Source organism: Triticum aestivum, chromosome 3A (genome assembly GCF_018294505.1).
Source record: "Triticum aestivum cultivar Chinese Spring chromosome 3A, IWGSC CS RefSeq v2.1, whole genome shotgun sequence".
Taxonomy (NCBI): Eukaryota; Viridiplantae; Streptophyta; class Magnoliopsida; order Poales; family Poaceae; genus Triticum; species Triticum aestivum.
The window spans coordinates 37,519,529-37,663,707 of NC_057800.1; the positions used below are offsets into that span (position 1 = coordinate 37,519,529).

General features: G+C 46.8%; 1 protein-coding gene, 1 long non-coding RNA gene, 5 other non-coding genes and 1 pseudogene across 8 annotated transcripts; 1 reads left to right on the forward strand and 7 right to left on the reverse strand.

Annotated features, from left to right (window-relative positions):
• Positions 1–32,048: 32,048 nt before the first annotated feature.
• TRNAL-CAG (transfer RNA leucine (anticodon CAG)) lies at positions 32,049–32,133 on the reverse strand. Its single transcript has one exon. It is a non-coding gene; the product is annotated as a tRNA-Leu (tRNA).
• Positions 32,134–34,000: 1,867 nt separating this feature from the next.
• On the reverse strand, positions 34,001–34,081 carry TRNAL-CAG (transfer RNA leucine (anticodon CAG)). Its single transcript has one exon. It is a non-coding gene; the product is annotated as a tRNA-Leu (tRNA).
• Positions 34,082–41,245: 7,164 nt separating this feature from the next.
• On the forward strand, positions 41,246–45,497 carry LOC123060067 (uncharacterized). Of its 2 annotated transcripts, XR_006427715.1 has the most exons (4): positions 41,246–42,648; positions 43,610–44,966; positions 45,102–45,168; positions 45,271–45,497. It is a non-coding gene; the product is annotated as an uncharacterized lncRNA (long non-coding RNA). The 2 variants fall into 2 exon arrangements; XR_006427714.1 differs by having other exon boundaries at positions 45,102–45,334.
• On the reverse strand, positions 43,677–46,853 carry LOC123060066 (probable LRR receptor-like serine/threonine-protein kinase At3g47570). Its single transcript, XM_044482632.1, has 2 exons — positions 44,120–46,853; positions 43,677–44,035 (listed from the first exon to the last, which is right to left on the reverse strand). Exons 1-2 carry the CDS (start codon positions 46,851–46,853, stop codon positions 43,677–43,679), a joined length of 3,093 nt encoding a protein of 1,030 aa, XP_044338567.1.
• A 1,346-nt stretch (positions 46,854–48,199) lies between these two features.
• Positions 48,200–48,280, reverse strand: TRNAL-CAG (transfer RNA leucine (anticodon CAG)). Its single transcript has one exon. It is a non-coding gene; the product is annotated as a tRNA-Leu (tRNA).
• A 3,467-nt stretch (positions 48,281–51,747) lies between these two features.
• TRNAL-CAG (transfer RNA leucine (anticodon CAG)) lies at positions 51,748–51,828 on the reverse strand. Its single transcript has one exon. It is a non-coding gene; the product is annotated as a tRNA-Leu (tRNA).
• A 6,122-nt stretch (positions 51,829–57,950) lies between these two features.
• TRNAL-CAG (transfer RNA leucine (anticodon CAG)) lies at positions 57,951–58,031 on the reverse strand. Its single transcript has one exon. It is a non-coding gene; the product is annotated as a tRNA-Leu (tRNA).
• A 4,471-nt stretch (positions 58,032–62,502) lies between these two features.
• Positions 62,503–105,196, reverse strand: LOC123056692 (uncharacterized; annotated as a pseudogene).
• Positions 105,197–144,179: the final 38,983 nt, after the last annotated feature.

Genomic DNA, 144,179 nt, shown 5'->3' on the forward strand with positions numbered 1-144,179 from the left:
GTGCTCGCCGCCGTCGACTCAGGCCATGTCTCACCCTCCCGATGCTACCAATGGATGCGCGCAAGCGCCAGCAACCCATAGCCGCAAACCTCGCTCGAAACCGTCGTCCGTAGCTCAAACCCGAGCCCCTCCGCCGCACCTATTGTCGCCGGCGTCGAGACGCCGGCGGGATTGACCCTACTGACCAGGGGTTTGACCTCCCCTGGGTCCATGACAGGTGGACCCCGCCATCAGGTGATTAGCTTAAGCTAATCACCACCTAATCTAACCCCCTGACACTGACATGTGGGCCCTAGTGCCCCTAATCTTTAATTAAACTAAACTAACCCCCCCTGTCTAACCCGTGTCACTGACGTGTGCACCCCACACGTCAGGTTTAACCCTAGCCAGCCGCAGTTGACCTGCTGACGTCATGCTTACTCAATGCTGACGCAATAATGTTTTCTGGATTTATTTTTATTCAGAAAATTGTATAAACTTCAAAAATTCATAGAAATTCAACCGTAACTCCAAATTAAATAATTTATATATGAAAAATGATCAGAAAAATCCAATCTATCCATCTGTACCATTTTCATGCATGTTAGAACAATTTATAGTGCTGTTTAGCACAAATCATATTAATGGCATTTAAATATCCACATATGGAGTTTGAGTTTGAATCTTGGATTCAAACCAACTTCATTTAATCTGGTTTTAGTTGCATTAGCACAAACCACAGCATATTGCCATGTCACATTCATGCATCATATTGCGCATTGCATTCATTGTGTTTTTCCTCAGTTGCCAGTGATTGTCCCCTCTCGATAGACGTGTACCGGCGATGTGATCGATGACACCGATGAAGAGCTATATTATCTTCAGAAGTGCCAGGCAAGCAAAACCCCCTTGTTCATTTCGATAAAATCCCACTCTCTTGCTCCTGCTCTCTTTTACTGCATTAGGACAACAACGATTCATCTGTTACTTGTTGCGGTATCTGAACCCCTTTATCCTTTGCATGACATGTCATTGCCACAGTAAATAGATGAAACCCACTAGTATGAGTAGGAGTTGTTTGAGACCTGTTGTGCCTACTCATTCATGTTTGTTTGTCATGCCTACTACTGCTTAGAGTTGAGTCAGGTCTGATTCATCGGGGGTGAATCAGAGGTGTGTGAACATGTCCTACCATTGAGAGCTAAGTGTGTGAACACGATTTGGTAAAGGTAGCGGTGAGAGGCCATGTAGGAGTACATGGTGGGTTGTCTCATTGCAGCCATCCTCAGGAACTGAGTTCTGTGTTTGTGATCCATCATCAGTTACTACCACACATTGAGCTCCGGGCGCTCCAAGCTCTCTCGACTTATTAATCAACTTGATCTCTGTCCAGGAGTTGCAACTAGTTTCTGGTGTTTGTAGGTAGTGTTAGTACTCTACCAAGTGGCACCCGGTACAGGTGGGCTTGGGACAGACTAGGCACAGTGGCACGGTGTACCAAGCATAGATCCACCCGTCGAGGTGGGCTTGGGAACCCTGCTCACATCATTTGGGGTCGTGAGCGACACCCCGGCCGGATCTCCTTGCGGATGGAACCCGAATAGGCGATAAACCTTGACTAGAGACTTGTTCGGTTAGTCAGGTCGTGGCCGACTCCCCTCGCCCGGCTTCCGCTTGAAGGTTGCCTAGGTACATGACGTGTACAAGGCGATAAGTGGCGAAAGCGTGTGTGAAGAAGTACACCCCTGCAGGGTTATCATTATCTATTCAAATAGCGGGATTCCTCGGATATGGAAACTTGGACCCCTTGTATAGTTCATAGACAAGTGAAAGTGGATACTCTAAAATACGCAAGATAAGCGTGAGTGCTATGGATGGCGTTCTCGTAGGGAGACGGGAGCGGATCCATAGTGGTGTATTGATATGGTGAATATGTGGACTCGTGTGCGCCACCTCAAAAGAGTTGCATTGCAGTCGTAGTTTAGGATAGCCACCGAGTCAAAGTTGGCTTGCTGCAGTTAAACTCCACCACCCCCTTTGTTGATAATGATGCATATGTAGTTAGTTCTGATGTAAGTCTTGCTGGGTACATTTGTACTCACGTTGCTTAATTTATGTTTTTGCAGAGAGACATCAGTCTCACTAGTAGTTCCACGTGGACTTCGATGTTTAGCTTGTTACCTCAGCTACGATCTTGTGCCCTCGGCAGGATCTGGTAGATAGTCAGGCTTCTCAGCCTTTTTCATTTATAGTTGTCTGCACTCAGACATGTTAAGCTTCCGCATGTGCTTTGACTTGTATGCTCTGATTGTTGGGTCATGAGACCCATGTTTGTAATATCCCGCTCCTCGGAGTCTAATGAATAAATACTTGAGTCGTAGAGTCATGTTGTGATGCCATGTTGTATTTGCACATATCGAGCATATTGTGTGTATGTTATTGAAATGCTTGGTATGTGTGGGATCTGGCTATCTAGTTGTTTATTCTTAGTAGCCTCTCTTACCGGGAAATGTCTCCTAGTGTTTCCATTGAGCCATGGTAGCTTGCTACTACTCCGGAACACTTAGGCTGGCCGGCATTTGTCCTTCTTCGTTCCTGTGTCTGTCCCTTCGGGGAAATGTCACGCGATGAATACCGGAGTCCTGTTAGCCCGCTACAGCCCGGTTCACCGGAGTCCTGCTAGCCCAGTGCTACAGCCTGGATTCACTCGCTGATGACCGACACGTTCGATGCTGGGTCATGGATGCCTGTCCCTGTAAGTTAGTGCCACTTTGGGTTCACGACTAGCCATGTCAGCCCGGGTTCTTTGTCATATGGATGCTAGCGACAGTATCATATACGTGAGCCAAAAGGCGCAAACAGTCCCGGGCCAGGTAAGGTGGCACCCGTGGGAATACCGTGCGTGAGGCCGCAAAGTGATATGATGTGTTACATGCTAGATCGGTGTGACTTAGGATCGGGGTCCTGACACATAGGACGTTGGCCATCTTGCCAACCATGGCACTGCCGCACTCCTCCTGGTTGTCGCGCACCACCTTCGGTTTGACGTTGAAAGTCTTGAGCCATAGGACGAAATGGGAGCGGATGCGGAGGAAAGCCTCGCACACGATGATAAACTCCGAGATGTTGAGGACAAAATTTGGGGCCAGATCATGGAAATCCAGGCCGTAGTAGAACATGAGCCCCCGGACAAATGGATGGAGAGGGAAACCCAGTCCGCGGAGGAAATGGGGAAGGAACACCACCCTCTAATGGGGCCTAGGGGTGGGTATGAGCTGCCCCTCTTCGGGAAGCCAGTGCGCAATGTCATTAGACAAGTATCCGGCCTTCCTTAGTTTTTTGATGTGTCCCTCCGTGACGGAGGAGACCATCCACTTGCCTCCCGCCCCGGACATGGCTGGAGAAGGTTGAGGTGGGGAGTGCGGACTTGGGCGTTGGAGCTCGAGTGTGCAAGAATGGATAGGCGAAGGAGGAAGAAGGCGTAGGTAAAAAGGTGGATCCTTATCCCCTTATATGGGTGGACGCAACTACATGTCCCCACCAGCCTGGTAAAACTCGCTTATCTCCCAAGCGCCGTAATCAAAGGCGCGGTTGGGTTACCCACGCCCGTATTAATGAGAATCCCGGAATAAGGGGACATGATCTCTGCTTTAACAAGACATGCCAAGGAAACCGCCTCGCATAACGCGCTGAGATGGAACAGTAAAACGGTTCGAATAAAAGCTTGGCCGAGGTGTGATATCGCACTACGGAATACGTCAGCAGATTAGATTTGTGTAAATATTATTCTCTCTATGGCGATATGTGGAAACTTATTTTGCAGAGCCGGACACTATCTTTGTGTTCAAAATCTTCTATGAAGTACTTGGAGGAGGAACCCGCCTTGCAATGCCGAAGACAATTTGCACGCCGGACTCATCGTCATTGAAGCCTGGTTCAGGGGCTACTGAGGGAGTCCTGGATTAGGGGGTGTTCGAATAGCCGAACTATACCTTCAGCCGTACTCCTGGACTATGAAGATACAAGATTGAAGACTTCGTCCCGTGTCCGGAAGGGACTTTCATTGGCGTGGAAGGCAAGCTTGGTGATACGGATATTCAGATCTCCTACCATTGTAACCGACTCTATGTAACCCTAACCCTACCCGGTGTCTATATAAACCGGAGGGTTTTAGTCCGTAGGACAACATACACATCAACAATCACACCATAGGCTAGCTTCTAGGGTTCAGCCTCTCTGATCTCGTGGTAGATCTACTCTTGTACTACCCATATCATCAATATTAATCAAGCAGGATGTAGGGTTTTACCTCCATCGAGAGGGCCCGAACCTGGGTAAAACTTCGTGTCCCTTGCCTCCTGTTACCATCCGGCCTAGACGCACAGTTTGGGACCCCCTACCCGTGATACGCCGGTTTTGACACCGACATTGAGCATGAACATTATATCTGGATCTTGTTTGATGCGAGACGCTTATTCATTTAAATCAGAGAATAATGGTTGTTCTATTTATATGAGTAATATCTTTTATGGTCATGCACCCTTGAAGAGTGGTTTATTTCTGATGAATCTCGATAGTAGTGATACACATATTCATAATGTTGAAACCAAAAGATGCAGAGTTGATAATGATAGTGCAACTTATTTGTGGCACTGTCGTTTAGGTCATATCGGTGTAAAGCGCATGAAGAAACTCCATACTGATGGACTTTTGGAACCACTTGATTATGAATCACTTGGTACTTGCGAACCGTGCCTCATGGGCAAGATGACTAAAACGCCGTTCTCTGGTACTATGGAGAGAGCAACAGATTTGTTGGAAATCATACATACAGATGTATGTGGTCCGATGAATGTTGAGGCTCGTGGCGGATATCGTTATTTTCTCACCTTCACAGATGATTTAAGCAGATATGGGTATATCTACTTAGTGAAGCATAAGTCTGAAACATTTGAATAGTTCAAAGAATTTCATAGTGAACTTGAAAATCATCGTAACAAGAAAATAAAGTTTCTACGATCTGATCGTGGAGGAGAATATTTGAGTTATGAGTATGGTCTACATTCAAAACAATGCGGAATAGTTTCGCAACTCACGCCACCCGGAACACCACAGCGTAATGGTGTGTCCGAAGGTCGTAATCGTACTTTACTAGATATGGTGCGATCTATGATGTCTCTTACAGATTTACCGCTATCATTTTGGGGTTATTCTTTAGATACGGCCGCATTCACGTTAAATAGGGCACCATCAAAATTCGTTGAGACGACGCCTTATGAACTGTGGTTTGGCAAGAAACCAAAGTTGTCGTTTCTGAAATTTTGGGGCTGCTAAGCTTATGTGAAAAAGCTTCAACCTGATAAGCTCGAACCCAAATCGGAGAAATGTGTCTTCATAGGATACCCAAAGGAGACTGTTGGGTACACCTTCTATCATAGATCCGAAGGCAAGACATTCGTTGCTAAGAATGGATCCTTTCTAGAGAAGGAGTTTCTCTCAAAAGAAGTGAGTGGGAGGAAAGTAGAACTTGATGAGGTAACTGTACCTGCTCCCTTATTGGAAATTAGTACATCACAGAAACCGGTTTCTGTGACACCTACACCAATTAGTGAGGAAGCTAATGATAATGATCATGAAACTTCAGATAAAGTTAATACTGAACCTCCTAGATCAACCAGAGAAAGATCCGCACCAGAGTGGTACGGTAATCCTGTTCTGGAAGTCATGCTACTAGATCATGATGAACCTACAAACTATGAAGAAGCGATGGTGAGCCCAGATTCCGCAAAATGGCTAGAAGCCATGAAATCTAAGATGGGATCCATGTATGAGAACAAAGTGTGGACTTTGGTTGACTTGCCCGTTGATCGGCAAGCAATTGAGAATAAATGGATCTTCAAGAAGAAGACTAATGCTGACGGTAATGTTACTGTCTATAGAGCTCAACTTGTTCTGAACGATTTTCGACAAGTTCAAGCGATTGACTACGATGAGACCTTCTCACCCGTAGAGATGCTTAAGTCTGTCCGAATCATGTTAGCAATTGCCGCATTTTATGATTATGAAATTTGGCAGATGGATGTCAAAACTGCATTCCTGAATGGATTTCTGGAAGAAGAGTTGTATATGATACAACCGGAAGGTTTTGTCGATCCAAAGGGAGCTAACAAAGTGTGCAAGCTCCAGCGATCCATTTATGGACTGGTGCAAGCCTCTCGGAGTTGGGATAAACGCTTTGATAGTGTGATCAAATCATTTGGTTTTGTACAGACTTTTGGAGAAGCATGTATTTACAAGAAAGTGAGTGGGAGCTCTGTAGCATTTCTGATATTATATGTGGATGACATATTACTGATTGGAAATAATATAGAATTTCTGGATAGCATAAAGGGATACTTGAATAAGAGTTTTTCAATGAAAGACCCCAGTGAAGCTGCTTACATATTGGGCATTAAGATCTATAGAGATAGATCAAGATGCTTAATTGGACTTTCACAAAGCACATACCTTGACAAAGTTTTGAAGAAGTTCAAAATGGATCAAGCAAAGAAAGGGTTCTTGCCTGTGTTACAAGGTGTGAAGTTGAGTAAGACTCAATGTCCGACCATCGCAGAAGATAGAGAGAAAATGAAAGATGTTCCCTAAGCTTCAGCCATAGGCTCTATCATGTATGCAATGTTGTGTACCAGACCTGATGTGTGCCTTGCTATAAGTCTAGCGGGGAGGTACCAAAGTAATCCAGGAGTGGATCACTGGACAGCGGTCAAGAACATCCTGAAGTACCTAAAAAGGACTAAGGATATGTTTCTCATATATGGAGGTGACAAAGAGCTCATCGTAAATGGTTACGTTGATGCAAGCTTTGACACTGATCCGGACGATTCTAAATTGCAAACCGGATACATGTTTACATTGAACAGTGGAGCTGTCAGTTGGTGCAGTTCTAAACAAAGCATCGTGGCGGGATCTACATGTTAAGCGGAGTACATAGCTGCTTCGAAAGCAACAAATGAAGGAGTCTGGATGAAGGAGTTCATATCCGATCTAGGTGTCATACCTAGTGCATCGGGTCCAATGAAAATCTTTTGTGACAATACTGGTGCAATTGCCTTGGCGAAGGAATCCAGATTTCACAAGAGAACCAAGCACATCAAGAGACGCTTCAATTCCATTCAGGATTTAGTCCAAGTGGGAGACATTGAAATTTGCAAGATACATACGGATTTGAATGTTGCAGACCCGCTGACTAAGCCTCTTCCACGAGCAAAACATGATCAGCACCAAGGCTCCATGGGTGTTAGAATCATTACTGTGTAATCTAGATTATTGACTCTAGTGCAAGTGGGAGACTGAAGGAAATATTCCCTAGAGGCAATAATAAAGTTATTATTTATTTCCTTATATCATGATAAATGTTTATTATTCATGCTAGAATTGTATTAACCGGAAACGTAATACTTGTGTGAATACATAGACAAACAGAGTGTCACTAGTATGCCTCTACTTGACTAGCTCGTTGATCAAAGATGGTTATGTTTCCTAGCCATACACATGAGTTGTCATTTGATTAACGGGATCACATCATTAGGAGAATGATGTGATTGACTTGACCCATTCCGTTAGTTTAGCACTTGATCGTTTAGTATGTTTCTATTGCTTTCTTCATGACTTATACATGTTCCTATGACTATGAGATTATGCAACTCCCGTTTACCGGAGGAACACTTTGTGTGCTACCAAACGTCACAACGTAACCGGGTGATTATAAAGGTGCTCTACAGGTGTCTCCAAAGGTACATGTTGGGTTGGCGTATTTCAAGATTAGGATTTGTTACTCCGATTGTGGGAGAGGTATCTCTGGGCCCTCTCGGTAATGCACATCACTTAAGCCTTGCAAGCATTGCAACTAATGAGTTAGTTGTGGGATGATGTATTACAGAACGAGTAAAGAGACTTGCCGATAATTAACGAGATTGAACTGGGTATTAAGATACCGACGATCAAATCTCGGGCAAGTAACATACCGATGACAAAGGGAACAACGTATGTTGTTATGCGGTCTGACCGATAAAGATCTTCGTAGAATATGTAGGAGCCAATATGAGCATCCAGGTTCCGCTATTGGTTATTGACCGGAGACGTGTCTCGGTCGTCATGTCTACATTGTTCTTGAACCCGTAGGGTCCGCATGTTTAACATTATGATGACAGTTTCATTATGAGTTTATATGTTTTGATGTATCGAAGGTTGTTCGGAGTCCCGGATGTGATCACGGACATGACGAGGAGTCTCGAAATGGTCGAGACATGAAGATTGATATATTGGAAGCCTATGTTTGGACATCGGAAGTGTTCCGGGTGAAATCGGCATTTTACCGGAGTACCGGGAGGTTACCGGAACCCCCCGGTAACCTAATGGGCCTTTCCGGTGTCAAAACCAGTGGATCTCGAGTAGGGGGTCCTGAACTGTGCGTCTAAGGCGGATGGTAACAGGAGGCAGGGAACACGATGTTTTACCCAGGTTCGGGCCCTCTTGATGGAGGTAAAACCCTACGTCCTGCTTGATTTATTCTTGATGATATAGGTATTACAAGAGTTGATCTACCACGAGATCGGACAGGCTAAACCCTAGAAGCTAGCCTATGGTATGATTGTATGTTTTTTTATGTCCTACGGACTAAAACCCTCTGGTTTATATAGACACCGGAGAGGGTTAGGGTTACACAAGGTCGGTTACAAAGGAGGAGATATCCATATCTGTACCGCCTAGCTTGCCTTCCACGCCAAGTAGAGTCCCATCCGGACACGAGACGAAGTCTTCAATCTTGTATCTTCATAATCCAACAGTCCGGCCAAAGGATATAGTCCGGCTGTCCGGAGACCCCCTAATCCAGGACTCCCTCAGTAGCCCTGAACCAGGCTTCAATGATAACGAGTCTGGCGCGCAGTGTTGTCTTCGGCATTGCAAGGCGGGTTCCACCTCTGGATATACCACAGAAGAGTTTGAATACAAGGATAGTGTCTGACCCTGCAAAATAAGTTCCACATTCCACCTTAGAGAGAATAATATTTCCACAAATCTTAATCTGCTGACACGTTTTGGCAACATGACATCACGCCATGGTTCGGTGATTATTCGAACCGTTTTTCTTCAACCAGCTCCACACATAACGCGAGGCGGTTTCTTCACACGTCTTGTCAAAGCAGAGATCGTGTTCCCCTAATTACGGGATTCTCATCAATACGGTCGTGGGTAACCCAACCGTGTCTAGGACTCCTAGATTATAGGCAAGTCCCAACCGGCTACGGAGAGGACGCTTGATATTCACCCTCTTTATAAAGGGACAAGGCTTTTACTTTTTTTCCCTCCCGTGCTCAATCGAATCCTTCCCCCGCCTCGAGTTCTAACACCCAAAGCCCAGGTCAGGTGCTTCGGACCTTCAATCATGTCCGGATCTAGCCTTCAAGGCCGGTGGATGCCTTCCTCCGTTACGGAAGAGGATATCAAGAAGTTGAGGGAGGCCAGATACCTGACCGCCGAGGTTTCACATCGGCTACCTGCCCGAGGGCAGGTCGTCCCTACTCCTGAACCCAATGAGAACGTTGTGTTCATCTCCCACTTCCTCCAAGGTCTAGGCCTCACCCTGGATCCCTTTGTTAGGGGTTTGATGTTCTATTCCGGGCTAGATTTCCACGATCTAGCCCCGGACTCCTTTATCCACATCTCGGCATTCATTGTCGTGTGTGGGGCCTTCCTCCGCATTACCCCTCACTTCGGCCTATGGCTCAAGACTTTTGACGTGAAGACGAAGATGGTCGAGGGGCAGTATGCAGCGTGCGGAGGCGCATTAATAAGCAAGATAGCAGGACCTCCGTGGCCAAAAGGTTCCTTTCCAGATGTGTCCGGATTATGGCAACGGGAGTGGTTTTACATCACAGCTCCCAGAAGTGCCAAGTGGGTGGCTGCCCCTGCTTTCCGCTCGGGCCCTCCACCACAACTGATGTCATGGATTAGCAGAGGACTGGGCTGGGGTCCAGCCAAGGACGTGCCTATACTGCAGAGCCGCATTCAATATCTCTTCGAAGGAGATTTCAGTCTGGTTACGGTGGTGCAAGTCATGCTGGTTCGTCGCGTCCAGCCTTGCAAACGTCGGCCCTTCCGCATGTGGGAGTTCAACCTAGAAGGGCCGCGCACTATTCAGAATTTCCTCGGCCTGACGCACGAGGAGATGTACAAATCATTCTTCGGACCCCAAGTAGAGTGTCCGGATACTACCAAGGACGTGGGCCTAAGCAGCAACCATACCGCTGACCAAGTAAGTAATCCTTTAGCCGAACACACCGACTTTCATTTACCATGATGTCATTTTGAGAAATCGCTCTTTGACCAGGACTGGCTAACAAGGGCGAAGATGATTCGGTGTTCGGCCCCCTTCCTGAGGGTTTGGAGAATCCGGTACTGGAAAAGATGCTCGAGCTAGCACCTTGCCCGGAGCCCTCAAAGGAAGATAAAGGGGGGAACAATGGGGTCGAAAGCGTGCCCCCATCGCTACCAATTCCAACCGAGGGAATGAGCGCCTCCGTGAAGGAGGATAACCAAGGGGAAGGATCTGACCTTCTCTCGCTTCGGGGAAGGAAGAGGACTGCCTCTGAAGATCCGGAAACCGAGGCTTCCAAACGGGAGAAGAAGTCTCCACCAAAGGGTCCTGCCTTGGAGGGTGCTTTTGCCGCACAAGGTCTGCGCGAGGATCAGCCCTCCAACGAGCTGTAAGTAATCAAAAAGTACTTTAATAGTGGAGATATACTACCTTACCTCTGAGGAAAATAACCGAAGCGTTTATCTTGTAGTTCGGGTCTTAGCCCTTCTCAGCAGAGCTCGTCTTCGGGGGATCTTCTTCCAGAGATGATGGAGAGCGAAACGCCTCCCCTGGACTCCCCCGCTCAAGAAGCAGGCAACCTTGAAGTGTCGTCGCGGAGGGCCTCTCCGGATCTGGTGAGGCCAGAAGATAATCCTATAGTCACCCGAAGTCCCCAGCGTCGGGCTCTTGAAGAGAGCAAACAAAAGAGTCCGGCACCGTCTGGTATGCGGTCGGACGTACTGAGGGAGCTGTTGGAGCGAGCGGCCATCTCAGAAGAACACTGTACGTTGATGGGTACAGTGATGGAAAGAATTTCGTCCGCCGAAAGCGGATTGCATGAAGCCTTTATGAGTCTACTGACGGGCTTTGAGGTACGTGAAATGATATACTTTTTGATAGTACCGCACTTTTTTAGGTGTTCCCTGTGTAGATAGCAGCCCCTGAGACTCTGGTTGTCGTCGAGAACGGCGGCGAATAGAGGATCGTAGTCCCAGGTAATAACCAAACCGCCTTTATGTGCAGGTGGTGGAAGCTCCCGTGGCTAGCTGGACTAATGAGTTTGGCGAGCTAAAGCGGCAACTGGATGTGGCAGATGCCGACATCGAGCTTGTTAACAAGTGGCTTGACGAGGCACAGGGTAAGTAATGTTTTCTGGTGAATGTCATATAGTAAGAGCAGCATAACGCTAATATCTTTAATATGTTGTGACTACAAATGGAGCTTCCACCGTGGAGACCCTTCGGGCGAAACTTTCCCGAGCCAAGGAACAAGCAAGAATTAGTAATGCGGCCGCTTTAAAGGCAGCCGAAGAGTTAAGAGCCGAGAAGGCTGCACATTGCGAGAGCAAAGATAAAATGGCCAAGATGGCTATAAAGTTAAAAGACACTACCGACCGTTGCCAGCTCCTTGAAGAAGAAAACCGAGCGAAGGCGACTGACCTTGAAAAGGCCGCGGTGGCGACCAAAGACACCCGCTCTACTATGAGAGCAAATAAGGAAGAGCTGTGTGAAGCCGAGGATATTGCGGCTGGGAAGCCCTTTTTGTTGCGGAGGAAGTTTGGAGATCCGCGGTATGCCCCGCTGGATCGGCTGTGGAGTTTGGCAGACGCATATATGGAATTGGCGGCGAGCTCTGCCGATGCGGCCGAATACTTCCGAGATCAAACAGATCGTGGAGTGGACAAGTTGTTCTGGTCGTAGTTTAACGTTCCAGAGCATCCGCTTCCATTGACTGATCACCTAGCCGAATGGGCCGAACTCAACAGGTTGTCCGGACTCGCCATGAGGTCCGTCGTAGATCATCTGTGGCCGGAAAAACCGAAGCCGAACAGCTATTTTGGCTTAGTGCAGCAGTTTCTTGGAGCGGTGCCGCGCATCAATGCGATGAAGAGGTCGGCGTGTATAGAGGGCTCGCGGATGGCCCTTACCCGTGTCAAAGCATACTGGGCGGAGATGGATGCTACCACTGTTGCGGCACAGGGTTCGGCTATAGGTCGAGTGGCTGCCGAGCACTATTTCAAAGAAGTTCTTGAGGGCGCTCGTTTGATAGAGGCCCAGTGCTTGAAGAATATTATGTTTGAGTGACATGTATTCCCATTGTAAACACAATGTTTTTATGAACTTTATTAAGGCTGTATTTATACTTTTGCCCGAAAGTAATATGATGCCTCATGTGCGGCCGTTTATGTATACATGTGTATAACCTGAAAGATTGCAGTCGTCGGCTTCAGCCCCCACGCATATAATGTGGGGGTGTTCGCAGAAGACGCGTATTCACACTTAATCCAACGTCTTGGTCCTAATAAGGAGGTGATGGCGCAGCAAACTAGGCAACCGGACTATAATGCTTTAACACTTTCACTTAGCCATAGGAGTTTGACAGTGGGGCTACTATATAGCCCCTGGTGGCTCCGCACTCATCCGAATTCGGGGTGCGTATATGCCTGGCCGGGAAACGGCCCTTCGTTAAAGCGGAGGAATTCTAACATTTCGATAGGTCATCGAGTGGTTGACCAGTCTCACGCTATATCATGACAGTCAGTTTTCGGCTTTCTCTACTGAGGTGCTCGTCCGGATGAACCAAGGCACAATCACAGTAGTTCTCCTGGTGCCGCCTTAGCCGATAGAGCAGGACGTAAGGCAGCAAAACACAGGAGCCGGGCAAACCCAACATTTGACCAAAGACATGATTCGGAGCTGATGCATATAAGGCCAAACTCGCGATGCCGAACACTCCCTAAGGTATTCGGTCTTTTATGGTATAAACCGGGCCTAAACAGTGCCCCTTGTAAGAAGCCCCTGGAGTCCAGGTACGTGCATTATTTTGACGTGGCCACATGCCAAGACGTCAGCATCCTTCTCAATAGTACTGAGAATCCGAGGGATGTGTATCAACAAGAGACAGTAAAAAAGGTTTACGCAGGGTCTTAATCTAAAAAGAATCCTTGGAACGGGTCCCTGCTGCACGTCTGCGGCTGTGTCTCCTTTGTGCCGTATCCTGGACGGGTGTAGCACGATGATCATCTGTAAAAGAGAGAAACTTAGGTGAAAATTTGTCGTGCAAAAAGGTAGGTTTAAAGAAACCATGTACAATTCAGGATGAGTAAAAATTGCCACTTGTCTGCGCGTGTTGAGCCCCTTGTATTTGTAATAAGGGTGTGGCCTATCAAACCTGTGTGAACGACATATAGCTGCGTCGGACTCGTCTAACCGTGTCCGTGGTCTTGACGACCTATCAAATGCTTTAGTTGGTGAGGCCGTTTTTAGTGTGCGGCTGCCAAGGCAGTCGCACTCTCTTCGGCACGCAAGGATCGCTTAATATTTCCGTTCACTGTAATGGTGCCACGTGGACCGGGCATCTTAAGCGTGAGGGAAGCGTAATGCGGTATTTCATTAAAGCGAGCAAAAGCTTCGCGTCCAAGTAGTGCTTGATAGCCACTTTGGAACGGAGCAATGTGGAATGTTAAATTTTCGCTACGGAAGTTATCGGGGAAGCCGAATATAACCTCTAGTAGCAGGGAGCCCGTGCAATGAGCCCCTGGGCCTGGCGTTGCTCCATTAAAGGTAGTATTGCTGTGGCAAATTTTCGTTAGGTCTATCCCCATTTTACGGATTGTGTCCTGATATGTCAGGTTAAGACTGCTGCCACCGTCCATCAGGACTCGTGTGAAATGGTATCTGTCAATTATTGGGTCTAATACCAAGGCAGCCCATCCTGCACACCGGATACTTGCTGAGTAATCCCGATGGTCGAAAGTGATCGGTTGAAACGACCAGTGGCAGGACTCCGCGGTGATAGGCCCTTGGGCATATTTCTCTGGGAACGCCGCTTTGTTTCTCCCCTTGATCACGTGTAACACGTTTACTGTTTTGACTTCTGGTGAAAATTTCTTCTGTTCCCCAGTGTTTTACTTGAGAGGCTCATCCTCGTCTTCACTTGGTGTATCCTCCCCCTTGTGTACGGCGTTGAGCTTGCCGGACTTCTTGAAGACCCAACATTCTTTGTGGGTATGGTTAGCGGGTTTACCAGGGGTGCTATGAATCTGACATATTTGGTCCAGAATTTTGTTTAAGCTGGACAATTCGTCTCTGCTGCCTTTAGAGGGTGGCTTTTGCTAACCTGGCCGAGAGCTTCTGAATCCAGCGTTTACTGTCGTGTTCTTCGGGCTGTCTTCTTTATTCCGGCGTGTATTATTTTTGCTGCGTCGTGATTTCCCATTTCCATCTCTAACTTCGGATGTACTTGGGTCGCTGGTGCTGCATCTGGCTAACCAGCTGTCCTCACCCACGCAAAAGCGGGTCATGAGGCTTGTTAATGCTGCCATTGTTCTCGGCTTTTCTTGGTCGAGGTGTCTGGCAAGCCATTCATCGTCGACGCTATGCTTAAAATCTGCCAAGGCTTCGGCGTCCGGACAGTCGACTATTTGATTCTTTTTAGTAAGAAACCTGTTTCAAAGCTTTCAGGCTGACTCTCCGGGCTATTGAGTTATATGACTCAAATCGTCCGCGTCCGGAGGTCGGACATAAGTCCCTTGAAAATTTGCCCGAAAAGCATCTTCGAGCTCTTCCCAGCTTCCAATGGAGCTTTTGGGAGGCTTTTAAGCCAGTGCCGAGCTGGCCCTTTGAGTTTGAGGGGTAAATACTTAATGGCGTGGAGATCATCTCCTCGAGCCATATGGATATGGAGGATATAGTCCTCAATCCAGACCCCAGGGTCTGTTGTTCCGTCGTATGAATGTTTACGGGTTTGAATCCCTCTGGAAATTCGTGGTCTAGCACCTCATCGGTGAAACATAGGGGGTGTGCGGCACCCCTGTATCTGGGTTTACCGTGTTGTTCAGATGTTTCTTGTGTTATATCGTATGCTGGGGCGCGCTTGCGTGGTCCATTGATGGATCTGGTTGTGTCGTCCTTTTGGTGCGAGCCCTCGCGTGGATCGCGTATTGTCTTGTGAGTGGCAATGTTTGCCGCTCTATGTTGGCCATGAGGTCGTCTATCCGGCCAGGTGGCTATTTTGATTTTTGGTTGTGAGGGGTCTGAGGCCTCCTCATTGAATTCAGGTAGCAACTTCCGCTTTGGGTAGCTCTGGGTATACCGTGTTGTTCGGATGTTTGTTGTGTTGCATCGTATGCTGGAACGCGCTTGCATGGTCCATAGATGGATCTGGTTGCGCCGTCCTTTTGATGCGAGCCCTCGCGTGGATCGCGTATTGGCTTATGTGTGGCGTTGTTTGCCGTTCTATGTTGGTCGTGAGGTCGTCTATCCGGCCAGATGGCCGTTTTAGTTTTTAGTTGCGGGGGATCTAAGGCCTCCTCATCGAATTCAGGTAGCAACTTTCGCTTCGGGTAGCTCTTGGTGGGGTGATTACCGCCGTACTTCGCTGCTGTGTTGAGCACTTTACTCCATCTAATTCTGAGTGTGTCTTGCGCAGCCTTGAGCCTTTGCTTCTGCTTTTTTAGACTCCTCGCGGTGGCAACGAGCCTTTGATGGGCATTCTGTTGCTCCAGGTGTCTTTCCAGTGTGATGTCGTCCGGACTATTATCTTTGACAGAGTCGGGTTGTTCGGTTTGATTCTCCGTGTTGCCGTGGTCCGGCGATGGTTCACCCTGCTCTAACGCTGGGTCTATATGATCGTTGTTTCTGCCGAGGCGGGATTTGGAGCGGCGCTTACGCCGCCGCTTTGACTGCTTCTCGAGGGGACAACCCTTCGTTGCGTCCTTCCGTTCCTCGTCGTCGTCTTCTTTTGGCGTGTCCACCATGTATACGTCATGTGATGAAGTGGGCGTCCAGTGCCCTGTGGGCAGTGGTTCCAGTTCGTCTCCTGCATCGTCGTCCATACCGTGGATGTCTTCGGAGTCGGAGTCGAGCATGTCAGTTAAGTCATCGACAGTGGCTACTAAATGGATGGTGGGTGGGCGGCAAATTTCTTCGTCATCCGCATCCCAATCTTGCCGGACATATTTCGGCCAGGACTCTCCTGATAAGGAGAGAGACTTTAATGAATTCAGTATGTCGTCGAAGGGCGAGTGCTAAAAGATATCCGCGGAGGTAAACTCCATGATCAGCGCCCAACCGGATTCGATAGGAATGGGCGCAGGCGATTCGGAGTCCGTGGCCGGAGAAGTATCCGGCAGTTCAACAACACGGCTCTCGCGAAGGGTAAGATCGATATTCGGCTCGATCTCCGTTGGGGATGTGGCCTCTGTGGCGGGGTCTATCCACCCGTCCATGGGAGGCGCAAGTGGCTCCGAATTAAGGGTCGGAGCGGCTGCCGGTGTGATTTCTCGAACACTGTCCGATGGCAGAGCTAGATCGTACTCATCGTGACCGTGTGACGCACAAGGCAGAGGCTCGAATCCGTCGAAGATCAAGTCTTCGCGGATATCGGCCGTGTAGTTTAAGCTTCCAAACCTGACCTGGCGGCCAGGGGTGTAACTTTCGATCTACTCCAGATGGCCAAGCGAGTTGGCCCGCAGTGCGAAGCCGCCGAACACAAAGATCTGTCCGGGGAGAAAAGTCTCACCCTGGACTGCATCGCTATCGATGATAGTAGGAGCCATCAAACCTAACGGCGACGACACAGAGGAACTCTCAATGAAAGCACCAATGTCGGTGTCAAAACCGGCGAATCTCGAGTAGGGGGTCCCGAACTGTGCGTCTAAGGCAGATGGTAACAGGAGGCAGGGAACACGATGTTTTACCCAGGTTCGGGCCCTCTTGATGGAGGTAAAACCCTACGTCCTTCTTGATTTATTCTTGATGATATAGGTATTACAAGAGTTGATCTACCACGAGATCGGAGAGGCTAAACCCTAGAAGCTAGCATATGGTTGATTGTATGTTTTTTGTTATGTCCTACAGACTAAAACCCTCCAGTTTATATAGACACCGGAGAGGGTTAGGGTTACACAAGGTCGGTTACAAAGGAGGAGATATCCATATCCGTACCGCCTAGCTTGCCTTCCATGCCAAGTAGAGTCCCATCCGGACACGAGACGAAGTCTTCAATCTTGTATCTTCATAGTCCAACAGTCCGGCCAAAGGATATAGTCCGGCTGTCCGGAGACCCCCTAATCCAGGACTCCCTCAGGCCTAGTGGAGGAAGAGGAGAGGAGGCCAAGGGGCAGCCACGCGCCCCTCCCCCCCATGTCCGAATTGGACAAGGAGGGGGGAGGCGCCACCCCCCTTTCCTTTCCCCTCTCTCTCTCTTTCCCCCCAAGTCCTAGTCCAACATGGAAAAGGGGGGAGTCCTACTCCCGGTAAGAGTAGGACTCCTCCTGGCGCGCCCCTTGCCTGGCCGCACCTCTTCCCCTTTGCTCCTTTATATATGGGGGCAGGGGGGCACCCCATAGACACAACAATTGATCATTGATCTCTTAGCCATGTGTGGTGCCCCCCTCCACCATAATCCTCGATAATATTGTAGCGGTGCTTAGGCGAAGCCCTGCGACGGTAGAACATCAAGATCGTCACCACGATGTCGTGCTGACGGAACTCTTCCCCGACATTCTGCTGGATCGGAGTCCGGGGATCGTCATCGAGCAGAACGTGTGCTAGAACTCGGAGGTGCCGTAGTTTCGGTGCTTGATCGGTCGGGCCGTGAAGACGTACGACTACATCAACCGCGTGGTTATAACGCTTCTGCTTTCGGTCTACGAGGGTACATGGACAACACTCTCCCCTCTCCTTGCTATGCATCACCATGATATTACGTGTGTGTAGGAATTTTTTTGAAATTACTACGTTCCCCAACACGTTTGTGGTTGCCATGGCCGGAGCCTGTGCTCCCATGTCCCTTGCCGCGCGCTGCCTGCATCGGGGCCACACCCTGCTCGCCCTCCCTGCGTGCGCCGCCCGTGCCCCCGCGCACGCGCGCCCGAGCCCCGCCTCGCTCTGCTGCGGCGCTGCTCGCTCGCGTTGCGCTGCCCGCGCGCCGCCCTGCTCCCCTTCCCCCCCGAGCCTGCTACTGATGCTGCTTGCTGCCACTGCTGCCCACCTCCACTCGCTGGTGGCTGCTGCTGCCCGCCTCCACTCGTCGATGGCTACGGCGCCTCGCCGCTGCCCCGGTTGCCTCTCCTGGTAGCGCCCTATCAGGCGGCCGTCGCCCGTTGCCCAGGCTCGCCCCATCGGGCGCGCGCACTCGCACCACCGCCCGTTAACACGCCCACGCGCCCGATATGGCCCCATGTGCCAATGACAGGGGGGCCCATGCCCAGAACATTTTAAAAAAGAGGATTAAAAAAATAATATTTAATTAATTAATTAATTATAACTTAATTAATCTTAATTAATTAATTAATTAAACTAATTAATCCTGATTAGATTAACCTAATCAATTAACTAAACCCTAATTAACCTAACAGAGTATGATAGGTGGGTCCCACTGGACCCACGCGTCAGTTTGACCCAGTCAACCCCTGTTGACTGCTAACGTCAGCATGACATCATGCTGATGTCATAAATCCAATTTTGAATTAAATTAAATAATTAATTAAATTCCAGAAATTAATAAAATCTTTAGAAAATCATATCTTTTAATCCGTAACTCGGATTAAATTATTTTCAACATGAAAGTTTCTTAGAACGATGAGACGAATCCGGTTACGCAGCCCGTTCGTCTGCCACGCATTCCTAGCATAGCAAACACGCAATTTTCCCCCTCCGGTTCATCTGTCCGAAAATGCGAAACACCGGGAATACTTTCCCGGATGTTTTCCCCCTTCACCGGTACCACCTCGTACCGCGTTAGGGCACACCTGGCATCACGCTTTGTCATGTCATGCATCATCATGCATTTGTTTGCATTATATTTATTGTTTCTTCCCCCTCTGCTCTCGCTAGACACCGAGACCGACGCCGCTGCTACCCAGTACGACTACGGTGTTGACAACCGTTCTCTCTTGCCAGAGCAACCAGGCAAGCCCCCCCCCCTTGATCACCAGATATCGCCTACTCTCATCAATACTGCTTGCATTAGAGTAGTGTAGCAGGTTACTGCTTTCCGTTAATCCTATTCTGATGCATAGCCTGTCATTGTTGCTACAACTGTTGATACCTTACATGCAATCCTAAATTCTTAGTATAGGATGCTAGTTTACCATCAGTGGCCCTACATTCTTGTCTGTCTGCCATGCTATACTACTGGGCTGTGATCACTTTGGGAGGTGATCACGGGCATATGATATATACTTATACTGTTACATTACTTATGATACTGTTCGAAGTTGGGGGCTGAAGGGCCAGGTAGTGGTGAGCCTGCATTCCCGACGGCCCCCGAATGTTACTTTGTCGCGGAGCGATAGGGCAGGTTGAGACCACCTAGGAGAGAGGTGGGCCTAGCCCTGGTCGGCGTTCGTGGATACTTAACACGCTTAACGAGATCTTGGTATTTGATCTGAGTCTGGCCACTGGCCTATATGCGCTAACCATCTACACGGGGACAATTATGGGCACTCGACGTCGTGGTATCAGTCGAAGCCTTCGTGACGTCAGCGACTGATCGGCGCGCGCCGGGTTGGACCGTGTAACGCAACTTCCTTTGTAATGGAGGTTGCTAGGTCTGCTCTCCGGCCGCCCACGCAACATGCAGGTGTGCAATGGGCGATGGGCCCAGACCCCTGCGCCATAGGATTTAGACCGGCGTGCTGACCTCTCTGTTGTGCCTAGGTAGGGTTGTGACATGTTGATCTTCCGAGGCCGGGCATGACCCAGAAAAGTGTGTCCGGACAAAGGGGATCGAGCGTGTTGGGAAATGTGGTGCACCCCTGCAGGGAAGTTAATCTATTCGAATAGACGTGATCTTCGGTAACAGGACGACTTGGAGTTGTACCTTGACCTTATTGAAGGAAATATGCCCTAGAGGCAATAATAAAGTTATTATTTATTTCCTTATATCATGATAAATGTTTATTATTCATGCTAGAATTGTATTAACCGGAAACATAATACATGTGTGAATACATAGACAAACAGAGTGTCACTAGTATGCCTCTACTTGACTAGCTCGTTGATCAAAGATGGTTATGTTTCCTAACCATAGACATGAGTTGTCATTTGATTAATAGGATCACATCATTAGGAGAATGATGTGATTGACTTGACCCATTCCGTTAGCATAGCACTTAATCGTTTAGTTTGTTGCTATTGCTTTCTTCATGACTTATACTTGTTCCTATGACTATGAGATTATGCAACTCCCGTTTACCAAAGGAACACTTTGTGTGCTACCAAATGTCACAACATAACTGGGTGATTATAAAGGTACTCTATAGGTGTCTCTGAAGGTACTTGTTGGGTTGGCGTATTTTGAGATTAGGATTTGTCACTCCGATTGTCGGAGAGGTATCTCTGGGCCCTCTCGGTAATGCACATCACTTAAAGCCTTGCAAAGCATTGCAACTAATGAGTTAGTTGCGGGACGATGTATTAAGGAACGAGTAAAGAGACTTGCCGGTAACGAGATTGAACTAGGTATTGAGATACCGACGATCGAATCTCGGGCAAGTAACATACCGATGACAAAGGGAACAACGTATGTTATTATGCGGTTTGATCGATAAAGATCTTCGTCGAATATGTGGGAGCCAATATGAGCATCCAGGTTCCGATATTGGTTATTGGTCGGAGACGTGTCTCAGTCATGTCTACATAGTTCTCGAACCCGTAGGGTCCGCACGCTTAAAGTTTCAGTGACGATTGTATTATGAGTTTATGTGATTTGATGTACCGAAGGTAGTTCGGAGTCCCGAATGAGATCGGGGACATGACGAGGAGTCTCGAAATGGTCGAGACATAAAGATCGATATATTGGACGACTATATTTGGACATCGGAAAGGTTCCGAGTGATTCGGGTATTTTCAGGGGTACCGGGGAGTTACGGGAATACGAGGAAGAAGTAATGGGCCTCATGGGCCAAGTGGTGGAAGAGAGGAGGCAGGGCGCGCGGCCCCCCTAGCCCAAACCGAATTGGACTAGGGGAGGCGGCCCCCCTTTCCTCCTTTTCCTCCTTCTCCTTCTCCTCCTTCCTCGCCTCCTCCTAGTAGGAGTAGGAAAGGGGAGTCCTACTCCTACTAGGAGGAGGACTCCTCCTGGCGCGCCCATAGAGGGTCGGCCGGCCTCCCCCCTTGCTCCTTTATATACAGGGGCAGGGGGCACCTCTAGACACACAAGTTGATCAGTTGATCTCTCCCAGCCGTGTGCGGTGCCCCCCTCCACCATATTCCATCTCGGTCATATCGTAGCGGTGCTTAAGCAAAGCCCTGCGTCGGTAGCAACATCATCACCGTCACCACGCCGTCGTGCTGACGGAACTCTCCCGTGAAGCTCTACTGGATCGGAGTTCGCGGGACGGCATCGAGCTGAACGTGCGCTGAACTCGGAGGTGCCGTGCGTTCGGTACTTGGATCGGTCGGATCATGAAGACGTACGACTACATCAACCGCATTGTGCTAACACTTCCGCTTTCGGTCTACGAGGGTACGTGGACAACACTCTCCCCTCTCATTGCTATGCATTACCATGATCTTGCGTGTGCGTAGGAATTTTTTTTGAAATTACTACGTTCCCCAACACTTATGACAACTAGAACCGGATACTTAATAAAACACACCCTTCCAAGTTCCAGATACAACCGGTGATCGCTCTCTCACAGGGCGACGAGGGGAGGATCATCGGTTAGGATTATGCTATGCGATGCTACTGGGTGAACTTACCATCTACTCTCTTCTTCTGCTGCAAGATGGAGGTTACCAGAAGTGTACTCTTCGATAGGACTAGCTATCCCCCTCTTATTCCGGCTTTCTGCAGTTCAGTCCACATATGATACCGTTATTCCATTTGATACCAATGCATACATATGTAGTGTAGCTCCTTGCTTGCGAGTACTTTGGATGAGTACTCACGGTTGCTTTACTCCCCCTTTTTCCCCCTTCCTATACCCGATTGCTGCAACCAGACGTTGGAGCCCAGGAGCCAGACGCCACCGTCGACGACGACTACTACTACACGGGAGGTGCCTACTACTACATGCAGCCCGCTGACGACGACCAGGAGTAGTTTAGGAGGATCCCAGGCAGGAGGCCTGCACCTCTTTCGATCTGTATCCTAGTTTGTGCTAGCCATCTTAAGGCAAACTTGTTTAACTTATGTCTGTACTCAGATATTGTTGCTTCCGCTGACTCGTCTATGATCGAGCTCTTGTATTCGAGCACTCGAGGCCCCTGGCTTGTATTATGATGCTTGTATGACTTATTTTTTTGCAGAGTTGTGTTGTGATATCTTCTCGTGAGTCCCTGATCTTGATCGTACACGTTTGCGTGTATCATTAGTGTACGATTGAATCGGGGGTGTCACGGTAACCATGGAAGCATGTTTAGTAATAAGTTTAAGTTCACCTTTGACATTAGCCATATAATCACTCAAGTGTCCAAGCATATTTGAATTGTATTTTAATTGTCTGCCAAAATAAGCATTAAAGTCTTCTTGCTTAGCCATAAATTTATCAAACTCATCTAAGCATGGGCTACCATTTTAGTAAATGGTATTACAGCTTTATCATATCTATAGAGAGAATTTACCTTTACTACATGTGTGGGGTTATCCAGGTCTGGAGGTTCTTTTTCTTTCATAGATTTCTTTGCCTCTTGCATATCTTCGGGACTGAGAAATAGAATACCTCTCTTCTTCGGAGTTGGTTTAGGAATAGGCTCATTAATTGGAGCAGGAGCTAGCTCAGGAGGTGCCCAATTATTTTCATTTGTCAACATATTATTCAATAAGATTTCAACTTCATCCGGTGTTCTTTCCCTGAAAAGAGAACCGGCACAACGGTAATCTCTGGAAGCATCGGTTAGTCCATTATAGAAGATATCAAGTATTTCATTTTTCTTAAAAGGATGATCAGGCAAAGCATTAAGTAACTTGAGAAGCCTCCCCCAAGCTTGTGGAAGACTTTCTTCTTTAATTTGCACAAAGTTGTATATTTCCTTTAAAGCAGCTTGTTTCTTATGAGCAGGGAAATATTTAGCAGAGAAGTAGTAAATCATATCCTAGGGACTACGCACACAACCAGGATCAAGAGAATTAAATCATATCTTAGCATCACCCTTTAATGAGAACGGGAATATTTTGAGGATATAAAAGTAGCGAGATCTCTCATCATTAGTGAACAGGGTGGCTATATCATTTAATTTAGTAAGATGTGCCACAACAGTTTCATATTCATAGCCATAAAAAGGATCAGATTCAACCAAAGTAATAATATCAGGATCAACAGAGAATTCATAATCCTTATCAGTAACACAGATAGGTGAAGTAGCAAAAGCAAGGTCAGGTCTCATCCTAGCATTTAGAGATTGCTTATTCCATTTAGCTAATAACCTTTTGAGTTCAGTTCTAGTTCTGCAAGCTAAAATAGCAAAAGAAGCTTCTTGATCAAATAAATAACCCTCAGGAATAACAAGTGATTCTTCATCATCACTTTCATCAGTATCATCAGATTCCATATTTTCAATTTCTCTAGCCCTAGCAAGTTGTTCCTCGAGAAAATCACTAAGTGGCATAGTAGTATCAGGCATAGAGGTAGTTTCATCATAAGTATCATGCATAGCAGAAGCGGCATCATCAATAACATGTGACATATCAGAACGAATAGCAGAAGCAGGTGTACGTGTCGCAAATTTACTCATAACAGAAGGTGAATCAAGTATAGAGCTAGATGGCAGTTCCTTACCTCCCCTCGTAGTGGAGGGATAGATCTTGGTTTTTGGATCTCTCAAGTTCTTCATAGTGTCTAGCAGATATAAATCCCAAGTGACTCAAAGAATATAGCTATGCTCCCCGGCAACGGCGCCAGAAATTAGTCTTGATAACCCACAAGTATAGGGGATCGCAACAGCTTTCGAGGGTAGAGTATTCAACCCAAATTTATTGATTCGACACAAGGGGAGCCAAAGAATATTCTCAAGTATTAGCAGCTGAGTTGTCAATTCAACCACACCTGGAAACTTAGTATCTGCAGCAAAGTGTTTAGTAGCAAAGTAATATGATAGTGATGGTAATGGTAACAAAAAGAGTAACGAAAGCAAAGTAATGTTTTTGGTATTTTGTAGTGATTGTAACAATAGCAGCGGGAAAGTAAATAAGCGTAAACCAGTATATGGAAAGCTCGTAGGCATCGGATCAATGATGGATAATTATGCCGGATGTGGTTCATCATGTAACAATCATAACATAGGGTGGCATGGAACTAGCTCCAGTTCATCAATGTAATGTAGGCATGTATTCCGAATATAGTCATACGTGCTTATGGAAAAGAACTTGCATGACATCTTTTGTCCTACCCTCTCGTGGCAGCGGGGTCCTAATGAAACTAAGGGATATTAAGGCCTCCTTTTAATAGAGAACCGGAACAAAGCATTAGCACATAGTGAATACATGAACTCCTCAAACAACGGTCATCAACGGTAAGTATCCCGATTATTGTCACTTCGGGGTTAACGGATCAGAACACATAATAGGTAACTATAGACTTGCAAGATAGGATCAAGAACTCTCATATATTGATGAAAACATAATAGGTTCAGATCTGAAATCATGGCACTCAGGCCCTAGTGACAAGCATTAAGCATAGCAAAGTCATAGCAACATCAATCTCAGAACATAGTGGATACTAGGGATCAAACCCTAACAAAACTAACTCGATTACATGATAAATCTCATCCAACCCATCACAGTCCAGCAAGCCTACGATGGAATTACTCACGCACGGCGGTGATCATCATGAAATTGGTGATGGAGGATGGTTGATGATGACAACGGCGACGAATGCCCCTCTCCGGAGCCCCGAACGGACTCCAGATCAGCCCTCCCGAGAGGTTTTAGGGCTTGGCGGCGGCTCCGTATCGTAAAACGCGATGATTTCTTCTCTCTTATTTTTTCTCCCCGAAACTCAGTATATGGAGGTGGAGTTGGAGTCGGAGACGCAACAGGGGGCCCACGAGGCAGGGGCGCGCCCTAGGGGGGGCGCCCCCCACCCCCGTGAGCAGGGTGTGGGCCCCCTGGTCTTCATCTTTGGCGATGATTTTTTATTATTTATTGTAAGGTATTCCGTGGAGCTTCAGGTCATTCCGAGAACTTTTGTTTTCTGCAGATAAAACAACATCATGGCAATTCTGCTGAAAATAGCATCAGTCCGGGTTAGTTCCATTCAAATCATACAAGTTAGAGTCCAAAATATGAGCAAAAGTGTTTGGAAAAGTAGATACGATGGAGACGTATCATCTGCCGAGACTCAAACGGTAATTTTCTGGGCTCGTCAGCGGTTGTCTTTAAAGGAATTAGAGACCCTTTGATTTTGGAAACATACGCTTGCCGAGAAGCCCTATCTTTGGCAGAGGATCTCTACGAGCAGAATATCATGGTAGCCTCATACTGCCAAGGTGTGGTGCAAGATATCAATGAAGGCATAGGAGGTCCCAATGCGGCTGTTATACATGAAATAATAGACCGTAGAGCTAGTTTATCTTCTTTCTCGTTTGTTTTTGAGCGAAGGAACAATAACTTCGAAGCTCATAATCTCGCTAAATTCACTTGTAATTTAGATATAGGTAGGCATATTTGGTTGGGCACTCCTCATGACCCACACCGTGTACCTATGAACATTGTTTTGAATCAATAAAGCGAGCGAGATTTCTCAAAAAAAACCAATTTGTTCTGGAAAAAATGCTGACGTGGTGAGCTGCTTGATTATTACAAATAGGAGTAATTGCTGATGTGGCAAGGTGCTGATGTGGATAGGCCGCATGTTAAGAGAAATAGGATAGTGGGGACGAACTATTTAGGTATTACTAGTAAATGCACACGTGCAATACACGTTGATATTGGGGAAATTGATTGCACGTTTTATATTAGGTAGGGTATCAGTCACGCGTTCATTATGTGATTGACACCGTCGTTGTTATTTGGTATGATATTAATTGCACGTTAAACATGTTTAACGCTCACCATTGGAGCAATCTAGGTTGTTGGATTGATATGGTTTGATGGCCGAGATGTATTGAATCTGCCTCACTGGGTCTTTTTATATTGGTATAGATGTATTGGATCTGCCTCACTGGGTCTTTTTCTATTGGTATAGATAGATAAGGAATAGTTTTCTATTTGATAGAAAAGGGTATATGTTTTTATTTGTCTTGTTGAAAACACAAAGGTTATGAAAACAATAAAATAATAGAGGATGAAGACCTTTATACTTACACTCTGCAACCCAACCGATGAACAAGATAATGGCCATAACATACACCAAAGTCTCCCTGTCATATCAATTTTTTACTGCTTGTCTGTTCAGCCTGGCTTTACGAACACTCAATGACCAATCGACATGGTCCACTTCTCTCGCTTCAATATATATGAGTATGTTGAACATAAGTGCATATTAACAAAATATATGGTAATTAATTTATTCGGAGATCCTGCAATTAGTGGTGAGATATTATCATAGATATATGATTTGAGCTGAACCGATCAATATCCCTGTTGATGCATACAATCCACTATATATCAATTGCGAGATTTCGTCTATCTCTGCGTGTGTGCGCGCGCGCGTGTGTATAGTTATACCTAATTTGGGGGGCCGGGGCTATATCCAAAAGTCTACTATATTTTTTGAGGGAATAAAAGTCTGTTATTTGTATTATTAAAATAAGAGGCAATGTTTGGCAAGTTAAGGTACCCTTACGTATTAAAGTGTTTATGTGGTTTGTGCATAAACAAGTCATTCTGACTAAGGATAACCTTGCAAAACGTAATTGGGTAGGTCCGTCTCGATGTAGCTTCTGTGATCATTCTGAAAACATCAAACACCTCTTTCTAGATTGCCCGTTGGCTAAGATTCTGTGGCGGTCGGTTCATATTGCTTTTAATATTAGTCAGCCCACCTCTATTAGTATGTTATTTGGAACATGGCTAGATGGGGTGGATTCTGACATTGCAAGACACATTCGGGTTGGCGTTTGTGCACTTTTGTGGGCATTATGGAATTGCAGAAATGACTTAGTCTTTAACCGATCAACAAACATTCACTTTTTGCAGGTTATCTTCAGGGCCACGGCGTTCATCCGTATGTGGTCGCTACTCACTCCGACGGAGGCCAGGGAGTGTTTGGTTACTGCGTCTACCCGATGGGAGATGGTAGCTCGGGATATTTTCAACCGGTTTGGATGGCGGTCATGTAATAGGATAGACATGTAGTGATCCTATTGTTTTTGCCAGCCGGTTGTGGCTTTGGGATTTTCTTATTTACAGATTTTGTTATAGTTTGTACTATGACCTTTCGGTACTATGCTACTGTTTTATCTTTTTAATAATATGAGCCGTATGCATCTTTCTGATGCAGAGGCTGGGGCACGTCCCCTTTTCCAAAAAAAAAAGAGGCAAATAAGCCACCAAATTTATCCAAATAGACTAAATTTTCTCTACCTTTTATTTTAATCTATGTGAGCCCTAATTTTAACGGTGTCTATTTATAGAGATGAAAGGCTATTAAAATACCTAGAAAAATATGCGGCCCTCCATTGATGAATTCCCATTGCAAGAGGAGGAGGAAGACAACCTAAACTTTGATTATGAATTTCCCAATGAGGTTCCTGAGGCAGAATTCATGGCAATCTGTTGTGAGCATACCACACGACCGTTCTCAAGTCATTCCTTCTATAGTTTGTTGGGGATGACATGCAGCCTAGCGCAAGGGGTTAACTTCTGACCAGTGGGAAGCAATCCATTCGTTCTGACTGTCAACTGTTTAGGTGATTGCGGAAGAATTACCGAGAAGGGCCCATGGATCTTCCGAAATAATGGAGTTCTTATTGAACCATATGATGGTTTGACCAAGCTGGATGAGGTGGTCCTTGATCGCTTGCCATTGTGGATCCAAGTTCATAATGTGCTACCCGGATACCGGACAAAGCGGTGTAGGAATATTTATGTAAAAGAGTTGGTAAAGTAATGCATGTGAACCTAAGCCCTTTGCATGATGGAAATTTTGTGCAAATTCGCATGAGGATGGATGTGAACAAACCTTTCACCGTATTTCTCACAATCATGAAAGAGAAGAAAAAAAATGTACTACTAGGTGTTTTATGAAGAGGTCCCCGAATTATGCTATGTGTGTAGGCTTCTTGAACACACCTATCTAGAGCATGGTAATGCAAAGATGAACCAAAGGACATGCAATGGGGTGATTTGTTGCTTGCGCCTATGATAGTGCTGCCTTTCCACATGGGAGGGAATCCGCAAGGTGGGCGCGAGGAGGGTGTGGCAAAGAGTGAGGCAGAGAAGGTTGAAGGGAGACAAAACGACTACTGGGATGAATCCTTTGATGGAACAGATGCGGATCTGCATGACACAACACCATTCCTTGTTAAACCTACTACGGAGATGGATATTGATAGGATCAAGGCAGGTAGAAAAAGACTTGCTTTTGAGAAAGCAAGAGAGATGGGGTACATAGTGTCGTACGATGCCCCTTCAAAACTGGGGCGAAGATCCGAATATCTTTGATGAAAATTTGGGATTGAGGAGCAGTGCCCTTGCTAACCTTGTGGATAATGAGACGTCGTATCAGGACTCAAAGCGAAAGACCCCTGTACAATACCACTGTTGATGACATGATCACGTCGGACAGTAACGGTAGAAAGTGGTAGACTGCTCCTTCTTTGGCGAAAAGATTTGAACGTGATGTCTTCGAAAGCGCACGATCATTACCTAGATATCTGTTTTGATGAAGCGGTAGTTGCGTGTCGTCGCGTCACCGACTTTTACGGAGAACCTAGCAGAGATTGTATGCACACGACTTGGGAGTATATCCAGGACTTGAATAAAATTGCTTATGGAACTGAGAAGGAAGGGGTCGCTCTTCACCCCCAAAGATGAATGTAAGCTTTTTTGCGATGTTCTCAACGAATGTGCCTCTTTGATTTTGGGATATGTGGGTGATATCTCAACGCGGAGGCAAGGTCAGAACCTAGGGCATATTGCCCAGTATATCCATCTGATGTCACTGCATCCCATCTCTAATGTTTTTCTATACAGATGGACTTTGTTTACTCATCCTATGCGAAGCATGAACTAATGCTGCTCGTTTCAGAATGAAAAAATAAATAAATTGAGGGAATGTTTCAGAATGCAAATTAATTGTGTAATAAGTATATAATCAACTCGGTTGCGCTCTAATGGTTCGCGTCTATAATTTCAGAAAGCAATTTAATTGGCTGAACTTACTAAACGTGCTTGCCTGGCTGTATTTCAGGTAGAGGGGCTAAAAAAACAGAAGTTACTAATGTCAGGGTAGTTCCCAAACTCAGGAATGGAAGCACACCCGACAAGGCATGAGCCAGATCAGGCTCGTGCCGTGGCGGTGGCATGTGCGGTATGCACATTTAGCAACATAAAAAAATGATAAAAAAAACAAAGGCTGTATTTCATCTAGAGGGATGGGCTCTATGTGCAAAGAAGCAAAAACAGATTTTAAAAATAGGAAAAGGAAAAAAAAACAAAAAGTTGTCAAGAGTGGGATTTGATGCAGAACCTAGCAGAGATTGTATGCACACGACTTGGGAGTATATCCAGGACTTGAATAAAATTGCTTATGGAACTGAGAAGGAAGGGGTCGCTCTTCACCCCCAAAGATGAATGTAAGCTTTTTTGTGATGTTCTCAACGAATGTGCCTCTTTGATTTTGGGATATGTGGGTGATATCTCAACGCGGAGGCAAGGTCAGAACCTAGGGCATATTGCCCAGTATATCCATCTGATGTCACTGCATCCCATCTCTAATGTTTTTCTATACAGATGGACTTTGTTTACCCATCCTATGCGAAGCATGAACTAATGCTGCTCGTTTCAGAATGAAAAAATAAATAAATTGAGGGAATGTTTCAGAATGCAAATTAATTGTGTAATAAGTATATAATCAACTCGGTTGCGCTCTAATGGTTCGCGTCTATAATTTCAGAAAGCAATTTAATTGGCTGAACTTACTAAACGTGCTTGCCTGGCTGTATTTCAGGTAGAGGGGCTAAAAAAACAGAAGTTACTAATGTCAGGGTAGTTCCCAAACTCAGGAATGGAAGCACACCCGACAAGGCATGAGCCAGATCAGGCTCGTGCCGTGGCGGTGGCATGTGCGGTATGCACATTTAGCAACATAAAAAAATGATAAAAAAAACAAAGGCTGTATTTCATCTAGAGGGATGGGCTCTATGTGCAAAGAAGCAAAAACAGATTTTAAAAATAGGAAAAGGAAAAAAAAACAAAAAGTTGTCAAGAGTGGGATTTGATGCAGAACCTAGCAGAGATTGTATGCACACGACTTGGGAGTATATCCAGGACTTGAATAAAATTGCTTATGGAACTGAGAAGGAAGGGGTCGCTCTTCACCCCCAAAGATGAATGTAAGCTTTTTTGCGATGTTCTCAACGAATGTGCCTCTTTGATTTTGGGATATGTGGGTGATATCTCAACGCGGAGGCAAGGTCAGAACCTAGGGCATATTGCCCAGTATATCCATCTGATGTCACTGCATCCCATCTCTAATGTTTTTCTATACAGATGGACTTTGTTTACCCATCCTATGCGAAGCATGAACTAATGCTGCTCGTTTCAGAATGAAAAAATAAATAAATTGAGGGAATGTTTCAGAATGCAAATTAATTGTGTAATAAGTATATAATCAACTCGGTTGCGCTCTAATGGTTCGCGTCTATAATTTCAGAAAGCAATTTAATTGGCTGAACTTACTAAACGTGCTTGCCTGGCTGTATTTCAGGTAGAGGGGCTAAAAAAACAGAAGTTACTAATGTCAGGGTAGTTCCCAAACTCAGGAATGGAAGCACACCCGACAAGGCATGAGCCAGATCAGGCTCGTGCCGTGGCGGTGGCATGTGCGGTATGCACATTTAGCAACATAAAAAAATGATAAAAAAAACAAAGGCTGTATTTCATCTAGAGGGATGGGCTCTATGTGCAAAGAAGCAAAAACAGATTTTAAAAATAGGAAAAGGAAGGGGTCGCTCTTCACCCCCAAAGATGAATGTAAGCTTTTTTGCGATGTTCTCAACGAATGTGCCTCTTTGATTTTGGGATATGTGGGTGATATCTCAACGCGGAGGCAAGGTCAGAACCTAGGGCATATTGCCCAGTATATCCATCTGATGTCACTGCATCCCATCTCTAATGTTTTTCTATACAGATGGACTTTGTTTACCCATCCTATGCGAAGCATGAACTAATGCTGCTCGTTTCAGAATGAAAAAATAAATAAATTGAGGGAATGTTTCAGAATGCAAATTAATTGTGTAATAAGTATATAATCAACTCGGTTGCGCTCTAATGGTTCGCGTCTATAATTTCAGAAAGCAATTTAATTGGCTGAACTTACTAAACGTGCTTGCCTGGCTGTATTTCAGGTAGAGGGGCTAAAAAAACAGAAGTTACTAATGTCAGGGTAGTTCCCAAACTCAGGAATGGAAGCACACCCGACAAGGCATGAGCCAGATCAGGCTCGTGCCGTGGCGGTGGCATGTGCGGTATGCACATTTAGCAACATAAAAAAATGATAAAAAAAACAAAGGCTGTATTTCATCTAGAGGGATGGGCTCTATGTGCAAAGAAGCAAAAACAGATTTTAAAAATAGGAAAAGGAAAAAAAACAAAAAGTTGTCAAGAGTGGGATTTGAACCCACGCCCTTCCTTTCGGAACAGTACCTGAAACTGGCGCCTTAGACCAACTCGGCCATCTTGACGTTGTGTTTTACTTCATGAAATTACCGTTTATAATGGCCATCTAGTTGCAAAACTCACGAATGTCCCAATCGTTTCCATTTATTTTCAGTTATTTGGTTCGGTAAAGTTGCACAGAGAATGCAAAACTGTATACGTAATTTAGCAAATCCTTAGTTTCCTCCTGGAGTATGCTTCTCAGGCTTGACATCGTCGGGGCTTTCGAGTTCGTCTCTTGGCCCTTCCTCCTTAGGCAACTCGACTTTGGCCCTTGCGTGCGGGAGTGGAATTTTGACTTCCTGTCTTCGACGTCCATGTGTGTACTTCAATAGCGTTCCTGGTCTCCTGATCGGTCACAAGTCACAACAAGGGGCTTGTTAAGGCGACCCGTTATCACTTATGCTATTTACGCTTGTCATGAACATCCTCAACTCCATGATCCAACGTGCGGTGCAACATGGTCTCCCTGTGTGCCGATGATATAGTGATCCTCACTCAAACAGACGCAATATCCTTGCCATTAGGGAGCTACTTTGAGTATTTGGCGTTGCTTCCGGACTGCACACCAACTGCTCCGGATCCAATGTTCACTGGACCAGTTGACCATGATTGGAAACGAGATGGCGTGTCCCATCTCGAATTTCCCTATGCCCTACCTCGGCCTTCCCTTCTCTGTCCCGGAGGTACCTATGTCCACGTGCTTCTACTGGTCGACGGGCTTGAGAAGAAGCTGTCACTTGAAGGGCTTGCATGTTGTTGAAGAGGGACGCACTAGCGCTGATCAGACACATGTTGTGCACAATGCTAGTGCACTTCCTTAGGAGGATTGCCTTCAACAAGTCCATCCCAAGGCATGTGAATCGTGTCATTCGTGGCTTTCTTTGAGTTGGCTAGAAGGACGCCCACGGTGTCCATTTCTTGGTCAACTAGTAGAGGGTGTGCCGACCACTCTCGCTTGGTGAGCTCAAAGTCCTACTGCTGAGGAATTGCCCGTCTTTATTTTAGTGTTCATGATCTGATCTGATGTACTCTGTTTTAGTATGAAATAGATAAAATCAGATCGTGTGCTCAGAAAAAAGGAATAAGGAAAATAGAAATCGTAATGGTGGCAACCACATTGAAACTAGATGATACACCACATGTTGTTGCGTTTTTTTGCAACATATTTGATATATGTAACATGAATGTTTGAAATAATTATATTACAATTAAGATTAAAATAAATATGATTTATTATGTTCGATTATTGAATAGCTGTAAAATATATATTTAATATAAATAGCATAACAGAATGAAAATTTCCATGCGTTTTTGCATGTTGATATGAGCCTTTACCCACATGCTTTGTGGCGCAGTGTGGATTCTCTGTCTGCCCATCTTATATGAAGCATGAACTAACGTTGCTTGATTTCTCTGTTAGAATGAGAATGCAAATTGATCGAGCTACCCATTGCACTCTGATTTGTTTATCAGTGCTACATACATATGTATACAAACTTTGGTTAGTTCGCATTATACCCTATAATAAGCTAAGCTAGTCCAGTTGACGGTGTGTTCAGCAGCTTACGTCCTACATCCCTGTGGGACGTATTTCAGATAGAGGGATGGACTATTTAATACTCCCTCCATTCCAAAATATAGTGTGCCCACGCTTTCCGAGATTCAACTTTGACCATAAATTTAACCAATAAGACCAACTACGGCGGGAGAAAAAATTATATAATTGAAAACTTCTTTCGAATACGAATTCACTGATATAATTTTTGCTCTCGCCGCAATCAGTCTTGATAGTTAAATTTACGGTCAAAGTTGAAGCACAAGGATAGAGAAAGCACTACATTGTGGAATGGAGTGAGTAAACAAGAAAATGAAAAGAAAACCAAAATTTTTTGTCAAGAGTGGGATTTGAACCCACGCCCTTTCGGACCAGTACCTGAAACTGGCGCCTTAGACCAACTCGGCCATCTTGACGTCTGTGTACACTTTGAAAAACCAAACTACTTGTACGGTAGAATCTCCTACAAGTAAACATCTGGTTTATATTGGAGTATTATAATGCGAGTACTTGACGAAAATTGATGTGCTACCATAATGCGAGTATTACCCGCGTTAGAAGGATTGCATGGTACTGCTTTTGGAAGCTGAACGATACTAATTAATGCATTCCTAGACTGATATAAGCAACTCTATTGCACTCTAATAATTTGTGTCAGTTACAAACTTTGGTTCGTTGGTTCGCGTTATATATTTTCAGAATAATTGTCTGTAGTAATGAAACGTGCTTGCTTCTTTGATGAATCCAGCTGTTGGCTGCATTTCAGGTTGCATTTCTTTTACTTCTTGCTTAAGCGGCTTGTGGAGAATGGATCCAAATGAAATTGAGGGATACCTCCACGCCAATTGACATTCCGAGCAACTTCTAAGTTAGTGATGTTTATGAAAACACCTTCGTTTGGCACCTCGCCTTGTATATGAACTAAAACCACAACACTTATTGTGGATCAGAGGGAGTATTAAAGGATGCCTAGCGCTTATATGCTCTCGCCGCATGGGTGTCTGGCCTCACTTATACTGCATTGCCTCATGAACATAGGTCGCGACCATCGATTTCATCAGGCCAACTCATCCTGGAATGCCGTGACGCTTCCCACACCTCTCCCTGTTGTGCTACTATTGGAATTGTGTCAAATATTTTGTACAAGAAAGGTTACAGTTGGACTTTGAGTTGTACTATGTGTTCATAGGGTATGTTGTAGTGTCCGAGTAGGACTACCAACATAATAGCACACCCGGCATGCGTCAGAAACGTGCGACACGCCCACCCACCGCGTCGTGCGTGACCATGCGCAGCTGCGGCACCACAATGAGAGTTCGCGAATGACGAGGTGGAAACTGGGGGAGAGGACCTGGGCGCCGACAGGCCTAGGCGAGAATTGCCCAAGGAGCTAGCCAGGGGGTGGTGTGCCTAAAGTGTGAGACTTCGGTCGACGAGGCGGTGGGGCCGGAGAAGGCGAGACCTACCGTGCCTACGTCGCCGGCATCGCCCATGTCTCGCAATTGAGCCTGTCGTGTCCTCGTGACCACGAGTCGGCGGCATGGACGATGTCCCCGCGACTGCGACATGGGCATCGAGTGTGGTCCCGACAGCACCACCATGAGCAGCGTGGCCAACACACATGATGCAAGGCACCACCGCGTTGTCCTTCAGTCGTCGCCTCCCTGTGCGACGACCACCTCGTGGCACGCGCCAAGCTGTCGCCGCCGGTCATCGTCTTCATCTCTAACTCCAGTGTGTGTAGTGTTTGATGAAATGCCTAAGAAAGAAAAGGACATGAGAGAGAGGAGTGTTGATGATGACATGTGGACCTTGCGATCAACTTAACGGTCAACCAAATGGAGTTGTGCCACGTCAACCCTAACAGGTGAGTCCTACCTGCCATAAACATGTTTAAATCGTCTATAAAACGGCTATTGACTAAAATGTTGGTTTTTAGCAAATTTCTATGACAGAAGTGCTAGGTTATAGACACAAAGGTAAATGTGGTAGATTTTCTGAGACCGGTACATGTAAAGTGGTAGTTTTGGGGGTAAATACTCGAATATCTTAGAATTCTATACTAAGGTTTGTGCAAATTCTTACAGTATGTAATTGTAACCTAGTAATAATATAGCATATGATCCTCATGAGATATTACGCAAGTGCATGCATGTTGGGAGCGTGCTATTTCATCAGAGAGTACTCATGTTTTGTACAAACACGAAGAAGCCAAATAATCACCCTCATCCATCCATGTATTACTACAAGAGGAGAATCTTATCACTGGGCTAGGCCGGATTCTAGCTAGTCTAGTTATTGCCGTTCAAGCTCCTTATGAGCTGCAGGTGCTCGTCGCCGGAGACGTGGAGGTGCAGGCGGAGGTCGGACAGCAGCTCCTCCTTGGCCCAGCTCAGCGGCCCCGTGGCGCGGAACGCCTTCATCACGCTCACGTACGCCTCCAGCTCCAGGCCATGGACGCGGCCGTGGTCCTCCTGATGTCCCTCTGCCGCTTGCCGATTTCGTTTCATCGCCACCGCCTCTTCCTCGTCCACGTCCGCCGGGCGGCGGTGCATTGTCACGCTGGCGCGACCGTCGTCGGAAGAATCTTGCTCCTCTTCCTCGCGGCTCAGCGGCGGCGGCGGGATCGACGCTTCTCGATTTTCTTGGCAACGCTCGCCGGCGGCGGGAACTTCAGGAACTCCGCCGTTGCTGTTGCTTCCGCTGCTGCTGCTGCTGCTATTGTCTCCCTCGCTGCCATCCGCCGATGACGACGATCGATCAGACGTGCTACTACTACTAGAACCGCCGTCGGTGTCGCTGCTGCTATCTCTTACTGTTCCTCCAACCGCATCACATGACTCTTCATGATAGTAGGATTTATCATTGCTCGTCTCCTGCCGCCGTTTCTTCATCAGATAACAATGGCTTGGGTATCTTGCATCCTTGGGGAACAACTTGCTGCTACTATGCAACCTCTTGCCATCCGGTGCTTCCTTGGGGAACAACTTGCTGCTACTATGAAAATGAAACCTCTTGGCATCCGGGACTACGTCGTCGCCGTCCGCCGTCACCGTGGGGCTGCTCCTCTTCATCGTCGTCTTGCCCCCGAGCTTGACGGCATGGGGATCGGCGTACTTGCCGCCTCCGAGGTTGCCATTTTTGGCCTTGCCGTTGATGTTCTTGCCGGGGATGGGGCGCGACGGCACGACACTCTCGACGGGGATCTTGTTGCCCTTGTGGAGCACGACCCAGCCCTTCTCCCCGTACACCTGCCGGGGCCGGAGCGCGCCGCGGTCCGCCGTGAGGACCTGGGACGAGCCGACGATCTTGACCTCGAACCGGTCGCCGGCGGCGGCCACGACCTCGGCCCACTTCCACAGGCTGCCGTCCAGCACCTCGACGTTGTCGCCGGGGACGAGGTCCGCGGGGAGCTTGACGGCGGGGTCCGGGAGCGGGCGGACGAACTTCCTCAGGATGCGGCCCGAGTCCGGGCCGCCGTCGAACCAGCGCATGACGTAGGAGTGGCCGTTGCCCCAGACCACCTCGCCGGCGCGCCAGGCGCCCATGGCCATGGGAGGCGCCGCCGCGTCGTCCGTGGTGACCCACGCCTCCAGGCTCATGCCCAGCGTGATCCTCATGGCCGGCTAATCTTGTTCCTCGATGATCCTCTCTCTCTACCGTGTTATCTTTGGACGCCTGCCGCAGCGAACTCGATCGCGACGCTATATATAAACTCGGCGAGAGGGAGAGAGACGCCGAGTCTAGTCGGATTCGATGAGACGCCGAGTTCTTGGGCGACTCGGAAGTAGGAACCGACACGTATTCCAACATGCTAGCTCACCGTACGGATCGAGTACGACACTGACACGGCCGCCGGCAACGACATGTGACTGGGCTACTTGACGGCGGACGGTTTGCTGGACGACGTTGGCGATCAACGGCACGAGCAGGGAGCACGTTGTCGTGGTCTAACCTAGGCTTAGTTCACAGAAGAATAAAACTCTTTGGGCAACTTGAACGCAAACCCTGGAACCGTTCGCAAGCGTTCAGATCAAACGGTTTAGACTTCCAACGTAATTTGCCATCCAGGGGGTACCCCATTGATCCCGAATTGGTCTGATTGCTCGTTTTTTGTTCCGCAAATCATAAGGCTTTTGCCGTCTTCAAGATGATACCCCGGCCACCGCGTTGTATTGAAGCCGGCTTCATGTCCCTCGTCTGGCCATTCCAAAAGTGCAACTATCCTTAGGTGGTTTTGGTAATTCATAACAATATAGCTCATTGAGCTAATGCTATTCCAAAATAATCATTTCAGAAAAGCTCAATGATTGGCATGGCATGGATGGTGAAAGTGGAACCCTTAAAATGCTAAGGACAAAGTATTGGCTCTAGCTCATATGCTCAAGACTCTTCATTTTATATTTTAGTGGTCCAATATCACATTGAGTCTATAGGAAAAGCCAATACTATCAAGGAGGGATGAGGTGTTGCTTAATGAGCCTCTTGCTTCATGTGCTTAATGATATGCTCCAAAATCCTCAGCTACTTTCCCATATCCACATTTGACCTAAACCCAAAGCCAAACTCGGCCCTACCGATTCTTTCAACCCGGCGCCACCGAGTTTCACTTGTCATAGCCATTGCCAAACCCTAACCAAATCGGTTCTACCGATAGGGATCTCGGTCTCACCGAGATGGGATTGCAATCTCTCTGTTTCCTTTTCGTAACTTTTCGGTCTCACCGAAAGAGCGGATTGGTCCCACCGAGATTGCAATGTAAACTCACTGTTTCCTTTTCGTAACATTTCGGTCTCACCGAGAAGAGCGAGTCGGTCCCATCGAGTTTGCCTGACCAACCCTCTGGTTAGCTTATTACCAAATCGGTCTCATCGAGTTTGTGTAATCGGTCTCACTGAGATTACGTTATGCCCTAACCCTAACCATATCGGTCCTACCGAATTGCATGTCAGTTTCACCGAAAATCTCTAACGGTCACTAGGTTTACTATTTTGGTCCGACCGAGTTTGTTGATTCGGTCCCACCGAGATTGGTAAATTGTGTGTAACGGTTGGATTTTGTGTGGAGGCTATATATACCCCTCCACCTCCTCTTCACTCGTGGAGAGAGCCATCAGAATACATCTACACTTCCAGCTCATATGTTCTAAGAGAGAACCACCTACTCATGTGTTGAGGCCAAGATATTCCATTCCTACCACATGAATCTTGATCTCTAGCCTTCCCCAAGTTGCTTTCCACTCAAATCTTCTTTCCACCAAATCCAAATCCTGTGAGAGAGAGTTGAGTGTTTGGGAGACTATCATTTGAAGTACAAGAGCAAGGAGTTCATCATCAACACACCATTTGTTACTTCTTAGAGAGTGGTGTCTCCTAGATTAGCTAGGTGTCACTTGAGAGCCTCCGACAAGATTGTGGAGTTGAACCAAGGAGTTTGTAGGGGTAAGAAGATCGCCTACTTCGTGAAGATCTACCGCTAGTGAGGCAAGTCCTTCGTGGGCGATGGCCATGGTGGGATAGACAAGGTTGCTTCTTCGTGGACCCTTCGTGGGTGGAGCCCTCCGTGGACTCGCGCAACCGTTACCCTTCGTGGGTTGAAGTCTCCATCAACGTGGATGTAGGATAGCACCACCTATCCGAACCACGGGAAAAACATCTGTGTCTCCAATTGCGTTTGAATTCTCCAAACCCTTCTCTTTACATTCTTGCAAGTTGCATGCTTTACTTTTCGCTGCCAATATTATCTTTGCATGCTCGCTTGAATTATGTGATGATTGCTTGACTTGTCCTAAAATAGCTAAAATCTGCCAAGAATTAAAATTGGGAAAATGTTAAGTTTTTATTTGGTCAAGTAGTCTAATCACCCCCCCCCCCCTCTAGACATACTTACAATCCTACACATTCACACCACACTTTCACTATAGACAGTCTATGTTTTTTTAGGTTCAAGTTAAACTGATGAAATATCATCTGTTTATGTAAATTGTGTTTAAACTTTTATGAATTTTGTCGTGTTTGATGAAATTTGTCTAGTTTATTCAAATTTGTGTCAAAATTGATGAAATTTGTCTGGTTTATTTAAATTTGTGTCGAAATTGATGCAGGTACGATTAAATGAACGGCTCTTATGTCACTGCCCGTGGATGTACAATGTCGGTTTTAGAAGTAGTAGCATTGAAGATGCCCTTAACACAATATCTCTCGTCACACATATGAGGATATCCTAGTACAACTCGAGCGGCCGATTCCGCCGCAGCCAAATGAGTGGGTTACGGAATTCGAAAGTGAACCCGCGATTCCACACCCAATATCTGGGCGCCAAACCAGCTTAAAAATACTTCCTCTGTTTCATAATATAAGAGCGACTTTTACATTAGTATAGTGTAAAAATACTTTTATATTATGAGACGGAGGGAGTAATTCATTATACATCTTATTTTTGTCATGTCTAGGCTTAAGGTAAGACTATCTTAGAGCATCTACAACCGAATCTCCTATTTCTACCTTAGAGCATCTACTTTAGAGCAATTTTTCCTCTGCGGCGGCCCGACGCCACCCTGCCCGCTCTCTACCATTGACGGCAAGGCGGCAACGTGAGCTATGGCGCCCGACACCCCCAACAACGGGCCCTGCTAGAAGCCGTTGTGTGCGGGTGCCTGCACTTCCTAGCACACCGGCACAGTAGCAGCAATGAAAGATAGTGGGATGCCTCTATCGCCATGTAATGAAGGCGGCAGCACAGGACGGAGCGCGACACGAATGCGGGTCATCCAGATCCTCGCTGTAGCCGCCGCCGCCGCCTGCCGAGGACGACGATGCAACGCTCCACCTTGTAATCCATCAGTCCTACACCTCGGCGGAGACAGATGCCTGCCGCCGCCGTCTCAAGAACGCGGCGGCTCTCCGTTGCGCGCTTGAGGAGTCGGCGAAGGTGGCATAGTCGAAGGAGGTGGCGGCGGAGAGAGCTGCCCGGCTCGCAGTAGAGGAGAACCGTGCCGCCCGACGCTTCGCGGGCTTCCTTAGCTCGTCCTCGTCCTCCAGCTCTGACAATGACAACGGCAGTATGACAAGCCGCCCACCACGGATGTGGGCACCACTGACAACCACCGAGACCCCAAGGGGAAGTAACGACGAGGGACTGGTGAACTCTGGCCGCCCCTGTCCGTTTGTATCTAGGTTTTTTAACGTTTATAATTAGCTAAAATTTAAACTGTTTTCGGCCCTACCCATGTCGGAAGTGCTAAGTTTTATGGTACTATATCGTACTTCCTTTGTTCTTAAATATTTGTTTTTTTAAGATTTTAACAAGTGACTACATACAGAGTAAAATGAATGAATCTACACTTTAAAATATGTCTATATACATCCGTATGTGGTAGTTTATTTGAAATCTATAAAAAAACAAATATTTAGGAAGGGAGGGAGTATAATGGACGTAATTTGCATGGGTTTGTGATTGTCCATGCATCGTCAGCGAGCGCGCCCGGACACACCTCACAGTTCATTTTGCGGGGCGTTGATTCGTGATCCAACGGCAGCACACTCTAACACTCTACGCAGCGCCGTACCGGCTGCAGCTCATCATAGCACAGGGCACAGCTCGCACCCGCGGCGTCCGGCACCTGCTCCGGCGACTCACCGCCGGCCCCATGCCCCCTCGCTCCGCACCCATTCCGGCATGGTCAAGCTCCTCGCCGACCTCCTCCACGACGTTCCGCCCGCGACCTGCACCGGCCTCGCCACGCCCCCACCCACATCTCGCTCCTCCTGCTCCAGCCTCCCCACACAGCCTCCCCGCTCTGGCTCTCCCTCCCAGCGCTTTCCGTCTATGCTCACGCCGTCCGTCTCGCCATCTTCCCCGCACGCCGCATCACTCCGAACCAGTATGCGGCTTCCCCATATCGTCCCCAATTTCAAGATTCGTCAGCTCACCCTTGCCCGTGTCCTGTTCGATGAAATGCCGCAGTCCGGTATTTGCCTGGATGAGTATGTTTACACGGCTGGGATTCGGGCTTACAGCGAGGCAGGGAATCTCACTGCACGGAGAGGCTTGTGGCGAGGATTGAGGGTCAAGGTCAGCGTGGTGTCGTATGTACTGCTGTATGGATTGGGCAAGAATCAACGCATTCAGGAGGCAGTGGTAGCCGCCGAGGTAAAGAATAACGTGGTGGTGACTGGGCGCTGCTGTATGGGTTTGGTTGGACAGAGGAGCTGTAAATGGCGTTGAGAATGGCGACATGGCCAGGCTTGCTTTCGTGCCATCAGAGGTCAATTGCTCATTTCTGCTTGGTAGGCTACGAAAGAGGGTATGGCGACGAACATATTTGCATACAATGCATTGCCTGATAACCTGTGCGAGAATGGTATGTTCGGTGAGGCAGACAGGCTTTTCAGTGAGTTGTTAGACAGGGGTCTGGTGCCAAATGAGGTGACTTATGCTATGCTGATACATTGAACTTTGCAAAAGGGGGGTGATGGAGGATGCACTTCATATGTTTGATAGGATGCGGGAGAAGGGAGTCAGAATGACAGTTTATCCATACATTTCCTTAATTAATGATTGCTGCAAAACAGGAGGATTTGGACATGGCAGACGGCCTTTCTGGGCGAGATGGCTAAGATAGGAGTGACACTGAATGTAGCTTCATATTCTCCACTCATAGCCGGTCTATATAGAGAAGGGGGCCTATCCAGTGCCATGGAACTCCACCAGAGATGGCTAAGAAGGTTGTTGCATGGACTACTTATACGTTAACAGCCCTCATCAATGGTTTCTGCCAAATGAAGCTTCTCGGTTGTTTAATAAGATGATTGACAGCAATCTAGCACCAAATGAAACAACTTTTAGTGTCATGATAGAAGGGTATTTCCTGGTAGGTAATATAAAGAGGCATTCCAGTTGTATGATGAAATGGTGGATAGGGGCCTCAAACCTGGCAATTACACAATCTGGGGCTGCCAGAATATACAGTCGCTTCTTTCAGGTGCACAATCTCACTCTAATGTTGTACTTCCTGTCATGTTTTGGTAACTAGATTTTGGTTCGATAATGCTATAACAATTATTGCAACTCTCAGTGATTGTACTCCTGTGGGCAATTGCTTTTTTTCTTTCTGCCGGCTCTTGGAGTTGTTTTTTCCATGTCAGTTTCCCTTTTGCATAGAGGTTGGCTGGTTATTCTAAAAACAGGCCAATTGCATGCTTAATATCAATGCTTTTTGTGTGTGCTGCCTTTAACTTTAACCGCAAGGAATGAAATAAGGAAAGTCAATCTTGAACTATGCCTCCTGCAGTCCTGCTGCTCGACTCTGCCATCTCCAGATCAATCAAGGACGGCCCCCCAAGTGCACATTCTCTAGTAGTACTAGCACTGTCTGGTGTCAGTTGCTGCTTAGACTCTGGTTATATTTTTTTCGAGAATGATTATGTTGGAATGTTGCGAGTACTTGATGAGAATTGATGCGGGATGTGCTAGTATGTAGCTGGGTAACTTGGTTTCACGCACGTTAGAAGGATTACATGTTTTGCTGCTTTTTGAAACTGAATGATATTAATGCATTTCTAGTCTGATTTCTGTTTTGTGACAAATTCCTCGTGCTTTCAAATATATGCATTTCTTACTGGATATGTGAAATATTAAGGTCAATTTCTGTTACTGGGTAATGCCCTCTATGTCTTTTTTTGGTACACATGGATAATACTTTGTTAACAGTCTGACTGCTGATTTGCTTGGAGCAAAAAATTCATGTTGCCAGCCTTCTGGATTGAGGATGTGATTTCTCAAATCTTTGCAAATTTTGAGAACCCATGTAATATGCTGAAATTTGCTATTGCTATAGTAATATTATGTAACACCATTCTACGCTTATCTGATACAGTTGCAAATAAAATAGCCCCGACAACAAATGCTAACTAAAATTACATATGAAACTCCTATTATTGCAGGATCATATAATTCCAGATTGAATGTCTTGAGGCGAGGCTCCCCTTTTGCTCCATGTTCCCCAATATGCTAACCAGCAAACACGAGGTACGCATCTCTGATTGCATGCATCTCTACCGCTGCATCTCTTATCAACATCCGCTCTCGAGGCTGTGTCTTTGAGCAGGATATGCCAAGCCTGAAGACAGAAACCAAGCACTCCTGGATTCTACTAGTCATATCATCCTTTGGTTCTCCATGCAGCCAGATTGTTGGGTCAGCTATCTCCAAGGTTCTATCCGGAAGAGCATCCTCGACAAATGTATGCAGATCCAATGAATCCCCAAACGTATCATCTGTTGGGCTTCTTCCGGTAAACATCTCAAGCAGCAATATGCCAAGGCTATATATATCACCATGAGTGGATACCACAAAGCCTTCTCCATACTCTACAATTATGCAAAGTTTTGTGGTCAGCATGCCATATTTGAGTGAAAAATAAAAGATAGTAATATTCAAAGAATTTCAGTCACCTGGAGCAACATAGCCTATTGAGCCTCTAATTCCAATTGAGCTATATGAATTTTGCATTCCCCCGCTTGTATTTTCCTGAAGGATCCTTGATATGCCAAAGTCTCCAACTCGGGCGCTCATGTTGTCAGAAAGAAGAATGTTGCTTGGCTTAAGGTCGCAATGGATTACCGATGGTTGACAGTAGTTGTGCAGATATTCCACTGCGTCCACAATATCGGCACCAATATCAAGCCTCTGGGCAAGGCTGAGTGTGTTGCTTGTAGCTGGCTCTTTAGATTTTGGATGAAGCCAATCAGCCAAGTTACCATTGGGCATGAACTCAAAAACTAATGCCTTGAACTCTTGACCTTGGTGGTTGATGCTCGAACAAGAGGTAACGATCTTAAGGAGACAACGGTGTCGTATCCTTCTCATGGCCTCACATTCAGTCTCAAAACTCTTGGAATACCTAGATTGACCAAGATTAAACACCTTGACAGCCAATGTTCTTTCCTCATTGTCCAAGACACACTTATAAACCGCTCCATAACTTCCTCTCCCGAGCAAGTTGACTTCTGAAAATTCATTAGTTCCTCTCAATAATACTTGATAGGGAATTCTCTGGTAATGGTCATCAACAATTAAATTTTGTGATAATGTCTTGTGGCTTTGTTTGAGCCTCTTGCAAAGTATCCAAACAAGAACAATAAGTGAAAGTGACAACAAGATTGCTCCGGCTGTTGCTAGAGAAATTACAAGAGACTTTTGCATCTTCTTTTTGTTCTTGCTTAAGGGGCTTGTGGAGCATGGAGCCAAATGAAGTTGAGGTGTACCTCCACACAAATTGACATTCCCATCAACTGCTAAGTAAGTGATGTTTCGGAAAACACCTTCATTTGGCACCTCGCCTTGCAAATTATTGAAGGATACATCCAATTTAAATAATAATGTCAAATTCTGTAGACCTACTGGTATTGACCCTGACAAGTTATTGTGTGCTAGGTACAGTTCCTGCAGGTTTCCAATGCTAGCAAGGGCATCAGGAATATCACCAGATAACTTATTCATGGTCAGGTTCAGTATACTGAGCCCCTTTATATTCTTCAGTGACTGAGGTATGCTTCCCTCAAAGGAATTATTGTCTAATGATAGCCATTGCAACACTATGCAGTTCTGGATACTGTCGGGTATCTTGCCAGATAACTGGTTTCCTGCTAGAATTAGTATGTTAAGGTTTGCCAAGCTACCAACATCATTAGGAATGGGCCCAGAAAATGAATTGTATGACAAATCCAAGTACCAAGATAGGCTGGATAATTTAAAAATCTCTCTGGGAATTGAACCGTTAAGTCGGTGATTCTTTGACAAGTCAAGTACGAAGAGGTTTTTCAACTCCCCCATGCTTGCTGGAATTGGTCCCTCCAAGTTGTTGTTGTATGCATAAAACCTATTCAATTGTGAAAGATTTCCCAGAGATGCCGGTATGAGGCCAGACAACGTATTATTGTACAAGCCCAGCTCAATCAAGTTCTCTAGCTTACCAATGCTATCTGGAATAACTCCTGATATGGAAGTATTTGCTATTAGCACCACACTGAGACCAACCAGATTGCCAATATCTGCGGGTATACTCCCAGAGATCCTAGTGTCATCTAAGTATAACTGTTGGAGAGTTGTCGAGAGGTTTACAATTGAACCTGGTAGTTGTCCTCCAAAGGAATTGTTGCTGAGTATCAATTTCTGCAGTTGGCCGCAGTTTGCCAAAGAAGTGATGAATTCCCACCCCTTGTTGTCGTTCGCTTCAAGCTTATTATCAGCCAAGTTCAGATATTGGAGAGCTCCCATCTTCCCCAATGTGGGAGGCACATACCCACTAAACCCATTCTGCACGAGGCCAAGTGCTACGAGGGAAGAAATGTTTGATACTGAGGAGGGGATGGTTCCTGTGAAGTGATTTCCACCCAAGGCAAGAGTTTTGATCATGGGGAACTTGCTTCCGATATCATCCGGAATGCTTCCGTACAGCATGTTTACCCCTACATTAAGTACTTCCAGAGATGACAAGTTGTAGAGAGAATCTGAAAGCATACCAGAGAGGTTGTTTCTGACGACAGTGAACTGCCGCATGTTGTGGAGGGTGCCGAGCCCTGGCGGGATTGAGCCCACGAGTTGGTTAAGGCCGAGATCAAGGTTTTGCAGATAGGACAGATTGGCCAGCGATTCCGGGATGGGCCCTGTGAAGCTGTTGTTTCTCAGCGAGACTACTTCCAGGGACGCGAGCTTGTCCCCGAGCTCGGTCGGGATGCGCCCGCCAAGCTTGTTGTTGCGCAGTCTCATCTCGGTCATGCTCACGCAGGAGCTAAGGTTCACAGGGAACGTGCCGGAGAAGGAGTTGTCGCTCAAGTCGAGTCTCCGCAGGCGACGGAGCCGGCCGAGGCTTGCTGGAATCTCCCCATGGAACCAGTTGAAGCTCAGGTTGAGCGTCCGCAGGAACGTGAGGTTCCCGAGGGCTGGGGAGAGCGCTCCGACGAGCGCCCTGCCGTCCAAGCGCAGCGCCACCGCCCGCTTCGGCGTCCAGTGGCTGCACGTCACGCCCTCCCAGCTGCAGAAGCCGGTGCTGCTGTTCCAGGAGGCCAGCGAGCCGCCGTCGCTGATCTGCTCTCTGAAAGCAAGCAGTGCGGCCTCGTCGCCGGCGCTCACCACAGCGATTGTCAGAGCGAGCACTAGTGACCACGGCAAGCTCATGATCCCCATTGCCATGCCCATACTGGTTCCAACTATGGGCGTCTCCAAATAGCAGTTTCTTCCTCTTCAGATATAACCTGATGTGGTCACACGTGCCTTGCCGCCTTGCATTTATTTATTCGTCTGAAAGCATAGCGCTGAAACTTCAACAGCGCCTTCACCGCTCGGCTGACTTTCAGGAATGATGTAGACCTTGAGTCCTCTTTTTGACAAATCTGCAGGATTGCTTCTCTGGAGTTGACAACCACCTGCACGTCGAATCGATCAGCGATAACCACGACGAGCCGACGACAGCCTAACGGTGCCACACAGGGATTGAGCCGAAGATGCTCGGGGCCGAAGTTCCACACGGACGCACGGTCGAAAACCGTTGCAACTACGGTATTCCTCAGTAGTTTGAAAATCCGATGGATAGAAAGCTGATGTGTCTGTCTCGTTCCTTCAGAGCTTCTCCTAAATCAAAACGTGGCAGTAGATAGGTGCATGTATCTGGAAGATAGGGTTCAGAATTCAGATGATTTGCTTCGGTTTATTCATATTATTTCTATCTATCTCTGGCTTCCGTCCGTTGACGCTCTCTGCATGTATCTGGTGTGTTGAGAACAGGGGGATATGTTCCGTGGACAGGTGCGCTGTTTGCCTTGCTGATATGTTCCGTTTTAATACTCGGTCACACTTGGTGTGCTATTGCCTCGCTGATATAATATCTCTCCAGTTAGCTTCTTTTGTTGACTCTGTGAGGCTCAATTCAAACTCCTCCTGCCGAGGAACTGTCGGTGTTCATATTCTAGTCTTCTTGATCTGATCCGGCGCACTGGGCGTTCCTGAAACTGTTGGAGATTGGTGCTGATGCATTTCTGATTCATGGTTTCGTTTTTACTGAAGGTTTAGGCTGTTCTGCTTTCCTAATCTTATATTATCTCTTTAACTTAATATAAGACGTTTTTTTGACAGTGAGGAAGTATTGTCAAGTATACCCATTTTCTTTTACTCTGCCTTTGTGGCGCAGTCTGAATTCTCTGTATACCGATCATATCTGAAGCATGAACCAGCGTTGCCTGCACAGCATGTGTACGGTTTCAGAACGGAAATCAATCGAGCTATAAGTATGAGCAACTCCATTGCGGTCTAATTTGTTCAGAATGGAGATGAAAACTTTGATTGGTTCGCATCATACCTTATAGCTATGAAAAGCTAGTCCATTTAACCCTTATATTTTTCTTTTACTGCAGTAGTTATGATTCCAAAATGTGCTGGCCTCTTCAGACAGCTGTTGGATGTACTTAAGCTAGAGGGATGGGCTCTATGTGGAAAGAAGCAAAAACAGATTTTAAAAATAGAAAAAAGGGAAAAGTTGTCAGGAGTGGGATTTGAACCCACGCCCTTTCGGACCAGTACCTGAAACTGGCGCCTTAGACCAACTCGGCCATCTTGACGTTGTGTCCGCTTTAAAAAACAAATTACTTATACGGCAGAATCTCCTACAAGTAAACACCTGGTTTATATTGGTGCCTGGTTTTGTTGAAGCTCCAATTTACACAAACGTGTGTGGGAGAAACTTAAAGCTGAGGTGCCTTTTCTCTTCTTTTATCATTCATATTTAGTTTGTAATACTACTATTTCTCAGAACAAACAACTCAAATATAAGCCGAACAAACACATGATGTCCCACAACAGAAGTCATTAACTATGTAGAGGCATGATCATAATTTCGTTCCAGTTTTATTCAAAATTTCTTGCCTCACTTTCCCCAATGTTTTTGTCTTGGCTTTCAAAATAAGAGTTGATGATAACTACTGGAAAGGTATTAACGATAAGTATTCCGGCTACAAATACTCATATGTTTTGTCCATAACCTTTTACCTCGTGAAAGATTGAGAATTTGCGGGTAGCTTTTGTGGATGAAGCAAACTTGAACTCGCCAGTTGTGTTGTCAAATGTTACGCCATCTATTCCAATTTGTGTTGTGTGAATTACTTTGAAATATATATGGAGTAAAAGTATTTGTGGTGAATTACTCTAGATATCATAGTTTCAAGATTAAGAAACATCCTTCAATTTTGCAATCATATTTAAGAAATATCATTTAACTGTTATTGTTGCTTCAGGCATACTGCCTGCTGCTTCTCCAAGAGGTGTTTATGCGTGCTGTTAAGACAACATGCCGTAGATACTTTGATATATAGAAGCATATTTTGATAGGGAACTACTAGTGTTGTGACATTTTTTATAAATATGTGTCGATGCAGCTAAAGGGAAGTTGGAGCATGTTACAATATGGTTGTCCTGGGAGGTATAATGCACGTGGATTTTAGGCTAAGAAGATGGAAAGTAGAATTCACAACAAAAATCTTGTTGAAGAACTTCTACAAAACTTTTATCCAGCGACCATCCTAACTAAAAATCCATAAGGCTCGAACCAGCTTCACACTATCTTTCTGGGCACCAACTAATATTTACATGTTTATAATTATCGAGATATTTATGTGTTAGTTCATGCAAATTTACTTGCATGTTTCATGCCTAAATGTATTTATAGAAATTGCTACAGTTCTATAGAAAAAAATAGATGGACGTGGCAATGTGCACATATGATGTCCTTCTTTTTGTTCGTAGTTAAATAATACACGCCCTTCTATTGCATGTCCAGGTTGCAAAACACTTGTGTTCATGTAGATAAGTCCAAGCTCTGTATATTCATGAGGTACTCTCTGGTCGCCAACGGCGGTCGACCTCCATGGAGGTGGGTATTTTGAAAAAAATCAAAAAACATATTTTAAAGTTTCAAAAAATTCTGAAAAAAATCATACATGTTAATATGGATGTATTCTACATATGTGTAAATTTTTAAGATGAAATACATTATGATGAGAGCTACACAAAAAAGACAAATCGCGTTTTTCAGACTGATGAACAGTGCGAACACTGTTCACTATTAGAAATGCAGGTTTTTCTCTTTTTTGTGTAGCTCTCACCATAATGTATTTCGTTGTCAGATTTTATACACATGTAGGATACATCCATATGAATGTGTAGAATTTTTTTCAGAATTTTTTGAAGCTCCAAAATATAATTATTGAAATTTTCAAAATAACCACCTCCATGGAGGTCGCCCGCCAAAAGCCCTCACTCTGCGGTTATGCCCCTATTAACTTGTTTCTTATCTAACTTATTACAATTGGTTTAAGAAGAGATCTTTAACATTTCATGTTTCTTGCTTGGTAAGGCTTGTGTTTATCCAAAAAAGGTTAAACACTTATCCGGAGATAAGGCCAATAATAGATCACAAGGACATGGTACCAAGTCATTTATAAGATACCTGGTTGCAAGTTAATAACTTAATAATTTAGTTTTACTCAATTGCAGAAAAGTGTTGGAAGTTAGGGTACTACTTAACTGTGCATCTTTTGAAGAAAATAATCTCATGCTACGCGCTAATAGTTAAACATCATCTTTAGTGGATAAAAAAAAGATTATCAATGTGTTAATTTCTCGTCACGTGTTATGTATGATGACCATTGATTCCACTAGAGATACTAAACCATTTAGATGCCCCGGTGTCTTGTCATACCGTGCCGCCTTGTGCACTTCCTTGCCTATCAATGATTTGATTTCTAGCCATGTTATGGTCCTTGTAGAGAATGAGCAAAGTATATGTAGTTGTCTTTGGTCATGTTGACATCACTTGCAAGCTCTTAGTTTATCCTCGATCATGTATCAAATAGTTTTATTTTCTAACTTATGTATACACATTTATCTCACATTTTGGCCTTCTAATTTTTTAGTATTTAATTTTCATGTTCTATGCCAATATATTTGCAATAATGTCTATCATTCATCAAAAAATGGGCGAGCATGGCCACTATATATCTTTTTTTAATATTTGGTTGACCATTTACTGTAGATGTTATAGTTGTGCCCACAGTATTTAGTACCTATAACTTTGCTTTGCCCCTTTTGCTTCCTCGCCCCACCGTGGTTCACAGCCTTTGCTATTTCTATAGAAAACCAAACTATTACTAACCTTCTTACGATATAACATATTCCTACAAAATATACAATCAACCTTTTTTCATTGGTAGTTAAATTCTCATGTCAAATAAACATGCTAAAATATGCAACAGTAGATAAATTCCAGGTTTCAAAATTCACAACGCGAAACACGATTCATGGGCGTGAGGATTATATTGCAGGCTTAAAATACTAAGCCTACATGTAATTAAATCATTAACTAACATTAAAATGTCATAATGGATGGACGCAGCAACGCGCGCCTCCAACGATCTAGTTATTCCTATACTGGGATGCCACCACCTTGCCGCCCCAATCCAGATACATAGACTACCTAGAGAAAGCATGAATCAAGTCGCCCATGCTGCTGCACGCCAGATTTGGGACCGAGGTAGACAACACCGCCGTTCAGGTCCACACTCTAATGTCCTTTTCTCTGGTGACCAAGCTAGGGCATCTTGTCACTGGAGGTCGTCCTCGCGCCGGATCTTAGGTCCTCCAAGTGTGATGTACTAGCGCCGCTGGCGAGCACTGCTAGTCGAAGACCTCCGCATCTTGACCACGCTTCCCCGGCACACACACCACAACAGCCCACCAACCAGTGGCACACCAAGCCCCTATGATCAAAACCTCCCGGTCGGATCCAACGCCGAACGGGCTTTGCCCAACTACTCACTCTGGTGGCGGCAAGAGGGAAGGTAGACGGGTTGGCGGCTAGTGATTGTTATCGCATCTTCCCTCCTTCCTTGCTGCAAGTTTTATCCAAAAACAATAAGCGTTTTGTCTCGGTCCTACTCCCGGATGTTTCTTGTACTTTAATATACATATTTTTTTTTTCGTTTTTGGTATGGGTTATTTTAAACAAGATAACGAATAAAAACAATGAAAAAAATGTCAAGAGTGGGATTTGAACCCGCGCCCTTTCGGACCAGTACCTGAAACTGGCGCCTTAGACCAACTCGGCCATCTTGACGTTTGTGCCAATAAACGAAATTACTTTATATAATCTGACACTAGTTCCCAAACTCAATCTCACAAACTCACAATTGTTTTCATTTTACTTTGAACTATTTGGTTCGGTAAAGTTGCAGGGAGAATGACTGTATACATAATTTAGAAAATCCTTAGCCTCCCCGTGGAGCAAACCACCCGCGCGCGCTATAATCTTAAGGTGTGATGTATGCTTCTCAAGCTTCACATGGTCAGGGCTTTTGACTCCGTCTCTTGGCCCTTCCTCCTCATACACCCTCAGTCAACTCGACTTTGGCCCTTACTAACGGGAGTTGATCTTTCTCTTCTCGTCTTCGACATGCACGTGTATGCTTTAACGGCGTGCCGGGTTTACCGATTGGTCACGATAAGGGGCTTCGTTAGGGCAACCCCTTATCATGTATGCTATTTACGCTTGTCATGAACGTCCTCGACTCCATGATCCAACTTAAGGTACAACGTGGGATCTTCCACCGCCTTACTACGCGTCATGTGTCATCTATCGTCTCCCTCTGTGCCAATGATATAGTGATCCTCACTCAGACAGACGCAATATCCTTGCCATTAGGGAGCTCCTTTGAGTCTTTGGCGTTGCTTCCAGACTGCACACCAACTACTCCGGATACAATGTTCGCTGGATAGCTGACCATCATTTGAAACGAGATGACATGTTCCATCTCGAATTTCCCTATTCACTACCTCGGTCTTCCCCTCTCCGTTCGAAAGGTACCTATGTGTGTTTGCTTGCTTCTGCTGGTTGATGGGTTGAGAAGAAGCTGCCACTTGGAGGGCTTCCATGTCGTCGAAGGGGGGGGGGGGGCACTAGCTGGCCAGACACGTGTTTTGCACAATGCGAGTGCACTTCCTTATGGTGATCGCCCTCAACAAGTCCATCCTCAGGCACACGAATTGTGTCATTCACATCTTCCTTTGGGTTGGCTAGAAGGACGACCAAAGTCCCACGCTATCTGATCCTATGCACTCTGTTTTAGGGATGAAAATGAAGCGGAAACGGACGGAACTGAGTGCTATCATATTTGTTTTCATATTTTTTTGCAGAAGCAGAAACGAATACAGAAACCCCGGAAATGAATACGGAAACTAATACTATCGGAAACGGACACGGAGTGAATACAAAGCGGATACGGAAACAGAAATAGGCATTGATCGGAACTTAAAACCCCTTGAATCATAGATAAATACACACAAAAACAAACAAATTTAATGAGTTGTTAACATGGCTACAAAATAATATCATTATTTTAGCAATTAGCGTAGTATTGTAGTAGTACCGGACAATTGCGTATAGGGTCAAGCTGAGTACATGTGTGGTAGTAGAAGTTGGGCCTTAGACCATTCTACTAATTGTGTCATTGTGTTCTCTTTGGTGTTTGGGCTACAAAGCATCTACATGTCTATAGTAAAAACAAAAATTCCATATTCACGGAAACGGAAAGTTCCATTTCCATGCATGTTCCACCGGAAAACACCGTTCCGTTTTTGTTTTCGTTTCCGCATAAAAGATTCCATTTACACTTCCTTTTGCAAATTTCCGTTTCCGTTTTCATATTTCCTCTCCGTTTCCATTTTTTCTCCGGAAAAACGAAAAGTTTCCACTCCATTTTCATCCCTACTATGTTTGAGTATGACATAGACAAAATTGAATCGTGTGCTTAGAAAAAGAGAATAAGGAAAAGAGAAATGGTCATGGCGGCAGCCACATGGAAAGTAGATGACACACCGTATGTTGTTGCATAAGCTTTATCGTGTTTGATTATTATACGGCTGTATAATATTTACTATTAAATATAAATAGCATAATATATTAAAAATTCTCATGGATATTTGCACGTTGATATGGGTCTTGTCCATGTAAGTATGTTGCATACTGAGGTGACGTACTTTTATGTTATAGTAAGAAAAAAGGTAAGCGTGGTGGACGCGGACGTTTGGTTCACGGGTGTATCTACACCCTATATGGAGAAAAAAAAGTAATTCAATAAAATGTTTAAAAATTATGAAAATATTTTTGAAATAAACTTGACCTTTCATTGTACTTGTGAGAAAAATTTCACAAGAACAAAACCCCCTTTGACTTCTTTTTAAAAAAGACAAAATTTTGGCCAAAATAGTGTGAATAGTGACCTATAATAAAAAAACTTTTTTGCCATGAAGTCAACTTTGGTTTTTTTGGTGAAAATTTATATAGTAGTGCAAAAGAATGTCAACTTTACTGAAAAAGAAACTTCTAAACTATTTTGATTTTTTGTTAAGTTATTAAAAAATAATCTTCATATAAGGTGTATATACAACCAGGAACCAACGTATATTTCCCTTAGCGTGGCTAACTATTTAGGTGTAGACTATTTCATTGCATTTTCTAAGCCAATAATGAAGATCATCTGGTACTGTTCCCTTCTCCAACGCCGAGAGCCAGCCCTACCTTCACAACGTTATCTGATCCTATGCACTCTGTTTTAGGGATGAAAATGAAGCGGAAACGGACGGAACTGAGTGCTATCATATTTGTTTTCATATTTTTTGCAGAAGCAGAAACGAATACAGAAACCCCGAAAATGAATACGGAAACTAATACTACCGGAAACGGACACGGAGTGAATACAAAGCGGATACGGAAACAGAAATAGGCATTGATCGGAACTTAAAACCCCTTGAATCATAGATAAATACACACAAAAACAAACAAATTTAATGAGTTGTTAACATGGCTACAAAATAATATCATTATTTTAGCAACTTAGCGTAGTATTGTAGTAGTACCGGACAATTGCGTATAGGGTCAAGCTGAGTACATGTGTGGTAGTAGAAGTTGGGCCTTAGACCATTCTACTAATTGTGTCATTGTGTTCTCTTTGGTGTTTGGGCTACAAAGCATCTACATGTCTATAGTAAAAACAAAAATTCCATATTCACGGAAACGGAAAGTTCCATTTCCATGCATGTTCCACCGGAAAACACCGTTCCGTTTTTGTTTTCGTTTCCGCATAAAAGATTCCATTTACACTTCTTTTTGCAAATTTCCGTTTCCATTTCCATATTTCCTCTCCGTTTTCATTTTTTCTCCGGAAAAACGAAAAGTTTCCACTCCATTTTCATCCCTACTATGTTTGAGTATGACATAGACAAAATTGAATCGTGTGCTTAGAAAAAGAGAATAAGGAAAAGAGAAATGGTCATGGCGGCAGCCACATGGAAAGTAGATGACACACCGTATGTTGTTGCATAAGCTTTATCGTGTTTGATTATTATACGGCTGTAAAATATTTACTATTAAATATAAATAGCATAATATATTAAAAATTCTCATGGATATTTGCACGTTGATATGGGTCTTGTCCATGTAAGTATGATGCATACTGAGGTGACGTACTTTTATGTTATAGTAAGAAAAAAGGTAAGCGTGGTGGACGCGGACGTTTGGTTCACGGGTGTATCTACACCCTATATGGAGAAAAAAAAGTAATTCAATAAAATGTTTAAAAATTATGAAAATATTTTTGAAATAAACTTGACCTTTCATTGTACTTGTGAGAAAAATTTCACAAAAACAAAACCCCCTTTGACTTCTTTTTAGAAAAGACAAAATTTTGGCCAAAATAGTGTGAATAGTGACCTATAATAAAAAAACTTTTTTGCCATGAAGTCAACTTTGGTTTTTTTGGTGAAAATTTATATAGTAGTGCAAAAGAATGTCAACTTTACTGAAAAAGAAACTTCTAAACTATTTTGATTTTTTGTTAAATTATTAAAAAATAATCTTCATATAAGGTGTATATACAACCAGGAACCAACGTATATTTCCCTTAGCGTGGCTAACTATTTAGGTGTAGACTATTTCATTGCATTTTCTAAGCCAATAATGAAGATCATTTGGTATTGTTCCCTTCTCCAACGCCGAGAGCCAGCCCTACCTTCACAACGTTCCTTCCCATCATCGCCTCCACCCTCCAGCGCAGTGGCCATGGCCCTCGCCTCTCTTCCTCCTTTCCCCGGGATCCGGACCCTCCCTTTCCCCGCTAGCTCGCCAAGGCGCCAAGCTCGGGTCCTCTTAATTTCGTGGAGCACTGACTCAGAGCATCTACAGCCGTTCAGCCCCCCAGGGCGCCGAAAAAAAGTGCCCTGGGGGCGAACCGGCGCTAGATCGGCCTCCGGGGACGACCTAGCTCCCAGCCACACCCCCAGGCGCCCCCAACCCGCGGCAAATTCGAACGTAGTATTCCCGCTCACAAAATAGACGCCACAAATCCGGCGATTATGCGGCCACAGTTCGGCGATCGAATAAAAAGTTTGACGTTCAAAAAGAAAGGACGCACGTGCAGCTCATCAGACGACGAGGTCGGCCTTCGGCGTCGGGGAGTCGGCCTGCGCGGGCTTGGCGGGGTCGGAGCTTCTTCTGTGCTGGGCGGCATCGGCGTGGCTTCTGTGCTGCGGGGAGTCGTGGAGGCATCATCGCTCGGGCTTGGCGGCGTGGGCGTGGGCGTGGGCGTGGGCGTGGGAGTTGGCGGCGCCGTCGACGACAGCTGGTTCAGGATGAGACCACGCTCCGCCAAGTACCACGCCTTGACCGCCTCGTCGTTGCTCTGGAGCATGTCCTCCCCGCCCAGCAGGAAAGCCAGGTCGGTGTTCCTCTTCTTCGCGGCGACGTTGGTCCAGAGTAGGTCGAGCTTGACGGCGCTGCTTGTCATCAACGCCGACCACCGCACCTCGGTCTTCTCTTCACGCAGGACGACCCGAGCCTGTGCGTCGGCTAGGCAATGCTCGATGGACTCCTGCACCCGCGCGGTAGCCGCATCGACGTGTTTCGCCTTGTTGGCCCCTTTGTTACCGGTCGGTCGCCCCTCTGACGCGCCCGGCGTCGGCGCGTCCGTCTTGTAGGTCTCCTTGGCCTTGTCGAGGGTACGCCGGACTTCCGCCCACTTCTCGCACTTGTCAATGCGCTTGTAAACGTGGAGGTACTTGAACTATTGGTCGCGGTTGCCTAGGTGATACAAGGCGAACATGCGCACCAGCTGCGCGGAGGAACAAACAGTTGGCGGGTGCGCACGGCGAATAGAAGCGAGAGACCGGCGTGCCGTACCTGATTCTCGATGTTGGCGCCACTCTTCGGGCGAGCCGCGATCTCCTCGACGATCCCATGCCATTTGTTGCACGCCGCCTGGATGAGCCCCCAATGGTTTGTCATTGCCTTCGCCCCGCGCTGCATGTAGAGGCCTTTAAAGTAGGGGTCGACGAGCGCCGCTTGCGCTCGTCGAGCTCGTCCTTGATGCGTTCCCAGTATGTCTCGATGCTCTTGTTCGTGCCGGTGGTCGGGTCGAGGCAGACGACTTTCCATGCTTCGGCGAGGCATTTCTGTTCCTTGGACGTCCACTTAATGCGCGGCTCGCCGGTCCTGGTGGCCCCCTTCTTCTTCTTGTGCCTCCTCGCCGGGACAGTTGCCGGCTCCTCCTCCTCCTCCTCCGGCTCCTCCTCGCCGTACTCGAGCTTGCCGTCCATGCCGCCGCTGAAGTCCATCGTGTCGTCCTGGGTAGCGAACGGCGCGGCAAAAACGCCTGGGGAGGGCCTGTTAGGGCCGTGGCTGGAGATGCTCTCACGATGCACTACTGAAAGTAATTTTGGGAATTCAGCACGACTGCCCACAGTGTTCTCTTCGTAATCCCATACTGTCGTGTATGCTTATCCATCTGCTGTTAATGTAGTCCATGTCTAATGTTTTCTCTACAGATGTGTTCAGATGATCTGTGGTTTAATGTAGTCCATATCTAATGTTTTCTCTACAGATGTGTTCAGATGATTTGTGGTTCAGTCTGAACTATTTGTCTGCCGATCCTTATCTCAAGCGTGAGCTAAGCGTTGCCTGCATTTTTTTTAAGAAGTACACGCAACTCCATTGCACTCTGATTTGTTCATCAGTGCTACATAGAAGTACAAACTTTGGTTGGTTCGCGTCATACCGTATAAGCCAAGACACTCCAGTTGACGGTGTGTTTAGCAGCTTATGTCGTACACCTGTGGGACGTAGTATTTTACATAGAGGGATGCACTATTTAAACAAGAAAAATGAAGAAAAATACAAAATCAAAAACATGTCAAGAGTGGGATTTGAACCCACGCCCTTTCGGACCAGTACCTGAAACTGGCGCCTTAGACCAACTCGGCCATCTTGACATTCGATCACAAAGTCGAAAATAGGATTCATATAGTACAAACGATAGGTCTGAAGCTCACGAATGTCACATTGTTTTCGTTTTACCTTTCATCTGATGTGCTTGAGTTATTTGCTTCGGTAAGGTTGCAGAGAGAATGCAAAAATGTATGCAAAATTTAGCAATTCCTTGGAACAATCTCAAGGGGTCGTATATCTATATGTTCTATATACCTAATACCTAATACCTATATCTATACCTAATAATATTAAAAGAAGGATTCTTTCATAGTTCTTCATACGCCATCCTTTTATATCTGTTAATGTTATGTAAGATTGACGGTTGAGATTTAAAAGAACCTGTTTCAAACCTTTTTTTTTTTTGTGGCTGACCTGTCCCAAACCTTAATCTTATCCGCGTGGTAATCTCTTCTCTCCTATCTAAAGAAAAGAGTACCGCTCCCTGTTCCACTCCTCTTTCGTCAAGACTTTCCCAAGCGATCGATCCTTTCCACGCGATCGATCTCATCGCCCTTTTTTTAGACAAATCGATCTCACCGCTGTTTTTTTTAGCAAAATCTCAGTGCTGGTCTTTTTTTTTTTGAGAAGAGTCTCAGCGCTGGTCAATCGGATCGATGGAACGAGCAGCAGCCTAGCGCTCAATTGGACCAAGCCCACACATGCGACCCAGCAGCCTAGCGCGCGACACAGGCCCAGCCAGCAGCGCACTCTTTGAACAAAAAGCCAGCAGCGCACGATAAAAAATAAAAGAACGATCCAGGCTTTTTAGCGCCAGCAATACATCCAATCGGTTGATTGGAGCCTGGCTAAAGAAACGTTTTTTTTTGGCCTTTCCCACTCTCTACATCTGCATTGCCGGCTTCGGATTGGTTTAACTAACGTGAGTTTTTCAAATGAAAAAACACCGAGTACATGCGTATAGAAATCAAGTCGTCTACAAGGCTGTTGAAGTATGCATCTTACAAAAGGATTCTGAATTTATTCATTACAGAGTCCGTATAAATAAAAAAACTGAAAAAGGGAGTCCATGTACAACTTGCACGCCATCATGGATATATATAGCTTAGCTGCGACGGGAATGACCATCGATGTTGTTTTGTCTCCCGATTCCTCCAAGATGCGATGCCGCGCTCGGCTCCATAGCCGTCACATGAGATGTAGATGTTGCTCCTCGTGAGATGTAGAAATCGCCGGGGGACATCCAAGCATGAGGTGGATGGCCAAATCACTGGAGAAGATTACAATGTCGTATCAGGAATTTTTTTTCTTCCAATTACAATGAATTCATTTTTATAAGGGGCGAGAATAATTAGGGGTGTGCAAGGATTTATTTCTCCCGTTGCAATGTACACGCATATTTTTTTACATATATTAAAATTTATGAACATTTTTTAATTGACTAATCTTTTTTAAAATTTGTGAGCTTTTTTGGTATTTGTTAATATTTTTTAAAATCTATAATTTTTTTATTTCAACAATATTTTCAAAAGTAACAGAAAAAACTGATAGGTTTCTTTCCTGAAATGAAAGACCATCAGCAAAAAACACAAGCAAGAAACCCAGCAAACAACCGGGCGCGTAGAGTTAGCAAGTGAGCAAGCGAATGGACGGGGCAAGATTATTGGGTCGTGGTTCATCGGCGATGCCTATGCCCTATAGGGGCAATCAAACGCTGAAGAGGAGTTCTCATCGTTCGGCTATCGAATCCGTGGCGACTGTCTGACCCTCTTTTCTAGCCCCAAGCATGAGCGATTATCACCACCACACAAGGTCATCAGATACATTGGTTTTTATTCCAGTTAGCTAGAACATAATTGAACTAACCAACTTAATTAATTTACTTAAATATATTCTCAAATATTTTATAGTTGCAATAACATTCTATATGCATTCAATTTTGTGGGATTACACATGCACCATATGCAGATGAGATGATGGTGATGTAAGCACTACAAAGTTGGTGCACGGAAGGGCTCACGAATGCAACAAGCTAGAGTGTGATGACAAAGTTCATCGTTCTAGGATTGATCACATTCATCGTGAATAGATAGAGAACATGACCACCAATTACGATGATGGCGAATAGAAAAGGTGGCAACATGAATGTCTGCTAGGGTGTGTGGATATTTTCTTTCCCGTTGCAGCGCACATGCATATTTGCTAGTCCTTCTCAAGCTTGGCATCGGCAGGTTTCGACTCCGATCTTGGTCCCATGTTCCGGGCCTCCACTTTGTGGCATGTTGGGGACGGTTGCTCGGTCCTGGACTAATCACTAGATGAATGGCTAACCCCTGAGATCGCACCTCTCATTCTCTCATTTATGCCCTCGTCTTGCATTGTCGCGGCAAGCTCTCCTTGTTGCACGAGGGTTTGCATTGTTTATCGTGATTTGAAGGCATTCCATGGTCCAGTACGCAACCTTTGACACCATCTTCGGCCTCTCTCTCTCTCTCTCTCTCTCTCTCTCTCTCTCTCTCTCTCTCTCTCTCTGAGTTCTATTGGTCAACACGCCACCAAGTCTTTCGATGCGACACTTTTCTTGAGCTCTATCCCGAATTCCCACCCATGTCTCATCCGCAAAACATGGGTGTTGTTGCACATCAAGATTTTCCTCTGGCTCGCCCTCTAGAATAGGTGTCGGACGGCCAACCGCCTGGCTCCACGAGGTCGGCCGCATTGTTCCGTATGGGACCAGGAGTTAGATAACATGCAACAGCTGTTGGTTGGATGCTCATTCTCTAGGTAGCTATGGCATGAAATCCTCTCCTGGTGCAGATCCACTATTGTTGCCTATCCAAGACTTCCCCTTGAAGTTGTGGTGGGTGGGCCCCTTTCATCAGACATCGGATGCCCATTGCGAGGGATTCGCCTCCATCGTGGTGCTTACGGCCTGCTAGCTTTAGAAGCACAGAAACAACTACAACTTCCATGACAAGCGCCCTTTGTGAGGCACCTGATCCTAACCATTCAAGAGGATGTGCATCTTTGGGAAGCCAAGGGTTCAGATATGATCCTACCAGCGAGGTAGCTATGGTTTTGTGGGGCCGAGCATCCCTCTTTTGTTCTGTTCATGCGATCACATCATGTTGTCTTCTGTGTACGTGGATTTGCGCATTTGCCTGCCTATGTTTTCTCATACTCCTATCAACGGAATGATACACAAGTTTTGCATATTCGCGGCGGGCATCGGGTCAGGCAAGACGATGGACAAGGTGGGCGCGCTCCAGTGGATCCATCGTAGTGGCGGCGGAAGGTGGAAAGAGCGTGGGTCGCTGCTTCAGGGGTTGACTTGACAAAGCGTCAAAAACTTGCATGGGAAAAGAGAGGGTGGATTGCGAAATCGCGAGGGCATCAGCTGGGTTTTCGGTGGGTCCAAACAGTCGGAGCTCCCAGTCCACTCAACTTCTCTGCTCCCTTCTCGTCTTCTCCACTTCTCCGAATCTCTGCGCTCCTCCACCATGGCCAAGTCCGGTGATGAGTCCGGCAGCGAGTCAAATCCCATGGACTGGGACGACCTCGTGAAAGAGGAGGACTTTGGTTCTGGCAGCGATGCGCCCGACGACGCGGAGCTCATGCTCCACCTCGCCGTCGAGCGGTCGCGGCTCGACATCGGTGGAAGCTCGAGCTCAGTGGCTTCCACCGCCAGCCCCTCCAGGCCGTGCCCTTCTCCCTCTGCCCCGCTCCAGATTCGGAGCAGGGTGGCCCCCTCCCTTCCCCTCCGGTTCCGACACCGCCCGGGAAGCACTTGCTGCTCGTGCCTGTGGCTCCGGTGCACATGCGCATACTGGAGTCGGAGGTGAAGGCCGCCCGGCATGAGCGGCAGTGGTCGATGGCCACGGTGGAGCCCAGCTTGTCCTGGCAGCGCGCACCCTCCATGTTGGTGGATCCGGAGGAGGCGCTCCTCCGCAATGTTATGCGGCGCTCGCTCACCACGGCAGAGACTGACGCGAAGCGCCTCCGGTGGAAGAACACAAAGCGCTCCGCCTCGGGCTAGAGGCGAGCAGAGCCACACCATTTGTTGTCTTGCGAGCTACATCTCCTCTGTGTCGGAGAGCGGCACCACCAGCTCAGACGACGACGACAACAACGATCCTCTCACTGCGGACGGATATACACGGAGGAGATGGACCACCGTGCCGCCGACCGCAAGGGCAAGGGCCCGGCCATGAAGTGGTGATCTCGCCCTCCGCATACTCCTTTTTTATTTCGAGTTTAATCCAGTGAACTTTGTCTATTTTGGGTCTGATTAGTCTGTCGAATGAACTGTCGTATCTATTTATATTTCTCTATCCGGTGAACTTGTTTGTGATGTTGATCTACGTGTTACGTTGCTGCATGATTTGCATGGATTTGGGTGTGGGGATCTGAATACTATGGTTGCGGTCATAGATATATGGGGACTGCTGGTCAGTGCCAGCGGGCACGTCGGGATGCGGCGTATAGGTACTCGGATATGAATAACAGCACCAGAGTTTAGCTAAGACTAATAAACCCACAATACACCATTGCATAGTTGTTACAGGTTGACAGCGTCTTTATCTTATTATTACAGAGGGCGAGCGGGTTAATGAATGTCAGCCGATAACATCTTGCACCCATCCGACGACGGCTCGCACAGACGTAGGCCATCATGTAGAACTCTTCGTCTTCCTTGGGAAGCGCCACCTCGTCTCCGGCCAATCTGGTGCACCCATATGAGGCGTCCATCGCCGCTTGTAGCTTCTCTGGTACGCCGCCATATCGCCCAGCAGTGACCGACCGCGCCGCTCACTGCAGTGGCGGGACGACGCCGCTGACGTAGAGCTGCAGGCATGACCGCATGACCTTCCTGGCCTTGGCGTTCTTGGCGTGGGCGAGCGCAGACTCGATGCTGGCCTTGGCTACCGTGGCGTTAGCCACCGTTAACCTGGTGGCGAGCACCGCGAGCTCCGGCAAGCCACGCGCGGAGCGACAGGAGGGGTCGCCGCAGAGCGTGGACACGCAGAGGCTTGGCATGACGTACCAGCTTGTAACACGCCGAGTCCGATGCATCAGATGTCTTTCAGTTATTCACCATCGTCGTCATGTCACCCGCTTGCGTGTTGCACTTTGTCATGTCATCATGTGCATTTCATCTGCATGTTTTTCAAAACTTGCATTCGACCGGGTCTCTCAGTTCTCTCTGTTATCCGTTCTGAGCCCATTCACACTCGCACGTGCCCGCGACACCTCCGAAATATTATTTTATAAATGGCCAAAAAAACTACCGGAAAACGGCCCTACCACGACGGCCAAACCTATGCCTACGGCTGCCGTCGGCCTAGTTTGAGATATGCCGACAGCCCAGTCCTTGCCGTCGGCTTAGCCTGGCCGTCAGGTTACACGGATCTATGCCGACGGCCGCCGTCGGCACAGAATGGCCGTCGACCTAGGCGCAGACATGCTGACAGCAGCCGTCGGCATACATCAGCCGTCGGTATACCTGTGGGCCCGGCGACCCCGCCCGTGACTAGCGGCTAACGCCGTCAAACCTATGCCCACGGTCGGGACGGGCGGCCGTCGGCATATCTCCGCATGCCACGTCACCGATCCGCGACGTAGGTATGCTGACGGCAGCCGTCGGCATAGGTGCCACGTCACCGATCCGCGGCACGGCGCCCACCAGAACCCTGCCGTCTCTATGCCGACGGCAATGCCGTCGGCATAGCTATTTTTTTACATACGTTTTTTCGCATATGTTTTGATGCTTTTTTACATATGTTTTTATGTTTTTTTAAATATGTTTTCATGCTTTTTTATGTATTATATGAATATATATGTAGTTTGTAATTTTTTCCATAGATTATGAATATATATATAGTTTGTATTTTTTTCGAGCACATTAATAATGTGCCGTCATGTTCTTTTGAATATAGGTCCTTATATTTTATTAAAATCAAAAACAGCTATGCGACATAAGTTGAGTGGTCGTTGCAAACGCCCGACACCCGTCTCCGGAGTGTGCCCCCCTCACGTCCGCGCTGTGCCCCCCTCACGGACGGCGCCGCCGCCAGCATCTGGAGGGCGGAAACAGCCGCATCGGGTCTATACGGAGGGGACGTTGCTCCCAAGTGTTTCTATGGGATGACCTACCACAACCGGGTGGTGTTGTGGCATGTTTGAAGAGGCGGCACGCATCTCCGGGGCGTGGCCCCCCTAACGGACGGCGCCGCCGCAGACACCTGGAGGGGGAAAACGGACGCATCGGGTCTACACTGAGGGGATGTAGCTGTCGGTTTGGCCCGGATGTTGCTTCCAGGTGTCCCTCTGAGCTGACCTGACACAACCGGGTGGAGAGGTCCACTGTTCAAAGCCCGACCGTGGAAAGTCAAAGGGCTAGATCTCGTGGTCAACCGCTCCAGGGTTAGGCGGGACGGGGGCCCTGGGGGGTTAGCAATGCCACCGGAGTGTCGCACCGGCCCCTCATACATGCGGGCTGGTGTGGTGGCATGTCCGAAGAGGCGGCACACGTCTCCGAGGTTTGGCCCCCCTCACGGACGGCGCCACCGCCGGCACCTGGAGGGGGGAAACGGACGCGTCGGGTCTACACGGAGGGGATCTTGCTGTGGATCTGGCCCGGATGTTGCTCCAAAGTGTTTCTATGGGCTGACCTAACATAACCAGGTGGAGAGGTCCACTGGTCAAAGCCCGTCCGTGCAAAGTCAAAGCCCACCCGCCGCCAACACGTGGAGGGGAGAAACAGACGCGTCGGGTATACACGGAGGGGATGCAGCTGTGGTTTGGCCTGGATGTTGCTTCCAGGTGTCCCTCTGAGTTGACCTGACACAACCGGGTGGAGAGGTCCATTGTTCAAAGCTCATCCGTGGAAAGTCAAAGGGCTAGATCTCATGGTCAACCGCTCCAGGGGTAGGCGGGACGGGGGCCCTGGGGGTAGCAATGCCACCGGAGCGTCGCACTGGCCCCTCATACTTGCGGGATGGTGTGGTGGCATGTCCGAAGAGGCGACATGCGTCTCCGGGGTTTGGCCCCCTCACGGACGGCGCCACCGCCGGCACCTGGAGGGGGGAAACGGACGCGTCGGGTCTACATGGAGGGGATGTAGCTGTCGGTTTGGCCCGGATGTTGCTTCCAGGTGTCCCTCTGAGTTGACCTGACACAACTGGGTGGAGAGGTCCACTGTTCAAAGCCTGTCCGTGGAAAGTCAAAGGGCTAGATCTCGTGGTCAACCGCTCCAGGGTTAGGCGGGACGGGGGCCCTGGGGGTAGCAATGCCACCGGAGCGTCGCACCGGCCCCTCATACATGCGGGGTGGTGTGGTGGCATGTCCGAAGAGGTGGCACGCGTCTCCGGGGTTGGCCCCCTCACGGGACGGTGCCACCGCCGGCACCTGGAGGGGGGAAACGGACACGTCGGGTCTACACGGAGGGGATCTTGCTGTGGGTATGGCCCGGATGTTGCTACAAAGTGTTCCTATGGGCTGACCTAACACAACCGGGTAGAGAGGTCCACTGGTCAAAGCCCGTCCGTGCAAAGTCAAAGCCCGCCCGCCGCCGACACGTGGAGGGGGAAACAGACGCGTCGGGTCTATACGGAGGGGATGTAGCTGTGGTTTGGCCCGGATGTTGCTTCCAGGTGTTCCTCCGAGCTGACCTGACACAACCGGGTGGAGAGATCCACTGTTCAAAGTCCGTCCGTGGAAAGTCAAAGGGCTAGATCTCGTGGTCAACCACTCCAGGGTTAGGCGGGACGGGGGCCCTGGGGGGTAGCAATGCCACCGGAGCGTCACACCAACCCCTCATACATGCGGGGTGGTGTGGTGGCATGTTCGAAGAGGCGTCAAGTGTCTCCGGGGTTTGGCCCCCCTCACGGACGGCGCCACCGCCGGCACCGGGAGATGGGGGGGGGGGGCGAACAGACGCGTCGGGTCTCCTCGTAGGGGATGTAGCTGTCGGTTTGGCTCGGATGTTGCTTCCAGGTGTCCCCTAAGCTGACCTGACACAACCGGGTGGAGAGTTCCACTGTTCAAAGCCCGTCCGTGGAAACTCAAAGGGCTAGATCTCGTGGTCAACTGCTCTAGGGTTAGGCGGGACGGGGGCCCGGGGGGGGGGGGGGGGTAGCAATGCCACCGGAGCGTCGCACCGGCCCCTCATACATGTGGGGTGGTGTGGTGGCATGTCCGAAGAGGCGGCACGCGTCTCCGGGGTTTGGCCCCCTCACGGACAGCGCCACCGCCGGCACCTGGAGGGGGAGACGGACGCGTCGGGTCTACACGGAGGGGATCTTGCTGTGGGTCTGGCCCGGATGTTGCTCCAAAGTGTTCCTATGGGCTGAGCTAACACAACCGGGTGGAGAGGTCCACTAGTCAAAGCCCGTCCGTCCAAAGTCAAAGCCCGACCGCCGCCAGCACCTGGAGGGGGGAAACGGACACGTCGGATCTACACGGAGGGGATGTAGCTGTCGGTTTGGCCCGGATGTTGCTTCCAGGTGTCCCTCTGAGCTGACCTAACACAACCGGGTGGAGAGTTCCACTGTTCAAAGCCCGTTCGTGGAAAGTCAAAGGGCTGGATCTCGTGGTCAACCGCTCCAGGGTTAGGCGGGACGGGGGCCCTAGGGGGGGTAGCAATGCCACCGGAGTGTCGCACCGGCCCCTCATACATGCGGGGTGGTGTGGTGGCATATCCGAAGAGGCGGCACGCGTCTCCGGGGTTTGGCCCCCCTCACGGACGGCGCCACCGCCGGCACCTGGACGGGGGAAACGGACGCGTCGGGTCTACACGGAGGGGATCTTGCTGTCGGTTTGGCCCGGATGTTGCTTCCAGGTGTCCATCTGAGCTGACCTGACACAACCGGGTGGAGAGGTCCAGTGTTCGAAGCCCGTCCGTGGAAAGTCAAAGGGCTAGATCTCGTGATTAACCGCTCCAGGGTTAGGCGGGACGGGGGCCCTGTGGGGGTAGCAATGCCACCGGAGCGTTGCACCGGCCCCTCATACATGCTGGGTGGTGTGGTGGCATGTCTAAAGAGGTGGCACGCATCTCTAGGGTTTGGCCCCCCTCACAGACGGCGCCACCGCCGGCACCTGGAGGGGGGAAACTGACGCGTCGGGTCTACACGGAGGGGATCTTGCTATGGGTCTAGCCCGTATGTTGCTCCAACGTGTTCCTATGGGTTGACCTAACACAACCGGGTGGAGAGGTCCACTGGTCAAAGCCCATCCGTGCAAAGTCAAAGCCCGCCCGCCGCCGGCACCTGGAGGGGGGAAGCGGACGCGTCGGGTCTACACGGAGAGGATGTAGCTGTGGTTTGGCTCGGATGTTGCTTCCACGGGTCCCTCTGAGCTGACCTGACACAACCGGGTGGAGAGGTCCACTGTTCAAAGCCCGTCCGTTGAAAGTCAAAGGGCTAGATCTCGAGGTCAACCGTTCCAGGGTTAGGCGGGACGGGGGCCCTGGGGGGGGGGTAGCAATGCCACCGGAGCGTCCCATCGGCCCCTCATACATGCGGGGTGGTGTGGTGGCATGTCCGAAGAGGCGGCACGCGTCTCCGGGGTTTGGCCCCCCTCACGAACGACGCCATCGCCGGCACCTAGAGGGGGGAAACGGACGCGTCGGGTCTACATGGAGGGGATCTTGCTGTGGGTCTGGCCCGGATGTAGCTCCAAAGTGTTCCTATGGGTTGACCTAACACAACCGGGTGGAGAGGTCTACTGGTCAAAGTCCGTCCATGCAAAGTCAAAGCCCGCCCGTCGCCGGCACCTAGAGGGGAAACAGACGCGTCAGGTCTACACGGAGGGGATGTAGCTGTCGGTTTGGCCCGGATGTTGCTTCCAGGTGTCCCTCTGAGCTGACCTGACACAACCGGGTGGAGAGGTCCACTGTTCAAAGCCCGTTCGTGGAAAGTCAAAGGGCTAGATCTCTTGGTCAACCGCTCCAGGGTTAGGCGGGATGGGGGCCGGGGGGGGGGGTAGCAATGCCACCGGAGCGTCGCACCGGCCCCTCATACATGCGGGGTGGTGTGGTGGCATGTCCGAAGAGGCGGCACACGTCTCCGGGGTTTGGCCCCCCTCACAGACGGCGCCACCGCTGGCACCTGGAGGGGGAAACGGACGCGTCGGGTCTACACGGAGGGGATCTTGCTGTGGATCTGGCCCGGATGTACCTCCAAAGTGTTCCTATGGGTTGACCTAACACAACCGGGTGGGGAGGTCTACTGGTCAAAGCCCGTCCATGCAAAGTCAAAGCCCACCCGCCGCCGGCACCTGGAAGGGGAAACGGACGCGTCGGGTCTACACGGAGGGGATGTAGCTGTCGGTTTGGCCCAGATGTTGCTTCCAGGTGTCCCTCTGAGCTGACCTGACACAACCAGGTGGAGAGGTCCACTGTTCAAAGCCCGTTCGTGGAAAGTCAAAGGGCTAGATCTCGTGGTCAATCGCTCCTGGGTTAGGCAGGACGGGGGCCCGGGGGGGGGGGGTAGCAATGCCACCGGAGCGTCGCACCGGCCCCTCATACACACGGGGTGGTGTGGTGGCATGTCCGAATAGGCGGCACGCTTCTCCGGGGTTTGGCCCCCCTCACGGACGGCGCCATCGCCGGCACCTGGAGGGGGAAATGGACGCGTCGGGTCTACATGGAGGGGATCTTGCTGTGGGTTTGGCCCGGATGTTGCTTCCAGGTGTCCCTCTGAGCTGACATGACACAACCGGGTGGAGAGGTCCAGTGTTCAAAGCCCGTCCATGGAAAGTCAAAGGGGTAGATCTCGTGGTCAACCGCTCTGGGTTAGGCGGGACGGGGGCCCTGGTGGGTAGCAATGCCACCGGAGCGTTGCACCGGCCCCTCATACATGCTGGGTGGTGTGGTGGCATGTCCGAAGAGGCGGCACGCGTCTCCGAGGTTTGGCCCCCCTCATGGACGGCGCCACCGCCGGCACCTGAAGGGGGAAACGGACGCGTCGGGTCTACACGGAGGGGATCTTGCTGTGGGTCTGATCCGGATGTTGCTCCAAAGTGTTCCTATGGGCTGACCTAACAAAACCGGGTGGAGAGGTCCACTGGTCAAAGCCCATCCGTGCAAAGTCAAAGCCCGCCCGCCGCCGACACCTGGAGGGGGGAAACGGACGCGTCGGGTCTATACGGAGGGGATGTAGCTATGGGTTTGGCCCGGATGTTGCTCCCAGGTGCCGCTCTGTCGACGACCCCCTCCCCCTTCACTCTCCTGACGAACAAAGCTACCCCTCCCCCACCCCTACCTGCACCCCCACCGTTGACGACCCCCTTCCCCTTCACTCACCTCACGAACTAAGCTCCAGATCGAGCACGCGAGGCGGCGGCCATGGCGCTCCCATACCCGCGACCAGGCCACGCCCTTGGCGGACGAAGCTGCTCGAGTTCGGCGCCTCCCCTCCCCTCCCATGTTTGTGGTTTCAGGAGAGGAGAGGGCCGAGTGGTTAAAAAAAAATTAAAAATCTATATGTAATTATAATACATAAAAAAATAAAAAAGGAAAAATATAACTATAAAAAAAAATTAAAAATCTATATGAAATAAAAAGGATAGATATAACTATAAGAAAACATTAAATTTTTTATATAAAATAAGAAAAGGAAAAATAAAAAATGCCAACGGCTTTATGTATATATCTTTATATATATATATATATATATATATCTTTATATATATAGTGTTACTATTCATTACCCAGGGTGCAGAATAAGTTATTTTTTCATCCGAGGTAATCTTACGATAATTTCATAATTAAATTACGTTTGCAATTTAAATAGTTACATTCCTATTGATTCATTACGTAAAATTTGGCATAAAAAATAAAAATATAGATCATAAGACAAGAAAATTTGCAGTTTATGTGTATTTTACATTATGTTTTTATGTTTGTAATTTTACATAACATAACATATTTTTTACAACGATTATATATTTTCTTACGGTGTCTTTTTACGTCGGAAATAAGAGAAAAGTTACGGAACGTAAAATTACGGGGCATTGATGGTAAAATAGAGGGGGGTGAAGAATAACTATTCCTCACCCAGGATGACGAATAGCGCGACCCTATATATATATATATATATATATATATATATATATATATATATATATATATATATATATATATATATATATATATATATATATATATATATATGGCTAAGCCGTCAGCATAGGGGCCACGTGGCGTCCTCACCTATGCCGACGGCTTAGCCGTTGGCATAGTTCACCTTATCCCTTCGCGGGGCGACCTCCTCCACTCATTCTCTCCCCCAACCCCGACCTGCGCCGCCGCCGCACCCCCCGACCCTGACCTGCTCCGCCGCCGCACCCCCCACCCTGACCTGCCGCTGCCGCACCTCCCACTCCACCGTGCCCCTGCCGCCGATGCCGCACACCCCACCCCTGCCGCCGCCTTCCCCCGCCTCCACACCCGCGTCATCGCCCCCGCCTCCACACCCGCCGTCGCCGACGTCTCCACCCGCCGTCGCCCGGCCTTCTCCCGACCCCGCCGCTGCCCCGGCCTCCCCCGACCCCGCCGCTGCCCCGGCCTCTCCCGACCCCGCCGCTGCTCCTGCAGCCGGCCGCGGCTCCTGCAACCGGTCGCGGCTCCGTCCCTCCCGTCCCCGACCGCCCTGCCTCACCATCCCCTCCACCGCCGCGCCCCCTGCCACGCCCCTCTCGGTGAGCTACTTTTTTTTGCATTTTTTTGCTACTGTTGGATGGATGAATGAATGAATGGATGGATGTTGGATGTTAGATTGTTAGGTTAGATGTTAGATGTTAGGTTGATATATAGGTGAATGTTGGATGTTAGGTTGTTAGGTTGCATTATTTTTATCATGATGATCTTTTCATTTGAGATGTGCTCCAAAATTGGTATAAGATGAGTGGTTATTTTTATCATGATGATCTTGTCGAAAAAATTGAACCGGACAAAATTTGACACTTGACAAAATATGATTTTTTCATAGTTTTAAGTGTCAATGCTTAATGTTATGTAGCTATGTGAGATGTGCTGCAAAATTATGATATGATGAGTGGTTATTTAATCATGACGATCTTGCTAAAAAAATTGAAGGACAAAATTTGACACTTGACGAAACATGATTTTTTTCATAGTTAAAAGTATCAATGCTTAATGTGAGGTGATGACCAATTTTTTTCACTCGGTGTAATTAACAGGATTTGTGGTGTTCCATCTTCGCGGAGTGATTGTCGACGTTGGAGGTGTTGGTGCACGATCGTCCCTCTCCTTTGATCAACTACATCGGAGGGTGAGCAACAATTCCATGACCTCGTCCTCTTTTTTTCCATGTCACTAGATTAAATTTTCACATCAAGTCGCGTAACCTAGGTCTCCTGTCCGAAAGGGTTGCATCGATAAATCTGCATTCAATTGCATATTTATCACCGCAGCTCTTTCGGATTGTCCAGCGCTTTCCACGGACATCCCTAGGATGTGTAGATTGGGTACGTTGTTCATGCTCTACCCTGTTCCGAGATAGGATTTTGGTGGCGCCTCCCTGTTGTTCTCTGGATGCACATTCTCTCGGCATTTTGCCGAGACGTGTATTTGGAGAACAGCGGGGAGGTGCTACCGAAATTTTGTCTCGGCATGGGGTAGAGCATGGACAACGTACTCAATCTACACATTCTTGGGTGGGATTAGGACCCATCTTTATCTATTAGAGATGTAGGTGGATTAAATGTCGTTTCTCGTCAACCTTGTAAAAAAATAAAATATTGATGTGAGTAATTTAAATGAATCCTTAATTTTGTTGTGTGGCTTCCAATAAAGCAGAGATGGCAGCTAATCAGTGGATGTATAGTGGGTTTTTCCGTCGGAATCAAGTAACAACAGAGTGGGTCAAGAAAACTGATGTGTTTTTGAAAGAGATATTCCGTAGTGCAATGAGGATGGTGCCAGAATGCCCATGTGCCAAATGTAAGAGACGTATCCGCAGAGATAAGAGTGAGATGACTAAGCACCTTCGCACGCATGGATTTGTGCCCAACTTTAATATGCCGATAAACTTTGCCCAGCGGGACCGTGGTAGAGAGGATGTGATACGACAACGCGTCGCTGGTTATGAGGACGATGGGGTTAGAGACATGCTAGATGATGTCTTTGCTGCACAGCCGACACCTCCGTCACATTCAGCGAATGAACCGGAGGAGCCGGAGGAAACCGCAAAGGCCTTCCTGGAAATCTTGGCCTCGTCAGAGAAACCTCTCTATGAGGGTGCCAAGCTGTCTGTGCTGGATGCCATCTCGCAACTGATGGTAGTCAAGGCTGAGTACGGTTGTAGCCGAGGTTGCTTCGAAGCATTTCTGGGAGTATGGGCTAACAGCCTGCCTGAGGGCCATGAACTGCCGAAAACCATGTACGCCATGAAGAAAATCATGAAGGCGCTATCCATGGACTATGAGAAAATACATGTCTGTCCAAAGAATTGCCTTTTGTTTAGGCATGAGTATGCGGATGACAAGTACTGTAGGAAGTGCGGTTCCTCTCGGTATATTGAGGTGGTCGATAAGCATGGTGAGAAGCAGCAGCTAAAAATCCCTGTGAAGGTTCTTCAGTATCTTGATTTTATAAAAAGACTGCAGCTCCTTTTCATCACCGAGGAGTCTGCCAAAATGATGAAGTGGCACAAGGAAGGGAAAAGGTACAATCCAAAAAAAATTGTACATCCATCAGAAGGTGAAGCATGGAAGTCATTCGATATAGAGTACCCGGAGGAAGCAACCGAGGCTGGGAATATCAGAATTGCTATAACAGGTGATGGGTTCAATCCATATGGTATGTCATCTAATCCATATAGCTGCTGGCCCGTATTTGTTATTCCACAAAATCTCCCTCCCGGCGCCATAATGCAACGCAAGACCATGTTCCTGTCGCTTATAATTCTGGGGCCTGAATATCCGGGGAAGAATTTGAGTGTGTTTATGCAGCCGTTGGTGGATGATTTGCACCATTCTTGTTACTTCCCGAGGTTGACATATGACCGACATCTGCAGAAAAATTTCTTGATGAAAGTTTGGCTACAATATTGCATGCATGACTTTCCCGGCTATGCCCTGTTCTGCGGATGGTGTACAAGTGGAAAGATGCCTTGCCCAGTGTGCATGCAGGCCTTGATTTTCATTTGGCTAAAGAAGGGTGGCAAGTATGTTGCCTTTGACCTGTATCAACAGTTCCTCCCTCCAGACCATCCTGATAGGGAAGACAAGAAGAACTTCACAAAAGGCAAAGTTGTCCATGAAGTAAACGAGATTCCAATGTTTTCTGGTGCGGATGTGCTTGCTTAGTTGAAAGCTCTTAAGCCTACCGGTGAAGGGAAATGCAAAGCCAAAGGCAAAGCCAGAGGCGAAGACGAGGGCGAGGGCAAAGGAAAAGGTAAAGGGAAAAAATGTTTTGAAGGATATGGTGAGACGCACAACTGGACTCACATTACCCCCTTCACGCAGCTTCCCTATTTTAAGGACCTCAAACTTCCATACAACATCGACGTGATGCACACCGAAAAGAATGTCGCAGAGTCCCTTTTTCACACGATCCTCAACATTCCTGATAAGACAAAGGATAATGTTAATGCTAGAGTCGATCAACAGAATATTTGTGATAGACCACGTCTACACATGCAGCCTCCCACAGGCAGTCGAAAATCTTGGTTCAAGCCAGATGCTGACTTCGTACTTAAAAAGGATCATAAGATGGAGGCATTCAAGTGGCTGAAACACGTCATGAAGTTCATTGATGGTTATGCGTCGAATATAAGTAAGGGGGTCAATCTTTCAACAGGCAGAGTGACCGGGCTCAAGAGTCATGACTATCATGTATGGATTGAGCGGATTATGCCAGTGATGGTTCGGGGCTATGTTCCCGAGCGTGTCTGGCGTGTTCTTGCGGAGTTAAGCCATTTCTTCCGCACGCTTTGTGCTAAAGAAGTATGTCCTGAGAAGATAAAAGAAATGCATAAGAATGCGCCGGAGTTGATATGCAAGCTAGAGAAGATCTTCCCGCCAGGCTTCTTTACTCCGATGACACATCTCATTTTGCACCTCGCGAACGAGGTATTGTTGGGGGCCCCTGTGCAGAATCGTTGGCAGTACGGCCCTGAGGGACAGAACAAGCATCTGAGACAGAAATGTGGAAACAAAGCTAAGATTGAAGCTTCCATAGTTGAGGCAGTTATCCTAGAGGAGGTGGTAGACCTCATGATAGCCTACTATCAGGACCGTGTTCCCACGTTGCATAATAAGGTGTCTCGATACAATACAGAATAACCCAAGTTTAAACCCAAGTTGCCTCTATTCATCGGGCAAGGTGGCAGGGCTGGATGCTCGACACCTTATCTCATGCCACGAGATGAGTGGGAGGATGTCATGTTCTATATCTTGCACAACATCAAGGAAGTTGCGGATGAGTGGATGAGGTAATACCTTTGCACCATTCTTTTAGTCAATTTGTTATGTTCACTTTGCCTAGTTCTTATACCGCTTTTCTTATTGTAGTCGATTCGTTGAAGAAGAGTGGACGGGAATGCTGCCTCCGACTGAAGCGGAGGCACTTGCTCTTCTCCGAAAGGGTGCTGATGGAAGGAAAAATTTCGTTGTGTGGTTCATGGAGAAAGTAATTTTTCACACTTCACTATTACCTATTTCAATTAAACTCATGCACCCTATAATTTCAATTAAACTCATGCACCCTATAATTTCAATTAAACTTGTAGGGAAATGATCCGACCGAATAAATGGATGAAGAATTGAGATGGGTTTCCATGGGTTTTGACCTTGCCATCATGACATGCCAAAAGTATGATGTGAATGGGTATCGCTTACATACAGAGGAGCACCGGAACAGTCGGCCTGATCCCAAAACCATAAATACCGGAGTCTTCACTGAAGGAGATAATAAAGTAGATTACTATGGAAGGGTAGGAAAAATATACGAGCTTACATTCAAACGTGGCCGCGAACACCTAAGTCTCACTGTGTTCAAATGCCGATGGTTCGACCCCAAAAAGGGTATGAGACATATGCCTTAGTTGAAGTTAAACCATCAACCATCTATGCCGGAGCTGATCTCTTTATCGCCGCTACCCAGGCCACACAAGTATATTATCTGCCTTACCCATGCCAAAAAGAGTGCCTAAAGGGTTGGGAAGTTGTGTTCAAGGTGTCGCCACAGTTGGGGAACATAGTAATTTCAAAATTTTCCTACGCACACACAAGATCATGGTGATGCATAGCAACGAGAGGGGAGAGTGTTGTCTACGTACCCTCGTAGACCGGCAACGGAAGTGTTGACACAACGTAGAGGAAGTAGTCATACGTCTTCCCGATCCGACCGATCCAAGCACCGAACGTACGGCACCTCCGAGTTCTAGCACACGTTCAGCTCGATGACGATCCCCGGACTCCGATCCAGCAAAGTGTCGGGGAAGAGTTCCGTCAGCACGACGGCATGGTGATGATCTTGATGTTCAACTATCGCAGGGCTTCGCCTAAGCACCACTACAATATCATCGAGGATTATGGTGGAAGGGGGCACCGCACACGGCTAAGAAAACGATCATGTGGATCAACTTGTGTGTCTAGGGGTGCCCCCTGGCCCCGTATATAAAGGAGCAAGGGGATGAGGCCGGCCGTCCCTATGGCGTGCCAAGGAGGAGTCCTCCTCCTAGTAGGAGTAGGACTCCTACTAGGAGGGGGAAGGAAGTGGGGAGGGAGAAGGAAAGGGGGGCGCCGCCCCCCTCTCCTAGTCCAATTTGGACCAGGGGGGAGGAGGCGCGCGACCCACCCTGGCTGCCCCTCTCTCTCCACTAATGCCCATATGGCCCATTACTTCTCCCGGGGGGGGGTTCCGGTAACCCTCCGGCTCTCTGGTTTTCTCCGAAATCACCCGGAACACTTCCGATGTCCGAATATAGCCGTCCAATATATCAATACTTATGTCTCGACCATTTCGAGACTCCTCGTCATGTCCGTGATCACATCCGGGACTCCGAACTAACTTCAGTACATCAAAAACTCATAAACTCATATAACTTTCATCAAAACCTTAAGCGTGCGGACCCTACGGGTTCGAGAACAATGTAGACATGACCGAGACATGTCTCCGGTCAATAACCAATAGCGGAACCTGGATGCTCATATTGGCTCCCACATATTCTATGAAGATCTTTATCGGTCAGACCGCATAACAACATACGTTGTTCCCTTTGTCATCGGTATGCTACTTGCCTGAGATTCGATCGTCGGTATCTCAATACCTAGTTCAATCTCGTTACCGGCAAGTCTCTTTACTCGTTTCGTAATACATCATCTCGCAACTAACTCATTAGTTGCAATGCTTGCAAGGCTTATGTGATGTGCATTACCGAGAAGGCCCAGAGATACCTCTCTGACAATCAGAGTGACAAATCCTAATCTCGAAATACGCCAACCCGACATTTACCTTTGGAGACACCTGTAGAGCTCCTTTATAATCACCCAGTTACGTTGTGACGTTTGGTAGCACACAAAGTGTTCCTCCGACAAACGGGAGTTGCATAATCTCATAGTCATAGGAACATGTATAAGTCATGAAGAAAGCAATAGCAACATACTAAACGATCGGGTGCTAAGCTAATGGAATGGGTCATGTCAATCACATCTTTCTCCTAATAATGTGATCCCGATAATCAAATGACAACGCATGTCTCTGGTTAGGAAACATAACCATCTTTGATTAATGAGCTAGTCAAGTAGAGGCATACTAGTGACGTTTAGTTTGTCCATATATTCACACAAGTATTATGTTTCCGGATTATACAATTCTAGCATGAATAATTAACATTTATCATGATATAAGGAAATAAAATATTATTATTATTATTGCCTCTTGGGCATATTTCCTTCAGTCTCCCACTTGCACTAGAGTCAATAATCTAGATTACACGGTAATGATTCTAACACCCATGGAGCTTTGGTGCTGATCATGTTTTGCTCGTGGAAAAGGCTTAGTCAACAGGTCTGCAACATTCAGATCCGTATGTATCTTGCAAATCTCTATGTCTCCCACCTGGACTAGATCCCGGATGGAATTGAAGTGTCTCTTGATGTGCTTGGTTATCTTGTGAAATCTGGATTCCTTTGCCAAGGCAATTGCACCAGTATTGTCACAAAAGATTTTCATTGGACCCGATGCACTAGGTATGACACCTAGATCGGATATGAACTCCTTCATCCAGACTCCTTCGTTTGCTGCTACCGAAGCAGCTATGTACTCCGCTTCACATGTAGATCCCGCCACAACGCTTTGTTTAGAACTGCACCAACTGACAGCTCCACCGTTTAATGTAAACACGTATCCGGTTTGCGATTTAGAATCGTCCGGACCAGTGTCAAAGCTTGCATCAACGTAACCATTTATGATGAGCTCTTTGTCACCTCCATATATGAGAAACATATCCTTAGTCCTTTTCAGGTATTTCAGGATGTTTTTGACCGCTGTCCAGTGATACATTCCTGGATTACTTTGGTACCTCCTTGCTAGACTTATAGCAAGACACACATCAGGTCTGGTACACATCATTGCATACATGATAGAGCCTATGGCTGAAGCATAGGGAACATCTTTCATTTTCTCTCTATCTTCTGCATTGGTCGGGGATTGAGTCTTACTCAATTTCACACCTTGTAATACAGGCAAGAATCCTTTCTTTGCTTGATCCATTTTGAACTTCTTCAAATTTTTGTCAAGGTATGTGCTTTGTGAAAGTCCAATTAAGCGTCTTGATCTATCTCTATAGATCTTAATGCCTAATATGTAAGCAGCTTCACCGAGGTCTTTCATTGAAAAACTCTTATTCAAGTATCCTTTTATGGTATCCAGAAATTCTATATCATTTCCGATTAGCAATATGTCATCTACATATAATATCAGAAATGCTACAGAGCTCCCACTCACTTTCTTGTAAATATAGGCTTCTCCAAAAGTCTGTACAAAACCAAATGCTTTGAGCACACTATCAAAGCGTTTATTCCAACTCTGAGAGGCTTGCACCAGTCCATAAATGGATCGCTGGAGCTTGCACACTTTGTTAGCTCCCTTTGGATCGACAAAACCTTCCGGCTGCATCATATACAACTCTTCTTGCAAAAATCCATTCAGGTATGCAGTTTTGACATTCATTTGCCAAATTTCATAATCATAAAATGCGGCAATTGCTAACATGATTCGGATAGACTTAAGCATCGCTACGGGTGAGAAGGTCTCATCGTAGTCAATCCCTTGAACTTGCCGAAAACCTTTTGCGACAAGTCGAGCTTTGTAGACAGTAATATTACCGTCAACGTCAGTCTTCTTCTTGAAGATCCATTTGTTCTCAATTGCTTGCCAATCATTGGGCAAGTCAACCAAAGTCCATACTTTGTTCTCATACATGGATCCCATCTCAGATTTCATGGCTTCAAGCCATTTTGCGGAATCTGGGCTCACCATCGCTTCTTCATAATTCGTAGGTTCATCATGATCTAGTAGCATGATTTCCAGAACAGGATTACCGTACCCATATCTGCTTAAGTCATCTGTGAAGGTGAGAAAATAACGATATCCGCCACGAGCCTCAACATTCATTGGACCACATACATCTGTATGTATGACTTCCAATAAATCTGTTGCTCTCTCCATAGTACCGGAGAACGGTGTTTTTGTCATCTTACCAATAAGGCACGGTTCGCAAGTACAAAGTGATTCATAATCAAGTGGTTCCAAAAGCCCATCATTATGGAGTTTCTTCATGCGCTTTATACCGATATGACCCAAATGGCAGTGCCACAAATAAGTTGCACTATCATTATCAACTCTGCATCTTTTGGCTCCAACACTATGAATATGTGTGTCACTACTATCGAGATTTAATAAAAATAGACCACTCTTTAAGGGTGCATGACCATAAAAGATATTACTCATATAAATAGAGCAACCATTATTCTCTGATTTAAATGAATAACCGTCTCGCATCAAACAAGATCCAGATATAATGTTCATGCTTAATGCAGGCACCAAATAACAATTATTTAGGTCTAATACTAATCCCGAAGGTAGATGTAGAGGTAGCGTGCCGACTGCGATCACATCGACTTTGGAACCATTTCCCACGCGCATCGTCACCTCGTCCTTAGCCAATCTTCGCTTAATCCGTAGTCCCTGTTTCGAGTTGCAAATGTTAGCAACAGAACCAATATCAAATATCCAGGTGCTACTGCGAGCATTAGTAAGGTACACATCAATAACATGTATATCACATATACCTTTGTTCACCTTGTCATCCTTCTTATCCGCCAAATACTTGGGGCAGTTCCGCTTCCAGTGACCAGTCTGCTTGCAGTAGAAGCACTCAGTTTCAGGCTTAGGTCCAGGTTTGGGTTTCTTCTCTTGAGTAGCAACTTGCTTGCTGTTCCTTTTGAAGTTCCCCTTCTTCTTTCCTTTGCCCTTTTTGTTGAAACTAGTGGTCTTGTTGACCATCAACACTTGATGCTCCTTCTTGATTTCTACCTCCGCAGCTTTCAGCATTGCAAAGAGCTCGGGAATAGTCTTATTCATCCCTTGCATATTATAGTTCATCACGAAGCTCTTGTAGCTTGGTGGCAGTGATTGGAGAATTCTGTCAATGACGCAATCATTTGGAAGATTAACTCCCAATTGAATCAAGTGATTATTATACCCAGACATTTTGAGTATATGCTCACTGACAGAACTGTTCTCCTCCATCTTGCAGCTATAGAACTTATTGGAGACTTCATATCTCTCAATCCGGGCATTTGCTTGAAATATTAACTTCAACTCCTGGAACATCTCATATGCTCCATGACATTCAAAACATCGTTGAAGTCCTGATTCTAAGCCGTAAAGCATGGCACACTGAACTATCGAGTAGTCATCAGCTTTGCTCTGCCAGATGTTCATAACATCTGGCGTTGCTCCAGCAGCAGGCCTGGCACCCAGCAGTGCTTCCAGGACGTAATTCTTCTGTGCAGCAATGAGGATAATCCTCAAGTTACGGACCGAGTCTGTGTAATTGCCACCATCATCTTTCAACTTTGCTTTCTCAAGGAACGCATTAAAATTTAACGGAACAACAACACGGGCCATCTATCTACAATCAAACATAAACAAGCAAGATACTATCAGGTACTAAGTTCATGATAAATTTAGGTTCAATTAATCATATTACTAAAGAACTCCCACTTAGATAGACATCCCTCTAATCCTCTAAGTGATTACGTGATCCAAATCAACTAAACCCTGTCCGATCATCACGTGAGATGGAGTAGTTTCATTGGTGAACATCACTATGTTGATCATATCTACTATATGATTCACGCTCGACCTTTCGGTCTCCGTGTTCCGAGGCCATATCTGTATATGCTTGGCTCGTCAAGTATAACTTGAGTATTCCGCGTGTGCAACTGTTTTGCACCCGTTGTATATGAACGTAGAGCCTATCACACCCGATCATCACGTGGTGTCTCAGCACGAAGAACTTTTGCAACCGTGCATACTCAGGGAGAACACTTCTTGATAATTAGTGAGAGATGATCTTAAAATGCTACCGTCAATCAAAGCAAGATAAGATGCATAAAAGATAAACATCACATGCAATCAATATAAGTGATATGATATGGCCATCATCATCTTGTGCTTGTGATCTCCATCTTTGAAGAACCGTCATGATCACCATCGTCACCGGTGCGACACCTTGATCATCATCGTAGCATCGTTGTCGTCTTGCCAATCTTATGCTTCCACGACTATCGCTACAGCTTATTGATAAAGTAAAGCATTACAGCACAATTGCATTGCATACAATAAAGCGACAACCATATGGCTCCTGCCAGTTTCCGATAACTTGGTTACAAAACATGATCATCTCATACAATAAAATTTAGCATCATGTCTTGACCATATCACATCACAACATGCCCTGCAAAAACAAGTTAGACGTTCTCTACTTTGTTGTTGCAAGTTTTACGTGGCTGCTACGGGCTTAAGGAAGAACCACGCATCAAAACCATAACGATAGTTTGTCAAGTTGGTGCTGTTTTAACCTTCGCAAGGACCGGGCGTAGCCACACTCGGTTCAACTAAAGTTGGAGAAACTGACACCCGCTAGCCACCTTTGTGCAAAGCACGTCGGGAGAACCGGTCTCGCGTAAGCGTACGTGTAATGTCGGTCCGGGCCGCTTCGTCCAACAATACCGCCGAACCAAAGTATGACATGCTGGTAAGCAGTATGACTTATATCGCCCACAACTCACTTGTGTTCTACTCGTGCATATAACATCAACACATAAAACCTAGGCTCGGATGCCACTGTTGGGGAACGTAGTAATTTCAAAATTTTCCTACGCACACACAAGATCATGGTGATGCATAGCAACGAGAGGGGAGAGTGTTGTCTACGTACCCTCGTAGACCGGCAACGGAAGTGTTGACACAACGTAGAGGAAGTAGTCGTACGTCTTCCCGATCCGACCGATCCAAGCACCGAACGTACGGCACCTCCGAGTTCTAGCACACGTTCAGCTCGATGATGATCCCCGGACTCCAATCCAGCAAAGTGTCGGGGAAGAGTTCCGTCAGCACGACGGCGTGGTGATGATCTTGATCTTCAACTGTCGCAGGGCTTCGCCTAAGCACCACTACAATATTATCGAGGATTATGGTGGAAGGGGGCACCGCACACGGCTAAGAAAATGATCACGTGGATCAACTTGTGTGTCTAGGGGTGCCCCCTGCCCCCGTATATAAAGGAGCAAGGGGAGGAGGCCGGCCGGCCCTATGGCGCGCCAAGGAGGAGTCCTCCTCCTAGTAGGAGTAGGACTCCTACTAGGAGGGGGAAGGAAGTGGGGAGGGAGAAAGAAAGGGGGGCGCCGCCCCCCTCTCCTAGTCCAATTCGGACCAGGGGGGGAGGAGGCGCGCGGCCCACCCTGGCTGCCCCTCTCTCTCTCTCCACTAAGGCCCATATGGCCCATTACTTCTCCCCGGGGGTTCCGGTAACCCTCCGGCTCTCCGGTTTTCTCCGAAATCACCCGGAACACTTCCGGTGTCTGAATATAGCCGTCCAATATATCAATCTTTATGTCTCGACCATTTCGAGACTCCTCATCATGTCCGTGATCACATCCGGGACTCCGAACTCACTTCGGTACATCAAAAACTCATAAACTCATATAACTTTCATCGAAACCTTAAGCGTGCGGACCCTACGGGTTCGAGAACAATGTAGACATGACCGAGACATGTCTCTGGTCAATAACCAATAGCGGAACCTGGATGCTCATATTGGCTCCCACATATTCTACGAAGATCTTTATCGGTCAGACCGCATAACAACATACGTTGTTCCCTTTGTCATCGGTATGTTACTTGCCCGTGATTCGATCGTCGGTATCTCAATACCTAGTTCAATCTCGTTACCGGCAAGTCTCTTTACTCGTTTCGTAATACATCATCTCGCAACTAACTCATTAGTTGAAATGCTTGCAAGGCTTATGTGATGTGCATTACCGAGAAGGCCCAGAGATACCTCTCCGACAATCAGAGTGACAAATCCTAATCTCGAAATACGCCAACCCAACATTTACCTTTGGAGACACCTGTAGAGCTCCTTTACAATCACCCAGTTACGTTGTGACGTTTGGTAGCACACAAAGTGTTCCTCCGGCAAACGGGAGTTGCATAATCTCATAGTCATAGGAACATGTATAAGTCATGAAGAAAGCAATAGCAACATACTAAACGATCGGGTGCTAAGCTAATGGAATGGGTCATGTCAATCACATCATTCTCCTAATAATGTGATCCCGATAATCAAATGACAACACATGTCTATGGTTAGGAAACATAACCATCTTTGATTAACGAGCTAGTCAAGTAGAGGCATACTAGTGACGTTTAGTTTGTCTATATATTCACACAAGTATTATGTTTCCGGATAATACAATTCTAGCATGAATTATAAACATTTATCATGATATAAGGAAATAAAATAATAATATTATTATTGCCTCTAGCGCATATTTACTTCAGCCACATGGTAAGCTACCGGACCCGAACGATGATGATTACTACAACATAAACCCCATGACATACGAGGGAGTGTTCTATCAAGAGGAACATGATGACGTGGTCCGAAACAACGAGGATGATGACTTGGGTTATGTTGACCTGGACCCAAACGACGACGACGCACGGATTGATGGTGAGGCAGTTGTGAATCAAAGAGACATAATTATGCTTGAAAAGTTAAATGAATACGCTGACGATGAGGAAGAGCCTCCACCCCCGTCAGACAACGAAGAAGATATGCGTGATAGTGATGATGAGACTGGTCCAGAAATAGATTACAATAGTGATGATTCATATGGGTTCTAGAAAATGTAAGTTCTTTTAATGATCATTACAATAGTATGCTTAATGTGCTCTTCTTCTATTAATGTTTTTCCCATATGCTTGTTTATTTGATATCCTTACTAATTGTTTATTCTCTTCTCAGTGCAGGTTTGCTAATCATGGGCAAGTCCAGCGGCGCCAGTTTCCTTAGTAAATTCAAATGACTTACTCGGAGTGGACGAGCCCACAAGGTTCCCTCCCGACTATGCGAGGATGACACCTCATAGGGAGGTGGAGGGGTCGGGGGAGGATACCCTAGAGGAGGAGGCGGTGGGGGAGAGCCCCTAGAGGAGGACGAGGTGGGGGGAGATGCCCTCCTATACAGAGGCACCTTCTGAGTCTAAGGAGGAGGAGTATGTTCCTAATGGTGAGGAGGAGGAGGGCGAGGAGGAGGAGGCTGAGGAGGAGGAGGGTGAGGAGGAGGGCGAGGAGGGTGGTGGAGGGGAGGTTGATCCCGAGTTGTGGGGTGACTTGCCACCTGGTGCTCCGCTGCGAGGTAATGCCGGACTACCTACACCACCTTCTATCGAGGTGCACAAGTGGCTCATTGTGAAGGAAATATGCCCTAGAGGCAATAATAAAGTTATTATTTATTTCCTTATATCATGATAAATGTTTATAATTCATGCTAGAATTGTATTAACCGGAAACATAATACATGTGTGAATACATAGACAAAATAGAGTGTCACTAGTATGCCTCTACTTGACTAGCTCGTTGATCAAAGATGGTTATGTTTCCTAACCATAGACATGAGTTGTCATTTGATTAACGGGATCACATCATTAGGAGAATGATGTGATTGACTTGACCCATTCCGTTAGCTTAGCACTTGATCATTTAGTTTGTTGCTATTGCTTTCTTCATAACTTATACATGTTCCTATGACTATGAGATTATGCAACTCCCGTTTATCGGAGGAACACTTTGTGTGCTACCAAACATCACAATGTAACTGGGTGATTATAAAGGTGCTCTACAGGTGTCTCCGAAGGTATTTGTTGGGTTGGCATATTTCAAGATTAGGATTTGTCACTCCGATTGTCGGAGAGGTATCTCTGGGCCCTCTCGGTAATGCACATCACTCAAGCCTTGCAAGCATTGCAACACATTGAACCTGCAGTGACAGAGTAAGTGCCTCTCAATAATATTTTCAACACGTGACAACATTTTCTTATTGTACACATGGCAATCCTTTGATTCTTTTGCAGAAACTGGATCCTTCGCGGAAAGGACCGTAAACCAAACGGCCTTATCATTGTCCTGTTGAAGGAGTTTTGGCCTGGCCTATTCTGCCCGTGGCCAGACAAGGACCCGCAGCTGCGGGTTTTGGCCACGAGCTGGGCCCACTATGAGGCTTGCAGCAACGCGGAGTACGGGACATCCGCTAAGGCCGTGATCACCAAATTTTGAGTAAGTTCTCTTCTGAATCACTTGTCTTCAGTTTCGTTCATAGTTTATAATTGAATCACTCAACTCATGCCTTATTTTTTTCTGGTTTATGCATGATTGCAGCAACTCTATAGAGTTCTTGACGAGCACAAGGCCAGAGCCGACGTAGTCTTGCTTGCGGCTGCGAAGAAGAAAGCTCGTCAGTTACAGTACGAGGTGCGCTAGGTTGCCGTCTCGCAGTACTACCACATCTACCTGCAACAAAAGATGACCAAAACTCAAGCGCAGAAGCAACGACTTACCTTGAACAGGGAGCAGTTCATGATGGTAACTATTACTAACTTTTCATTGTTTCAAGCATTCAACTATATGTACCATGCTCACATGTCATGCTTCCAAATTTGCATAGGTTGTTCCTCGTTGGTGCTATGGAAGGCATGACAGATGGGCGAGTTTGGTGGATAGGTGGCTCGGCGACGACGCAGAGTTTGCTGCCAAGAGCATCAAGGCTCGGGCTAACCGTGGAAAAGACGGGACACACGGCCAAGGAAACAGGAACCACTGGGGCTTCAAGGCCATGAAGGTGTATCTATATGCATGATGCATTTTTGTTCTTCTTTACCGTCATGTTCTTATGTATGGCTAACTTCTGTTTGACGTTGCAGGAGGACAAGTTGAAGAGGCTGCTCTCAGACATTGAGTCGTGGAAGCTGGCCCGCGAGCGGAGTCATCCCAAGGAGGGCGAGAGCTAGTACTACGGCAAGACCGAGGAGCACCTAGCGTCTTACACTCAGCACTATCAGAAGTTGCATCCGGATGTTCCTGTTCCTGAGGTCGCCCAGTCTCAGATCGACGACACGGCGGTGGTGGCCATCCAGGGGAAGTCACATGGCCGGTATCCGTGTTTTGATGGCTTGATCACTCCTTCAATCTCGTACACACGGCTTCGGCCGGTCTACCAACCCGAGCCAGTTAGAGAGTACGGGGCGTTCACAGACTCCCTTAGCCCGCCAGCATGCTGTAAATACTTCCCCTTTATCTTCTTCTCTCTAGCATTCTCAGTTTATTTTCAGCATTGCTCACTTAGAAACAACCTAAATTATGTAGGCATATAAGGCCTTTGTCGAGCATAGGAATCTCGAGGTGCGAGAGTACTTGCAACGAGTGAAGGCAAATGATGATTACAACTGTCAGATGATGGCGGTTAGTCTTGCCCTCTTAAAACCAAGCTAAAATTTTGCACTTTCATTCCTTCTGACCTTCTAGTTTGCTTGTTTAACTAACATCCAGGCTATGTTGGCGTCTTGGAGTAACCGCATGGATCCACCACAAATGGGACCCCCACGACCACCTGCGAGAGAACCCCCACACGTGCCCACGTTCGATGAATGGGTGGCACTAGGCAGTGATAGTCCGGTTAGTACATTTGCCTAACTACTGTCAAACTAGTTCTCGTTCATTCAACACTCATATCATATTTACCATTGGAATCTTCTCTCAAACATGTAGGGGACTGGTGGCTCGACTCCTGCTCCGTCGACCCCAGTCACTTCGATCTTCCAGAGTGATGGTGGTCGTGGTGGCAGTTTTGGCGGAGGTGGTCTTAGCGGTGGTGCTTTTGGCGGAGGTGGTCTTGGTGGTGGTGGTTTTGGCGGAGGTGGTCTTGTTTGATGTCGATGATGATTCCGTGCATGTGGCCGTCATGCCATGCCTTTCATGTTCCTACTTTTATGATGTTCCATGTCTTGCACTACTTTTATGTTCATGAACTTTCGCCGGTGATGATCTTTAGATGATGATGATGAACTTGAGTATGTTTAGATGATGATGAACTTGAGTATGTTTAGATGATGAACTGTCATATTTCTGCATAATTCTATATTATTCTGCTTTGAAATGCTGTCAAATGAATTGAAAAATTGAAAACATAGAAGAAGAAAAAAAGCTATGCCTACGGCAAAGCCATCGGCATATATAAGCCCAGGAGATACCAGGACGCGCCAAGTGGCAGAGATATGCCGGCATAGATGGAACTTTGCCGTCGGCATATCTCTGCCGCCAGGAGAAACCAGGGGGCCGACACGTGGCAGAACTATGCCTACGGCAAAGCCGTCGGCATAGATTCCGTTTATGCCTACGGCTTTGTCGCAGGCATAGACCTGCCACCAGGAGGCACCACGGGATGCCACGTGGCACAGGTATGCCGACGGATAGGCCGTCAGCATAGATTTCTATCTATGCCGACAGCCAAGCCGTCGGCGTACCTCTGCCACGTGCCATTCCACGATTCGTCAGCACTTTTGACGGCGCCATCCGTTGCCGTCAGACGAAAAACAGTGCCGACAGCTGACGCCCGGCCGTCGGCATAGGCCCCTATGCCGACGGCTATACTACGCCGATGGTCTGACAAGACTACGCTGACGTGATCTATGCCAACGGGTCTATGCCGACGGCAGTCGTAGGCATAGATCTATGCCGACGGCAAAGGACCTATGCCGACGGCCCTGGGCCGTAGGCATAGACCGCGAGTCCGGTAGTGAAAGTGTTCCCGGAATGAGGTGAAAGTTGACGTGCGGCCTTATTATGGTGTAGGTAGACCGCTTGCCAAGTTGCGTTGCATTCGGAGTCCGTTTGATGGCCCAACCATTAAACATACAACCGCAATATAACTGGTCAAAAGTCGGACGTTTTCGGTATTTGAAAACTACTGCCAGGCCGCCATCCTCCCTCTCTTCTCAGCCCACAACCATCTACACAGCCCACCAACCCCTCACCTAAGCCCCCTCCGATCCGGACCGCCCGATGGCGATCGAACGGTTCGAAAACGTATGAAATCACAAAAACCTAGCCTCCCTCCCTATATAAGGAAACCTACCCCTGCCTGATCCGGAAACCCTACCCTCCTTGAAATCCACACACCACCACTCTTCTCCCACCTGTCGCCACCGCAGCCAGCCACCTCCCCACCCGCGCGGCCCATCCAGGGCCCGCCCGGGCCCAAGCCGCCGCTGTTGCAGCGCCCGAGCGCCCCGCTCCCTCCTCCCGTTCGCCGACCCCGCCGCCACGTGTCGCCCCACCGGCGATCAACTCCGGCGACCAGGACGTCGCCGCCGCCTCGCCGGAACCCCGCCTCCTTCACGCTGACCCGCTCCTCTAGCGCGCCTCGCCGCCCGCTAGTGGCCGCCATCGCCATGGAGCTCCCGCTGCCTTGAACCACGTCTGCCGTCGCCGTTGGCCGGATCTGACGCCGGCCGGCCGTGTGGCGCCCCTGATTCAATCACACACTAATCATACACGCAAACGAGTACGATCAAGATCAAGGACTCATGGGAAGATATCACAACACAACTCTAAAAATAAAATAAGTCATATAAGCATCATATTACAAGCCAGGGTCTTCGAGGGCTCAAATACAAGAGCTTGGTCATAGACGAGTTAGCGGATGCCACAATACCTGAGTACAGACAGAAGTTAAACAAGTTGCCATAAGATGGCTAGCACAAACTGGGATACATATCGAAAGAGGTGCATGCCTCCTGCCTGGGATCCTCCTAAACTACTCCTGGTCGTCGTTGGTGGTCTGAACGTAGTAGTAGGCACCTCCAGTGTAGTAGGAGTTATCGTCGATGGTGGCGTCTGGCTCTCGGGCTCCAGCATCTGGTTGCAACAACCAGGTATAGAAAGGGGAAAAGGGGGAGCAAAGCAACCGTGAGTACTCATCCAAAGTACTCGCAAGCAAGGATCTACACTACATATGCATTGGTATCAATGAGATGGATAGTATCTGTGGACTGAACTGCAGAATGCCAGAATAAGAGGGGGATAACTAGTCCTAAAGACTACGCTTTTGGCAGCCTCCATCTTGAAGCAGTAGAAGAGAGTAGATGGTAAGTTCACCAAGTAGCATCGTATAGCATAATCCTACCCGGCGATCCTCTCCTCGTCGCCCTGTTAGAGAGCGATCACCGAGTTATATCTGGCACTTGAAAGGGTGTGTTTTATTAAGTATCTGGTTCTAGTTGTCATAAGGTCAAGGTACAACTCCAGGTCGTTCTTTTAACGAGGGACCCGACTATTCGAATAGATAAACTTCCCTGCAGGGGTGCACCACATAACCCAACACGCTCGATCCCCTTTGGCTGGACACACTTTTCTGGATCATGCGCGGCCTCAGAAGATCAACACGTCACAGCCCCACCTAGGCACAACAGAGAGGTCAGCACGCCGGTCTAAATCCTATGGCGCAGGGGTCTAGGGCCATCGCCCATTGCACACCTGCACGTTGTGTGGGTGGCCGGAAGCAGACCTAGACTCCCTAATACAAGATCAGGCATTCCAGTCCAATCCAGCGTGCGCCACTTAGTCGCTGACGTCAAGAACGCTTCGGCTGATACCACGACGTTGAGTGCTCATAACTGTTCTCGCGTAGTTGGTTAGTGCGTATAGGCCATTGGACAGACTCATATCAAATACCAAGATCTCGTTAAGCGTGTTAATTGATGTAACCGCAGATGCCGACCAGGGCCAGGCCCACCTCTCACCTAGGTGGTCTCAACCTGCCCTGTCGCTCCGCCACAAAGTAATAGTCGGGGGCCGTCCGGAACCCAGGCCCACCACTATCAGGATGGAACCACCTGTCCTTTCAGCCCCCATATCCGAATGACTTGCGGGTACTCAACGAGCCGACCCGACTTTAGTCACAACATGTGTCATATGTAAACATGTATAGTATATACCCGTGATCAACACCCGACGTGATCACGACCCGATAGTATAGCATAGCAGACGGACGAGAGTGTAGGTCCACTAATGGAATACTAGCATCCTATACTAAGCATTTAGGATTGCAGGTAAGGATAACAACTGTAGCAACAATGACAAGCTATGCAGCAGAATAGGATTAACCGAAAGCAGTAACATGCTACACTACTCCCTTGCAAGAAGTTGAGAGAAGAATTAGGCAATATCGGGTTGATCAAGGGGGGGGGGCTTGCCTGGTTGCTCTGGCAAGAAGGAGGGGTCGTCGTCGATGTAGTCGATAATAGGGGTATCGGCAACAGTCTCAGGGTCTACCAGAAAGAAGTAACAGAGGGGGAACACAATAAATAACAAAGCAATCGAAGCATCACAAAGCATAACATGGCAATGCGCGGTGCTAGGTGTGCCCAAACATGGCAGTAGGTGATACCAACAAAGGGGGGAAATATCCGAGATAGTATTCCCGGTGTTTGACGTTTTCGGAAAGATGAACCGGAGGGGGAAAGTTGCGTGTTTGCTATGCTAGGGGTGTGTGGCGGACGAATGGGATGCACATCCAAATTCGTCTCGTCGTTCTGAGCAACTTTCATGTACAAAGTTTTTCCATCCGAGCTACAGTTTATTTTATATTAATTTAAAAAGATTTGATCAATTTTTGAACTTATTTATCTAATTAATTCTAACATTATCCAGAATAGTGTCTGCTGATGTCAACATGATGCAATGCTGAGGTCATCAGTCAACAGTGCGGTTGACTTGGTCATCTAACGTGTGGGTCCCGGTTGTCATAGACTGTTAGCTAATTAACCTAGTTAATTAGTTTAATCTAAACAAATTAATTAGGTTAAGCTAAATAATTAAGTTAATTAACTAAATTTATTAATTAATTTAATTAGTATTTACTTTTTTCTAATTCTTTTTTTCTTTTTTTCTAAAAGGGGCTGGGCCCCTCTGGTCATTGACCCAGCCCAACCAGGGAGGGTAAACGGGCGCTGGGCGGCGTGTTTTCAGACGAAGCCCCGGGGGTGCACGTGTGGACGGAGTGGAGCCCTAGGACGGCGGAGAGAGAGGGGAGCGGCGAGCTGGGAGGCGGTGTCGCGGGCATGGATGGCCGGCACGGCCGCGATGTGGTGGGCGAGCTGGAGCAGGGAGCTGCTCGGGGTAGGGCGCGCCAACGGGCCCCGGGTGCAGGCGCGCCCGGCAGGGCAGATGCTACCTCTTGAGCATGCGTTGGTTTTACCTTGAAGAGGAAAGAGTGATGCAGCAAAGCACCGTAATTATTTTCCTTAGTTTTTGAGAACCAAGGTATCAATAAAGTAGGAGACCACGCGCGAGTCACCTCGTACCTACACAAACAAATAAGAACCTCGCAACCAACGCGATAAAGGGGTTGTCAATCCCTTCACGGCCACTTGCAAGAGTGAGATCTGATAGAGATAATAATAGTAAGATAAATAGTTTTAGTATTTTTATGATATAGATTGAAAGTAAAGATAGCAAAATAAAATAGATTGGAAACTTATATGATGGAAAATAGACCCGGGGGCCATAGGTTTCACTAGTGGCTTCTCTCAAGATAGCATAAGTATTACGGTGGGTGAACAAATTACTGACGAGCAATTGATAGAATTGAGCATAGTTATGAGAATATCTAGGCATGATCATGTATATAGGCATCACATCTGCGACAAGTAGACCGAAACGATTCTGCATCTACTACTATTACTCCACACATCGACCGCTATCTAGCATGCATCTAGAGTATTAAGTTCATAAGAACAGAGTAACACATTACCTAAGATGACATGATGTAGAGGGATAAACTTAAGCAATATGATATAAACCCCATATTTTTATCCTCGATGGCAACAATACAATACGTGTCTTTTCCCCTACTGTCACTGGGATCGAGCACCGCAAGATTGAACCCAAAGCTAAGCACTTCTCCCATTCCAAGAAAGATCAATCTAGTAGGCCAAACCAAACTGATAATCCAAAGAGACTTGCAAAGATAACCAATCATACATAAAAGAATTCAGAGAAGATTCAAATATTGTTCATAGATAATCTTAATCATAAACCCACAATTCATCGGATCTTGAAAAACACACCGCAAAAAGAGTTACATCGAATAGATCTCCAAGAGAATTGAGGAGAACTTTGTATTGAGATCCAAAGAGAGAGAAGAAGCCATCTAGCTACTAACTATGGACCCGAAGGTCTGAGGTAAACTACTCACACATCATCAGAGAGGCTATGATGTTGATGTAGAAGCGCTCCATGATCAATGCCCCCTCGGCGGAGCGCCGGAAAAGGCCCCAAGATGGGATCTCATGGGTACAGAAGGTTGCGGCGGTGGAATTAGGTTTTCGTGGTGCTCCTGGATGTTTTTGGGGTACGTAGATATATATAGGAGGAAGAAGTAGGCCGGTGGAGCAACGAGGGGCCCACAAGGGTGGAGGGCATGCCCAGGGGGGTGGGTGCGCCCCCTGCCTCGTGGCCGCCTCATTGATTGCTTGACGTCCACTCCAAGTCCACTGGATCACATTTGTTCCAAAAATCACGTTCCCGAAGGTTTCATTCCGTTTGGACTCCGTTTGATATTCTTTTTCAGCAAAACACTGAAATAGGCAAAAAACAACAATTTGGGTTGGGCCTCTGGTTAATAGGTTAGTCCCATAAATAATATAAAAGTGTATAAATAAGCCCATTAAACATCCAAAACAGAATATATAATAGCATGGGGCAATAAAAAATTATAGATACGTTGGAGACGTATCAGCAGGACACGACGTCAAGCGCGCGCGTGCGAGGCGGAACGGTGCGGGGCCGCGGTCGTGTGGCACAGGCGACGAGCGAGGAAGGATGGGGTGGGGCACGGCGGTCGGTCAGAACGGGGCGGTGAGGCTGCGTGTGGGTTAGGCGTGGCGTCGATGAGCGCAGCGGTTGGCCGAGATGGCAGGGGGCGCGAGCGGGGCACCGCGGTGGCGAAGCAGCACAGGGACGGTGGCCATTAGGGACAGTAGCAGGGCCATGGCGCAGACGACGGGCATGGTCGGATCTGGCAACGGGAGCGGAGGGGGAGAGGAGAGGGGCGATGCTCACGGGCGGTGCAGGGGATCAGGCGGCGAGGCGCGATGAAGCGAGTCGGGGAGGAGGCGAGGACAAGCAGTCCGGCGAGGAGGAGGATGTGGTCGGCGACGAACGACGACGGGGTCGAGGTGGTGGTGGTCGACAACGACAGCTGGCGCTGGGTGGTGCGTTGGCCTCGGGAGCGGTCGATGACGAGCGGCGATGAGGTCGGGGCGCCGCGTCCCCGATCTAGATCCAGGGGAGGAGAGGGAGTGCAAGGGGGGTCGTTGGGGACGAGGACGGCACGGTGCTGGCAACGTCAAGCAGCGAAGCGAGGTGAGGGGCGCCCGATCCAGATCCAAAATGGGGGGAGGCGGAAGAGTGGCGTCAGGAGGGGTTAGTGTTTGGACGAGGCAGGCCATATAGGCCAGTGGGGTTTGCGGGGTGGGTTGGCTGCCTGCAGCCGAGGCCCAGTTGGTTGGGGGATCTGCTATTTATTTCTTTTGTTTTATTTTTTACCTTTTCTTTTCTGTTTCTTTATTTCTCCTCTGATTTGCCTTTAGTTTAGGTAGCAAATGAATTTTGGTGCACATGAAACTTGGCACATAAGTATTGGGTCATATAATTTACTTGCACACAAAGTTTCAAATCATTTTAAAAAGGATTCATATTTGTTTACTTTTAAAAGGTTAATTTAAATGTTTTTTCCGGTTTTAATTATCTGAGAGGCATATAAACATTCCCAAAATGTTGTTTGATGTTTGTTAATTTGTTAGTGAATATTTGCAACCTTTTGAACATTTTTAATTCATTGTTTTATGGAATTATAATTTGAATTGTTATTTGAATTTGAATTTGATCTTAGTTTGAAACAGTTGCAGTTTAGCAAAATTGTAATCATGATGACCTGGCATCATTAACAGGGGTTTACTATAGCTTAACTATCGGGGTGTCACAGGCTGGATCCACCGGATCTCGACCAGATCTGGCGTCCCCCGCCTCCCTCGCCTTGTCCTGGACCTCGCTGCGCTGCCGACCCCGCCATGGCTCGGGATCGAGCTGGGAAGCTCGTCCCGCTCCCCTCGCTCGCCTTCTGTGTGGGCCCCGCAAGCCCAGGCTCAGCCTCGGCCAGTGATCGGCCTAAACGGCTTTGCCCGGCCAGGCCTCCTCCTCACCGACCTGGGCTAGGCCCAGCTAGGTGAGCATCCATTCTCCCCTATCCAGCGCCGTGTGCGTCGAATAACTATACAACGCTCATTTCTAACTTAGCCTTTTCTTTTTCATTAAGTCCCTGTTTCTGTTATATCATATATGCATCTTGTGAGGCTGGTAACTTTGTGCATGTTGTTCCTATGGTGATGTTCTTTATATGAAAATGATCTTCTCAGAGTTCTCTTCATGATGGTGTGCTTTGCATTCATATTAGAGTTCATTTTTCCATGTTAATCTTCGTTGCAGAAGTGCTATATGCTGTAAACTGCTGAAAACTGTCATAACTTGCCCTTTTGTCATTTTCGAATGATTTAATGCATGCATCATATGAGCATTTTGTCAACATGAGTTTAGTGCATTTTTATGTCCTCTTTCTTGTGGTATTTAGCTAATGCCATGATATACCCTGTGATGACTAGCACAAGCTTGTGAAGTAGGGTAATTGTCGTTGCTGATTTCAGTGACTTAGTGTTTTCTGCTAAGTCTAAACCTGCTATATTATGTTGTCATGTTAACTTGATGCTACTAGTGAATCCATGTATAATATGGAGATTCTCAGTAAGGATATTTTGTAGATCTTGTTACGATCTATCCATCCATGCCCTTGTTTGCAATTAGGGCCTGTTGTAGCTTTTCATTACCATGTTCTAAAATTACTAAATAATGTTGCTGTCAGTCTGTTATCAGTAAGTTCATTTTTTCCATGTGAATAGCTAGTTTTATATATATCCTATGACCATGTTCTTGCCATGAACAGCTGCACAAACATGTCTTCTTGCTGTTGGTTATATGCACATGCCATGATATGCTTTGTGATGAGTTGCATGAGCTTGTAAACTTGCCTACTAAGTCTGCTATGTCCAGTAAATTCCACTAAGTCTGGATAACTGTAATCATTTGCAAGTTGCCATGATGTTTTGAGCATGTTCTAGTGTTTTCTAGCAGTAGCTTAGTGTCCATGTTTTGTAGTGCTTAATATGTACATGCTTGCCATGCCCTTTGATGCCATGAAATGTTCTGGTAGCATATACTTTTGTTGTGTCAAAGTGTGCATCATGAATCTGTTTTCAACCTTTGTTTTTCACGAAGTTTGAGAATCTGTTATGACTTGCAAACTGTTCTTAGTAATCATTTTTCCATGTATAACCTTTATTTTAAAGCCATGATTTTGGTTGCTATGATCTTGCACTGTAGCATCATTGTTTCATGCCTCAAACATGTCAACATGTTATTTCTGCTCACATGTATGCCTTGTTTTTCACTAAGTCATAAACTGTGTTATAAAGTGGCTTGTTGCATTGATTATGTTGGTTTAATCTTGATGCCTATGAACCTGAACCTTAATGTTACTTGAAGTATGTAATCTGTACTTGAAGTGCATATCTTCTTTGTGCTTATCTTGTTCTTGTAGCATGTTGTTATGGTGCTTGTAAGATGCCTAGTTGGTATTTTGCACAACTTGTCCTTTAAACTTGTTTCGCGTGTATGTGTTGCACCGTGGCTCCGTTTGGAGCATGCTCTATGTGAAACTTGCTTAGTTTTGCATGTAGTTTCATATTACCTTGTTGCATCCTTGATTTGAGTATGTGTGCTTGGTGTTTGGATGCATTTTGCATCAATGCCATATGTAACTTGTTTTGATCATATCTTCTACGCCGTAGCTCCGAATTAAATGAACTTTATATGTAACTTGATTAGAAAAATGCGTAGATCATCATGGTGCATTTTAACTTTCTGTTTAACAGCCTCATATAATGTGTTATTCAGATCTGGACCAATTTCGAAATTTGCATATGGTGAGTTTCCGGAATTGGTATATTGATTCCGGCCTCATTTAAACTTGCTTTGATGTGGGGTTATTGTGTATGCATCATCTATTGCCATGAGTAGTATCATGTAGCCTTGTCATGCATCATATTTGTATGAGTATTATGTCATGTTTATGTGTTGTGTGTTTACCGTGTTGTTTGCTTCTTTCCGGTGTTGCTTCTTCTTAATAGTTCCGGTAACGTTGCGATTGTGAGGATCCGTTCGACTACGTGGGTTCATCTTCTTCATGGACTCGATTTTCTTCCTAGCGGGATTTCAGGCAAGATGACCGTCGCCTTGGATCTCACTACTATCTTTGCTATGCTAGTTGTCTCGATGCTATCACTATGTCGCGCTACCTACCACTTGTTTATCAAACCTCGCAAATTGCCATGACAACCTCTAACCTTTTCCACCATCCCAGAAAATCGTTGTTTGGCTATGTTACTGCTTTGCTCAACCCCTCTTATAGTGTTGCTAATTACAGGTGCAGTGCATGTTGTTCCATGTTGGGACATGAATATCTTGGGATATCACAGTATCTCTTATTTAATTAATGCATCTATATACTTGGTAAAGGGTGGAAGGCTTAGCCTTTTGCTTGGTGTTTTGTTCCACTCTTGTCGCTCTAGTTTCCGTCATACCGATGTTATGTTCCTTGATTTTGCGTCCCTATCACGATGAGGGTTTATGGGCCCCTCTTGACAGTTCGCTTTGAATAAAACTCTTCCAACAAGGCCCAACATTGGTTTTACCATTTACCCAACATAACAACTAAACTTGATATTAAATTTGATGCATAGGGAGTTAGCGCTACCCGAGGAGTAACTTAACATAATGCAGTGGGGCAGTGCTGATGGTATTGGTCCCAAAATAGAGCTACTTGCAGTGCCACCCCTTCAACTGGGGTTTTCGGTTGCCGTATGTAGTGCTCATCCGGTCGTGGCCTGAGAGGAGATACTCGCGGCTACTATCAAGGTGTTGACACGCCGGGAGGTCTTGCTGGACTTGTTTTACCATTGTCGAAATGTCATGTGCACCGGGATTCCGAGTCTGATCGGAGGGTCCCGAGATGGAGGATTGTCTCCGCCGATCGTGAGCTTGTCATGGGCTAAGTTGGGACACCCCTGCAGGGTTTTGATAACCCACAAGTATAGGGGATCGCCACAGTTTTTGATAAGTAAGAGTGTCGAACCCAACTAGGAGCTAAAAGTAGAACAAATATTCCCTCAAGTTCTATCGATCACCGATACAACTCTACGCACGCTCGACGTTCGCTTTACCTAGAACAAGTATGAAACTAGAAGTACTTTGTAGGTGTTGTTGGATAGGTTTACAAGATAATAAAGATTATGTAAATAAAAAGTAGGGGCTGTTTAGATAAAGAAACGATAAAGTAAATATAGCGAGTGTGGAAAAGTGGTGGTAGGAGTTGCGAAATTGTCCCTAAGCAATTGACTACTTTACTAGACCGATAGCAAGTATTATGTGGGAGAGGCCACTGCTAGCATGTCATCCCTTAATTGGAATTCTATGCACTTATGATTGGAACTATTAGCAAGCATCCGCAACTACTAATGTTCATTAAGGTAAAACCAACCATAGCATTAAGATATATTGGTCCCCCTTCAATCCTGTATACATCAATTTCTATGCTAGGTTGAAGCTTCTATCACTCTTGCCCTCCAATACATAGTCCTATCAACATACAACTAACCCTATGGTGTGATCCACGCGCGTCTCATATGATGGGCACCAAAGGATAGCAACATAACCACAAGCAAATTAAATCAATCATAGCAATTCATCAACCACCGATAGGACAACGGAAATCTACTCAAACATCATAGGATGGGAACACATCATTGGATAATAATATGAAGAATAAAGCACCATGTTCAAGTAGAGGGTACAGCGGGTTGGGGGAGAGTGGACCGCTGTAGATAGAGGGAAAAGGTGATGGAGATGTTGGTGAAGATGGCGGAGGTGTTGGTGTAGATCGCGGTGATGATGATGGCCCCCGGTGGCACTCCGGTGCCACCGGAAGCGAGGGGGAGAGAGCCCCCTCCTCCTTCTTCTTCCTTGACCTCCTCCCTAGATGGGAGAAGGGTTTCTCCTCTGGTCCATGGCCTCCATGGCACGGGAGGGGCGAGAGCCCCTCCGAGATTGGATCTGTCTCTCTGTCTCTCTCTGTTTCTGCGTTCCTAGATTCTTCCCTTTCACCGTTTCTTATATTTCCGGAGATCCGTAACTCCGATTGGGCTGAAATTTTGACACGATCTCTATCCAGATATTAGCTTTCTTGCGACGATAGAAGGGCCTCAACCGCCTTACGGGGTGGCCACGAGGGTCAGGAGCGCGCCTGGCTCCCCAGGGCGCGCCCCCTACCTCGTGGGACCCTCGAGCATCGTCGCGCGTGGATTCTTCTTCCCAAAAATCATATATATTCCAAAAAAAATCTCCGTCAGTTTTTATTCCGTTTGGACTCCGTTTGATATGGATATTCTGCGAAACAAAAAACATGCAACAAACAGGAACTGGCACTGGGCACTGGATCAATATGTTAGTCCCAAAAATAGTATAAAAAGTTGCCAAAAGTATATGGAAGTTGAATAATATTGGCATGGAACAATCAAAAATTATAGATATGACGGAGACGTATCAGCATCCCCAAGCTTAATTCCTGCTCGTCCTCGAGTAGGTAAATGATAAAAAAGATAATTTTTTATGTGGAATGCTACCTAGCATAATCTTGATCACATATCTAATCATGGCATGAATATTAAGAAATGAGTGATTCAAAGCAATAGTCTATCATTTGACGTAAAAACAATAATACTTCAAGCCTACTAATAAAGCAATCATGTCTTTTCAAAATAACATGGCCAAAGAAAGTTATCCCTACAAAATCATATAGTCTGGCTATGCTCCAACTTCACCACACAAAATATTCACATCATGCACAACCCCGATGACAAGACAAGGAATTGTTTCGTACTTTTGACGTTCTCAAACCTTTTCAACTTTCACGCAATACATGAGCGTGAGCCATGGACATAGCACTATAGGTGGAATAGAATATGATGGTGGAGGAGACAAAAAGGAGAAGATAGTCTCACATCAACTAGGCGTATCAACGGGCTATTGAGATGCCCATTAATAGATATCAATGTGAGTGAGTAGGGATTGCCATGCAACGAATGCACTAGAGCTATAAGTGTATGAAAGCTCTAAGTGAAACTAAGTGGGTGTGCATCCAACTTTCTTGCTCATGAAGACCTCGGGCATTTGAGGAAGCCCATCATCGGAATATACAAGCCAAGTTGTATAATGAAAATTCCCACTAGTATATGAAAGTGATAACTCAAGAGACTCTCTATATGAAGAACATGGTGCTACTTTGAAGCACAAGTGTGGAAAAAGGATAGTAGCATTGCCCCTTCTCTCTTTTTCTCTCATTTTTTTGTTTTCTTTTGTTTTCTTTTCTCTTTTTTGTGCCTTTTTTTGGCCTTTCTCTTTTTTTTTGTCCGGAGTCTCATCCCGACTTGTGGGGGAATCATAGTCTCCATCATCATTTCCTCACTGGGGCAATGCTCTAATAATGATGATCATCACACTTTTATTTACTTACAACTCGATATCTAGAACAAAGATATGACTCTATATGAATGCCTCCGGCGGTGTACCGGGATGTGCAATGATCTAGCGTAGCAATGACATCAAAAAACGGACAAGCCATGAAAACATCATGCTAGCTATCTTACGATCATGCAAAGCAATATGACAATGAATGCTCAAGTCATGTATATGATGATGATGGAAGTTGCATGGCAATATATCTCGGAATGGCTATGGAAATGCCATGATAGGTAGGTATGGTGGCTGTTTTGCGAAAGGTATGTGGTGGGTTTATGGTACCGGCGAAAGTTGCGCGGTACTAGAGAGGCTAGCAATGATGGAAGGGTGAGAGTGCGTATAGTCCATGGACTCAACTTTAGTCATAAAGAACTCACATATTGCAAAAATCTATTAGTCATCGAAACAAAGTACTACGCGCATGCTCCTAGGGGGATAGATTGGGAGAAAAAGACCATCGCTCATCCCCGACCGCCACTCATAAGGAAGACAATCAATAAATACCTCATGCTCCAACTTCGTTACATAACAGTTCACCATACTTGCATGCTACGGGAATCACAAACCTCAACACAAGTATTTCTACTAATCCACAACTAGCCACTAGCATGACTCTAATATCACCATCTTTATATCGCAAAACTATTGCAAGGAATCAAACATATCATATTCAGTGATCTACAAGTTTTATGTAGGACTTTATGACTAACCATGTGAATGACCAATTCCTGTCATCTCTCTAAATAGATATAAGTGAAGCAAGAGAGTTTAATTCTTTCTACAAAAGATATACCCATGCTCTAACAAATATAAGTGAAGCAAAAGAGCATTCTACAAATGGCGGTTGTCTATGTAAAGAGAAACATGCAATCCAAACTTTAAATGATATAAGTGAAGCACATGAAGCATTCTATAAAGCCATACTCAAAAGATATAAGTGAAGTGCATAGAGCATTCTATAAATAAACCAAGGACTATCTCATACCAGCATGGTGCATAAAAGAAAAATGAAAACTAAATGTAAAAGACGCTCCAAGATTGCACATATCGCATGAACGAAACGAATCCGAAAACATACCGATACTTGTTGAAGAAAGAGGGGATGCCTTCCGGGGCATCCCCAAGCTTAGACGCTTGAGTCTCCTTGAATATTTACTTGGGGTGCCTCGGGCACCCCCAAGCTTGAGCTCTTGCCTCTCTTCCTTCTTCTCACATCGAGACCTTCTCGATCATCGAACACTTCATCCACACAAAACTTCAACAGAAAACTCGGTAAGATCTGTTAGTATAATAAAGCAAATCACTACTCTAAGTACTGTTGCAAACCAATTCATATTTTATTTTTGCATTGTGTCTACTTTAATATAACTTTTTCATGGCTTAATCCACTAATATAAATTGATAGTTTCATCAAAACAAGCAAACTATGCATCAAAAACAGAATCTGTCTAAAACGGAACAGTCTGTAATAATCTGAACATTCACCATACTTATGATACTTGAACAATTCTACCAAAATTAGGAAAAATAAAAAATTTGTATATTAAGACAGTGCAAAAAGAATCAGAACCATTTGACGTTCCAGCTAAAAATGTAAAATCGCGCACTACAGTCAAAGTTTCTGTCCTGCACCGTACAAACCATCAAGCAAATGTAAACATCCTAAAGGAAAACCTTGGAACATTATTTTTATAATACAATGGAATTGTACAAGGGGATAATTATTTTTATTGAAAAGTTTCTGTAATCAAGATTCACAAAATTTCTGTGAGCATGAACAAAGTTCAAGGCTAGCTCCCACTTCAACAATGCTTGTCTCTCTCACTTTCACTTTCCTTTTTGAAAAAGTTTTGGGTTCCCCTCTTTATTTTTGTTGTTTTTAAACTATATCAAAGCATTCAACAGAAATAAATGACTCTCTAAAACTTCCGGGTTGTCTCCCTGGCAGCGCTTTCTTTAAATCCATTAAGCTAGGCATATAGTGCTCAAGTAATGGATCCACCCGGATCCCAAGGTATATCAAAGCCAATTTTAATTAACAATGATTTGTAACTTAGTGGTGAGCACAAGGTAACATATATAATATAACAACAAAGTCTAACTCTCTTCCTATGCATCGGCATGTCATAAAAGAACAATTCAGGCACACAAAGTAAAGGCCAATGCATAGTATAAACAGTTTCTTGCAATTTTAATATATTGGAAACATAGAGAGGTGGAGATATAGTTCCTCTCTCATAATAATGGCAAGTAGGAGCAGCAAGCACATGCATATTATATTCATCAAAATCATCATGTGCAACGGTAAAAGGCAACCCATCAATATAATCCTTAATAAGTGCAAACTTCTCCGATATAGTGTAGTCGGGAGAATTTACAAAGATAATAGGACTATCATGCATGGGTGCAATAGCAACAATTTCATGTTTAACATAAGGAACTATAGCAAGTTCATCTTCATAAGCATAATTCATATTGGCATCTTGGCCACAAGCATTGCAAGCATCATCAAAAAGGGATATTTGAAAAGAATCAACGGGATCATAACAATCATCATAGCAATCATCCTCCGGTAAGCACGAAGGGGAATTAAACAATGTATGAGTTGAAGAGTTACTCTCATTAGAAGGTGGGCACGGGTAGCTAATCCGCTCTTCCTCCTTTTGTTCTTCGCTCTCTTCCTCATCTTTTTCATCCAATGAGCTCACAGTTTCATCAATTTCTTCTGCCATAGACTCCTGCAACATATTAGTCTCTTCTTGGACAGCGGAGTATTCCTCAATATATGGTTTAACATAAGCATTAGAAGCATAATTATCAACGCAATATTTAAATATGGCAAAATTTTCTGATTTCTAAAAAGTAGCATCATACTTTTCAATCAAAGAAGCAATTTCGTAAGCACCCTTAAAAGCAACAAATTCTTCAATTTGTTGAACATCATAGTAACTATAAACACCCTTAGCATAAGAGGATACGATTCCATTATCACTAAACAAACATTGGTAGCGAAGGTGTTTCTTAGGGTCTTCAGAACAACAAGTATAATCATATATTTCACATAAATTCCAAGCATAACATTGCAAACGGTGAATTTGATCCAATAAAAGTTTCCCTTTTTCAGATATTCGGTGTCGCACATAACAAGGATGCTCATCTAAAAATTTGCCCTCACCTAAGCTAGTTGGGGTTTCAGCACGAGCACATAGGGTTCAAAGATGATCCAAGTAAAAAGCTTCAGCAGTGTGATAGATTCTGAGTGGTTCTTCAACCATTGGGTCAGTAGGTACAACTAATCTTTTTGGTATTTTGCGTTTCCTACCCATAACTAAAGATAGAAAACAACTAAGAACATCTAATAAAAATTACTTAGTGATAAAGCAAACAAGCACACACGAGAATATTCACCCCACGCTATTGCTCCCCGGCAACGGCGCCAGAAAAAGGTCTTGATAACCCACAAGTATAGGGGATCGCAACAGTTTTCGATAAGTAAGAGTGTCGAATCCAACGAGGAGCTAAAGGTAGAACAAATATTCCCTCAAGTTCTATCGACCACCGATACAACTCTACGCACGCTTGACGTTCGCTTTACCTAGAACAAGTATGAAACTAGAAGTACTTTGTAGGTGTTGTTGGATAGGTTTGCAAGATAATAAAGAGTACGTAAATAAAAAGTAGGGGCTGTTTAGATAAAGAAACGATAAAGTAAATATAGCGAGTGTGGAAAAGTGGTGGTAGGAGTTGCGAAATTGTCCCTAAGCAATTGACTACTTTACTAGACCGATAGCAAGTATTATGTGGGAGAGGCCACTGCTAGCATGTCATCCTTTACTTTGAATTCTATGCACTTATGATTGGAACTATTAGCAAGCATCCGCAACTACTAATGTTCATTAAGGTAAAACCCAACCATAGCATTAAGATATATTGGTCCCCCTTCAATCCCGTATGCATGAATTTCTATGCTAGGTTGAAGCTTCTGTCACTCTTGCCCTCCAATAGATAGTCCTATCAACATACAACTAACCCTATGGTGTGATCCACGCGCGCGCTCATATGATGGGCACCAAAGGACAGCAACATAACCACAAGCAAATTAAATCAATCATAGCAATTCATCAACCACCGATAGGACAACGAAAATCTACTCAGACATCATAGGATGGGAACACATCATTGGATAATAATATGAAGAATAAAGCACCATGTTCAAGTAGAGGGTACAGCGGGTTGCGGGAGAGTGGACCGCTATAGATAGAGGGGAAAAGGTGATGGAGATGTTGGTGAAGATGGCGGAGATGTTGGTGTAGATCGCGGTGATGATGATGGCCCCCGGTGGCACTCCGGTGCCACCGGAAGCGAGGGGGAGAGAGCCCCCCTCCTTCTTCTTCTTCCTTGACCTCCTCCCTAGATGGGAGAAGGGTTTCTCCTCTGGTCCATGGCCTCCATTGCACGGGAGGGGCGAGAGCCCCTCCGATATTGGATCTGTCTCTTTGTCTCTCTCTGTTTCTGCGTTCTCATATTCTTCCCTTTCACCGTTTCTTATATTCTCGAAGATCCGTAACTCCGATTGGGCTGAAATTTTGACACGATCTCTATCCGGATATTAGCTTTCTTGCAGCGAAATAAGGGCATCAACGGCCTTACGGGGTGGCCACGAGGGTCAGGGGCGGCTGCCTCCCCAGGGCGCGCCCCCTACCTCATGGGCCCCTCGAGCATCGTCGCGCGTGGATTCTTCTTCCCAAAAATCATATATATATTTTAAAAAAAATCTCCGTCAGTTTTTATTCCGTTTGAACTCCGTTTGATATGGATATTCTGCGAAACAAAAAACATGCAACAAACAGGAACTGGCACTGGGCACTGGATCAATATGTTATTCCTAAAAATAGTATAAAAAGTTACCAAAAGTATATGAAATTTGAATAATATTGGCATGGAACAACAAAAAATTATAGATATGATGGAGACGTATCAGGTTTAAACTTTCGAGAGCCGTGCCCGCGGTTATGTGATAGTTGGGAATTTTTAATATCAGGTTATAGGGGACTTGAACTAAACTCAATTAAAATACACCAATCGTGTGCTTAACCGTGACTTATCTCTTTTCGGGTGCGTTCGAGAAGAGAACACTAGTTTGTGACCGTTTGCGTAATTACTCATCTTACTCTTGTACTCGTAAGTTAGCCACCATATAATGTTTAGTCACTTGCTGCAACCTCACCACTTATCCATTCCATACCCATTAAGCTTTGCTAGTCTTGATACCCATGGTAATGGGATTGCTAAGCCCTCGTGGCTTACAGATTACTACAACAACAGTTGCAGGTACAGGTAATGTGATGATCATGACGTGAGAGCGATGTTTACATGTTTTGGAGTTCTTCTTCTTCTTCTTCTTCTTCTTCTTCTCCTTCTTCTTCTTCTTCGACCAGGGGATAGGTTCCTGGTCGGCAGCTTGGGCTAGCAGGGCGTGGATGTCGTTTGAGTTTCTATTTGTGTTTTATCCGTAGTCAGATGTTGTTCTCATGTATATTGTTTGATGTATTCATGTGGCATTGGTATGCCTTTGTATGTATCCCCAACTATTATATAATGGTATGATGTAATGATATCCATCTTGCAAAAGCATTTCAATATGCGGCTCTATCCTTGGTGGGACCTTCGAGTTCCTCTCGGATAGGATCACATATTGGGCGTGAAGCAGAGGTCGTCCAATGGGGAACATGGCGCGGCGCTGGAGCTTGACCCACCGTGAACATCGGTGGCCGACAAGAGGACGATGAGGAGGAGAGCCTCGCCGAGCATCGAAGAGGATGTGCCCACGGCCATGGTGGTGGTGTATTGTCTCTCGGTCTCTCCCTCCCTCTGCCCCCTTTGTCTCTTCTCATTAGTTCAACCTTAACGACGGATGTATCATATCATAAATAAAAGAAAATAAATCCATCAGGTTGGATCAAATCATTTGAGATATGCTCCATAAATCCATACCTAGAAATCTTATATCTCAAACATTTATATATGCAATCACACTTCATAGTAAGCGAATCGCGGAAGATCTCAGGATAATACGCCGTATCTTAAGCATCAAATGACTGTTTAGATGCACTACCATTTACCAGGAAGCAACAGATACGAGCGTTAGGCGAGCAACCACCACCAAGAAATCATGAAGAGCCGTAGCCCAACCATCCTCCTCATCGTCGCACTAGTGCTGGCCGCGAAACAAAAAATTGGGCAGTCCGGTATGTACCGGCAACCCGCTAGCCCATCAACTGGTGACACCTCATACCGTATATTGACTCTTGTGTTGTATAAAAGGTTTTCATTGTTTATGAAATATTGGTATTTCAATAGCTGGATCACCACCAGAGTACTACTTTTGTCAATCTAGCAGCCCCAGAGTACTACTTTTTGTCAGAGAAGGAGGCGCATGCATCAGTCTCTTCTCTCTCCCTTGCAAACAAATCCATAAACTTTGGATAGACGCTACAAATCATCCGACTTACGTTAGAGGAAAGATCATCCGCCTCGCCGGCCGTTGGATCGGGCGTTGTGTAGCCATCAGATCACACCACTCATCCCCTTCCTGTAACCAACCGCACTGGCACTCCCTCGCATTTACCATGAGAAGGAAAAAAGAAAGACGACGCCGAGGAAGTGAAGAGAGCAGCCCGCATACGATTTTCGGTGGCATCGTAGCACAACCGCCACGCACTTCCAGTGCAATCAGTGGCACCACTCAAGCTAGCTTCCGGGGAAACGCTCTGCTGCAGGCGTGGATCTGATGCTACAATGCACCGGTGGCCGCTCACATTGCGTTGTTGCATGCGAGGTTACGAGGACGCTGCTGCCACTCCCCGACGGCGGAGCTGCGGTGGAGCAGGTGACCTGCTGCAGCCGGCGACGGAGCTGCATTGGAGTAGGTGGTCCACTGAAGCCCCGGCGGTGGAGCTCAATTGGAGCAGGTGGTCCGCTGCAATGGCGCATCCACTCCTCGGCAGCGGAGCTGCATTGGAGCAGGTGGTCCGCTGCAGCCCGGCGGCGGAGCTGCATTGAAGCAGGTGGTCCGTTGAAGCCCCGACGGCGAAGCTGCATTGGAGCAGGTGGTTCGCTCCAATGGCATTGCCACGCCTAGACAATGATGTTGCTTTGCAGCAGGAGGTCCGGTGCGGTGGCGCTGCCATGCCTCCACGGCGTTCGTGCTTTAGCAGGTGGTCACGGCTGCCAAGAACAGCGGTGTTGTGTTGCAGCAGCGGCGCTGTTGCGTCGGCGCAGGTCGTCTGGTGGAGGTCTGTTGTGAGCTTGCGTCGCGAAGCGGAGATGGAGGCCTGCGGCGAGCGTCAGCGACGCGGTGGCTGCAATCAGAGAGGCACTTCTGTGAGTCTCCAGGGCCTGTTGACGGATACGGCGGAGAAAGAATTTCCGGCGAGGTTCATCAGGCTCAACGCGTGGGAGAATGGGAAGAGATAGAGCAGTTCCTGGGTGCGTGGATGCGGGATGTGAGGCGGAGCAGTTGACCGAGACGCACCAGCCCGGGTGGGACCACTGACACGTGGCACGCAGACGAGGAGGTTTAATTTCTTAGAAATCAGACGGATGAATTAAAGAGTTTTCCTAAACTTTATTTCATCTTAGCAAATTAAAAACACTCATATCTTTTGAACCATAAGTTCGTATTTGAAATTATATATATATATATATATATATATATATATATATATATATATATATATATAGACACACACACACGGACCCTGGATGAGGAATAGTTATTCTTCATCCTCTATTTTATTATCAATGCATCGTAATTTTACGTTCAGTAAGTTTTTTCTTATTTCCTATGCAAAAAGGGACCGTAAAAAGATATATAATCGCTGTAAAAAATATTTTATGTTATATAAAATTACAAACGTAAAAACATAGTCTAAAATACACATAAACTGCAAATTTTCTTGTCTTATGACCTATATTTTTATTTTTTATGTCAAATTTTACGTAATAAATAAATAGGAATGTAACTATTTGAATTTGAAACGTAATTTAATTATGAAATGATCGTAAGATTACCTCGGGTGAAGAATAACTTATTCTGCACCCTGGGCGATGAATAGTAACACCATATATATATATATATATATATATATATATATATATATATATATATATATATATATATATATATATATATATATATAGATTCTTGACGCCAGGACCTTTAAAAACTAGACCGATCTTGGATACATTTCACACACATTTAAATTTCAACATTTCGCATTTGGTATGTGAAACAAGCCAATAACATATTTCAGAATTGTGAAATAATAACTACATAAATTGAAATTGTAATATACGATTGTAAAACTGATTATTTAGAAATGTGAACAATGTATTTCACTTTCTGTGCTTACTAGTTCACAATTCAGAACCAACATTTCACATTTCACCGGCTTCTTTCGAAAAAATAACACCTATTTCAATTGCACATTTCTCAAATAACGTATTTCACTCTTTCGTAATAAATTGTTTCATATTTTCAAATAGTCCTTTCACAATTATATGTCATAATTTCACTTTTTGCGGTTACTAGTTCACAATTTAGAACCTACATTTCACTTTACACTAGCTTGTTTCACAAAAAAACATATATTTCAACTGCACATTTCTCACATAAACTATTTAACTATTTTGAAATAAATTGTTTCACATTTTAGAATAATCAGTTTCACAACTGATCCATTATAATTCACTTTCTGTGGTTTCCGTTTCACAATTCATAAGCTATATTTTTCTTTTCACTCGCTTGTTTCATAAAAGGGACACCCATTTCAGTTGCTCATTTTTTAAATAACATATTTCACTCTTTTGAAATTAAACTATTACACATTTCCAAATAATCAGTTTCACAAGTTGACATTTCAGTTTCATAATTTTTTCACTTTCAAAACCAATATTTCACTTCCGCTGTCTTGTGTCACAAAAAACAGTTTTCAAGTGAAAAAGATTTGTTTCACATACAAAATGTGAAACATTGAAATTTAAAGTGTTTGAAATATATCCAGAATTTTTATTTTGAAATAATATGTTTCACAATGATATATTATAATTTCACTTTTTGTGGTTACTACTTCACAATTCAGACCTACATTTCACTTTACACTGGCTTGTTTCACAAAAAGCATATGTTTCAACTGCACATTTCTTAGATAAACTATTTCACTACTTTGAAATGAATTGTTCGACATTTTTGAATAATCATTTTCACAATGATACATTATAATTTCACTTTCTGTGGTTGCTATTTCACAATTCAGAAGCTACATTTTTCTTTTCACTAGCTTGTTTCATAAAAAGTTCATCTATTTCAATTGCTCATTTTTGGAATAACATATTTCACTCTTTGAAATTAAACTTTTACACATCTTCAAATAATCAATTTCACAAGTTGACATTTCACTTTCAAAAAAAATCACTTTCAAAACCAATATTTCAGTTCCGCTGTCTTGTTTCACAAAAAAACACATTTTTTTCATGTGAAATTGGTTTGTTCCACATACGAAATGTGAAACGTTAAATTTAAACGTGTTTCAAATATATCAAAAATTGGTTTACTTCTAAAGGTCTTGACGCCAGGAGTTCAAATACATAAATTATTTCACAAATAGCCTTATGTTTTAAAAGATATATATGTTTTAAATTGGTCAAGATGAAAAAAGAAGTCCATGGATTTGTTTGCAAGGAGAGAGAAAAGATAGATGCATACGTGTGTGAAGAAGGAGAGAGAGAGTGTGAACTGTCACATCTATGCATGCGAGGTAAGGACAAAAGGTGTGGGCTAATAGCTGTATTTGATCTAGTATTCATTTTGTATAGCAAAATGGGATGAATAATTGCTCTTCGTAGACCGCATCTTAAAGCAGCTGTTCAGTGGTGAGATGGTTGCCGGCACATGCCGGAACCGCGCAAAAGTACTTGGCGGATGCCGGAACCGCGCAAAAATACTGGGCGGTGCTGGCCGTCCCGGCGGCCGACGCACCGATGGACACGGTGATGGATTCATGTAACGCGATGCGCAAGGTCGTGGACTACGGCTTATGCGTCTTTGCGCTGCGATCCAATATTATGTGCTTGTTCTCATAAAAAAAGTGCAATTTCAATGTAAATTGTGTGCAAATTTTGACATTGTTTGTTCTAGATTATTTTTTCCTTCAAAACCTTCATATTTTGATTTTTTGTTTATATTTAATTTTTTATTTTTGTTTAATTTCTTTTTTTTCTTAAAGTGTAATACCAATGATATTAATGCATTCCTTCTTGGAAAACTTCTTATTTGCAAAAACTCCACTATTATATGCTTATTGTTTTATATTATAATAAAACACAATTTATGATTAAATTGTGTGTTAGTTTTTTCATGTTTTTTATTTTCTTCTTAAAGGGTGATACTAATGTCACTAATTCATTCTTTCTGAGTAAACTTCATTGTTCTGATTTTGAGAAGTAGAGACATCATGGATCAAATACCAATGCAAATAATTCATTCATTATTTGGGAAACTTCTACTTTTGCGAAAATTCCACTATTACATGTTGATCCTTGCATATTATAACAAAGTGCAATTTCCGTGTAAATTGTGTGCACATTTGCCATTTTTTGTTTTGCTTCCTTTTATTTTTCTTATTGGTAATATAAAAGAGACTCATTCATTCCTTCTTAGGAAACTTCCTTTTGCAAAAAAGTCACTATTATATGTTTACCTTGCATATTACAAAAAGTGTAACCTCCTGCGTAAATTGTATGGAAAAATTTTCATTTTTTATTTTATTTTATTATTTTCTGTCTTTGTAAAGGTTAATATCTATGCGCTATTCCATAGATTTTTTTATTGGCACTAGTGTTTTCATTGGACTGGCACATGGCACGTGATACAAATAGATGGATGAACATTGACCAAATGGGGTTCCTTGTAGCTTGTGATCCAGATGTCTTCACATCTTATCTTCATTATTATTTGTCTTCTTTGGATCTCTCGCGTACAAACATGATTTTTTTAATGCAAATTCGTACGATATATTACACTATATGCGCACGCGCGCGCGCGCGTGTGTGTGGTGGTGGTGGTGGTGGTGGTGGTGGTGGTGGTTTGATGTTGCGGTCGTATGTTACTTAAGTTTGTAATGAGCTTAAAATTTATTTCATTTTCTTAATTTCTGTATTTAAATCATTAGTTGTATTCAAGTTCTACTAGGTTAGGAATGCACAATAAAACGAGATATAATGTAATTCCAACATATAAGAAAAAAATTATGCCAATAACATTTTAAGATTCATTTATTTTAGGCATAGTTGTATAATATTAATTTTCTTTGTTAGTTTCTTGTTATTAATGTTAGGGTAAACTATCCCCATAAACTATATATTTCTTCTTGCATAATGTTGAATAGTGGACGTTCTATGTGTGCAAGATTTAGTCATCATTTGTTTAAGGTTTTATTTCTTTTTCTTTTTCTTTGGGGTAGTACCAACGCGCTTAATTCATTCTACCTAAGAATAAATTTTTTAGTTTTTAGTTAGGTATATTTATTTGTTTACCGATAAGAAAAGAGTGTCCAACATGAAAAAAAACTTTCCTTTTCTCCCTTGCCATAATGTTTGTTGCTCCTTTTTCATGTTGTTGCTTAGTCAAATTATGTTGCTGGATTTTCTCCTATATTTGTGCATGGCAATTTGTTGTTGCAATCATGTATCGATATTTAATTTTGTGTGAAGAACTTAAAATGGAATTTATTTCTACAATTTATCTATTTAAATCATAATTTACACTGAAGTTCTCCTAGTTTACACTTGTATATTGCATAGTACTCCATCCATTTCTTTATATAAGGTGTATTTATTTTCTCAAAAGTCAAACGAGTGCATGGTTAACATCATTTTTAGAAAAAATATATTAATATCCACTATATGTAATTTATATTAAAAGTTGTTTCATATTTTATCTATTATATATAACAGATGTTGTTATTTTATTCTATAATCTTAGTCAAACATTCAAATGGTTGAATTGCACGGAAACGAATACACCATATATTTCGGAACGGAGGGAAATAGGTTGCAAGTTTTCCATATATTCTTATTTATGTTTATAGGAAAATAGTTTGACAACAAGTATTTATGATTTGTTCATGTCAGACATAGTTGTGTAGTATTAAGTTTCATTTCTTATTTTCTTAGGGTTAAACTATCCCCATAATTCATTTTTCCTAAGAAAGCAATATTTTCTTTGTTTTTGTCTTAGTTCATTTCTTCTGAGGTAAAAATATGTGGTGTGGATTGTGGAATGTTGGATGTGCTTTAATCTACTACGAGCATGCATTTCCTGCATGCAACATGCACACACGCGTGCGGTGGAACGAAGGCCGAATAACAGCAGCTACCACAACCCGGTAGCTCGTCGAGCCAGACGCCTGGGCCGCCGATGTGGATTGAAAAAAGTGACTGTGACCCAAATTGTAAACTCAGTCAGCCCATATAATTATTATGGAGGGGAAGCGGGTTCATGAATGAATTTAGTGACCGATACTAAGCTTCACCCCGTCGACGACGGCCTGCACGACGTAGGCCATCATGAAGAACTCGCTGTTCTCCTTGGGACACTACCAGAATAACTGCTTGCGCCGACAGGCTCGTCTATGCCGACAGCCTCCGTCGGCATAGATGGACCTATGCCGACGGCCAAGGACATGCCGTAGGCGTAGAAAAGCCGTCGGCATACATCCATATATGCCGACGGAGCCGTCGGCATAGACGAGGCCGTCGGGACCGCTCGAGATACGCCTACGGGACTCATCGGCATAGGCGCGGCCGTCGTCATAGCCCGGGCCCACCTACCCGGTCAACACTGACAGTTTGACGGCGTTGAAATTACGCCGACGGGAGGTAACGACGGCCGTCGGCATATCTATGGCAGAGGTATGCCTACGGCATAGCCGTCAGCATAGACCTGGCCCATGCCCCTCTGCCACGTCATCGATCCGTGTGTGCACCTATGCCGACGGCCTAGCCGTCGGCATATGTTTATTTAGTTTTATTTTTAATTTTGCTTTATGCTATCTATGGCAAAGGTATGCCTACGGCATAGGCCCCTCTGCCACATCATCGATCCGTGTGCCATGCCACGTCATCGATCCGTGGGACTGCACCTCCGTGTGTGCACAGATATGCCGACGGCCTGGTCGTCGACATACATTTATTTTACTTTATTTTTAGATTTTTTACTTTATTTTCTTATTTTTACTTTATTTTAGTTTTTGTTCTTGCATAAGATAATTATGCCTTATCTAAAAAAACATACCCCGATGGTATATCGATTGCTCCCCGTTAAGAACGTCGCTATCGCCGGGTCTCGGAGGGGGGAAACGGTCGACACGGAGGGAATTCTGGTTAGTGGGGGGATTCGGGGTGTAGCTATGTCACCGAAACATGGCACGGGTCCCGATGCATGTGTGAAAGTGTTCAGGCATGTGTAGACGCCCGTCTTGGGGCTCCGTGGTGTGGCCCCCCTGCACGCAAGGCAGTGCCGCCGTCACTTGGAGGGGGCCAAACCCCGGAGACGCGTGCCGCCTCTTCGGACATGCCACCACACCGTACGGCATGTATGAGGACCCGGTGCGACGCTCGGGTGACATTGCTACCCCCAGCCCCCCCGTCTCACCTAACCCTGTAGCGTTTGACCATGGGATCTAGCCCCTTTGACTTTGCACGGACGGGCTTTGAGCAGTGGACCTATCCACCCAGCTATGTTAGGTCAGCCCATAGGAACACTTTGGAGCAACATCCGGGTCAGACGCACAGCAACATCCCCTCCGTGTAGACCCGACGTTTCCGTTTCTCTCCTCCAGGTGCTGGCGGCGGCGCCGTTCGTGAGGGGGGACACACCCCGGAGACGCGTGCTGCCTCTTCGGACATGTCACCACACCACCTCACATGTATGAGGTCCCGGTGCGATGCTCCGGTGGCATCGCTACCCCCGAGGGCCCCCGTCCTGCCTAACCCTGTAGCGTTTGACCACGAGATCTAACCCTTTGACTTTGCACGGACGGGCTTTGACTAGTGGACCTCTCCACCCAGTTGTGTTAGGTCAGCCCATAGGAACACTTTGGAGCAACATCCGGGCCAGACCCGCAGCAAGATCCCCTCCGTGTAGTCCCGACGCATCTGTTTCCCCCCTGCAGGTGCCGGCGGTGCCGCCGTCACTTGGAGGGGGCCAAACCCCGGAGACGCGTGCCTCCTCTTCGGACATGCCACCACACTGTACGGCATGTATGAGGGTCCGGTGCGACGCTCGGGTGGCATTGCTACCCCCCAGGCCCCCCGTCTCGCCTAACCCTATAGCGTTTGACCACGGGATCTAGCCCTTTGACTTTGCACGGACGGGCTTTGAGCAGTGGACCTATCCACCTGGTTGTGTTAGTCAGCCCATAGGAACACTTTGGAGCAACATCCGGGCCAGACCCACAGCAAGATTCCCTCCGTGTAGACCCGACGCGTCCGTTTCCCCACTTCAGGTGCCGGCGGCGGCGCCGTCCGTGAGGGGGGGCACACCCCGAAGACGCGTGCCGCCTCTTCGGACATGCCACCACACCATCCCACATGTATGAGGTCCCGATGCGACGCTCCGGTGGCATTGCTACCCCTGAGGGCCCCCGTCCCGCCTAACCCTGTAGCGTTTGACCACGAGATCTAACCCTTTGACTTTGCACGGACAGGCTTTGACTAGGGGACCTCTCCAGCCGGTTGTCTTAGGTCAGCCCATAGGAACACTTTGGAGCAACATCTGGGCCAGACCCGCAGCAAGATCCCCTCCATGTAGACCCGACGCGTCTGTTTCCCCCCTCCAGGTGCCGGCGGTGCCGCCGTCACTTGGAGGGGGCCAAACCTCGGAGACGCGTGCCTCCTCTTCGAACAAGCCACCACACCGTACGGCATGTATGAGGGCCCGATGTGATGCTCGGGTGGCATTGCTACCCCCCAGGCCCCCTGTCCTGCCTAACCCTGTAGCGTTTGACCACGGGATCTAGCCCTTTGACTTTGCATGGACGGGCTTTGAGCAGTGGACCTATCCACCTGGTTGTGTTAGGTCAGCCCATAGGAACACTTTGGAGCAACATCCGGGCAAGACCCACAGCAAGATCCCCTCTGTGTAGACCCGGCGCGTCCGTTTCCCCCCTCCAGGTGCCGGCGGCGGCGCCATCCGTGAGGGGGCACATCCCGGAAACGCGTGCCGCCTCATCGGACATGCCACCACACCATCCCGCATGTATGAGGTCCCGGTGCGACGCTCCGATGGCATTGCTACCCCCGAGGGCCCCCGTCTCGCCTAACCCTGTAGTGTTTGACCACGGGATCTAACCCTTTGACTTTGCACGGACGGGCTTTGACAAGTGGACCTCTCCAGCCGGTTGTGTTAGGTCAGCCCATAGGAACACTTTAGAGCAACATCCGGGCCAGACCCACAGTAAGATCCCCTCCGTGTAGACCCGACGCGTCCGTTTCCCCCCTCCAGGTGCCGGCGGTGCCGCCGTCACTTGGAAGGGGGCAAACCCTGGAGACGCGTGCCTCCTCTTTGGACATGCCACCACACCGTACGGCATGTATGAGGGCCCGGTGCGACGCTCGGGTGGCATTGCTACCCCCAGGCCCCCCGTCCCGCCTAACCCTGTGGCGTTTGACCATGGGATCTAGCCCTTTGACTTTGCACGGACGGGCTTTGAGCAGTGGACCTATCCACCTGATTGTGTTAGGTCAGCCCATAGGAACACTTTGGAGCAACATTCAGGCCAGACCCACAGCAAGATCCCCTCCGTGTAGACCCGACGTGTCCGTTTCCCCCCTCCAGGTGCCGGCGGCGGCGCCGTCCGTGGGGGTGGGGGGCACACCCCGGAGACGCGTGCCGCCTCTTCGGACATGCCACCACACCACCCCGCATGTATAAGGGCCCGGTGCGACGCTCGGGTGGCATTGCTAGCCCCACAGGTGCGACGCTCGGTCATGTTGCTTGTCTTTGGGCGAGGTGGGACTATTTTTTACACTGTGCAGATACTTCTCCATCACGAAAAATTATGAAAAATTACCATTTAAATAGGTCAAATTGCTTGTCCCTGGGTGAGGTGGGACTATTTCTTCAAAAAAATGTGGTTGCCATCTATGCCTACGGCCTGGCCGTCGGCATAGGCGTCCTATCTATGCCGACGGCCTGGCCATCGGCATAGGGCCACCTTATCCACTCCTCCCGCTCTACTGACTTGTGGACCCATCCTATGTCGCCGGCCAGGCCGTCGGCATAGGGGTGACCTTATCCACTCGCTATTCATCCTCCTCCACCCATTCCCTCTCTGTCTCACCCCGACCCCAACCTCTCTCTCAACCCCGATAGCCGCCGCCGCCCAACGCCGCCCAGCGCCGCCTCCCCGCCCCGGCTGCCGACCCACCCCGACCTCGTCCCCGCCCCGGCCGACGCTCGCCCCGCCCCGACCTCGTCTCCGCCATGCTCTGACCTTGTCCACGCCCCGGCCGACGCCCCTCCCCGCCCCGACCTCGTCCCCGCCACGAACTCATCGCCGCCCAACGCCGCCGCCCCGGCTCGACCTCGTCCCCGCCCTGGCCGCCGCCCCGCCCCGACCTCGTCCCCGCCCAACGCCGCCACCCCGCCCCGACTCGACCTCATCCCCACCCAACGCCGCCGCCGCTCGGTGGTGAGGGGAGGGCCTCCTGCCCGGAGTCGCCGCGCTCCCTCCCCAGAGCAGCCGCCGCCTCGACCTCCTCTTCGTTAGGTCCGCCCCCCTTCCCTCCCAAGAACATTTTTTCCATTTTTTCATGATTTTGCAGAGGATAAGAGGGCTAATGTGATAGTTAGACACATAGGTGGTAGTTAGATAGATAACTTGTTCATACAGATTTTTTTAGATGATGATGATTGTTAGATGAGAAGTGATAATGATGATTTTTATGCTTCGATGATTTTGAGATGATGATGATGATATATGATTGGTAGATGATGATGTTGATGATAGATGATGATGTTTTTTTATGCTTCGATAATTTTAGATGATGATGATGATGTTTTTTTTTATGATTCGATGATGGTTAGACGATGATGATGATATTGTGATGTTCTAATTTTTTGTCGTGATGGAATTTGCAGGCTTTGTGGTGTCGCATTTCATCGGAGTGACCGTTGTACGACGTGTTGGTCCCCCTGAGCATCCCTCTGCTGTTCGACTACTTCCTCTACAGCCGAGGGTGAGCTACAAGTCCATCTCCTCCATTTTTTCATATCACTAGATTTCTGTAACGCCCTCGATGCGGCTATAGCTCCTACGTGTCGAGGCACGTCTTAGAGGCATAACCGCATTGAAAGCAGTGTCGCAAGTTAGGCAATCTTCACAACATCCCATGTAAGATAGATAATAAAAGGGGAGATACATAGTTGGCTTACACTCGCCACGTCAATCAAAGTACATAAATAGCATTACAACATTCAAACACTCATGGCCCGACTATGGTGCCAAAATAAAAGATAACCCAACATGCGACACGGTCCCGATCACCCCAACTGGGCACCACTACTGATCATCAAGGAAAGACACATAGTATCAGCGTGAGTCCTCGTCGAACTCCCACTTGAGCTCAAGCGCGTCATCTGGAACGGAATCATCAGGCCCTGCATCTGGTTTAGAAGTAATCTATGAGCCACAGTGACTCAGCAATCTCGCACCCTCGCGATCAAGACTATTTAAGCTTAATAGGTAAGGAAAGGTAAATATGTGGAGCTGCAGCAAGCGACTAGCATATATGGTGGCTAACCTGTTCACAAGAGAGAGCGGGAAGAGAGGGCAAAGCGCGAACGAGTAACTAGAGAGCAACCTGCGGCAAGCATTACTCCAAACACCGTGTTCACTTCCCGGACCCCGCCGAGAAGAGACCATCACGGTAACTCACACCGTTGATTCATTTTAATTAAGTTAAGGTTCAAGTTATCTACAACCGGACATTAGCAAATTCCCATCTACCCATAACCACGGGCACGGCTTTCGAAAGTTCAAATCCCTGCAGGGGAGTCCCAACTTAGCCCATGACAAGCTCTAACGGTCAATGAAGGAATAGACCTTCTCCCGAGACATTCCGATCACACTCGGTATCCCGGTTCTAAAAGACACTTCGACAATTTAAAACAAATCCAGCAACACCGCCCGAATGTGCCGACAAATCCCGATAGGAGCTACACATATCTTGTTCTGAGGGCACAATCAGATAAGCAATCCGTACAACTAAAACCAGCCCTCGAGTTTCCCCGAGGTGGCGCTGCAAGGGGCTCTAGGTTGGACCAACACTCGGAGGAGCACTGGCCCGGGGGGGGGGGGTTTAAACAAGATAACCCTCGGGCTCCGGAAACCCAAGGGAAAATAGGCTAGGTGGCAAATGGTAAAACCAATGTTGGGCATTGCTGGAAAAGCTTTAATCAAGGTGAACTATCAAGGGGTTCCCATTATCACCCAACCGCGCAAGGAACGCAAAATCCGGGAACATAACACCGATATGACGGAAACTAGGGCGGCAAGAGTGGAACCAAACACTAGACGAGAGGTCGAGCCTTCCACCCTTTACCAAGTATATAGATGCATTAAGATAACAAGATAATATAATGATATCCCAACAAGTAAATAATGTTCCAACAAGGAACGGCCTCCAATCTTCACCTGCAACTAGCAACGCTATAAGAGGGGCTGAGCAAAGCGGTAACATAGCCAATAAACGGTTTGCTAGGACATGGTGGGTTAGAGGTTTGACATGGCAAATAGGGAGGCATGATAAGCAAATGGTAGGCATCGTAGCATAGGCATAGCAAAAGAGCGAGCATCTAGCAAAGCAAAGATAGTAGTGATTTCGAGGGTATGATCATCTTGCCTACAAAGTTGTCAGAGTTGACTGGATCCTCGAAAGCAAACTCAATGGGCTCCTCGTTAGCGAACTCGTCTCCCGGCTCTACCCAAACAAGAAAAACAAGCAACAAGGACACAATCAACCACGTGCAAGCCTCAAACAATATGATGCAAACATGATATGCTATGCGGGATGCGATATGGGATGCATATGCAAGATTTGACAAAGAATGAATGAACCTGGCCTCAACATGGAAATCCAAGTGTGCCACTAGAAAGGTGAGATGAAATCGCTTGAAAACGATATAAAGATCACCGGAGTCGGAGTTACGGTTTGGAAATGGCAAGCAATTCAAATATGGCACCGGTCTGCGATATACAACAAGTAGCCATCTAAATGCAACAAGATGAATATGCTACAACACTCAAACATGGCATCAAAATACATGGCAGGGATCCATTCATGATGCATAACAAAAGAGGAACACTGAGCTACAGCCAATTCATCCATTAACAGGTTCAAACAAGCATGGCAAAAGAGCATTTGGCAAACAGATCTCATACTTTGTGAAATTAACACTTGTCTGGAATTTCAGATCGGGTAGCACACTTTGGAGCATGAAAACTATATGCTACAGGACCTGAACATGGCAAAGTAAAGCATGGCATGGAGCTACTCAAAGAGCTTAACAAAAGTCCCTTAGTGACCTTGAGCCAAAAGGGATCAGAAAATACATTTGCAAGCATGTGAACATGGCAAAAACATAATCAGATCACAAACTTGGTGAAAAACTAGAGCATACAAATCAGATATCAAGTAGGCATGTTGACGAGCTCGATGCACTCATTACAGAGCAAGTCATGACAATCTAAGCATACATCCATCAAGAATACACATTATACAAGCTAGACATGGCAATAACAATAACATAGCATGCACGGATCAACTACAACATCCTCGGCAAAATAATCTAGGGTTTTGAAGCAAAAAGTCAACCGAGACGTTTAGATCTGAGATTTGCCTCGAGCTCGCTGGAGATGGAGGAGACCGGCCGGAGAGGAACTTGGCGTGGAGGAGGAGATGGCCGGAGTCGCCGGATTGGGCGGCTGGCGCGGCGGACGCGGCACGGAGGCGCAGGAAACGGTGCGGCGGCGGCGCCCCGAGCTCGCCGGGCTTGGCGGTGGGGCGGCGGAACTCCGATGGCGGGGCCGGAGATGGCGGGCGGCGGCGCTGGGCGCCTCTGGTGGCCGGACGGGAGGAGGACGGCGGCGGGGGCGCGTAGGAGGCGGCGCGCGACGTCGGGCCCTCGGGGGCTCTCCCCGGGCCGAGCGGGCCGGAGCGGGCGCGGGTGGCGGCGCGCCACGTGGCAGCACGCCACTGGCTGCGGGCGGCGGCGGCGACTCGTGCGGTGGGAACCGGACGTGTCCGGCGGCGGAGACGATTTTTTTAGGGTTTGAACGGGGAGATCCGGAATTTCGAGAGTGTGGTCTTTATATAGAGGTAGAGGGAGCTAGGAGTGTCCAAATGAGGTGCGGTTTTCGGCCACGCGATCGTGATCGTACGCTCTAGATGATGGAGAGGGTTTTGGTGGGTTTTGGGCCAACTTGGAGGGGTTTTGGGCTGCAACACACACGAGGCCTTTTCGGTCCCTCGGTTAACCGTTGGAGCATCAAACGAAGTCCAAATGGTACGAAACTTGACAGGTGGTCTACCGGTAGTAAACCAAGGCCGCTTGGCAAGTCTCGGTCCAATCCGGAAATGTTTAATCCCCACACACGAAAGAAAGGTAGAAATGACCACCGGAGGAGAACGGAGCGCCGGAATGCAAAACGAACAACGGGGAAAATGCTCGAATGCATGAGACGAACACATATGCAAATACAATGCACATGATGACATGATATGAGATGCATGACAACGATAACAACACACGGAGACAAAAACCCGAACCCGAGAAAATAAAATTACTTAACGCCAGAAACGGCAAGAGTTGGATTACATATTGGGTAAATCATATCCGGGGTGTTACAATTTCATTCTCAAGTCAACTGGCATAACCTAGGCGTCTCCCATCCAAAAGGGTTGCATCGATAAATATGCATTCAATTGCATATTTATCACCGCAGCTCTTTCGGATTGTCCAACGTTTTCCACGGACAGCCCGAGGATGTGTAGATTGGGTATGTTCTCCATGTTCTACCCCGTTCCAAGACAGGATTTCGGCGGCGGCTGCCCATTGTTCTCCGGAGCACATTCTCTCGGCTATTTGCTGAGACGTGTATCTGGAGAACAGCGGGGAGGTGCTGCCGAAATTCTGTCTCGGAACGGGGTAGAATGGAGAACGTACTCAATCTACACATCCTCGGGTGGGATTAGGACCCATCTTTACCTATTAGAGATGTAGGTGGATTCAACGCGGTAGAAACTGAAGATTTGATGTGATTAATTTAAGTGAATCCTTAATTATGTTGTGTGGCCTGCAAAAAAGCAGAGGATGGCAGATAATCAGTGGATGTACAGTGGTTTTATCCGTCGGAATCGAGTAACATCCGAGTGGATCGCGAAAACTGATGTGTATTTGAAGGAGATATTCCTTCGTCCAATGAGAATTATCCCACCATGCCCTTGTGCAAGGTGTGCCAGCCGTCACCGTAGAAATCAGACGGACATGAGTGAGCACCTTCGCACGCACGGATATATGCCAAACTTTGACATGCCGCCGATAAACATAGCCGAGCAGGACCGTGGTAGAGAGGAGGTGATGCGACAACGCATCGATGGATATGAGGACGACGGGGTCACGGACATGCTAGATGATGTCATTGTTGTAGAAATGGCAAATGCGACACCTTCAGAGAATGAACCGGAGGAGCCGGAGGCAACCGCAAAGTCCTTCTTGGAGGTCTTTGCCTCGTCGAAGAAACCTCTTTATGCGGGTGCAAAAATATCTCAGCTGGATGCCATCTCGCAACTGATTGCAGTCAAGGCTGAGTACGGCTGTAGCCAGAAATGCTTCGAAGCATTCCTGGGAGTATGGGCTAACAACCTCCCTAAGGGTCATGAACTGCCGAAAAGCATGTACGATACAAAGAAAATCATGAAGGAACTCTCTATGGATTATGAGAAAATAGATGTTTGCCCGAAGAATTGCCTTTTGTTTAGGCAAGAGTATGTGGATGACAAGTACTGTAGGAAGTGCGGTTCGTCTCGGTACATTGAGGTGGTCGGTGAGGATGGTGAGAAAAAGCAGCTAACCATCCCTGTTAAGGTTCTTCGGTATCTTGATTTTATAAAAAGACTGCAGCGCCTTTTCATCACGAAGGAGTCTGCCAAAATGATGAAGTGGCACAAGGAAGGTATAAGGTACAATCCAAAAAAATCGTACATCCATCGGAAGGGGAAGCATGGAAGTCATTCGATGAAGAATACCCCGAGGAAGAAGCCGAGGCTGGGAATGTCAGAATAGCCATATCAGGTGATGGGTTGAATCCATATGGTATGTCGTCCAATCCATACAACTGCTGGCCCGTGTTTGTAATTCCGCTCAATCTTCCTCCCGGTGCCCTAATGCAACGGAAGACCATGTTCTTGTCGCTCATCATTCCGGGGCCTGAATACTCGAGGAAGCAATTGGGTGTGTTTATGCAGCCGCTGGTGGATGCTTTGCACCATTCTTGGTACTTTCCGAGGTTGACATACGACCGGGATCTGCAGAGAAATTTCTTGATGAAAGTTTGGTTGCACTATTGCATGCATGACTTTCCCGGCTATGCTCTATTCTGTGGATGGTGTACAAGTGGGAAGATGCCATGCCCGGTGTAAATGCAGGCTCTGCGAATGATTTGGCTGAGTAAGGGTGGCAAGTATGTAGCCTTTGACCTGCATCGACAGTTCCTCCCTCCAGACTATCCAGACAGGGAAGACACGGAGAACTTCACGAAAGGCCGAGTTGTTCATGAAGTAACCGAGATTCCAACATTTTCGGGGCAGATGTTCTTGCTCAGCTAAAAGCTCTCAAGCCTAAAGTCAAAGGCAAAGGCAAAGGTAAAGGCTTCGAGGGATATGGTGAGACGCACAAGTGGACTCACATTACCCCCTTCTCGCAGCTTCCCTATTTCAAGGACCTCAAACTTCCTTACAATATTGATGTGATGCACACCGAAAAGAATGTGGCAGAGTCCCTTTTCCACACGATCCTCAACATTATCCTGATAAGACGAAGGATAACATTAAAGCTAGAGCCGATCAACAGAGAATTTGTGATAGACCACGCTTGAACATGAATCCTCCCACAGGCGGTCGAAAAAACTGGTTCAAGCCAGATGCTGACTTTGTGCTTAAACCGCCAGAAAAAAGGAAGTACTTATCTGGCTGAAACAAATTTTGAAGTTGACCGATGGTTATGCATCGAATATAAGTAAGGGAGTCAATCTTTCAACGGGCCTGAAGAGTCATGACTACCATGTATGAATTGAGCGGATAATGTCGGTGATGGTTTGAGGCTATGTCCCCGAGCATGTATGGCGAGTGCTTGCCGAGCTTAGCCATTTCTTCCGCACGCTCTGTGCTAAAGAAGTAAGTAAAGAGGTGATTGAAAAATTGCATAAGAAGGCACCGGAGTTGATAGTCAAGCTAGAGAAGATCTTTTCGCCAGGCTTCTTTACTCCGATGACACATCTCATTCTGCACCTCGCGAACGAGGTATTGTTGGGGGGGCCTGTGCAGAATCGTTGGTAGTACTGCCCTGAGAGACAGAACAAGCATCTCTGACGGAAATGTGGAAACAAAGCTAAGATTGAAGCTTCCATAGCTGAGGCAGTTATCCTAGAGGAGGTGTCAGACCTGAGGACATCATACTATCCAGACCACGTTCCCCATCTGCATAACAAGGTGCCTCGATACAATATAGAAGAGCCCAAGTATCAACCCAAGCTCCATCTATTCAACGCGCAAGGTGGGAGGGCTGGGGCCTCAAAATCTTATAACATGCCACGACAAGAGTGGGAGGACCTCATGTTCTATATCTTGCACAACATCAAGGAAGTTGAGGAAGTGTGGATGAGGTAATACCACTACACCATTCCTTTATATCTTCCACATCATCATGTTCCATGTTCACTTAGTCCCGGTCTAACACCGCTTTTCTTTTTTTAGTGATTTCGTTCAAGAGGAATGGACGGGAATGCATCCTCCTACTGAGGCGGAGACACTTACTCTTCTCCGTCATGGAAACCCTGGACGTAAAAATTTTGTTGCTTGGTTCATGAAGAAAGTAATTTTCCACACTCCCCTATTAAATACCTAGTTCAACATTTATTAGTTAACCGAACTAATGCACGCAACAATTTCAGTTATACTTGTAGGGAAAAGATCCGAACATATCTATGGATGATGAATTGAGATGGGTTTCCATGGGTTTTGACCTTGCCGTCATGACATGTAAAAAGTATGATGTGAATGGGTATTGCTTCCATACAGAGAAGCACCAAAACAGCCGGCCCGATCCCAAAACTATAAATACCGGAGTGTACACCCCCGGTCAAAATTCAGTAGACTACTACGGAAGGGTACAAAATATATACGAGGTTAAATTCCGCCAGGGGCGCGAGACCCTAAGTCTGCCTGTGTTCAAATGCCGATGGTTCGATCCGCGGGAGGAGGTAAAACATACGCCTTCCATTGGTTTGGTCGAAGTTAAACCATCAACCGTCTATGCCGGAGCCGATCTCTTCATTGCAGCTACCCAAGCTACACAAGTATATTATCTTCCTTACCCATGGCAGACAGAGTATCTAAAGGGGTGGGAAGTTGTGTTCAAGGTGTCGCCACATGGTAAGCTACCGGACCCGAATGAAGACGATTACTATAACATTAACCCCATGACATACGAGGGAGTGTTCTATCAAGAGCAACCTGATAATGATGATGATGTGGTTAGAAACGATGATGCTAGACCATTCGGTGATGATGATGTGGATCCAAACGTCGACGATGCACGAAATGATGGTGAGACCATTGTCAATGAAAATGACATACTTATGCTCATATCACATACAACTTGCCAACACTTCATATATTTACTTGTGCTTCTCGTGATGATTCTGGTTTGCTACAATAGTCTTTACTGTAAGTACGAGGGCGCCAATTCTGGTCTGATTAGATGGTGCGTGGGTGCGGACGTTGCCTCCCAGGCTTGCCAAGGAGGAACGATGGCAGCAAGAATCGAGCTGCCTCTCCACCTTGTGCAGCCTGTCCATGACGTACATACATGTTGCTTTCATTGAATCTGGCTTGAACTTCTTGCTTTGATTCCGATCGAAAATTAGGAAGGCCCCATCAATGATGAATGAATGCGCAAAACAAATAGAACAAGGTTTTCCATAGGACCGACCGAGGCAGGCAGGCATGTGTGTGCTGTCCCGGTGGCACCAGCGAGCGAGAGAAGTATGCATGCACTCATGTTCTTGTTTGCGAGTGTATGTCTGTGTGAGAGAGAGTGAGAGAGGGAGAGGGATTTATTTGCACACAATGTTCTGGGTTGCAAAACACAGATGTTCTGCTGACACTCCTTGCGTGCTTCAGCCTCAGTCTTTTGTGTCTTGTCTTCAAGATTTGTTCTTTTCAGATTATCTGTTCCTGAATTGCTTCCTTCTCTTCTAAGCATCGAGAGCACCGCAGTCAGCTTAAACTAGTCTAGTACGTTGAACAGTAAAATAGACATCTCCTCTCCTGACATTGGTGCTACTACTATATAGTTGAATACGGTTTGTGTTTAGGCTGGTCCCACCTTTCAGCCAAAGCACCTGCAGGCTCACTCAAGGCACAATTTTTTTTAGGTTTATTGAGAAACGAACCTGCATGCTGCTCTCCTAAACTGCAAGCCAGGATTTCTCCCCCAATTAGATTTGTCTTTGCTTGTTGAACTTCGGAACAAATCTTGCAGAAAATTCAGAAACTTCAGATTTTGTGACTCTAGTCTAGCGTGAAATTCAGTAAATGAATCAATGATAAAGTCAGCTAACATGTACGTAGTATGAATCAACGCAGATGCTAGTAGTGTTCTGCAATCATAGCTTCTTCAACTCGGACACTAAAATGTATGGGGCGTTTGTGACTGGCTGCATGACAAGAATGTTACCAGTACAATTGTCATCAGTAGCGCTTTCATCATTTCATATTATACCATGTGTGTTAAATGAAGAGAGTTCATGGCCGGTGCTCTAACTTGGAGATGTTGTCAAGGCAAAAACAACTGTTCATTACGGAAATATAGCTGCTCCGTTGACATGATATTACTATCTCAATTCTCAAGAGGGCTTAGTTGATTATCCAGCAGTCAACTCATACTAGTGTTGATTTGCAGATGAATAAATTTATGCATTGTGTCGAAGAGAAGTAATTTCAATTTCAACTGTGTATGCTTTCATTTCATTTTTATTGGCAGACCATCATGGTCTAGTTTTGACTTGCATATTCAATAGAATTTTGTGGTATACAAAGAATAACACATCAACACAACGCAGATAGATAACCATGAACACACCTTTTCTCCTTACTGTTTTGACATGGTTTCTCTGGTGATCCATGCGCACAGCTTGATCGATCCGGTGACGCTTTGGAAACCTCGGCCCGCGTTTAAAAAGATTGGCTCCGTAACTGCTGGCAATTCCTCTAGTATAAGGTTTGCTATTTTCACACCCTTGCGATTGAAGTGTCTTTATTCAGCATTTCTATACCTAACAATTTCATTCAGATTTATGATATGCTTCGTCTAGCATTGTAGCTTTATTTTTTATGACCAGATTACCTTCTGTATGCAATTTGCAACCAAACTATGTGGTATATCTGCAGTAGTAAATATCAAGGGTCTGTTTTGTCATCTTAAGTGTGTACTGAAGCTAGATAATTTCAGATCTTGAATTTTATACTTTTTCCATGGTTGAGATGAATTATGCAAAGCTATGTTTACTTTCAAGTACATTTGAATGTCTCTTTTCAGTAGTAGATGTCAGCCACATTCCAGTATGGTATCAGGATCTTGAGTAAAACATTTAGCTAGTAGATATTGAGCTATGCGATTGAAGTGTCTCTTTTCAGCATTTCTATACTCAACACTCATTCAGATTTATTACTGCTTGGTCTAGCATTCTAGCTATATTTTTACATGACCAGACTACCTTCAGTATGCAATATCCAGCCAAACTATTATGTATATCTTCAGTAGCAAAAATAAAGGGTCTGTTCTGTGTCACCTTAGTGTGTATTGAAGCTAGATTATTCTCTGCTGAACAAGCAATCCCTGCTGGTTTCTTCGCAGGTCACTGATTGTGGCCTTGTTTCCATCTTGTGGGACTTGGAAGAGGGCCGAGCAGCTGGAGCGGGCAAAGCGAGACAAGAACTACTTCGGAGGTGGAGTGAGAGGGGAAAGCAGAGAAACGAGGTTTGCTCCGTGTCTTTCTCTTCCAGATTTGTTGTTTCCAGATGACCTCTTCGAGATTTGCCAACTGTTTCTTCCGAGAATTTGAGGGCTCACTAATCCCACCGTAGTCAGCTTACAGCTTTACAGTGGTAGTATGTTGAGCAAGTAGTAGTACATTGAACAGTAAAATAGAGATCTCCTGACATTTGTGGTCGTAGTTTTATTAAATGTAAACATGATTTGTTTGGGCTAAGAACACCCTGCAGCCAAAGTACCTGGCTAAAGGCACACACAAAAAATTAAGGTTTAGTGATGAATGAACCTGCTTCTGTCCTAAACTGCAAGCAAAGTTTTCTCCGCAAACTAGGCTTGTCTTCGCTTGATGAACTGCTGAACAAAGCTTGCCAGGACCGTGAGATTTTGTGACTCTAATATGGAATTAAGCAAATGAATCAACAGAATGGCCATGTAAGAGTCAACGCCAATGCTAGAGTTTTGCAGTCAGTGTACTCTGAATTCGCACAATTATATGGGGTGTTTGTGGCTTGCTGCATGACAATAATGTTAGTACTTAGTACATTTGCCATCAATATTTCTTTCATTGCCTTATAATGGGGTGTTTGTGGCTTGCTGCATGACAATAATGTTAGTACTTAGTACATTTGCCATCAATATTGCTTTCATTGCCTTATATTTTGCACGTGTATTAAATGAAGAGACTTCGTGGCCGGTACGCTAAGTTGGAGAGGATGTCATTTTTAAGATAACAACTACTCCCTCCACCCCATGATATAAGATGTTTTTGCAAGCTGTTTAGCTTGCAAAAACATCTTATATTTTGGGACAGAGGGAGTATTACGCAAATATAGTTGTTTCGTTGATATGATATTACTAGTATCTCAATGCTCATAAAGGAATAAATTGATGATCCACTAGTCAACGTATAGTTGTGTAGATTTACAGATTACTAATTAAGTTCATGGAATGTGTTGAACGGAAAGAATTTCGTCAACGTCATCTGCGTATGTTTTCATTTGTATTGATAAACCATCATGATCTGGTTTTGACTTGAACATTATACATACATATAATGCAGATACGTAACCATGCGCATACCTTTCTCCTTACTGTTTTGACATGGTTTGTCTGGTGATCTATGTGCACAGTTTGATGCAGTGAAGCTGAGAAAACTTGAGCCAGCTTTTAAGAAGATTGGCTCTGCAACTGCTGGCAATTCCTCTAGTTACTTGTTTACTATCTTAGATGGAAACCTTGCAGAATAGTTAACACAGCCACATTCCAGTATGGTATCAAAATCTTGAATAAAACATTTAGCTAGTAGATACTGAGCTATGATTTATGTGTCCCTATTTTGTATTACTAAACTTAACAACTCCATTCAGATTTGCGATACTGCTTGGCCTAGCATTGTAGCTTTATTTTCACATGACCAGACTACCTTTCATATGCAAATGCAGCCAAACTATGCCGTATATCTTCAGTAGTAAAAACCAAGGGTCTGCTATGTGTCAACTTAAGAGTGTGCTGTCAACACCCCGAGGGAAGGGTGTCATATGACGTCAATAGATGATCATGCATGTATGGGTAACTTGGTGCACCCCTGCAGGGTTTAAGACTATTCAAATATTCGTGTCCACAACTATGGACAAGTTGGACATTGTGGCTTGATCATAGGAAATTCTAATGGATACTTCAAAATTGCGAGATAAGTATGAGTGCCTTGAATTGTTTCCTCATTGGTGAGTCGAGGGAAGATTTAGGGTGGTGTATTGCTGTGATGGCCTAGGATAGAGAGTACTCAAAGTCTCAAAGTCATGCTTCCTCATCTACTTCTCAGTACTCACATTTTGTCTTCATGGTTAACACATATTTTCTGTAAGATAATCTTCTTACCTTTTGAACAACATGGACTTAAGCTGGCTCACATGAGTCCTAGTGTGTATCATATTTTATCTGAACCACAAAAAAAGAAGTGTTCTGAACGAGTTGGGATTTTTTTTAAATGAATTCAAATAATATGTTACAAATGAATTCAAATAAATCTCATTGTGAAACCAAACTACGAGGGCTGAGTGAGGTCCGGTCAGTCCTGAGTTATTTTTGTTTATTGCTTGCTTGATTGTTGCCTCCGGACTTGCCGGTTCTTTCCCGTGTAGGTAGGAGCATAACAAAATTCTCTAGTTCGCATAGGATGGCTGGATGGTTCTTGTCTTCTGAGATCGTCCTGTATGAGGCTAGTTGAACCTAAATGCTATGTTTGGTTGTGTTGGAAACGAATATTTTGGCAATGCAACTCGATGTATTGATCGGTGCATAGCGCACGTATATATGGAGTACAAGGTGGGCCACAACCTCAACTATACAATGACTAGGAGGTGGGCCGGACTATAAAATATACATGCACAAACCATATATTCAACACCCCCCGTAGTCGAAGCGTCGCCGGAGACGCAAAGACTGGACCTGAACTCCTCGAAAACAGAAGTAGACAGTCCTTTTGTCATAACATCGGCAAACTGCTGCGCCGTCGGGATGTGGAGGACCCGGATGCGCCCAAGGGCCACCTGCTCACGAACAAAGTGTATGTCAATCTCAATGTGCTTCGTTCGTCGATGATGGACCGGGTTGGCGGAGAGGTACACGGCGGAGACGTTGTCGCAGTAGACGAGTGTGGCCTTGTGAACATCACAAAGCAACTCCTGGAGCAGCTGACGAAGCCAAGAGCATTCGGCAACGGCATTAGCCACTGCCCGATACTCTACCTCGGCACTCGAGCGAGAGACGGTGGGCTGTCGCTTGGAAGACCAAGAGATCAGAGACGGCCCAAGGTAGACACAGTACCCCGAAGTGGAGCGCCATGTGTCCGGGCAGCCAGCCCAGTCCGCGTCAGAGTAGGCGACGAGGTCGGTAGAGGCGGAGGCCGTCAGTGTAAGTCCCATGGACGTAGTGCCGCGTATGTAACGGAGGATGCGCTTCACCAAGGTCCAGTGAGAGTCACGCGGAGACCTGCTGAACGGCATACTGCAAGTCGGGGCGCGTCAGAGTGAGGTACTACAAGGCACCCACAATGGAGCGATAGAAGGCCGCGTCGGATGCGAGAGAGCCCTCCAGAGCTGAAACCTTGTCCTTGGTGTCAACAGGCGTGGGAGCAGGCTTGCAGTTAAGCATGCCGGCACGATCGAGAAGCTCATGGGCGTAACGCTGCTGGTGGTGCAGAAAAAACCCATCTGGCCGTCGAACCACCTCAATGCCGAGGAAGTAGTGGAGGGGCCCCAAGTCCTTCAGGGCAAACTCATCGCGAAGATGAGCAGTAAGCCGCTGGAGAAGCGTGACAGTGGAAGCCGTCAGGATGATGTCGTCGACATAGAGCAACAAGTAGGCTGTGTCAACCCCGTGATGGTACACAAAGAGGGACGCGTCAGAGCGGGTCGATGTAAATCCGAGCGTCTGCAGGAAGGCAACGATGCGCTGGTACCAGGCCCGAGGCGCCTGCTTCAACCCGTAAAGAGAACGGGAGAGCAAGCACACATGGTCCGGATGTGTGGCGTCGACGAAGCCGGTGGGATGCTCACAGAACACCTGCTCAACGAGGTGGCCGTGCAAGAAGGCGTTGGAGATGTCCAACTGATGCACGGGCCAAGCTCGGGAGACGGCCAGCTGAAGCACGGTGCGGATCGTGCCCGGTTTAACAACCGGAGCAAAAGTGTCGGTGAAGTCCACGCCTGCACGTTGCCGAAAGCCTCGAACCACCCAGCGAGCTTTGTAGCGCTCGGGAGTCCCGTCGGGACGAGTCTTATGCCGAAAGACCCACTTGCCCGTGATGATGTTGGCATGAGGTGGCCGAGGAACAAGCTGCCAGGTGCGGTTCCGTTGGAGCGCATCGAACTCTTCCTACATCGTAGCGATCCAATGAGGGTCCCGAAGGGCGGCTCGAGCTGACAATGGGAGAATGGACGGCACGGAGACGGAAGTGGCGAGTAAATACTCATCGCTGGTGTACCACGTACTCGGGCGGAAGGTACCGGCCTGAGAGCGAGTCATCGGGTGGGGCAGCGAGTCCGGGGCGACGGGCGAGGACGAAGAAGAGCCCGCCGCCACTGATGCCGCGGGTGAGACCGCGGGTGAGGCCGCCGCGGGCGAGGCCGCCGGCGAGGGCGCGGGGGGCGCCAAGGCGGCCTGCGCCGATGGTGACGCAGGGGGCGTCGCAGGCGCCGGGAGGGGTGCAGCCCCTAAGGAAACCGGCCGGGGAGGAACTCGACCCGGGGCACGGGGGGCACCCTCAAAGCCAGGAGGCGGCCCGAGAGAAGCGCCCGGGCGGCCGTCACCAGGAGCGGGCAAGGCCGCAACATCCGAAGGTACCTGCTGAAACGGAAAAACCATCTCATCAAAGTAAACGTGTCAGGAAGTGATGAGCCGATGTGAGATAGGATCATAGCAGCGGTAGCCTTTGGTGTTGGGGGGATAGCCAAGAAAAATACAGGCCACAGACCATGGTGCGAGCTTATGAGAAATAGTGGAAGCGATGCTAGGGTAGCACAAGCAACCGAAAATGCGAAGCTCGGTGTAGGAAGGTCGCGTGCCGAACAAAAGATGGTGAGGAGCAAAATTCCCGTGAGTGCGACAGGGACGGATGTTGAGGAGTAGTGATGCGGTGGCGAGCGCGTCAGGCCAGAAACGTGGTGGCACGTTGGCGTGAAAGAGGAGGGTGCGAACACAGTCATTAAGAGTGCGAAGCACGCGCTCAGCGCGGCCATTTTGTTGCGAAGTGTATGGGCAAGTGAGACGAAAAATCGTGTCGTGTGTGGCGACAAGGTTGCGGATTGCAAGATTATTGAACTCCTTCCCGTTGTCTGTTTGCAACACATGAATGGGGCGACCAAACTGCGTGGAGATATAGGAGTAGAATGCGGTGAGAGTGGCAACAGAATTCGACTTTCGCCGCAACGGGAAGGTCCACACATAGTGCGAAAAATCATCAAGGATAACAAGATAATAGAGATAGCCCGTGTTACTTGCAACATGAGAGGTCCAAACATCACTATGAAATAACTCAAATGGGTATGAAGCAACATGCGAGGAAGTGCTAAAGGGTAAACGAGTATGTTTGCCGAGACGACAAGCATGACAAGTGTGATCATTGATTTACACGTGAATGAAAAACTGCGAAGAATATGACGAAGGGTGGCAGGGTTGGGATGACCAAGACGAGCATGCCAAAGGTCCACTCCAGCGGAAAGCGCCATGGGTGCAGTGATGGAGGATGTGGAGGAGTGGACCGGGTAGAGATCGTCGGGGCTGTCACATCGGTGGAGCACCATCCGGGTACGGGCATCCTTAACAGAAAAGCCAAACATGTCAAATTCAACGGTGACAGGATTTTCACGTGTAAGAGAATGAACAGAAACAAGATTTTTAATGATGTCAGGTGAAACGAGTACGTTAGAAAGATGTAATGGAACGGAGTTAGAAGGAAAAGCAGCATGGCCGACATGAGTGATGGGCATGGAAGAACCGTCACCCACGGTAATGCGAGCAGCAGTGTGAATAGGGTGAGCGGTAAGAAGGTTACCAGGGTTGGCGGCCATGTGAGCCGTGGCTCCGGTGTCCATGTACCAGTCGCCACCGCCGGTGTACTGCTGTGGCGTGGGGGTGGTGTGGAGGGCCGCTAGCAGCGGGGTCCCATGGTGCCGGCGGGAGGGCCGGGGCCGACGGCAGAGGCTGTGGTGGCGGCGCCACGAGCCCACCGGCCGGAGGCAACCCATAGGCCGCCGAGGGGCCGTAGAGCGGCGCCGGCGGATACGCGTGAGGGGCCGCGTACAGAGCCTGATGAGGGGCCGGGCGGGCGCCAAAAACACCGGGGACGGGGGCGCGTGGTATGGGCATGGAATATGCGTGAACAACCCCCGTCCAGGGGTTCTGGCCGGCCTGCCAGGGCACCGGCGGGAGCGGGTGCTGCGGCTGGCGCGACGCCCCGCCATGGGCAGCTGGCGGCGGTTGCTACTGCTTGCGGCCACCTCGGCCGCGACGCCTGCCCTGGCGCTGCTGCTGCTCGGCGGGGGGGGGGGGGTGGCGGAGGGGCCTGCGGTGGCGCGGGATATGGGAACCCGGCCGGCGGCTGCACATGGAGGGGCCCCTGGGCGGGCCGCGGCGGGGGAGCCGGAGCGGTGGGCGGCGCACCGCCGCGGGTTCCGGCGGTGAGAGCCGTATGGGTGGCCCGGGCGCGCGACATCCGCATCCTATTCTCCTCCAGCTTCAGGTACGCGACGATCTTGGGGAAGGTCGGGTTGGTGATGAGAGGGATGTTGGAGGCGGCGTTCCTGAAGTCTTCGTTCAGGCTGGCGATGAGAGTGCTGAGGAGGAGCTCGTCGGAGACCTTCTCGCCGAGGTCACGGAGCTCATCGACAAGCTTCTTGAGGCGCATGCAATAATCGTCGACCGGCGAGTCAAGCTGCTGGCACCCAAAAAACTCGCCGTGCAAGAAAACATTGCGTTGGAGCGCGTTGTCGGTGAAGAGGCCGTTGAGCTTAGTCCAAACGGCGTGAGCGTCATCATCGGCGGAGACCACCGTGTGGAAGAGGTCCTTCGAGATGGTGGTGTAGAACCAGCGGATAAGAGTGGCGTCGATGGACGTCCACTCCTCATCGTCCTCCATGAAGCGGGAGTCCACGGAGCCATCGATGTGATCCCGTAGATTGTACTCACGGAACACAAGGGAGAAGTACGTCTTCCAGGCATAGTAGGTGGAGGTGAGTTGATCGAGGACGACGGGAACCCGAGCGAGGATATTGAGATCACGGATGATGACGGGATCGGGGCCGTCGAAGGGGTTGGTGCGGCGGCTGCGGGTGGTACCGGTGGAACTGGGGGAGGCCATGGCCGAGAGGGGAGGGCGGCGGCGCGTGGTGAAGCGGCACGGCGGGAGGGATGGCGGGGCGGCGCGGGTGGCGGCGCTGCGGGTTGCGGGCGGAAGCGTGAGGCGGCGGCGGCACACAGGGGGGCGGCGGCGAGGAGACGCGGCGGCGGCGGCGGCACGAAGTGGCGGCGGTGGCGGTGGCGATGGGATCGCGGTGGCGGCGGCGGCAGGAGTTAGGGTTAGGATCGTAGGTATGATACCATGTTGGAAACGAATATTTTGACAATGCAACTCGATGTATTGATCGGTGCATAGCGCACGTATATATGGAGTACAAGGTGGGCGACAGCCTCAACTATACAATGACTAGGAGGTGGGCTGGACTATACAATATACATGCACAAACCATATATTCAACAGGTTGTACTACTAGTAAAGTAGTGCACACGGATGTTTGCGGTCCTTTGGTAACAAATGCTATTTGCAGAATTGCCCAAGATTTTATGGGCCTTGTTGTGGTATTTGCTACTTGCATTCAAGTGGTCATGTGAATTAGATGTGTTTGTCAATATCGCCCATATGCCTGCAAGTCTTGTGTTTTGTTTACCCAAGTTGTCGATGCTCTGCTTTAGCCTAGTTTCTATATATTCTGGTTCATTGTGAAACCAAACTACCATGGTGAGGTCGGCTGGAACACCTCTGCTACATGCCGTATATGCAAGATCTAATTTTTCTCTAATTGCCACTCTAGTCCTTGTGTTATAGTTTTGATGTCTGTTACATTTTTTAGTGGCCGTTATATGTATACCAGCTTTGCTTTTCCTAAAACAACATGATGCTAGTTGTATGACAAGGGAAAGCAGCATTCTAGTATTACAATTTTTATGCTTGAAAATATATTGCTTTCCTCTATTTAGTTCAAAGTTTTATTTGTATTTATGCAACTGAATATTTGACACTGGTTAATGTTATCTTGACTTGGCATTTTGAACTAGTATGTTCTGCACATTCTGATGCCTGTGTTTGATGCGGAGTTGCTGCTGTTATAATCATGTGCTGGAACCTGGAAGAAGAAGAGGAAGAGCAGCAGGCTTATGTTTAATCTTGGTCGTATGCGAACCTGGAAGAAGACGAGGAAGGTGGGCATTCTAGGAGAGGAGGGCGACGGTGCGGTTCCGCGTGGCTTCGATCATGATGCCATGGAAGGTTGCCCATCTCCTCTCTCTCTGTTTGGTTCTAGGTCCATTCAGTTTTTTTTTCTCCATTTCTAATTTAAACATGAGCTGATTCAATTCATCAATCAATTTTGTGCCCACAAGTTAGAGCTTACTGTGGCTGCGATTAGGTATTATTGCAGAATTGCCCCAATACTTTATGGGCCTCGTAGTGGTATTTGCTGCTTGTGTTCGAAAATGATCATGTGAATTAGATGTGTTTGTCAAATATTGCCAATGTCCCTGTAAGCCTTGTGTTTGGTTTACCCAAGTTATCGATGCTCTGCTCTAGCATGCCTAGTTTGTATTCTTTTTTAAACCAAACTAACATGGTGAGGTCCAGGTTTGGTTTACTGCCTGCTTGATTGGTGCTGGTGCCATTGGACCCCCAGGTTCTTGTGTGTGTAGGAGCATGAGGAAATTCTGTAGCAATTTAACTTCTTGTGCCAAATAATAAAGCTCCCACCTAGAAACTGCCAACTTGCCTGCACTAATGAACTTGCTTGCTGCTCAACCCCATTCCACGCAAAACAGACTTAGTATTGGAAACTCGTGGTCTGTTATGATATTACTTTTGTTTTGTATTTGTAGATCAACCTGCTTGAGTCAACCATCTAGTTGTTGATGTAGAGAATAACTACTCCCTCCGTTTCTAAATGTAAGACTTTCTAGAGATTTCAATACAGACTACATTCAGATGTATATAAATGTATTTTAGAGTGTAGATTTACTCATTTTGCTTTGTATGTTGTCCGCATTGGAATCACTAAAAAGGCTTATATTTAGGAACGGAGGGATTATATCAGTTCGCACTAATAAAGAACTAAATAGGTGAAAGATCAGTCAGAGCTGGGCGTCTATATTTCTATCACTAGTTAGACAAGTTTCACGTGACTAGTGATGGAACTACGTCACACACCCAGTGTTGGTGGTTTCATGAGTAGAAGATGAATTTACTAGATGCGATGTATGTATGTAGACAAATGCATGTGATTTGTCCCCTACAAATCACCCTTTGATTTAAGCTAACAATTTTAAGGTTTTAGTGCATTGTGATTGTTTGGTTAAATTCTATGTCTATCCTATTGGTCTGATACACACTGGTTCATTTTACTAATGATTGGGTTGTATATTATCGATATCGTTCTGTGTCATCAAGGGTTCACTGCTTTTTAGTGATGTATATCATGCTATCTTGTCTAATTGGTGCTAGCATTTATGAATTCCTTTTCCTGTGATGTGGTGCTTATTACATGCATACTTCACTGGATATGTTAGTATCATTGGCATGGCTACTATGTAATTACAACATAGTAAAATGGTTGAGTTAGTCCTTTTTTCTTCTAGGAGTATTTGTTAGTTTCTCTTCTGTAAGAAGATTTTCTAAACTTTCACTTGCAGGTTGCGCCTGGATGCCTGGCCTTCGGCAGCCAACTAACCCTATCCGAGAGGCCGTCGATGCGGCGCTGAGGTGGAGCTCCTCACCGCCGCTGTCATCTTTCTCTAACCGAGGCATTGTGCCGGCCCCAAACCCTAGGGTTTTGGCACGACTGCGGCTTGGTCACTTCCTTCCGGTCCAAGGTCTCGCCGGCGCAACCCCCGCAATGTGTACAGCCTCGACAACAATTTTCTTAGGTGAGCCCTTTCTTTCTCCATTCCTTCTTCCTCATGTCCTCATGCTGCTGCTCTAAGTCTCGATGGGTATGCACGGACCTGGGCGCACTTGCTCTACTTCTCACTTCTGAGATGATTTGGTCCTGTGTAGAGTACCGATATAGGCTGTAAATGACATGATGCTTTCAATTTGGAGGCTTGCTGCTCCAAATCCAGTAAAATTTGTTTTTTTGGCTCGAGAGGCATCTAAAACCCTAGCCGCCGGGGGTCCCCATCCGTCCTCCCCTCCCTCCGCCGCCGCCGAAGGACGCTGCCGGCTATAGCCCGGGGCTGATGGCGGTGGCGGGGGTCTTCCCTCTTGCCTGCGCCGTGCAGGCGGTGCGGAGCCCTGCGGCGTGGGTGGCACGGCCGATCTGGCCTGGCGGCGCGGCGGGCCTGCCTTCCGGCGGCGGCTGCCTCGGCCAAGGGCGGCAATGGTGGTGTGCGGCAGCCGGCCCTGCATCAGGCTTCGTGGCGGCATTCGGCGGCGGCGGCCGGGTCTGCGGCGACACACCATCTGACCTCGGATCGGCGGTGGCGGCATGGAGGGCCTGGTGGTTGGGTCGACACCATGCGGGTTGTGCCCTCCGGACAGATCTGATCTGGCCGGTGCGGCCTGCTCCATGTGCGGCGGCTCAGATCGGCGGCGACCCGTGCACACAATACCTGATGGAGGTTCTTCGAGCGGATCCGGGTGAAAACCTTGTGCTCGGCTTGATGCCAAGACCGGCGTTGGTGGCACCCTGTGGTGTCATTACCTTCTTGAAGGCATCGCCGTGGAGAAGCTCTAGACCTCTATCTGCTACCTTCGGGGGAAACCCTAGATCAGTTGATCGGATGACGGCGGCGCGTTGATGTCGTTTCCTCCTTGGGGACGTCATTATTGGAGGCGTACACGGGTTCGAGGGACCAGCGGGCGCCTTTTTTGGTGGAGCGGTACTTCATCCTTCACATTGATGACGGCGGATCTCGGCGGCGTGGTGCAGTGGAGACTCGACACCCGATGCGCGGTGATGGACTCGCGCAGGTGGAGGTAATTGTCTGGCGTCAAGGTGGCGTCGATGGCGGAGTGGCCTGACAAGGTAGAAGGCTCAATATCTGCTCTGAAGACGGACCTGTGGAAGATGGCGGCGACGACACATGTGAGTGCGTCAGACCAGTTTATGCCCCAGACCCGGTATGTGGCTTGGCTGGGGCTTCTGGCTTTTGATGATAGGCTTAGGTGACTAGACCGGGTATTTGGCCCAGGTAGCACCCCTTCATCATATGGATAGGAGTAGTGGCATATGTTGCCAAGATGGCGGATTCAGGCATTTTGTTGTAATACTTTGTAAGGTCCTCGTGAATAATCAATAAAGTGGCCGTATGCATCTCCCAGATGCAGAGGCCGGGGGTCATCCTCCTTTTCTAAAAAAAAAATATGTGCTTTTTTGTTCTATGGAGAAAGAGTGTGGGATAAGGATGATGTTACTGATTACAACAAGTGCTCCTCTATACTTTCTACAACTGCCATTCTTGCTTAAAAGAGGGAGGGGGAGAAAGCTTCTTCTATCACCATCACTTCCTTCATAGCGCTGCTATCACATTCCACCTTGCTTCCTTATTTCCACAGTAAAATTTAGTTGCAGAAATTCCTGGCATGTCTTACTACCACTGCTTTTTTTCTAAGTGTTAGTACCACTGCTCCCATCCATGTGTGCTGAGCCACAGCTTCTTGCAGGTCCTATGCCGAAGGTGCAGGGGGGATCCGCCATCTGGAGTTCCAAATGACGCCTGTGACTCTGACGATTGGCATGAATCGGCCCGTGCGCCACGGCGTACATCCTCAGATGAAAGTATGCAAGGATCAAAGGTTCCCTATGCACTCTTGAATTTATCAAAATGCCCTTGAACGTACGACATATAATTTCTTACTAACCATATAAATTTGACCTCTCATTTTGGTCAGCTTTTAGCCAGTTAGACATACTGGAATCTAAGATATGAATGACATAGCGCATATGCCTTGATTTTGTCAAATCTGAGTCGTAAGGTTCACTTGCTAACAAATAGACTAGAGTTATGGTCTTTCTTTTTTTGGTTTTGACTAGACAATACCATTGTGTTAAGCTGTCTTGCTGGATGTAATGAGAAAAAGAAACTGAACTTTTTTGCATTGCATGCATTAGATTGGTGTTTAAAATGATATCCTTTCTCTTTATTTGTTGGGTGCTCTATTCAAATATAAATCAATAATACCTCCTGTTTCATGGATGATGATGTTCTTAAATAGTTAAGTCCATAGTGATGGAACCATTTCTTGCTGTTTCTTCCCAGAGCAGCCACCGCCAAGGAAGGTCCCTCTTCTCCCATTGTGGAGCAGAAGAGTGGGAACTTGCAGCAGCAGGCACTCCAGCCTCCTCCCGATGAGCCGCAGGCACCAGACGAGGTATGCCCTCCTCTTCCAGACGAGCTTATGTAAAAACAAAATGCATATGCTGGCAATTTCTTAGACGGAGGTCTACTTGAGGGTACTAAAATCGTGGATACATGTGTTGTCTTGCATATAGTATTGTGGTGCTTTCCTTGTATGATAGAATATAGTCTGGGATGGAATTACCCATTTTAAACGGTTCTTTGATGGATCATTGTAGTGCTTTCTATTCCTACAATGCATCATGTTTAGAGAGCAATAAATTTGGGATAAGAATAATATCATCATGTTTGGTCTCTGATTGTGGTTTATCTATTTAGATTTTAGGCATATATATTCTATAGGTGTTTGAGATTCGTATAGTGCAGTTAATAGTTTATATTAGAGTTCCTAGGCTGGAATTTCACTCATGGGAGAAGGTCAAAAAACACTTACGCATGGGAGGGTGCTTGGTTTGCTGTACGCACAACAACATTTTCGGGTTCAAGTAAACTTAATTTTAGCCTACCGCAATTTGTTTGGGACTAAAGCTTTGTTGCTGTTGTCGTGATGATGTATGTGCCTGTTATATATAGTTGCACTGGTGTTGGTGTCTTCGGAAGAGGATTGGATGCGTGAATGCTTGGCATTGGATGAGAAATAGTTGATGCATCTACATATATGTGGTGCTCTCTTTCTAGTTGCCACTGTAGTTCTTGTGTTTTCAGATAAAAACAAGGATAAAAATTGATTTGTACTCCCTCCGTTCCTAATGAACTACCAAAACGTCATATATTTAGGAATGGAGGGAGTAGTACACACTTGTTAGGAATATGCAACTTGTATTTCCATGGAGCCATAGGCCAGTATATATACATGTACAGGTGCAGGTAATATGCAGAAAACCCCTTATACAATGGGGTAAAGACAAAAGGCTACATGGCTATATAAATATAACTCTAACACCCCCCTCAAACTCATGATGGATAAACAACACTGAGTTTGGACAGATAGAAGCCATGATGTGCTCTAGTTTGGGCCTTCGTAAAGAAATCCGCCAACTGTAATTCGGAAGGCACATACTGATGAGCAATAACCCGATCCTGCACACCAGCGCGCACATAAAAAGCATCAACACCAATATGCTTGGTGAGCTCATGCTTCACAGGGTCACGCGCAATGCTAATAGCACCTATACTGTCAGATAGTAGAAGAGTAGGTGTAGTGACAGAAACACCAAAATCCTGAAGCAACCACCGTAACCAAGTTACCTCTGCCGTCAAAAGAGCCATAGCTCGCAACTCAGCCTCTGCACTCAAACGGGAAACTGCAGTCTGTTTCTTCGTCTTCCAGGCAATGAGTGAACCACCAAGAAAAACACAGTAAGCAGAAAGTGAACGGCGATCCGAGGGATCACTAGCCCACGTAGCATCTGAATAGGCCTGAAGCTGTAATGAACCGGAGCGAGGAAAGAACAGACGGTGAGAGATTGTGCCTCGAAGATATCGGAGAACACGAAGGAGGTGACTGTAATGAACCGAAGTGGGAGCAGAGACAAACTGACTCAGAGTATGGACCGGATAAGATATATCCGGTCGAGTGACAACTAGATAGACAAGACTCCCAACAAGATAACGATAACGCGTCGGATCAGACAAGGGGTCACCATCAGTATCACGGAGGTGAACATTGAGCTCCATGGGAGTCTCAACAGTGCGCTCATCAGTGAGAGCAGCACGAGCAAGAAGATCCTGGATATACTTTTCCTGGGAAATAAAAAAGCCATCAAAGGTAGAAGAGACTTCGATCCCAAGAAAGTAGCGAAGAGGGCCAAGAACAGACATCAGAAACTGCTCACTAAGACGGACCTTCACAAAGGCAATATACTCAGGGTCGTCGCCAGTGATGATCATGTCATCAACATAGAGAAGAAGAAGAGTCCGACCACGAGCGTAAATGTGGAAAAACAGTGCTGGATCATGATCACTCGTTGAAAAACCAGCGACAGTCACCACAGAGGCAAAACGCTCAAACCAGGCGCGAGGGGCTTGCTTAAGGCCATAGAGAGAGCGACGAAGACGACAGACCATGCCATCAGGAACAGAATACCCAGGTGGGGGCTGCATGTATACCTCCACACGCAGCTCACCATTAAGAAAGGCATTCTTAACATCAAGCTGAGAAACAGACCAATGGCGAATAGAGGCCACAGCGAGAAGTGTGGATAGTGGTCATATGGGCCACAGGAGCAAATGTCTCATCGTAATCATGACTATGCTCTTGCTGAAAACCACGAGCCACAAGACGAGCTTTGTAACGCTCAAGAGAACCATCAGAGCGAGTCTTAACCTTGTAGACCCACTTACAAGTGATGGGACGAACACCAGGAGGAAGAGAAACAAGATCCCATGTGCTAGTGCGCTCAAGAGCAGCAAGCTCCTCTGCCATCGCAAACTGCCATTCAGGATGAACAACAGCATCGCGATAAGACGTAGGCTCAAGTACAGCCGTAAGAGCATATCGACTAGGAGAATAGCGGTCAGGGGGAGGGCGAGGCCGAGCCCGAAGACCATATGTCGGCTGGGATATGGAGGACGACGCACCAGAAGTAGATGGCACGTCAGTGGAATTATCCACAACACGTGGACGACGAGTATAATGAAAAGGGAAGGAGGGAAGAGGTGGAATCACTGGAGGTGGAGACGGGGAATGTAGCGATGATGAAGGTGGAGAAGGGGTAGGTATCGGTGATGAAGGTGGAGATGGGAAATGTGGCGGTGATGAAGGTGGGGAGTCATGCGATGAAGGAGGGGAAGAATCCGTAGGAGAGGATGGCGTCGGATCTGCAACAGCAGGACGAGGAATAGGAATACTGGGCACAGAGGGAGGCGTGTCAGGAAAAGTGAGGAAAGAGATATCCTCCACTGAAAAGGTCGAGGAAGATGGACGCGGGTAGAAAGGACGAGACTCATCAAAAGTTACATCCCGAGAAATACGCATCCGACGACCGATAGGATCCCAACAACGATAGCCCTTATGCTCGTCACTATAGCCTAAGAAGACACACTCAACAGACTGAGCGGTCAGTTTGGTGCGTTCACGAGGGGCAAGAAGAACATAGCAAACACAACCAAACAAACGAAGTGCTGAGTAATCGGGAGAACGATCAAAGAGACGCTCGAAAGGAACGCCACCCTGCAAAGCAGCGGACGGCTGAAGGTTGATGAGATAGGCGGAAGTGGAGATAGCCTCGGCCCAAAAATGAGGCGGAAGAGAGGCGGCGATCATCATCGCACGAGCCGTCTCAAGAAGGTGATGATGCTTGCGCTCAGACACGCCATTCTGAGCATGAGCACGGGGACAAGAGAACTGGGCAAGAGTACCCTGCTCAGCAAGGACTCCACGCAACATCTTGGAGATATACTTTCCAGCAGAGTCAGCACGGAAAACACGAATAGGAGTAGAGAACTGAGTGTGAACCATGGCAGCAAAACGCTTATAGATAGTTAACACCTCACTACGAGAAGACATAAAATATATCCAGGTGTATCGAGAGAAATCATCTATAAAGATAATATAGTAGCGATGACCTTCTTTCGAGGCAAATGGGGCTGGACCCCAGACATCGGAGTGAACAAGGTCAAAAGGACGCTGAGACACAGTGTCGCTATGAGGATAAGGTAACTGGACCTGTTTACCAAGCCGACAACCCTGACAGTCTAAAGACACACCGCCGGAGATGGATCCAAGGAGACCACGTCGAACTAAGGATGAGAGACGAGAGCCACACAAGTGACCAAGGCGATGATGCCACTGTTGAAAAGAGCTGGTAGACAAGGCAACAGAGGGGGAAAGACTGGCGGCGGTGGCAGCGGAGGGAAGGTGAAGCCAGTCAAGCTCCCAGAGACCCTGAGAGTCACGGCGCCGTGGGCCAGCACCAAGGAGAGCACCAATGGAACGGTCTAGAACAGAACATGAGTCATAGTCAAGAATGACCCGACAACCAGAGTCAACAATCTGACCACCGGACATAAGCTGCATGGTAAGTCGAGGAACATGAGCAACATCAGGAACATGAAAAGACGAAGTGCTAAGAATGCCTCGACCATTAACGGTGAGGAAGGTACCATCAGCAGTAAGAACATGAACATGAGAATCGAGAGCTCGAATAGAAGACAAAGTGGATGGATCATGAGTCATATGAAAAGATGCTCCAGTATCAAGAATCCACGGAGATGTACCTGACTGTGTTGAAGGTGGTCTCACATTGCCAGAAGAGTCGGTAGCAGAACCAGCAGAACCCGTCAGTGAAGAACCAGAGGAAGCGGCTAGCAGGTATCGAAGTCGCGTAATCTCCTGCTCAGTCAGGAGCTCAACTGAAGAGGTGGACGAAGATGCACCCGTGGAAGCCGCTAGAGGAGGCGGTGTAGCATAAACATCATCGTCTGTAGAGGCCGATGAAGAAGACGAGGATGCATGTAGACAAGCCCCAAGCGCCAAGGGAAGGCGCGTGTCGATGGAGTCATATGTACCAGCACAGCCGGTGAAAGTCGCGAGAGAAGTCGGTGTAGAGCGATAAACACCATGTGGGGAGGTTGCAAGAGGAGTCGCTGAGTAGTGACCGTCTATAGAAGTCGACATAAAGCAACCATCACCATCGGCTGTAGAAGTCGACATAAAGCAACCATCAGCATCAGCGGAAGAACTCCGAGGAAACAACGGAGGAGCATCAAGCACCGAGAGACGGCACATATGCGAGACGGGATCAATGTAGGGAACACGGTCAACAGTCATCTGGCAACCAGAGAGATGCATACTCGAGGAGTTTTTTATTTTTTAACTCTGACAATCGGCGGCTGAGGCACCACGCAGCACCAAGGAGCAGTAGTAGCACCACGTAGGAGCACGTACACCACCAGATCGAGAGGAACTGAGGAGACAACACGTAGCAGCAAGTAGCACGTAGCAGCACCAGGTAGGAGCAGTACGCTCCTTTGTTTTTTTTTTTTTTGGACGAAGAAAAGAGCTGGGGCTGGAGAACGGCAGCAGCGGACGAACACCTCAGACTGCACGTCTTGGGCTGCGGCGGGTGACCCAGCAGGCGGGGAGTGGATCGAGGCGACCCGATATGGAGGGCGCGACCCGATCCGAACAGGCAGATGGATCGGGGCAGCAGCAGCCAGCGGAGAATCGGGTGCGGACGAACACAATGGCGATCAGGAGAGTTGTGGTTGTGCGTACACAGAGGAGCAGCAGTAGTCGGCCGGAGAGAGGAGCAGCGGCAATCGACGCCGGAAATTGGATCGAAGAGGCACGAGTTGCGCGTGCGAAAAAAACCCTAGGGCTCTAATACC

What these genes read in the sequence shown, in the direction of transcription:
- LOC123060066 (XM_044482632.1), bottom strand. Translation starts at nt 46,853, where the DNA reads ATGGGGATCATGAGCTTGCCGTGGTCACTAGTGCTCGCTCTGACAATC. An exon ending in AATAGGCTATGTTGCTCCAG is followed by an intron (nt 44,036 to 44,119) that starts GTGACTGAAATT and finishes GCATAATTGTAG; the next exon opens with AGTATGGAGAAGGCTTTGTG.